We start from the raw sequence: 125,321 nt of genomic DNA on the forward strand, positions 1-125,321 counted from the left end.
CCAGTGAGAGTTCTTCAATGGTTCTCACAGACTCAGTTCGCTTGTTTCGGTTCGCCAAAATCAACCATCGTTATGTCTTTATTGTACCATTGACCGATCATCGCCAGTAAATTGTACAGTATATCTTTTTTTAGATCTGGGATATTGCTGCAACAGCCGATAGCACTTCTGGAAGGCATTTCTGCGCACTTTTCGAATGTGTATTGCACCATCCTGAAGGAAGTGAGAGGACGTGAGTTATTCGATCTTCCTGGGTAGACGTCACAACAGCCGCTGGACCCATTCTCCTCAAACTCGGTCGTGAAACAAAATGGCGGTGTTTTGGGGCTATTTTCGCGATTTCGTCGGGGCACAGAAAATCGAGGATTTAACCGAATCCAAAAATTTTTTCGCAGAAGTATTTCAAATAACATGTAGATTCGTTCTAGCGAAAAAAAAATTTGGGGGTTAGGTACACTTTAATGCTTGCAAGATATCAGAGGCGGTGGGAGAATTGCTGACAGACTATGAAAGTAAAAAGACTTTTTTTTCAGTGGTTATATTCCTGTTACCCGTTGCAGATGGATTGCATGACGCGACTTGAACGAAGGAAACTCACTGTGCTGTCACTGGTCACGTTGTTACCATTAAATGTGAAGTATGATTATGTCTCAGTTTTACTGTGTTTTAGTCAGCTGTTATGATACAGTCATTATTGGTGGCTAAACATTGTTACAGTATCATTGTCAAATCAATCATTATAATAGTACAGAAGCATATCACCTATCTAGGTGATATGCTTCTGAATAGTATTATTCGAAACGCTATAAGAATGAAAGACCCGACTACCTCGAGGAAATTGTTTGCTTATAAATCCGAATCCCCCACGTAGAAGTCACTGTGGTACTCCACAGTGTTTTAGATTAAGAGTCTAAACCCACAGCCCCTCCTCTGGCCTAAAATGCCACTGTATCTATTTTAACAATGTTGAAGATTTAAAGAGATTATTCACGAAGCGTTTGTTCCTATTCCGCATTTTTCTGTGACATGTTTCAAAGTGGCTTAACCAAACAAGGTTAAAAATTAGTTGCTCATAGCGTGCACACCCAACACCTTAACAAGGTAAAACCTGTTTAATTAAAATATGTTTGCAAGGTGGTTTGAAATTTGTCTTCTCAAAATGACCTCAAAGCGTAATCAACAAATACACATTTCACAATGCTCTCTTGAAAGTTTCAGTGCGTGTTTCCCTCTTTAAAGTCAGTACAACCCAAGAGTGATATTCTTTTTTCCTCCATCTTGCAGCACCAAGTGTGTCGTTGACAAGTTTGCAATCATTGTGGACGCTGCTGTTGATGTCCTACACGAGATCCACAGAGTTGAGGATGGCGACACACATACCGAGTAAGAGATGATGTAGAGCAGCAAAACATTTCCTATTACGCCCATCTGTTTCTTCTTCCTTAATGACGGTTTCATTTTCGCTCTTTAGTTGCTTAGTGCTGTTTGGCGGCGATAACGATGATGAGGAGGAACACACTGAGGGACACAAAAGAAAACGAAAGGTAGAGTTCTGGAAATGAACAGTCAAAAAAGAAAGTAGTGTGAGTTGTTTCGGAGATCAAATGAAACAGTTAGCAGTTAATTATCAATTTGATGCTGCTAAAGAAAAAGAAACTGTCTTGACTAATCGATGAATGTTGACTTCTCAGAGTTAGCCCTGTGCAAATGACTTCAAGTCATACCACTGTACGGACGACAGACGTTACCAATGGACGATTCGTACCCAGATGATTCCTGCCTAACTCGGACGATTCGTACCCAGTCAATGGGCCATGTACGAGATACCTGGTTCCTCTTTTCAAAAGAAGTCCTCGTGCAAAACCTTTCATATGAAAATTAGTTTGATGTACATGAAAATGAACCTATAGTCGGGACACATTTTCACATGAACGGTTAATAAATGTGTGAAGACTCGTTTAGACACAGAAGCAACAGGCAACTAGGAAATGGTTCATTCAAACGTTTCGTACCTGCTCTACGGACCACCAAAATGGACTACTCTGGAATTTATACCGAAAGCTCCTTTAACATGTGAGGCCAGCTACTGCAGTTTGTGTTGATTAATATGTTTCTTTTTTTTCAGTTATGTTTGTCAGACCCAGTTCATTGTTACCCTCTGTGGATGTTCGTGCGGGACAAACTTCACGAGTGTCACTCTGTTTACGGACAGGAAACTTTCCAGTACCTCATGGGGTGTCTGGACTCAGCGGTAGCTACCCAACTTGGCAACTTTATAAATCACTAACATGTCACCTAATGGTCCACTCATTAACACACTGAAAGAGAAACTGAGGCGGTAGTACGAAAATGGACAAACTCGCCGTAATCAACTGTGAGTGCGAGTATTCGGAGCTTGTTGCTAAGCGACATGGAACGCGATGATGGCAAAAACCTCACGTAACAAGGCTCGGAGTCCTGGGATTGGTCTCTGGAGACTTCCTTGTCCGTCGCCTATTGAATAAATTGTTAAGACAAATGAAAACCGTTCAATGAGGGAAAAAATATATTTGACTCATCAGCATATGCACTTCAGTACCGCATGGAGCTACATGAGTGACAACTCTGAATATGCAGAAAACTGAGAGGGCATGGCACGATTGGCTGTTGGAAGAAATTGTAAAGCCGATGAATTTAACACTTCGTGGGCTTAAAAACTCAAAATTTTACAGGGAATGTATGGGCTCACCCAGAAATTTTACAGTTTTTGAAAGCCAGTATCTCTTGTACTATAACACCTTAAGAACTAAAAACATTTCTTCAATTAGCGATTCTTAACTGTTTGGAGTCGTCTTATCTAACATGGCGCTTTCTCTACGCAAAGTGGTATGGTAATGAGGCAAAATATGTACTGTGACGTCAGCAAAGAACCTGTAAAAGTACGTTTTTAGCTGTTGATATTCCCTAATAACAGACAAAGTCAGATAATGTTCTGAGACAGTCAAAGTTCGTCTTGTGTTTATCAATCACTCCGTAACGGGCATGCATGGAGGTATGTTTTCTGTTCAAAAAGGTCTGCAATTGAGCAAGGAAACGTTCACGTGCCACCTTACTTCCTCCTTCACACTTGTACAAATAAATGTTTAAGATGCTGATATTATCACAAACAAAGTTAGGTAATGTTTTTCGATCAATTCGATGGCCGTTTGTCATTCACACTAGTTACTCTTTACCATGCTTGGATTTGTATTTTATGGGCAAAAGGGACATGTTCTCTTCCTCTTCCCCCTTCCTTCTTCTCCTTGTCCCCCCCCCCCCTTGCCCCCCTGTTGCTCCCTCTACTACCCCCACACCCCACCGTGCTTTGCATATCTGATTTCGTACTTACGGCGTGTTTTTCGATTTAAGAAATCTTTCTGGTGACGAGTCTTCTTTTCCTGAGATTCCTCGTCAGGAAAGACAAATATCGGAAAGTTCTCAGAAGAATGTAAGTATGAACAATTGATTAAATTACTTAGGCAGCAGTATGGTTATTTTCGGTGATAAGAATGTAATTCAAGGTCATCGATAAAATTAGGCGACCATATAATCAATCATTCGGTCAACGCGTGGAAGTGTATTAGTAACTAGTAGTAATCAAAGATTACGAGAAAGCCTTCGACGCCTTTCATAACTTCATTACCTGACTTTAAACTCCTGCCTATTGCTATAATCAACATTTTTTATATCAACAACGGAAGGTTTAGACATATAACATAGTGACAAAGTCCAAGTTGTGGTTAGCAAGTAGAAGTCTCCCCTACAAATTAAGATTTGTTGAAACGTTGCGTTACTGCGTCAGTTTCTGTAAACAGAACTAAAATATTTGCATTTGCCCTCAAATTTCATGCTTAACATTTTCACATTTACTGGTAATGTTTAAGCGTAAAGCTAGTTTGTTGCATTGTAAAGTATATTTTTTTACGCACAGTTTCTAGGCTGGAAGCACGAATATTTAACAATTATTCCATGAGCGCGCGTTGGATATGAGATGGTAAATAGCCAACTCGGCCCTACGGGCCTCGTTGGCTATAACCAATCTCATATCCAACAAGCGCGAATGGAATAATTGTTTTATTAAATTCGGTGCGTTTGTATTCTTGGAAATATAGCTTAATTTTATTAGGTTTTAATTTTACAAAACGACCGGAAGTCGATGTGACAAAAACAACAACAAGTGGGAAATCACATGACATGCGCGCCGTTTGTAAAATTAGTTGAATGAAAAATTTGAGAGCGAAGCAAACGAATTTGCTGAATGAAATTGCAATCAAGTAGAATTCAAGAAACGTCTATCAAATGAAGGAGATATAACCTTGGCCAGAAAGTTTGAAAAGCGTTCGAGTTCGAGTCATGGAGAAGAGCCAAATAATTGTGCACTTGCACATTGCCATCGTAATAATGCTGCGGAAAACTTTGATCGCCATGTGACACAGACGTTGTGCCAAAATTATTCTCGACAAGATCTCTCTCAGGATTCCCTTGCTTTGAAAGCCTTGGCATTTCGAGCTGTATGTGTGGAGCTCATTGTTGGTCAGTTTTAGAGTCAAGGACAGAAACTATCTTAGCGTCAGATTCATCTTCAGAATCTCCGAGGCCACCCTGGTGGTTTTTCGTGGCTGGTAAAGAACCGGGCTTACTTCGGTTCAGCTCAAAACACTCAACTCCTTGAGGTGTTTTTCGCAAGGACAGAATTGTTGGCGCTAGCTGTCGTTGATTCTCTCGTCGTCGTCGGCCAAAAAAGAGACTGAGATAAAACTAGGTCGTCCTCTGTAGCTGTGCGGGATTCTTGCTCTCGGCCGATCCGAGCTTGCTTAGTCGAACAGTTTCCTCATCTGCTCATTGGAAACTGGTTTCTTATGGACTACGCCGGCAATTATGCCTGTTTTCCTGCGGCCTTTTACAAATGCATATGCTCTAATAATTTATTTGCCTGGTCAGAGATAATGGAAAACGGTTTGTTGTGCGGCGGCGTGCGAAGGAAATAGGGAGCTTACGAATCGACGACTTTTGCACGACGCCGCCGTTAGATTGCGTGACATGCTCACTGCGCATGCGTTTCTGAGCACTTCCCAGCTTCGCGCCAAAGTCGACGACGTTGGTGAGAGCGATTTGCCGGCGTCTTGGAAACAGGAGGCCGTGAGGTTAGTTTACAAAGTTTTCCCTCGATACTTCGGGTATTTTTGCCAGGTAATTTAAGTATCACATTAGGGGCATGTCCTTGATGTTTGATTTTAATTTTATTTGCCTGTTTTCGTTCAAGAAACGACCTTCTACAGTGCCATGGCGAACGCTATGAGTTCAACCAACACTGAAAGCGGTCAAAGCACAACACGGTGTGAATGAAAAGCAAATTGCTGTATGAAAAATCTTTCATTTTAATCACGCTTCACTGAAATATAAGACATTTTTTGGTGTACAATGAATTTGAAAGGACTAAAAGGTTTTAGCATTCGTGTCGACAGTTAGAAACAAGGACTAGATAGCTCAACTAGAGAGCTAGGCGATTTTTTCCTCTGTTGTTTTGAGTGGTCTTATAGCCAGCCTAATCTTTTAGAACCCAAATTTTTCTCGACGTACAGCTGCGCTTTCTTTTCTGCCATGCTAGCACATTTTGTTGGTCTGTCTTGAGTATTTTTTTTCTCGAGCTCCTGAGACAATAAAAATTTGCCGGTCGCGCATAAACGTCGTCGTCTTTACTGCGAATCGTAAATTCAAATTTCTACAGGACGACGACGCGAGACTATAAGGTGACCCAACGGCGCCGTCGTCCGAAAGTCGTCGATTCGTAAGCTCCCTAATGATCAACTGGCGACTTTAATGGATTTAATCAATGAACTTTTGCAATACGTGTTATCTTTCTTCCTCGCAGACGAGTAAAAACACTTCAACTGAACATTCAGTTCTTCTTTTGACATTTCTTATATCGGTTTCGAAAATTTGGTGCCACCAGGACTAGCAAGCCATTCTGTTCAGGTAAAATTTGTTTTTGTTACATAATCTTCATGAATGCGTAAAATCTCGCCGGTCATATTTTAATTTTGCAACTTTAAGGGAAACTTAACGTATACGTACCGTTAAATAATCTTATCTCGAGCTTTGTGGCTTTTTTGTTGTTACTGGGTCGGCATTGTCCATAATTTCCTGTATTTGCTGTATAGATAGCTCACCGAATGTGCTTTTTTTCATCCATTTTTTTTGTCGACGAAACTTTGCTTCACGCGAAAAAGCTCATGCCGAGCGACATTTGCCGCTTTCATTTCCATATAAGGTCAAACGCAGGTATAATGGCTGGTAACCGAGATCCAGTGAACCAATCAGAAAGCTAGAATTGCATTATCCGAGGCTGAGAATTTAATAATAGCCAATATTTGCAATCGCGTGCACGTTAATCTTAATTCCGTGTGACTGATTCGAATATTTCCACTGATGAATGACGGTAGACAGCATTTACTTTGCCATTTCCAAAGATTCTTCAAAATTTTGGCCACTGGAGCTAATCAACAAATATAATCAAAATACAGCCAATGAAATATAGCTGTTCCCACGGTTAACATCCTTAAGCCAGGTCGATTCAAGGCCGTGTTCGTTTATGTGCGTTGTCCTAGTTATGTAACAAAAGTCTGTCATCTCGCATCCCGACGAAACACGTTTGTGTTGATATGCACAGTCCAGAATAATGACTATAAACGCGCGAACGATTTAGAAACAAAACAGTTTCGTATACACGCGATTAGACTTTCAGAAAAGTCTACTTCGTCGCTCGCTCGACCGTTTCGCGTCCTTCCCATCGGCGCGTCGCGGCCTAAAACCTTGTAACCTTGTGGCAAGTGTAACACGTGGTTTGCGATGCGGTCCCATAAGATTTCACTCCAGTCTGCTTCAGGACTGCATTCTCCATCTCATCGAACGCAAGAATTATTATGTCACCAATCATGACGCTACTTTCAGTACTTCTACTCTTCCGGGATGGAATGCTAGTACATGTACATCGTTCGGTTACCCCCAGACGAGCTGTTTGGGAACCTCGAATACCGAACAGCTGAAACAATTTTATTTGAACTCTTTAGATTTAAGAAAAATAAATGTTCAGTTCCTCTATAAGATGCGCCGCCTTCATAAAATCATGGTAGTTGTGTTCATCATCTTGGACTGGATATTTGTTTTGATGAATACAACCACCACGATTGGCTATAGGCTCGTCTCATAGAGGGAATTGGCCACTGATTCCAAATAGAGGTGAAAAATAATAATTACTAAATGCTTTTAGCGGCGGATAGTCACAGTTAGCCCGAATAGCACAGTCAGCCAAAACAACGCTTTGGTTTATAGCCTGAATAGCACTGACTCGGCAATGGTTTTCTATTATGAGCTGGAGATTTCTATCGCGCGATAGTTGACTCGGACTGCGCCCTCGTCAACTATCCCGCATAGAAATCGAGATCGAATAATCTAATTGTTTTAGTATAAATCTACTAGTCGTTCAAAACTTTATCTAAACACTCTTCACAGACACCTAGAAAACGCAAAGAAGCGGCCGTCATTCTGTTAACAAGCGCACACTGCTACGCTACTCACTATTTATCACAGAATAGATAGTGAGTAGTGTAGCCAATCAGAGAACAGCATTCGTGATAGAATGCCAGTAGGTTTATACTAAGAATAATTATGGGGTTATATACGCGTGTATCAAATAAAATAGCTACCTTTAAAGCAGAGCTTCCATAAAATACTAATCATCTACTGGACACAATAACGTTTAAAGATATTCACCAGTAGGCATTTCAACACAGTATGCAGATTACTACATCTGAGTATCAAATAGTAAATCCTGTTTCAACGAAAGATGTCAAAGATGGCCGAACAAAAAAAATGCTAAAGAAATTCGTTTAAGATTGATTACAATCAGGAGCCATAATCGGGGACGGAGACCGTAAGTCTTGGGATCCGCGCGCACCTATGAAATGGGACAATTTTTCTATTTTTAGAACAAATTGCGCCATCCTGACGTCATATATCCGCGCGGATCCACGCACATGTCGGGGGTTCTCGTGTGGATGTTGTCACGTTGCATGATCAAATGGTGAGAGTTGAGAGATTCTCTTGCGTATCTTTCACAGCGATGGCAGGGAATAAGACAGGGACTAAGAACCAGGGCGCTTATATGTAGTTTTATGCTCTGAGCCAACGGAAAAGGTGGGTTTTTCAGGGTCGAAAACAAGACTTCAATCTCGCGCTGGGAATGAATAATAAGATCTGCTCACGCTAGTTGTAAGCTTACGCGTATGTTTTTGTGTTTGTTCTGACTTAAGAATATAGCAAGAAAACTCTCTACTCTGGTATCGAGTTAATTTGTGAGTTTTTCGGACAATGGTTAATCATAACCAAAACCTGTTTTGATGGTTTCTTATTGTTTCTGCTTGTTTGGTGAGTTTGCAAAAGTTTTTGAAAGGAAAGTCTGACGCGTACAATTAGCTCATTTGCATAGTGCGGCTCGTGCACTTTCAAGTCCGAGTCGTTGTTTTCAATTGTCAACAAATCTTGACAAAGATTTCTTTCGTTATCTTTTCTGCTGAGATGCTGCAACAAATTTCACGAACGCAAAAAAGGCTACTAACATCATGTGTGTTTCTTCAACATAAGCATGGTGAAGTTTTACACTGCGAAAATGGAAATAGACAAGGAGTTTGATAACTCGATCAACAAAATCGAAATGGTTATTCGAAGTTGATTAAAGAAAGCATCATCGTAACTTTGCTCATTATTTCTGCTTTATTCGCATATTTTCAGCTTAGCTTTTAATATGTTCTCAAACATTTATCAAGCTTAAACATATTTAAAAACTATAGAGTTATTGTTTGAGTTCGATGTACGCTTTCACACGAAAGTGCGGCGGAAGTACAATTTGTCATGTTTACTGACTGTACAAAACACGCATCGGCGAGCGCTCTCATTCATCAACAACAGAGAATTTACTGGATTTTTACACGAATAAAACTGAGCGGTATCTACGGACGTAAAGTTATTGGGCCTTAATGAAACATCAAGCGTTGCTTACAATTCAGGCGAAACTCAAACTAGCAATTATTTTGTTTTACTTTTCGGTCGCGATAGACTGGCAAATTCCTCGGAAGCGTGTGGCAAGAGAAGCTAGGAAACTATGAGGTCCTGAAGCTCTGCTATATCTAAATATATCGAGCTAGTTTTTTGTTGTGTAATGGAAAAGCTGTTAATTTTTAACATATGTGAAATTTAAAGTGGAGTAATGTACAGCTCATGTAAAAGAAGCATCCGTCAGAACACAACTTGGTCAGCGATATATATCTAAGCTTAAAGCGGAACATACCCAAATTCGACACTGTCTTACTTCACTCAAACTGGAGCAGCTTACGACGAAAATACTTAAGCAAAATTCCAACTGACGTAAACGCGTTGAGTTGTGGGCCAAAAACATAAAAAATATCGGGAATTTCGGACGCCATTTCCCCCGCGCGACATCCGCAAAAATCCTCGCAGCAAGTACGCGCGTGTGCCGCAGGCGATGGCGCAATTTGTTCTAAAAATAGAATTATTGTCCCATATCATGGGGACAACCCCAATACTAGAAATGGCGCGCGCTTACGGTCTCCGTCCCCGATTATAGCTCCTGTTACAATGTAAGGTTAAGCCAAGACAGGCATTTAGAAGTCGGAAAACCTACGGACGGACGGACAATGAAGTGACAACCAAAGCGTTTGGCTCGCTGATTGGCAAATTCTCTTAACTATGGTGCTCAGCTAGGGCAACTTCGGGTGGTCGTGGAGAAATCAAACTAGCTTAAGTGTAGTCGTACCCACCCTCCCTCCCGTTTTTCCTCGGGGGGTGGGTACGGCTACACGTAGACTAAAATCAAACTGGGTCAGGAGGGAGAGGTGAACACGTCAGATTTGGCTGACCCTCTGATAATGGCCATTATGACGTCACGGCGAAAGATGCGCGCAAATGCAGAGAATTTTCGAAAATGGCGGCGTTACCTCTAGTTGATACAACTTTTTGAGGCGCATTTCTCCAATCATTCCAGCTTTAAATGGTGTTGTATTTGGATCTCAAGGAGTAATTATCATTTTTCTTTCTTGAGAAGTAAGTAGATTTTAATTATAAGTGAAAAATCTTGCATAAAGTGTATTAAAGTGTTACAGTCATCGCTCTCCGGTGGAAATATGTGGGGCAAAATTTTGACCATTCGCCCCGTAAAATTGCCTTTTTTACGTGATCGGTAACTTAAAGAAACGTGTAACGTGGTCACAGAAGAGCTTATATGTGTAGGAAAACACTGTAATTGAAGATGATTTTGAAGAATCGGTAGTAAAAATGATCAGTTCATTTGAGTATGAAATATCTGCGATCTCGTGTTCGGCACATGTTCTGCAACAGGCCTAGCAAACAGAAATATCCACAATGATGGAAATGAGAACTTTCACAGACAAGAGCTTAGGCTTCATTATTTAAATAAGACCTAAAGCCTGCCTACTGCACAACGGTGGTTAAAATACAGACAGAGGAGAAAATGAATATGCAGACTGCAGACTTTATAAGAAATATCCTATTTCCTTTTATATTAATTGATTTTAAAAGCTGGTGCGACCAAAATCGCTTGACTGTTCACACTGGCAAGACGGAAGCAATGTTAATCTGCAAACACGCATTTGTCGGCCCTATGAGACCACTGATATTTGGCAACTCATACATATATTTCACCTCCAAATCTACCTGCTTGGGTGTTGTAATCGACCACAACTTGAACTGGAAACCTCAAATTAAAATGCTCCACTCTAAATTTGGAGGAAAACTAAAATTCCTAAAGTCTATGAAAGGACTGCCTACCTGTGTTCTTGAAGAAATCTATTACAAAGGCATTGTTCCAAGCATAACCTACTGCATTGCTGTATGGGGATCCTGTTCATTGTCTTCATTTAATGACCTAGAGCATTTACACATAAAAGCTGCAAAACTAATCCATAAACTCCCTAGTGGAACTCCTGATTGTGACGCCCTTAAAAGGGCTAAATGGAAGCCATTGAGTTACATCTACAAGCGGAGGCTCGCATCGATAATGTATCAGGTGCATAATGATATTCTACCGGAGCAGCTTACGGCCCTACTTGGAACCCGCACAAATGAGACTAGTTACAAATTAAGGTGCTTGAATGACTTCTCGCTAGCATGTTATCATAGTGAACTCGGAAGAAATAGCATAAGGTATAGAGGCCCTAAAGCGTGGAATTCCATCCCAAAATTCATAAGAAACATTACTTCTCTTCAGCTTTTTAAAGAAAAACTTAAACTAGCCTCAAAAACATTAGACCAAATACAGTTCGAGAAAGAGGCGTGCCTTATTAAATCTAAGAATAGTGCATTTTTATATTTTTAAAACACTCTTTTTACACTTAATTTTAATAGAAATGTAAATCTTAAGTCATTTTAGATTATCTTTTAGTAGCTTTTGAATCCTAACGATGTATTTTTAATAATTTTAGATTTTAGTTCTTAGGTATATATTTTATGGCAGGTCCACACCAGCCCTCTGGGTTGCCAGACGCAGACCTGCCTCATCAAAAATATATGTATGTATGTATGTATGTATGTATAGAGAGCTAAGTGCTCCGGTTGGCCTGAAATATACAGCTCATGTTAGCCGGTGTAAGGTTAGCTCATTCTCTCTATAAATGAAAATGGGAATATGATATTCTTAAAAAGCCTGCAGTCTACATTTTATCCTTGGTTTGCAGTCTAGTCTTGTAAGACTTTTCTTTAAATATATGGACATACAAGGCCCTCTCTCCTCTGCATAGGCCTCTTTCATGCTGCTTAGACCGTACACTGGTATTTTCGAGTATATTCAATTTCCATGGGGAGCTTCTCCAGAGGAGAGTATAAGGCCCCATCTATATGGTCTTGGGTACTGGAGACAACCCTATCAGACCCAACTTTATCATAGTTACCAGGGTTACCCTGGTTATGTTGCCAAGGGTGACTTGTGTTTCACTTTCTCAACAGGTGAGGGTGCTGAAAAAATTTCTTTATGTGAATCTGAAGACCTCAATTCAATACATTGAAATGAGCTATTTTATGTTTTATAAATTATGATATTAGCTGCATGTACATTACCGCATTGTATCTGCTTGGATGGGACTTAAAGGTGGATGGGGTTCGATTGTTTAATTGTGAGAGTTACTTTTGTTAATTGTAAATACATATTTAGTTCCTGGTGTTAGATCTCATTAGGAAATTTATCTTTTAGTTTACATTTTCTGTTGAAAAGAGTTATAGGCGATGTAAAAACCAAAGAGGGAAGGGAGGTGATATAAACATTTACTCCAATTTTCAACTGGTGATTATTAACAGGAGTCGTATTTGATCTTTTTAAACCTTAGGTTACCATCCTCCACCACCTTTGCAAGACCATTTGAGCAGGCCCCATTTCTGGCAATACACGCAACCACCATGGAAAGCTATCTATTTGTTGTCATTGTACTATCAATTAAACATATTTTAAAACCCAATCTTGTGGGGTTTTTTTGTTATTTGCTGAAAATGTACGCTTATCATTCTCTTGAAGCCAATAATAAACTCATCAATGCAAAAAGCAACAGGGAACCTGGGATGGATGGCGCTGAGGAGAAATCAGACTTTGGGTTCATGTTTACAAGTACAACCTCTGTGACACTTTTCTCTAGAATATTTCTTTGTAGGTCAGTTTAAACTTAATGTAAAACAATAGTTAAAGCTATCTTTATTTACATAAGATTTATGATAAAATTTAAAAGCATAAAGTATAAAGAAAATAACTGATTATCATTTCAAACTTAGAGGCAGTAAAGCTATTACAGTTTCTCAAGACAGATGCTATTAGAAAACAAGGGGTTTGGTTATAATAAGAGATCACCAGATATTGATCTTTCCAGCTTTGTCTTAACCTTCTTTACTGAACTCTTTGTTTTGGCGATAAGTCATTTTGGCGTTACAAGTTTCTCCTGGATAAGGTAACTCTTATTGCCATTATTCTTTCCTCTTTAACTCACTTGATGCTGGGAACTAGATTCTGTATTTTTTAGTTCTTTCCATGTAACGTCCTATGAGTTTTATTTTACAGCCTATACAAGTTTAATTGAACTCACTGTGATATTAAAAAAAAATTAGAACCCAAAGCACCAGTTTAGGATACCTTTCTTGTGAGAGGTGCGAGACAAGAAATAGCTTTGCATTGCATGCGGACGCCCGAGGAAACAGATCCTGCTCCGATCTCATATTTGACAAACATTTTGACATGAAATAAAGCACCTTTCTACCAAGAGGTCTCATCCATGTTATTCTGAATATCATCCGTTTCATCTAGGTCTCCCGTACAGTGATATTATATCACTACCACCTAAAATATCCACACGTGTGCTCGGCTTGCGTCAGTTGGTTGGCGTCGCTGAAGAAAATGTTATCGTTGACAGTTCTTCGGATAATTTAGCGCAGGAAAATAATTCCTTGGTTCATTATTTACTTTAATTTCCAACCCAGTATATGACTTGATAGTTCAAATGTCTTTGTAAGGGAGCATTTTCCAACAAATACTTTCTCATATTTCGAGGGTTTCGAGTGTTGATCAGCAGGTCCTCCACGCTATCGTCTACAAAATAATGGGTTTAAACCCACTGATCATTTTTATGCATATGTTAAATGATTCGTTTTCATCACCATTCAAACGTTTTAAACCATATCAAGATCACATTTTTGTGTTCGTGCTGTTCATCGTTGGGTTCTCCAGATATCGCCCAGGGAACGGGCGCGAAGCTTCACTTTTCAATCGCGTTTTCAATTGAGCGATCTCCAAATTTTGCGTGTTTTTGAGCCTTCCGACATCTAATTTTTAAAAACCAAGGTATTTTTGGACACAATATTAATAGGTTATCTTATTCCTGTTGTCTGTTGATCGCTTTCTTTCAAATTCTTTGAGTAATCATCGGATGAAAAACTTTTGTGGTGTCATTTTTTCCCGGGGGGGGGGACTCCCATATGGAGTGGACGGGGATGCTCGTCGGAAATTTTGAATTTAACCCCTAAAAGAGACCAATCTGGGCGTGGCCGAAGCTTATGCAGACCCCTAAAAGAGACCAGTTTATAAAACAGACAAATAAAAAGTACAGTGACATTTAATGATGGCGAATTTGTTTATATGAATTGAGTAAATATAAAGAATCAAAATACTTTCTGTTTTGTTATTTCTTCGTGTGCAACCCTTAACGAGACCTTGACGGCTAAAAATAATGACATTTTGCCCAGAACACCCTAAGCGAGACCAAAATCCGAAATTTACACCCCTAAGCGAGACGACGAGCACACCCGTCCATTCCATATGGGAGTCCCCCCCCCCCCGGGCATTTTTTAGCGGCCATTGAAACTTCACGGGCTGGCTCACGAGTGACGTCATAATGGCCAAGATCATCGGGCGCGCAATCGCATGGCAACCCAAGCAAAGTTGACCTCTCCCTCCTGAACTGGGTACTAGCCTCGTCTTGTTGCGAGACACCGCGGGGCAAATAGTCATGAAGTATCAACTTGACAGTGAAGGTTAATGGCGGTGCGGTGTGTGTTGCCGCGAGTTTTCAGTAATTAAATGGCTGGTATAAGTGAAATTTACACTGCAAAAGCCATGTTAGACAGTCACATGGTTCATATGGGGAAGCAAGGTGAGAAATTAAAACCAATATAATCATGATGGGTCAGTTTATAAGGCGGAAAAGTCACTCTGATGACCAAAACAGAATCAAAGGCACAGAGTCTAAGCGTGTTTGACTTTGGCCGCTATCTGGAGTTCCGGCTCTAAACAGAGGCTGATGATCAAGCCTAATTCAAAGGTGACTTGGGCGACCTTTTTTTGGTATTCATGCACAGGTCATCTGTAGCTTGACATTTGATGTACAGTACTGTACATGAAGTACGTATTATTCAGTTTTACTGAAATTTTGCCTTTAATAAGCTTCACTGCATATACCTGTGGGATATACCTTCAGGGCCATGACTAAGAGTGGCACAGGGACATGGGGATGGGGACGGGGATGTGGCCATTGGATTCTGGGATGTCGGACTCGGGGACATGGATACAAGGACCTGGGAACTTGGGGAAGTGGGGACATGGGGACTCGGATGTGATAAACAAAAAACAAATGATGTTTTTGCTGAATGTGTAAAATCATACGACTGATCATAGTCTCTTGGTAAAATATAATTTTCAGTGGTGTCGAGAAAGGTATGGCATTATGTCTTGGAGAGCAGTAGAGCTTGTCAGCAGTAGCTGAAGATTTCCAGCATCCATGGTTTGGCCTGATATGTTGCTTGCCTATTTTACCGTGAGAACTTTGGGTGCTATTCCAAATGTGTCAAGTTTTCTTTTGTGTACATCTCTAGACATGAAATATTCATTGGGTAGAATGGTGACATTAATGGGGTGCTTTCAATTTACAGTAGACATGGGTAGTGTGGAGTTCAGCAATCAAGAAACAGAGTACAAATTAAGGAGAGGTATGTCAGCTTCTAATACTTTGTTGGTCATCCAAGGATCTTATGAACAAGTGATCCTGCAACAATATTCATTCATAATTTCCTAAGCTGACTTACCCATCATGGAGTTAAGAGAGAAGGGAGAGTAGAGAATACTGGTATTTATAATTATTACAGTGTATCTCCAGTTTCTACTGCATAGCTTAAAGCTATGGGGAGAATTGCTGTGTACAACGGGTACATAATCCTATGGAAGGGGGCCTACTCCATCATACATGTGTACAGGTATACATGTGTAACCCCTAGCAAGTTGCCGAGAAGCACTGTTAGAGTATACAACTTGCCAATAAACTCAACATGAATTCTCTAGACAAAGCAAGAAACTATGTTGGACCTCTGAAGCCAGAGTTCAGCATAAACCATTAGGCCACTGCATTTCTCACAATGCCCAGTATACACATCTACTGATGATTGATACAGGAGTTACCAAGGTACATGTATGGTATGGAAAACAGTATTGTGCTATTTGTCAAGCTTGGTAGCAAAATGTGAAAGATGATTGCTAGTCAGTGACACCTACTAAATTTAATGAAGTTGTATGCATTTGAATGAAGTCTTGCCATAGTGATAGAGCATCCAACTTGTGTATTGAAGGTCGCTGACTGATTGCCTTTAGTAAATGGCTTTGAATTATTTATGAATACATTAGAAAACCTTAGGCTTGTGCTTATGTTTCCTTACAACGGATTGAGTGGAAGGTTTTTAAACATACAAATGTATTGTTGATATCCAGTAACTGGTCTTTACATGTTGGTTGAACTGCTGTTAGGAGAACTTGGAGCTTGTATCAGGTTCAGGTTAACCTCTTTTGCTTAAATGTGTCTGTATCATTATACCTCAGTTACAGAAAAGTTTCTGGAGAACATTCACACAATGTTAAATGAACCATCAGTTGGGCTGTACAGAATGCAAGAACATGTCAGAAGATCACTCCCTCAGCTTGTTGACAAGAAGGTAGGATGTTAATTTGTTTGCAGGTTGCCTCAAAGAGAGTTAAAGCTCCTTTTTCCAGACCTTCCAAACCCTTTTCATTTTCACTACCTCATCCTGTTTGCAAATGATGTTTTGACAACTTTATATTACACTCAATAAAACTTAGATTTGTAATAGGTACTACTACTTACATGTAAAACCAAATGCCATCTAAGATTAATTGAAGGGGCGCACAGAATAAGGCCCTAAGGGACTGTTGATGTAACATCAAACTCTCCTTGTTTCACAACAGAATACAAGGCAATCTGTTAGGAGAATCTAGAAATTTATCTGAAGTCACTTGGGGCTTTTTTCCAGGCTCCCCTTCAATTGCAGTGCTTTTGACCAACCAAAATCAAATCTTCAGCTGAGTGTTCTAATATAAACGTACATGTACACGGTGTAATAATTATTTATAGCATTATTCCCAATCAGTGGTTTTCCTTGTAACAAAAGTGTAGACACTAGTACATGGCAATAAAATGGATTACTGGTAATACCTCCTTGCTAACAAAGATACAGTGTATGAAATGAATGATGTGTGTATGTACAGAGTACATGCAGATAATGCTCTAAATTTTAATAGCACAATACCTCATGTATACAATGCAACCAGGTGAAGATGTCACTCATTTTAAAATATTATTTAAGAATTTTGACTCTTATGTACATGAATTAAACCATTTTGTTTGGGATATACATGTACCATGTAAGCCATTAAATGTATTTTTTGTTGTTGATGCCACATAGATTGAGATGCAAAGTCTTCACAAGAAAGTTCAAGGAATATCATACGATGTTGAGTACTCACTGAAGTATGCAGCCATTACCTTACTGTTATGCACATAACTGTATGTGACTTAAGCAAAGAGTCTCACTGCGTTATAACATGACTGTATATTTAAGGAGGAAATGAGGACTTATAGACAAGGGTTTGCATGTTGGACTCTGAGTTAGTGCCTGCTTTAGGGACTTGGTGGCCAGCATCACTTTGTTGCTTGACACTGCCCCACAATGTTATGATTTAACTACTGGCATGTATCAATGCACATGCAATTCAAGCCAAGAGTTGTTATGTCAGATGAAAAACTCGGTCAACTCTGTAATACCTTATTACATCTACATGTACCCTTACAAAGTAGGGCTGTCATAGAGGTTTAAGTCACCTGTCACCTTGATTCTCACATCTGCAACAAACTTATTTCTCTCTGGGTGTATTGTATTAACAGCAGTCAAGTTCATCAGTAAGATGGAGGGCCCATCAAGTATGCACTACTATAACAGGTGTTACTGGTTACAGCCCTGTATTGCAGACCTGACATGTACATACCATAACACTCTCACAACCTTAGACCTTCAACTGCAATGTAGGTTAAGCTACAACAAGAATTCTGTTATTTTCAAGTCATTTGGGAAAAGGGCTAGTCCATGTGATGTAATGTAGTCAACATGACTGTACTTACAATACCTTGCAAGCAAATTTCCTACTTAAAAGCAAATTCAATGATTGAATGGTGTGTTTTTGTGCTTATTCTTCTAGGACTGTTCAGTCAATGCAAAATATTTCACATTTCACCATTATACAGGTATTTACACTTACAGTTCTCACCAATAACTGTTATTCTGACCTTACAAGCTCACTTTTTGATATTATATTTCTTGTCCACCTCAGTGTAAACTTTTTTACACTCCCACTGTATGTACATATCCATCTAGATGTAGAAAATATCTGTTTTATTTTCAAAATATCTGTAGGTATGATATGCTAGATAATGAAAGCTATGATACTTAAAGGGGCTGCTAGATGCTGACCACACAATTTTAAGCAATTTCAACTCTTAATAACTGGTGATAGAATTAACAGAAATAATACAATTTAACAGATTGAAATTGTAGACAAACTCTAAATAAACACAAGAAAGCCACAAAGGGCATGGATTGGCGAAATCAGAAGGAGATTGAAATTGAGTGCACAAGGATAAACTTGAAAAGCATTGGCCCAACTTTTTTTCAAGTTTATGCCAACTTTTATGAAAGTGTTCCTTGTAATGCTTGGAAATTATCCTTCCTTGATATGTGGCCAAGAGTACTGTAAAAGATGTGTGCTCAACCCCCCATTATTGACAAGAATCACAGGATTAAAGTGACCTACATGGAGGCCTTTGAGTCCAATAAACTTTGTCTTTAGAGAATTTCAGTTTCGGCCTCAATTTGTGGTATTTCAAATTTGACCCTAGCCTTTTCATACACCTACCTTGCTTTTGTTAAATGAATCTTGGGGACACTGTTCTTCTTTTAGTTAGTTGTTAGTTAAATAGTTAAATTCAAACACTATAACATGGGATTAAACATTCACTGTTACATGATCTGTGATATCAGTGCAACCAGATAGACCGCAGAGAGTTGGCTAATCTATTTGCGGTATATTTCCAGGAGTGTCTCAAAAGTGCAATTGCCTCTAAGAAAAACCTGGACAGAAGAAAGTTAGAAAGGTAAACTTGTGTAGAGCACAACCTTCATTTGATGCTTCCTGTGCTGGGAAAGACTTGCACAACACCCTTTTGAAAACAAAGGTGTATAAATACCGTATTTATTCGCCTATAAGCCGATCAATTTTTGCACCAAATTAAACTGGGAACTAGTGAAATCTCTACAAGATGGGGGGTCGGCCTGTAGCAGAATATTTTTGCAAAAAAAAAATTTCTAATGCTGCAAGAGTTTCAATTGAATGTTTATAATCGGCTATAAGCTGAGCGATTATCAACAAACACAAATTACCGGTGGTTTGAGTACGAGAATCATTGCTGTTGGTCATAAACTTATATTCAAGTGGTATGTACTAACAAATCAAATGCAGAGAGTAATCCCAGTGTAGACTAGCTAGCATCTAGAGGGGAGTAGAAATACCCGTAGTTGCTTTATGTTATAGAAACTGGCCAGGGCTTTACCCACCTTACCTGCTCTAATCTGATTTAGAGTGTTTTTGGTCTTGAATGATTAACTCAGTACCAAGATACAACATTTATCTTTGGGATAGGTTTGTGTGGAACTTGAATGCTTTGTATACTACTATATAAATTGAGGAAAATGTTGATTAATGCTATGGAAAGTTGCAATTGCACTCAAAGAATCCATCAACAAGGCAGAGGACAGATGTTTGTCCTTTCCAAAAATGTTTTACCATCACTATATAACGGCATATATATACGTCATCATGTAATATGGTGCAGTCTTGCAGGGAGTCATTAAAGGTGAACTTGATACACTGTTTATTCTATTCACATGTTTGATAATGCTCGTAACAGGAAAGACCAAAAAATGTTGGATGCTGCAGGGGATTTTGACGATGAACCAGAGGTTCTGGAATCTGTGGAGGTATGTTTGATAGTATTACTCCTTTATGAGACCAGTAAGTTAACTATTCATGGGCTAATCACTAATATGTCATGTGTACAAAGAATACTAATCAGTAATGATACTAGGACTGAGTGGAGGTCTGTAATTGAAGGGGTGAGTGCTAAACCATGCTAAGTGACGATTTGGGTGAAAAAAAAAATTTCGCGAAAGGGCTTGAATTTTTGCATGTGGTCTTCAATGTAATAGAAAAACGTGGTCCTGTATTTTTCTCGCTGGTTTTTGCTTCGTTTATGAAGACGACGCTAGGAAAACCGAGTGGTTTTTTTGCATACACAATATCTCGAAAACGAAAGGAAGCTTAGCGGAAAAACTGCGGGACATTGCTAAACATACCTAAACAAAACTGCATGCGAAATTTGGAGCGTTTTCGACAAAGTTCACTTCTGATTAAAATACCTAACGCCCTTTTCCCGCCGAGGCCTTCAAATAAACGAAGCCGGGCCTTTGTTATGATAAACAGAGCCGATCCTTTGTTATAATAGCCAAGCCAAGCCTTTGTTATAAGTCGAAGTCTCGCCTCGGTTTATCATAACAAAGGATCGGCCCGCCGCGACCGCAAGGACTTTGATTTCACTTAGAAAGCAGCAAAATGTCAATTTCACGCAACGTATAAGCTCAAAAGTGTTGATTTTAGGCCAAAAGAGGTTTAAATGTTGATTTCACGTTAACGCGTGACGGCAAGGATGTTGATTTCTCTTAGAAACCAGCAAAATGTCAATTTCACGCAACGTATAAGCTCAATGATGTTGATTTTAGGTCTAAATAGGTTTATATGTTGATTTCACGTTAACGCTTGACGGCAAGGATGTTAATTTCACTTAGAAAACAGCAAAATGGTAATTTCACGCAACGTATAAGCTCAATGATGTTGATTTCAGGTCCAAATAGGTTAAAATGTTGATTTCACGTTAACACGTGACGGCAAGGATGTTGGTTTCACTTAGAAACCAGCAAAATGTCAATTTCACGCAACGTATAAGCTGAAAAATGTTGATTTCAGGTCAAAAAGGTGTAAATAAAAATAAAATAAAACAAATAAACATTTCAATAAGCACTTTTCCAAATACGGCAACGTCTTAAATGGCTAAAAAATCACGAGATAAATACATAGTTTTCGACAAACACGATCGTAGCTTTATGTCACGCATCGCCATAACTTCCAAGTTCAAAATGCGTTGGTACCTCTTATGCCTGATGAGGATAACAACTTTGGTGGCTGTTTAGTTTTGGATTTAAGAATTTGATGACTTCACGTGAAAACGCTCTATAAATAGGGCTGACAGATTAACAGATTAACCGTTCTGCGCAACGTACGGGTCTCCATACATCTGCATGTCCGCTGATCCCAGAAGCTCAAAACACTGCAAATCATGCCGATTTGAAATAAAATCAACGCAACCTGGATCACAGATCTATGTTACAATCGATCGCTACTTGTTGGTCATTATTATGTGTAAACAGTCTAGTTACCAGTTCGAGAAACGTCCGCAGAACGTGATCGCAATGCATGCCGGGAAGGGTCTTTACACCTCGTGCGCGGGAAAACATGGCGGTCGATACAAGACAAATTTTATCACTCTAAAACCAGTTCTCGCTTTCCAAACTTTGACGCTAGCAACGCGTGGCAATTGGGCCACGACTCACCAGAGGGTATTTTTCTTGGGCAAGAACTGCTCTTGGACTTTGCTGCCTGGCTCGATCTGACTTCGAACGCCGATAACACGATTACGGTATATCAGCTGCCTTCGAAGTTTCCGAACACATTTTGATTCTTTAAAACGTGCTGATGACTTACGGGTTTATCGAGACTTTATGATGCCTCTCAATCACCAGGCAGGCACACAAGGTACTTTAAAACAATGCTTAAGATATTAGTTGACAGAGCTCTAATGCGGCACATCTCTTTTTTGTTCGATGTATTTCGTTTGACGCTCGATCGATTCACTTGTTGTGCTCACGTCACAATAACCGATGTAAACAATCTGTTCCCAGATTTCCGCTCTATATATGCTGTGAGATTTGATTTTGACTTCATACACTATAAACTGTCTGCCTGTTTGCTGTTCAACAAATAAACTCCTAAAGACATGGCTTGGAAAAGCCAAGTATTTTTGCATACGTTATAACTCGAAAACAAAGCAAAAACCAGCGACAAAAATACAGGGCCGCGTTTTTCTATTACATTGAAGACCACATGCAAAACTTCAAGCCCTTTCGCAAATTTTTTTTTTTCACCCAAATCGTCACTTAGCATGGTTTTGCACTCACCCCTTCAATTATAGGTGTGATTAATAAAATCAGACCTCATAGCGTGAGTTCCATTTCAGGGCTGTGCTTTAGAAGTGCCTGGGTGCCCCAGGAGACTAACTTTTGACTTTGGGCGACTGGAAAAACTTACTTCTCTCGTATAAGCTTAAGTGCTGGTCACCCAGGATTTCAATGTTAGGAACCTTTGGGCTCCTTGAAGGTTTTCTTAGACCACAGCCTTGCATTTTTTGGATTTTGAGTATGACTGTAAAAGACAGAATTGGACAACACCAAGTCCTAGTACCAATCAGTCATAACTTTAAAAATAAACGGCATGCAATGCATGCAGAAGCGATGACATATAACTGCCATTCCTAAAATTCTGTCTAAAGTTGGAAAATAAACAAACAAATGGATGCTTAAACGTAACTAGAAGACAATAGACAAAATACAACAATGACTCCAGTCCTGATACCTGTGTTTTTAAAACAACTGGAAATCTAACCAGCACTTTGTCGATGCTACAAGCCGCCGAAAAACGATTTCACTTGATCCCGAAAATCAAGATGGCGGTTTGCAAGGAATATCGTATGCCAGCATTAAGCGATGACGCCATAAGTCATCGCTTAAAAATCTAGGAAAGCATTTACACAAGGCAAAGACCGCTAACAATTTATAATCTTGGTGACAAAATTTATTGAAACAAAGCCATTTCTGCAAGGTTTTGGGAACATAAAGAAGGAGTATTCAGTCACAAGAGGGAATGGTCCAAATAATGTGTGTTTGGCACATGCATTTTGTTAATGAGCACCTTGTTATTGAACAACTTAGATGCCTGTGCTACAATTATTTTGGTGAAAATAGTGTGTGTTGAGAACCAGTTAGGCCCAGTTCAGACGTCCTACTTCTGTCATGCCAAACTTAATTTTAATAAGGCTTGACTTTAGCACCGAAGAAACACAACTCTGATTAAGACGTCGTGCCAGAGTCATACCAAATTCAAGATTTACTGAAGCCACGTAACTATTCTCCTCGTTGCTCCCCGCGAAAATACAATCCCACTAAAATACGTTAGTGTGAAGCCTTGGTGCCATCTGGGTCATAGCTGCCGGAGCTTATCCCGGTTTTTGTGGCATGAAGCAACTAGGAGTATTTCTACTCCCCCTGGACAGGATACTAGTCCATCGCAGATCACTCCCTCGCAATTTGTTAGGTTTCCCCAACAATTCGCCGGTATCCATTCATACTCCTGGGTGGAGAGAGGCACTGTGAGAGTGTCTTGCCCAAGAACACAACACAATGTCCCCAGCCAGGGCTCTAACCCGGACCATTCGATCCGGGGACGAGCGCACTAACCATGAGGGCATCGTGCCTCCACAATACATTAAATAAAATATATTTTATGAATTTTGCTTGGCGCAGCAGAATCGCTGCCGTGACAAAGTCATGTAGCTCGGCAGAGCTTGTCAAACTTAACTGCTTGCGGAACTTAATTCAAAAATTTGATATAGATGCCGGCGTTCTTCTGTCATGTTTGTTGAACTTAATTTCTGAATTTAGCTCAGCACGGCAGAGGCACGACGTCTGAACTACGCCTTTAGATTTGAAAATTTCTTAATAGTTATAATTGAGGGGGACGTCTTTTGCGTGCATGAAATTATTCAGGAAATGAACGTGTATGCCAGTGTAAATATCAATGGACATAGAATCAGAATTGTTTTTAACCAGCATGATTGCTAATTTCTTGTTAATGTAAACGTAATGAAGCCTAAAAACTGATTGCTAGGGTGTGTATGTATAAATGCATGTTTGATCTTTAGATTTGTACGTTATGCTAATTATCAACTACTTAGCAAGAATTTATTCAGTTTAAAATTAACTGAGAAGTGCAAATCAGACATAAACACTGTCAGAAGAGGTCACGTAAAATAAACCTAGGAATGACAAATAACGGTACATTATACATTGAACTTCTGAATTATTATTTCGTGAAAATTTACAGGTAACTTTTTTTGTCCCAAATTTCCTCTCCTAAATATTTATGAACAAACAGTTCCAGTGACAGATGTCATCTATCTTCCATAAAGAATAACAGTTTAAAGACATGGTCGCTCAATGGCTCAATCCCTCTTTCAAAAGACATGCGAGAGACATGTCTAGTTACATTACCTTTACTTATATAAATCTTAAAAGCATATATTAGTGATAATATAAATTAATAATATAAATCTTAAGAGCTTATTTTAGCGTCATTTTTGTACATCTAACCATTGACCACTCACAGAATGTATACTAAGCAGTACTGGCATCTAACGCTAATCAGTGTAAGGTGCTTGTCCTCTCAGGGGTTCATCTGCCCAAACTGTATGCAGACATGGAGTAACCAAGAAGAGTTATTACAGCATTGGCATTCTGCTCATGATCACCTGCCACAGGTGTGCTTACTATCCTCTAACTCTTGACAATTTGTAATATATCTTGTATACGACTCTGGTTTGAGGCAAGTGTACTCTTGACTAAATCTTAGAAAGAATGTTGAAGGAATCTTCTTGATGCTGCTCAGATACTTTGTAATTTTCTGCTACCATGGCTGCATTTACTGCCTTAACAGTTGGATTTTGAAAGCTGTTGGAATATGTCAACAGTTCATAGATTAACCAATTAAAGATACTCCTTATGTCTAGCCTTTTCCTACCTCGCCTTTTCCAACCTCTTTCCAAGGTAATAACATCGCTGTGTTCAGACTTCCTAAAGTTACCTTTTATCAGTAGAACTTTATCCGTTTTATTTGATTCCGTCATTGGTAAATGCGTTGACGGTTCCCTCGTCTTTTCAAGAATGCTTTTTTTCTAAAATCAACTTCAGATAAAAATTAGGTCTTAAAGTAAGAGGTACAATAACAACCAGGCATCGTAAAAGATCTATAAAAATGTTTTGAAAAACTAAATAAAATTGTAGTTACCTCATAACATAAATGTATTGACGAAGACAAGATAAACATAGAGATGAATTATAAGCACTAATTAACTCTAGATCTTGAAGTAAGGAAATGTCCATTCCGGCAAGTTTCTCACGTGACCTTAATATTCTATAGGGGGGCACCAAGGAATGATTCATCATGTTCATAAGACGAGGCGACTGTTAAAAGCCTTGGAGAGTGATCAAAAGAAAAAGGGAGTAACCAAAGCTTTATCAGACTGCCGTAAAGAAAGACCGTTTGGATGGCACTAATCAATAATCGTCATAAAAATGGAGCATTCTGAGGGAGCGAGAAACTTCATAAATGAACTACCATGCACACAGATGCTACACTCAATGTTGAGCCATTTTGCTGCCTTGTGTTTCACGACGGATATCTCGGATTCAGTATAACCAATGTGAGCACGCCAGAAACACTTTTGATTGACATGGTGTACTTGACTGAGTCGACTGTACCTGAAAGAAGGTCCAAGTACCAGTCAGCAAAGTTGCTGGTAGCAGACCTGTTTACATCATTGCACCTTGAGTATTCGAGTTTTTTAAAACTGCATAACCTGGTTGAATTCTGAAGTGTTGACCACGTTACTGCTAAGTAAGCTCCTTGTTTGACCAACATATCCTGATTGTATTGTTCTCACGACCAATGTGCGAGATTTTTACGGTTGATGTTCGTGATTTTTTTCAAATGTTTGTTTTTAGGCTTAGCCTGGTCTTCCTGTTTACTAAGAGAGGATGAAGGGCGAGATTATTCGACTTGATCCCAAGGTTATCCTTCTCTTCAGAAGCTCTTTTCAGACTCTCCGGTCTTCCCTTCTACCTGGAACGACTAGAGAATAAAATTTACCGGAGGCAAATCTGTTTCCATCCTTTGTCTAATGAGCGCTTTCGCGCCGTAACCCTGACTCTAAAACAACTGCACTCTAGAACCGAACTTATTCGGTATTGACAATTTAAACCCGATCCTTTTGTTATTATTGTTGTTACCTGTTAAATTAAAGGTGATATTTTGTAGAAGTATGTTCTTTGTAGAGTTTTTGAATAAGGTCCCCCCCCCCCCCCCCCTCCGAGTAAACGTCAACCGTGACACCATTAAGGGTTGAAAATTTTCTAGAAAAACCATCTTTTCGAGTCTGAAATGCCCATTACTGTTTTGGCGCAAAAAATGCCAAAAAAACTGGCACATAAGTGCAGGACAGGACGGTTCCTTTCTTTTATAGAGGGTTACATAGGCCTACCTTGCCCGGATTGCCGATCGCAACGCGGAATTTATCTCTCTTTCCCACCTCCGCTCTTTAGGAGGGAGCCTGGGCAATATGTACTAGAGCCGACAGGCCAACCATGTGGTCGTTGTTTTGTCTTCCATCGTTGACATAAGACGGGTAATTTTAAATGATAAATGATTGCCGCCATTTTTCCTTTTATGCCCCAGGCAAGCACTTTTAATGCTCCACAAGAACGGAAAACGATGACATCACAAAACAGTCGCGTTGATCGAGGCTAGGGCTTCCAGGAGGAAAATGTGTACATTACTTAGACTGAATATTGCGAGTTTTAAAAACCCAAATCAGGATTGATTAGGGAGGGTTTTTTCCCCTACATCAATAGAAGTATAGCGCCACTTAAAGTTTCACCGAAGCTTTAAATGCTTTAAATAATCTTCCGGCCTCTTGGTCTGCAGGTGTACACCATCTCTGCTGGGCTTAACAGAATGTATTAATCAAGATTGAAACACTCCAAGGCGATACCCTTTTTCGTTGGTTGCTGTAGATTAGACTTGAAGCAAGCTGGATTGCTCAAGTTGAACTGAACGATATCTGACATGCCATTAAAATGAATTTTCTATTTTAATTTCTACCAAGAAACATCTGTTTCGCCTTGCTGACTGTTTACTTAATTGAATACGTAGTAAATTAAAATGCACTGAGATAGACATATTTATTTCCACTGCCTTAACAACGCGAAACACAAGGTACGGTAATTGACTTTGGGAGCCGTTTGACCGAGTGGTAACAGAGAAGCTCAACTTTCCAAGGTATTTCCTCGCATTTCCTGCATGTGTATAACATAATTAGAGCTATTTTGTTGACTGAATCTTTTGAAACCTTCTCATTTTGCTTTTTAAAAAAATTGAAGCTGTTTAACATTGGGAAACAAAAATGAAATGGAATTTTACCAACAACAGGCAGATACCTACTTTAGTGGACTGCGCGAGACTAAAGAATGAACGACACTTGCATGAGGGTGTGAATGGGAGCACCGGAATCTTAGTTAAACTGTTGGCGATTTCTCAGCTATCGGATAACATTTTAACTCATTTTGCAGATATTAGATCAGACCTATCAGTTATAAACACGCCATTTATCGATCGGCTGCTAACAGCTAAAATTTTGACCAATTTGCAGCTATCAGTTATACCCCATCCAGACCCACATGTATTAATTCGCTCTACAAAACACCCACCTTTGCTATATGCAGGCACATCTACAATGCATGTACAATCAGTTACGAATTAACCATGGGTCATTCTTCGGAGGGAGAACACTAATGCACGAAGCTAACAGCTGCATGAAAAGCCTGTTCAGAACCTGCCCGATCTTGCTTTCAGACCGTAACTGGCACTTGAGCTGATCATTGCAAGCATGGCCGATGAAGACAGGGGTAACTAGTCAGAAACATTGATCAGCTCTCAAACGAAGAAACTAGCTGGCTTGCGGTGGCTAAGTGAACTAAATTTTTGCGGGAAGTTAAAATGCAGTCATTATGAATTTTCGAGTGTAAATTTAGCATCATGCGATAAAAATGTAACGTTGCTAGCTTAACAACAATAAACGAAAAGGGAAGCATTTAGGTATAGGATTAGAACCAGTATAGTCTATTAGAGAATTCAGTTTTTGCTAATTCTACATAGAAAAATACAATCTTTTTAACAACTCTGAGACAGGTGCAAACGGATTTCCGTTATATGCGCAGTTTAAAGTGTTTTTCTGAAAGATAATGATGAAAAACGTCCACAGTATCTCTAATATCCGTATATCATGTACGGCATCTACGGCGCTAAGCGGTAATCAAGTTTCGTTATCTAAACAGGGTTCCACCCAAAGCTCATGATGGAAATATTCTTCAACATTCTGTCCGGGATAATGATTATGGTGAGTTTGTTGTCACTTTTAATAATCATAATGGCAAGTCGCAACATGAGCGATGGAACTAGCAAATCAACGAGATTAAATTTTCTCCGCTCAGTTAACAATTATTCCGTGAGCCATCGTTGGATACGTGAGGTGTGTAGAAGAGGCGCGCAGCACCGAGTGTGTTATAATCATCTTGTATCATGGCCAGCAAGGGTGAATGGATTAATATAATTGCGTTATCAAATTCTTCAATCGATTGGATGATGTGGACAATTCAGTGAGATCAAAATAACAAATGACAGGAAAAGGCGGCAAGCATTGTTGCCCAGCGTTCACTCTTTCAGATGAATTACTGAAGAATGTCAGGAAAGCGAGCGAGAGAGTGTCTTATCCTGAAATATTCATTGCACGTCGTCTGTATTGTATGCTGGAAAATTGTACAAACGACTCGAGAAGGGGTTGCGGGATGATCGGAAGTAAAAACGTTGCTGAAATTTAAACAATTTAAGACGAAATCCGATAGAAAATCGAGTAAGTTCAGTTTTTTGGACAAAAACCTTGTATCAGGATAATTTTAGGTATTTTACAGTCCTTTTTACATTTTCTTAAAGCTAAAGATATAAATAGTTGCCTGAAAGAATACCGAAAACAATCTCTTATGGGAACTCGAGAATATTTCATTTCACCAGTACTTTCAGGTATTTCATATGAACTTAAACATTTGTTTTCGACATTAAGTGATGTTAGAAATGGTTTATTTTAAGAAGATGTTTAAAACAGTTGCACAGAAGTTTGCGAAACGATGTAAATAATCACGGTACAAAGTTTTTGTCCACTTGTCCCTCGTCTTTCTGAATCATTTTCGTATTCAGATGATATTCTTTACATACATACTTTATTGGCTCGTCCCCAGGGGGCTTTTCAGAGTCAATGTTACATTACAAAATTTAAAAAACGCAGAAGGCCAAACTCATGACCATGATAACGTAAAAAGAAAACAAATGTTGAATAAAAATGAAATAAAACTGTCATTAAGAAGCTTTCGCCTGAGTAGGCGCTTAAAATCCATTACGGATGGACTAAGTTTGAGTGCAGGCTGCAACTCATTCCACAGAGAGGTCGCTCTATATTAAAAAGTCCTTTGACCGCTAGCAGTGAGGAAGAGTATACCGTCTTGGCCATTTCCGTAGATTTCTACATATTTTCTGCGTCAACACCGGCCAAAACTACCTACATTTTCCGTATTTCGTAGTCGGAAATGCGATCGAACGGAAAAACCTTTGTAGCTAATGTGACCGCGTTCATCCTTACGGGATGAACACTTTTAGGTTTCTGTTGACTTTCACCAAGGGATTATCAAGGTAAGAGAGTGAATCCGCCATGTAGGTCTTATACCCATGGTACCCAGTTCATTCGCGGATGTTATTCACGCGTTGCGTGGATGTTTTCGTGAAGGATCTCTTTATGTTTCAATTCGTTTCGTTTGAAAGCGAAGAAAACCCTCCAACTCTGGGGGAATGTCTTCTTTGATATTTTAATTACAAGCAAAGGAGCTTCGGCTCTCGCTATGTTTTAATACATTTCGAAACTTTTTAAAATAGGAGTTTAAATAAGAGACAGATGTCCCCTGCACAAACAATAACAACTGAATGAACGTCAGAGAAATGAATAAAAACACTAGTGCAAAGCAAACAAACGTCAAACACGCTAGGCAACCGAACAAACAGATGGCCGAAAATGCAGACAGACGCTCGCCGCCCAAGGAGCAAGATGCAGTTTAAGCAACAACGGCATCAACGGCAACAACGCCAAAGACACAACGTCGATTAAATAACGACTTCATATTCAACCGACGAATCTCGCGAGAATTTAGATTCATTATATTCAATTTGTCCATCACTGTCACAAATATCCCAAACAGCGAGAATATGGATGACAGCGTCAGAATTCGAAAAAAAATTTAAAAAATTGGCCGTCGTAGTTCACGTTCTCTCGAATATGCAGAATGTGACTATATCACGCTGCAAACGAAAGCCCGGCCGAACAAGAAGACGGCTGACAGTGCAGAAAAGATCTCTGCTGCGAAGCGTCTTTTGAAAATCAAAACACAGTAAAATGACTTTTCAACACATTCCCGCCATTTCGTCTCAGGTAGTTTCGAGAAAGTCGCTTCGGCTGTCCCCACATCGTGCGAGTAACATACTCGGAAGAATTGAGTACTGTGTCTAAAAATAACTTGAGAGGGATTACTTTGGGTATTAAGGCCTTTATGGGGGATTCACTCTCTTACCTTGATACTCTCTTGCTTTCACCGATGTTCATTTTTATAATCTTTATCATATTCATTAGAGTTACAACTATGCTCAAGTGTCTGGAGAATCACCTACAGGTAAGTAAATAATATATACAGACTGAAAGTCAATATTGCATCAATCTACAGCGTTGAACCGAAAGCGATAGCTTGGCTATCAAGTTCTAATGCACAGAGAAAATTTTAAAAAAGTCAAATCGCGTATTAGTTATGATTCTAACGGGAAATCTTTAGAAACAATCACTAATGCTGAATATTCACAATTCCAGAAACACTATCTCAGTTGTAATTTAATTAAGAGGCTTCCCCTTACCAAGAAGTGGATTATCATTTATTTTCAGGGGGCAAATACAGAGGACACTGGAAATTAGATGGTTCTGATCCAGATATAAGGTGAGTTTATCATGCTTATTTATAATTCTAGGACATTTGGTGACATGATGCAATGTAGTACATTACGTCTTTAGAGAGGATGCATCATTGGTCTTGGTGATTAGGAGCTCGAGGGCACTGGTCGCTTTTTTTGGCGGCTTATTTAGCTACTTTATTTATTCAGAACAATTATTTGAACAGACGTAGACAAACGCGCAGACATAAAATGGCGTGATCACAAGGAGCGGGTTTATGTACTTTGTGCTAGAATGTAAGTATCATGTTCAAGAACGGCTTAAAAATGACAAACGGTTTGAAAATGACAGACAATTGTAGCAGAAAAAGTCAAAAAGTGAAGCAAGTGGCTAACTGCGTTTATAGATTTTCAAAATTTTCGCGGGGGAGGGTGGCCCGGACCCCTTACGAGGATGAGCATCTGGCTCGTCCCCCCGCCCGCCGCCCCCCTCACTTACAAATTCCTTCGGGCCTGATAAAATAATTTGCTGCGACGTTGACTCTTCGGGCTCAATAATTATACGTGCCTCGAAACCGTTGGTGTGTTGCCGGGACCTCCATCTTGAGTGTTGTAGCTTAGAGCTCTCAAGGTGATTTTGTTAATCTGCCAATGGCATTGAATTGAGCAAATACATTGTACTGTTCACTGATATAGGACCATTTAGATTAAGTCCAAACTAAACCAGCCTACGGGAAGTCATAGTTGGCTAACAAATTTTTACAAAGAGCGATCGCTCAAACTCTTCTTTCCCTCCGCGGTACTTTTCTTTTACAATGCCTTTTTTCCTCCGCCTGTCAGTATGGACTGCCTGGGCACTAGGTTAAGGAGATCTGAGCACCAGATATCTTATAGACAACCTGAGGGAGATTTGGGGATTAGACTGAGTGATTGGTAACCTTCATGCTCGTTTTATCTTCCGTCAATCTGGGAAAGGAAGGCTTGATTACAGGTTTAATTCAAGAAAGCACTGATTATTGCTTATGTATTTAATGTTTTTACAGACACGATGCTTCTGTAAACTTTACAGAGGGCCGGTGTCCTGGCAGCAAAGCGATGGATTTCGGCAATGTGAGGACAAGTGTTACGATACCCAACGTAAACATCGGGGACTGTGATTACACAATTGCGTTTTGGATAAGATTGTCAGGACCTAATAATAATGCTCGTATATGGGGCGAGTCAAGAAGTGGGAAGGCTCTTTATTTACATATTTCTAGATTATTTGCAATCTTCTGTCACCAAGTATCTACAACATCCGGACTGACAGGTGTGGGGAATTATTCATATGGTTTTAAAAGTTGGACTCATATCGCAGTAACTTGTGAGCAAGATAATCGACTCAAAATGTTCTTCAATGGTGATCTAGTGAAGGTTTCCAGTCGCGGTGCGCCAAATATACCTCCTGACGAGACGTTCGTTATTAAGTACTCTTCATTGATACTGGATCTTCACATCCTTGGATTCGCTTTACCTCGAGACGAGATTTATGATTTATACAGAGGTTAGCAATTTGTTTATTTTATGAAGAGATTGAATACCTTATTCCATTACTCACATTATGTCAACAATCAAGAGAGAGTGAGTTTATTACCACTGAAACCTTTACAAAATCATATTTGTAACTATTCTGAGGCAACGTCTCAACAATTCAGTCAGCACTTCCTTTGTACAATCCTCAAACTGTCCATTTACTGTCCTTGCAATGCTGTTCCACTAGCTGCTTAAACCATTCAAGTTCATGACCTCCTTGTGGACATTGTGAGAAGTGCTTTGTTGTTGCTTCTGTATATAATTCCGCCGTATAGACTTTATAGTCGTGACAGTTTCGCCCTGACATATAGTCCCGCCGTTGCGTTTTTGTTAATTTTAGTTTGGCGTTATTGCATCCTTGATAAAGTCGTTTCACTAACTTCAAGGACATGTCAAAGTAACATGCCAAAAAAATAAATTGTGTGTTACTCAAAAACGCGAAGACAAAGTGATTTAAAATACAAAGTTTTCACAAAAGCACGGAATTTAAGTACGGTGTCACGAAATGAGCGCACCTCAAACTGTAATGGTTTCTTAAGCCAGAATTGAAATCTCGTTCTCTCGGGTTGTTTGCACGCGCAGTCGAAACTCCTTAAAACACCAAGCCAGTATAGGAGAACAATCTTTTAATGTTTTTAATCCTAGTCTTGTGGCCTCAGGGCGTTTTCATACGAATCGAAGCAAAGCGGTCAACTGAAGTTATTACATCAAGAAATCACTCAATATCTTTGCGTTTCTAATTTAGAAAGTAATCACAATGATTATGCCATGTGCTCATGCTAATAGAGAGCTTTGAGAGCGGTCGAAATCTAACTAAAGCTCTCACTAGAATCACAAAATTACGTAACAATGTAAATATCAACATCAGTAGATTGTAGCTTACTAACGTTCGCGGGTCTTGATTTTCCTATGAGAATTTCGCTCTAACTTGTCTTACGATCTTAAACAGAAAGGGTCTTAGTTTGAACTGAACGTCAACTATGTTTGTCAATCATTTAATGCATCAATCACGGTAACGTCAATCAAATGGGAAAATATTTCTCAACTTTACCGGAAGCGGTTACACAAACTGATCGCGAAATAAACGTGTCGCGAAAATTTCGTGTGAGAAGGTAGTTGCATAAGCGCTATAAAGGTGTGGGAATAAGTGATTGAAAAAGAAAAAAAAGGCAAGAAGAGGAGGAAGAAAAGAAGGATAGAACAAACCAACGAGAAAGAAAGAGCAAGATAAAAAAAAAAGAGGGCGAAGTAAGCCGACGAGCACGAAAAATATATGGCGAGAGAAGCGAGCTGAGCGTCGTTTTTAACTCGGATAATGACCTAGTCATTATCTGAGATGTAGGCATGGATGGAACATGGTACTCGTTCCTTCCTTCCTCCACATTTCCCAAAATTTTTACAGGGTTTATTTTACTGCCTTCGAGAACATCAAAGTGCTCTAGATTTTGAAGCTTGGTTCTATTTTACCTAAACGTTTAATAGATGCTCTTTTAGCTTTAAAGCTGAACTTGTTGGTTTATTTTTCACAAATTTTAAGTTTTTTCGGCTGTTCCGATATTTGTAAAGGAACGTTCCTCTGGGATCGAGTGTTCCTCATTTTTGTGTTCCTATTAACCTTAAGAGGACCAGCTTTTTACAGAGTAGGAACATAGCGTTCACTGTAAGGTAAGACAAGAACATTTTGTTCCGAGTTGTCAACTGCAAGTGGAACAAATTGTTCCCAAATGAGTGATTTAGGACTGTTTTGTTCCGAGTTCCTTTTTGTACATGGAACACATTGTTCCTAACTTGATAAATTGGGTCTGTTTTGTTCCGAGTTCCTATTTGTGCATGGAACACATTGTTCCTAACTTGATAAATTAGGACTGTTTTGTTCCGAGTTCCTATTTGTGCATGGAACACATTGTTCCTAACTTGATAAATTAGGACTGTTTTGTTCCGAGTTCCTATTTGTGTATGAAACACATTGTTCCTAACTTGATAAATTGGGTCTGTTTTGTTCCGAGTTCCTATTTGTGCATGAAACACATTGTTCCTAACTTGATAAATTGGGTCTGTATTGTTCCGAGTTCCTATTTGTGCGTGGAACACATTGTTCCTAACTTGATAAATTAGGACTGTTTTGTTCCGAGTTCCTATTTGTGCGTGGAACACATTGTTCCGAAATTAATAAAGAAAGACTGTGTTATTCCGATTTTGCTATCTGTGAATGGAATATATTGTTCCTGGTCATTAGGAACAAGTTTTGGACTTTATTGTTCCGATTTATCGATCCGTTAACTATGTATTGTGTCACTGAATAGGCGTGTACAGACCTGCCTGGGCAAGTTTGGGTTGTATCTCACTGTCATGAATTTTACACAATAGTAATGAGTGTGGGCAAGCAAGGGCATGTTTTGGCAAGTTGAAACGTCCTTTTGTTTCGGCTAAGATTTAAAGGCGATTGTGCTAGCCACATGTTGTTTAAAGGGAAAAAATGAGCAAGAAGTGCAAAGTCAATTGGTCAGATGTCCAAGGAGCATCACCCAAACCAAAGCGGCTTCACTTGGATGAAGGATGAAGCAGACAGCTTTTACCATTGCCCGATACAAGAGTGTGAACATGATGGATTTCAAAGTCAGAGAGGCTGTAGAAAACACGTTAGCACTAAACACAGTTGGTTCTTTTATTTTGACGAAAGGCCCAATTCTAAACAAGTAACAAAGTCGCTGACGATTGGAAGAAATGAAGATGAGACAAGCGAGACCACAAAGCACAACGTGAAGTTACTTTCTTCATTTCCATTATCATGTAACATTGGCGAAGTATTCACGAAATGGTTGACAGGAAGTGCTGGCGGTTGTAAGAAAGATCGTGCCGCTCAACAGATAGTGACAAGGTGCTTCAAGTTTCTTAGATTTTGCTGTGAAGATGAAGAGGAGTTAACGTTTGAAGTGGTCGACTTTAGTTTGTGTTCTCCAAATCTGTTGTTTAAATTTATCGACTACTTACAAGATGAATGTAAGCTCGGTCATGGTGGGCGTTTGGGCTACATAGATGCTATTTCTGAATTGATCGACTTCAGAAAACTTCATGGCGCATCAGAAGCAGTTCTAAGAAAGTTCTCTACGACAGAGTTGTACCTCAAGAGAGCCCGAAAAACAGTTGCAAAGATGATGAGATTGCAGTGGACACAAGATTTAGACATCGAGACTCTGGAAGCAAGAGGGCACTGGGCAACAATGGAGGAGTTATTGGAGGTGGTGAAATTTCATCTGCCGCGTTACGAAAATACCGTGAAAATGTGCAAAACCAGTCCAGCCCAAGTGAACCCCTCAGACCTAACATTTGCCACAAAATTTGTAGCCATGTATCTGTTCATCAAGGTGAAGGGATCGCGGCCCATGACGTACCAATATTTGACGGTGGACATGATTGCCACAGCTAAGGAAAACGGTGGATTTATCGATCAGAAAACGTTCAAGACGGCTAGAAAATATGGCTTCGATTCTTTGATTCTGACCGACGCAAACATGCACGTTCTTAACGGCTACATCTCGAACGTTAGACCGTTGCTTAAGCCCCAGTGTGATTTCGTTCTCGTCACCAGAAATGGAGGTCAGCATGGCAAACTGGGCGAAACTATGAGCAAACTGGTTTTTGATGCAATTGGAAAATACATTCATCCCACACGTTATCGCCAAATCGTCGAAACGCAAAGCCTCAATCAGCTCACTAGCGAAGAGCAAAGGTTTTTGTCTGAGGACCAGAAACACAGTTCTGCGGTTGCTAAAGTTCACTATCAAAAGCAACGATCGCGAGAAGTTGCCCTGAAGGGTCACGAGTGTCTTCAAAAACTTCAAGGTACCAAGGGTTCCGAGGTAGACGATGACGTACACGCAAGACTTGGCGGTTTAACGTCCAGCTCCGGGCCTTCAGTTGAGACAGCTCAGAATAAAAACAGCTCGACCCCCATAAAGGATACCCTGCCTAAGAGAAACTTGCACCTTCAGAGGAAAACTCGTCATGTTTTAAAATTCACGAAAGAAGAGGATGATTTTCTGAAGAAAGGGATAACTAAGCACGGGTTTGGACAGTGGACAGCTATTTTGAGAGATTCCGATTTCGCATTTCAAGACGGAAGAACGGCGGACTCTCTAAAGAAAAGGGCCGGAATGAAAATGTCGCTAGTTTGATAAAGAGACTGGAAAAGTGTGGACACTGACTTTCAATGCAAAGCTGATGGGTGTAAGCAGAGTTTGTTGTACACAAAACAGACAAAAATCAATTGCTTTATTGTAAATGCATCTTCCTGTCTCCAGATGACAGCAAACTCAACAAACATGTTATATTCTTTTGGAACTGGCCTATCGCCACTGTCAATATCACTGTAGCATAACGACTGTCTAGTTCACAGTGCTTTCAAGAACTATAATCTCTTAATGTAACTAATAGCCATAATATTTTTCCTTTAATTCACATCGTGTGCAAAATAGTCAAACGTAGCATAAGCGCAACGTGGTATTCCTTAACAATGCACACACTAATACATGTGCAAATATGAACATAGAAAGAATAAGTCGCACGCAAGCTGTCTTATTACAAGCCCATGAAACTACCAATCTACGGTTGCGTACTAGTCTGCATAAAACGAGTCAGGGTCATTTGCTTCTTGGATGGATGCGCCTGGCTTTGAAAGTGCGGCCTCTTCACTGACGTAGCTGCTACAGGGTTGTGAGCTCGAGCAATGCCTGGGGACGGTGGACAGATAGCTTCCACGTCGTCATTCGGAATGTACATTGGTGTCTTTGGTGCCGCCGACCAACATTCTTCGTCGTCTTCGTCTGAGCTCCTGCTTCTGGCAGGCAGATTTGCTGGACGCTGGCTGGGTGGGAAGACTCTCACTGGCAGCGGAGAGAACAGGTCTCGTATGAAATTCACGCAAGAACGGTCTACCAGCTCGTTGCTAAGGCAGAGCCTCTTGCGTTCTGCCAGGGCAGCCGGTAGTTTCAGCGTTCCATGACGCTCGTGATAACAGCGCAGTTTTTCGCAATTGATTTCCAGGAGACTTTGCATCACTCTTCGTTCTTCTTCGTCTCTTGGATCTTCCATTCTTTCGCTTTGCTCAGCCATTTCCTTCTCCATAGCTAAAAGCCACGGCTTCCCAAATGCTGTTCTGATCCTTTCCTGTTCCTGATCTTCTTGAAAGGCAGCGAGGTCCCTTCGAATCGGTGTGGGCAGCGGCTCGTTATGGTCGTGCGGGAGCAACGACACGTGCTCCACCGACACTCCCCTCGTTTGTAAGAAGTGTTGCCTCTTCTTATAGCACCTTTCTTCAACCCTTTTCAGCCTTTCCTTTTCAGCGAGATGACTTTCTAACATGTGGCTCAGTTGGCGGTGACGTAGAGAGCCAGGTGAGCATTGTGCCAGCCTAGCTTTCAAGGTCGTCAGGGTCTCGTCTTCATCGGAATCGCCGACATCTTCAATGGCGTCCTCTTCAGAGCTTTCTTCTCGGGATTGCGGTTCTGTCAGAAGGCCGCAACTCTGTTCTCGTCTACAATCGCCCTAAGCGGTTTCGTCGACTTCTTCGTCTATTAAAGAAACGCTCAAAATGTTGCGCAACTCCTCCTCAGGCATACCACTTTCGTGCACAGTGGGCATTGTACTGGCCTGACTGCTCGGGCTGTCTCCTACGATATTGTGCGCCCACACAATGCAATCCATAGCATGTTTCCTCAGCCACTTGTTTGCTTCAGGTTCGACACGAGGAAGACTCTTGAAGTGGTACTTGCGCAGGCGTTTGTCCATAGCTTGATTGTGAGCTGCACCAAAATCCATTTCCACCTGGCAAGTTATGTACATGGTCGCAGTGCAATGGAAACCTTGAGCCTTTTTCCACTTCGCGTCGTGCGACGTGAAGCCCCCTTGACATATGATTTTCCAGTCATCTATGTCGAGCAGGGTGGCATATGCCTCGTCTAGGAAGATAACCTCTGTCAGGTTGTCGATCATAGCCTTGTTGAAACTCTTTTGCTTCGTGACGCGAGCAATTCGGCTTAGGGGAATGATCTGAAAAACAGGTGAGAAGAGGCTGGTCTTTCCACTGTCAGCTGAGCCAATAGCACACAGCACAGGCTGTTTGTGTTCTTTGGGACGGAACAATGCCAGGAAATCTGCACAAAACTGCCGAATTTCATCTTCTGTTAGGCTGTTCCTTAGGATTGCCTCAAAATATCTTGGCTCCGGGTCCTTGAGTCGGTCGTAGTCCACAAACGCGCGTGGAGTTGTGAGACCCTTCTGTTGAAAAGAGCCAAAACAAAAGCACATCAGACAGTGCTACAGATCGTAAAGATTGGGTTTGAAAATTTGATTGTATCTTCTTATTTAAATGTTAAAACAGTCCAGTGTATTCTTCTCACCTGAGATTCTGAGATAATCCCTTGGACGAACGACCCAGAGGAAAAGCTCCAAAACCACCCGTCTTGTACTTCGATCAGGTCTCTGTCAATCTTAATTTGGCGTATGAAAGAGCTTTCTGGCTCGCTTAGTATGGGCAGAACACGTTGAATATGCTGGACCAGACGGTCTTTGAACGCTTCGTTTCCCATTAGGCTGTGGAGGAACGTTTTCATGGTACACAGATACTGGAACGTGAACTGCGATTTGGCCGCCAGTTTGTACACCTCGCCGCGATACACAGCATACTGCAGCTTTTTCATCACAATTTGTATATCGTTGCACAGGACTGTTACTGGACAGGATAGGGGTTTGTGCGGCGGATCTGGTAGTGCTGTCTGCGATGTACTTTGCAGGTTGTTATCAAATCCAAAGGTGTCTAACACGAGACCAGCTCGGCGTAATTCCGAAACGGATGCTGCCATCATCGTTTGAAAACTCTCAAGAACGACACGAAGGCGAACGACATTTTCCGTCGGCGCTGACTCTTGGGATTCTTCGTGGAAGTCACCATGAAGCTCCTCTTGCAGAGCCCTGCCAATCAAAACAAAAGGTTTTGCTTACGTAAGGCAATGCAATATCTCCCTGGTATTACTTTGTGAAAGTGAACTGCTGAAATCAAACTCGCGATGTTTTGAAAATGAGAAGATAAAAATTGATCAATTATCGATAATCGAATAACAGTCTCTTTTCACCGGGCAATGAAGCATGATTACTTTGATTTTTCAATGATGAATAGCATTTTTTACCTTTCTGACTATTTATGTTTGTTTATTATATATTTACTTTCATTAGCGTGCAATTTAACAGAAATTCAAAGAATATAAATTGGTCAAATTAATCTACTCACCCGAGGCAATGCTGGTACGATGACTCCACTAGTTGCATTAAGCAGAGGTTTTTGTGGTCCTTAAACACTTGACATAGCTGATTCAGGTTATGACAGCAGTTTTTCTTTCGTGACGCCCTTGATGCATAATATTCCAAACCGCAACTTGCGACAGCTCTTTGGATTCTAAGTGCATTAATGACCGAGCCATTGTTTGTTTGGCAAGCCACCCAGTAAGATATGGCTGGGAATGTTTGCTTTCCCGGCGATGAAAGCTGGGACGCATTGACGGGCGATTCGTCATTCGATTCGTCACTCTCTCTGGTCTCCTGCAATTGTGGCCTTTTTCGCTTCCTGCTGTCCAATGTTGACGTACTTATCGCCGAAAAAAAGAAGCAAATTTCCGCCAATTTTGACAAGGTTAAATCGCATTCGTCGCGTTTCTCGCATATCCAGTTCCATGCTCTTTCTATTTCGGCGTCGCTAACCCGCCAAACGCACTTAAAAGCAACAACCGAACACAGCTTTTCAACCATCGCAACTATCTCGCACTCCGCCTTATCTCTTATTGCCTTGCTATTTAACTGAGAGCAAGGTTTGCTCATCTTGCCACATGAACATGAGCATGAACTGAGCCGTTTGAAGTTCTGACTACCCTTAAATACTGTTTCGTCACAAACATGAACAAATTTTCATTCTCAAACCCGCCGGAGAGAATAGCAGAGCAAATCACAGGTGAAAGATTGAGAACTCCATTTGATCACCACCAATAGCTTTGCAATATTCTTTTTCTCTAAATTCTTTCGTTGAGCTCAAAAACAAATAATGGCTTTCACCTAAACACTCCACAATACAAATCTCCAAAACAAGTTAATGCTTTAATACATTTGATGAAGAAAAGATTACATAAGCGTTATGTAACCTATCAATAACTTTGATATTTCTGACAAATTTCTTGTGGTTAGTTCCTTTTGAAAATAATAACGGAAAAAAGCTGATAAAGTTAAACAAATGTATTCATGCGTATGTGATGTGATGAACAATAATAAGTTGATGAGGTGAATCTTACTCTGTTGTTGGCGTGTATACTGGGTATGGCGTATACTACGGATATGGCCAGAGTTGATTAACAAATTTACTCAAACCCGCTATATACGCTTAAACCGGTATATACGCCAACAACAGAGAAAGATCATTGCAACAACTCATTAGCATGCAGTAGGCACATTTCACTCTGTACATGGCGTGTTTACCGGGTTTAGCGTATAAAGCGTATATGAGATGAATTAATTAACATCAACTACTACTACTACTACTACTACTACTACTACTACTACTACTAATAATAATAATAATAATTAATTTTATTTATTAGTAGTAGTAGTAGTAGTAGTAGTAGTAGTAGTAGTTGATGTTAATTAATTCATCTCATATACGCTTTATACGCTAAACCCGGTAAACACGCCATGTACAGAGTGAAATGTGCCTACTGCATGCTAATGAGTTGTTGCAATGATCTTTCTCTGTTGTTGGCGTATATACCGGTTTAAGCGTATATAGCGGGTTTGAGTAAATTTGTTAATCAACTCTGGCCATATCCGTAGTATACGCCATACCCAGTATACACGCCAACAACAGAGTAAGATTCATTTCATCAACTTACCTTTCATTTTTACTGTAAGTATTTTGATACTTACAGATCAAAACGTGATAGGGAACAGAAATTTTGGGAAACGATCCTTCCTTCCTTCCTTCCTTCCTTCCTTCCTTCCCTCCTTCCTTCCCTCCCTCCCTCCCTCCTTCCCTCCCTCCCTCCCTCCTTCCTTCCTTCCTTCCTTCCCTCCTTCCTTCCCTCCCTTCCTCCCTCCTTCCTTCCTTCCTTCCTTCCTTCCTTCCTTCCCTCCTTCCTTCCCTCCCTCCCTCCCTCCTTCCCTCCCTCCCTCCCTCCCTCCTTCCTTCCTTCCTTCCTTCCGTTCTTTCCACCTTCCTTCGATTCCTGTTAACTTTTTCTACATCCGCTGACCAGTATATAAAGCGCTGGCAGTCCCTAGCGCCCAAGTCGGAAAAGGTTTATTCACCAAGTGATTTGATTCTGTAGCAATGTTTGTTATTCGTAAATCGTTTCTGCACGGTCGACAGCATATGTTTTTTAGTTTTAAGTTCTCACTGTTAAACTATTTCAATGCTGTTCAATGAAAGTAACGCCCTGTATGATTGACCTGAACGCAACACCAGGACAGAAGTCGTATTTAAGCCTATATACGATTGTAAGAGAACGACGTCAAGGTTCATCCTCCTCGATTCAATTGTAAGGGAAAGTCTTCATCGTTTTTCCCTCGCAATCCCATCTGACACTAATGATAACTTGGGGCTCAAATAAGGCTAGCATATTTTGAGTTCAAAATCGATCGATGTACTGGACGACTCGAATGATTAAAAGCTCCAGATGATTTTCCATCGGAAAGCAAGCGCTGTGTTTTGGTAAGTATTTTTTTATAATACTTTTTTTTAGCATCGGAAAGGCAAACACTTTGTTTCGGTGAATGTTTTCTTTGTATAAAAAAAGTAAAAAAAAAAAAAAAATGTTGTGCCTTGTAGGATTTAGACTCATAGCCTCTCGCGTTTTGGGCGACCATCTACTCTACTGCGCCACATCCGCATCGTAGGAAAATTGGTGAAACATATTCCCCATATTGGTTTCTACAGAAACGCTGGGTTGTCAGAACAGCAGGCTCAAGTAAAAAGAGTCGCGCGAAAATCGTTCGAGTCATCAATGGCTGGATCTAGCTTATCCTTCAAATAAGTCGTTGCCGAGCTCGTTCAAGTGGAGGTGAATGTTTGCTTTTTTTCGGAAACGTTTCTCATTCCTGCGTTCGAAGATCTGTTTAGATGTTTGACAATGGCGTCATTCGTGACGAACTCAGTGGAACTGGAATAGCAGGAGACTGTACAACTCGCTGTAATATCGAACGACTACGTTTGGACATAAGCTATGGATGGACTCGTGTTATTTAATTATTACAAAACTCCATTCTCAGCCTTTCATAAATCATTATCCGAGCTCAGAGACTCACAGCCACTTTTATTTTCTCGTCTTATAACCCAATCGAGAGCCTACATCTCACAAGCTAAATAAAGAAGATATACCAACCGACTGACCGACTGACCGACTGACCGACTGACCGACTTGAACTTGCACCAACATCAGATGCCTGTGAATTGTTACAAATTAGAAATAGCGCTCTACGTTTTCCATTTAGTTCACCAGAAAGGTAAAAAGTCATATATACTCCATAACCGCTTTGTAATTGTAGTTAATTACTGAAGTCATGGTTTTAATAAACACCTTTCCATTATTGTAGATTTCCTGTTATTCACAAACCAAACAAAGGAAGTTAAGGGACGCACAGTTACCCTCAGGTGGGAACAAGGCTCGTGTTCTGCCGTCACGCACACTGTTTATTACAGAGAAGTGAAGCCAGGAAATAATGCAAGCATATGGAAGGTAGTTAATGTGTCGCGATTTGCAGACCACTATAACCTTGAATTGGAATGCCTTAAGGAATATGAAGTAGCAGTTACTGGATGGGGAGCCAGAACACTTAAACCATGGAGAGTCAAAACTGGACAAGGTAAGAAGGGATAATATTGACAATGAAGTATTCAAACAGTTCAGGCAAGAGTGGAAAGAGAAACTTACCTGAGCTTTTTGACGCTTTGGTTTTCCGGCTTGTCGAAATACTTGTTGTAAAAAAACTGAATCCAAGTCCAATATAATATAACAGGCGACGAACCGGAAAAGAGAAGTTATGTGGACCATAGCTAAAAAAATTTCAAGAAACAAATTATGTCTGCTGTTTTCTTTAAAACTGCCCGTAATTATAGAAAAAAAACCTATCTATTAAGGTGGCTGACAAAAGTTTCCAGCACTTTCCAGCAGTCATAAGTACTTTGATGCCGGGTCAGTACTAAAACTCTTTATCAACTGGTGTTACAATATCAGTATCAGACAAATGCCCAATCATTGGTCAACAGTTGTGGCCATCTTCATGTCATAATAGGTTGCCATGGCAACGATACAACTGGTTAAAAACACCCTTAATTTTAACTTTTAGTGCATGTAATTCAAAAACGGCTGCGTGAAACCATTTATAATAATCGATTTGTGATAAGATACAAATACACGAGGTAGTTCAAACTTTAAGGTGGCTCTGAACCCTACCTACAGAATGTTTTTAAACTTTGCAAAAAGTTGTATCTCAACGTGCCTATCACAATTCCTTATGTACGTAGTATGCCCTTCTCGTTTTACGTTGAGGAAAAATGTTTTTTTTTTTTCACTTTTCATTTAGATTTTCCACAGATCGTAAACTTGACAGTAGCGGGACGCAGTGTAAACATCACGTGGCTGCCTGCATTCAAAGGAGAGTGTTATGACTTTTGGTACCTCATCTACTACAGAAACGTGATTTCTGAAGGATATACAGGCTTATGGGATGTACGTAACGTGTCTCAATATAATGCAACCAACTACAATCTTCAACTCCAATGCTACAAGGAATATGAAATAACAGTTACTGCACAGAGTGCAAACGGAGAAACACCTCTAAACCAAAGCAAACCGTGGAAAGTCAAAATCGAGGGAGGTAAATACAGCAAGAACCAGTAGCATGGAGTACAACTGATGTTATTAGTCTGTTGTGTGAAGGACAACTAGGTGACAGCGTAATGAAGTTCTCATAAGAACTAGTTTTGTATACTCCTGTCACCTGGGCATCCTGTATTCGTAAGTCAATGATATTGACGCCTTGCATTTCATCTAAGCCAATGAGAACAATTCATTTTTTCTGAATTATAGGTGACCGTTAACCACTGATAATCTATTTGTATCGATTATTTTAGGTAACCTGTCTCCTCCCGTGGGTGACAACAAGACAATGGAAATAGACAGTTGCGTTCTGAATTACATGTGGAGTCCTCCAATGCACACTGGATGTCGCCTTACGAAGTATGTAATATACTACAGGGAAATTCAATCAGACGGCAACGAAGCTGATTGGCTGCAAATTCCTATCACTCAGCTTAAAAAAACGTCCTATGTCATACCACTGAAATGCGATATGGAGTATGAGATTGCAACGTCTGTTAAAGATGAACAAACGGAGAGTGTCATGTCAAACTTCTGGCGCGTAAAAACCAAGTCCCCTGCGACAGATATACTTTCCAACAATTTTTTCTCGGGTGAGTTTTTGTATGTTCCTTCTCCATTGCTCAAATAGAGGTCTTAAAAGCCCTTTGATTTACTACTTAACTAACCATAACTAACAGTGCTCAAGCAAAAAGGCACAATATCCTGTTTTCATAAGTTACTGGTTATTTGAAGCATCTCTGGCAGAAAACAAATCTTCCACCCGCGAAATAATTATAAGAGTGGGAGTGGAAGAGGGGGGCGGGAGCCCGGGAGAATAGAGGGCATGAAGCGGGAGAGGAAAGGACGAGAAAGGGCGGGAAGAGGGGATTCTAAGAAGGCGGGAATCAATTATTAAGCGTTGAAATACTTTCAACTGAAAACAAGAACCCAAAATGTTTTTTGACTTACATTTAGCTTATTTTGAGACTTCTGGACCGACGGAAAAACGAAAATTCGTCCTTCGGCTGAAAAACTGAGGCCTTTTTCCGGTAAAATTGGAAAGCCTTTTACGGTGGTTACCTCATGAAAGGTAAACAGGTCATGAAATGCTGTCACTTAAGCTGTCAAAAGATGTGAGTAAGAGGGGCAGGGCTGAAAACAAAGGAAAACGCCATAGGATTGCCCAGCTAAATAACTAGGATGTGTTTTGAGTCTCCTTATTTACAGGGACGAGAGCAAGACGGACGAGGGCGGAAGAAGGTAGATAAAGGTACAGGAAGCGGAAGAGTAGGGTACGGGAAATGGGAGGTTCTGACCGCCGTGTTTCGCCCCTCCCATATAAGATGCATACAATGTATTTGTTAAGGTTACTCCATACAATGTTTTCTTTTTTCTATTTTTCAAATTGTTAACATACTACTGATTGATTCTTTCCACACATCATGTCAAAGTGCTTTTCAAGCAGCTTTGTAGGCATGTTGTGCAATGAATTAAGAAATCTGTCTTAAGCCAGGACACAAAGCGTGTGTGGCTATATGAAGAATTTCTTCACTCAGGCGGACAAACTATTGCTGTGATTGTTGGAGGTCTTGCTCTTGTTGTCATGTTACTTGTGGGGATTGGTTGTCACAGGAAGAGAACAAGAAAGAGAAAACTAAATGTCCTCCTTGCAAAACGGTATGGGAGTACATTTCATTTCTTTCATTTGACTTAAAAGTATTGTCGAGAACTGGGAGAGGCTTTTTTTGTTTAATAAGAAAATTCTTCAAGAAAACAGCTTTTTTGTTCAATCGCCAGTGGGTTACGTGGACTAAGCTTTTACTAGATATATCAACCGATTTAATTCGTATGGTAGTAAATCAAAGTGGACCAGGCGTTGACTCGTTGATATTGAAGGATCCTTCTAGCCAAACACTGAAATTTGACACCTGATTTTTGATGTTTTGAAGATCGTCTTGTGTGGCCGGCTAGTGACACGTTCGTTTTAGACAAAAATCAAACACGAATTTATCCCTAGCGAAACAGAACTGAGTACCAGAAAAGAACTGAGTGCATACTGTAAATTTTCTTTACCGACAGGCAATAATTTATTGTAACATCAGCTCAGATGACAGGGTAAAAATTTCTTCGGCGCAGAGTACACCTGCTCGGCGTTCTGCGTTATGTCTGGAGCAGCGGGGTTATCTATGTTAAATTTTGTTACTCAGGTTAAAGTCCGACATGATTCCCTTACTGCAACGGGAAATTCCACCGGAACGGATAACGTTCATGGAGGAACTGGGTCGAGGGGCTTTTGGTAAAGTACACAGAGGAGCCCTGAAGGAGTTACCAACAGTAGAAATATTTGACAAGCCCAGGGATCAAAGAGTGGAAATCAAAGAAGCAAAACTGGTTGCTATCAAAACTTTACTTGGTGAGCAAAAAGATATATGTGATACTGAACTAGCGTGAGTTCTGTATTGGCCCGTATTGCTACATAATAAAGAGTAGCCCTGTACGTTAAACACTCCTCAGTGGTCAAACAAGAGGGAACCATGTGTTGTATGTTTTATTTTCCTGGACAAACTCTGGTCAGACCGATACGTTTTTTGTTTTGTTATAGCAGATTTTTAGTCAACAGTTTAGTTAAATTTGGTGTAACCATGAAGATTATCTACTGGGCTACACTTATTTCTCGGTTATCACAAGCAATTAGTTCATTTATTTTCTTTTTGTTTCCATGTTATTTTAGCAACAGCCACCGAGGGAGGTAAGGAACTTTTCCTGCAGGAAATTGAGTTCATGAAGCAAATTGGCTCTCACCGGAATGTCCTTAGCATGCTCGGCTACTGGGTAAAGTCAGAACCCATCATGTTGATTCTGGAATATGTTCCACATGGCGATCTTCTTCAGTGGCTAAGAGGCAAAAGGCAACAGGTTTGAAAAAGTTGGCTCTTTTAGAGAGAGATTAAAAACGTTGCTTTTTTTAGCAAATTAAAGAAAACGAGTGGCGTGCATGATTACTGCAAACAAATGCTATGTATTAAAGTTTAATTTACAATAAATTTACTCTAAAATATTGCAAGGATGGCTGTCATTCTCCCAGTAGTGGTCGAAGTCAAGACATTCATAAGGGAATTTCAATAGGAGAATACAAAATGCGGATCATAACAGGCTGATTTTCTTTTTGACTGGTAAGACTGACTTACAAACATAACTTATTTACGAACAGTGTCGGAATCTAATTTATTTGTTTTGTTATTCACTACCATTAGAAATAAAACCTGTTTGGTTTTAAAGAGTAGTAACACTCCAAGCTATCATAGTTATCAATGCAGTTGCGGCAAAAAAGGTACGAGTGAGCAGTAGAAACTTAAAATGATCTCATCATGCGTGCCATCTCTCAATTGTAGGTGAAGTTTAAGAACAGTATCGATGGGGAAATTTTTGAATATCTGACGCAAGCTACAAATAAGAGCGAGATGGGCAGCGCCAAAACCTCAGGAGTGTCCACTGAAAATAATATGCCAAATAGCTTTGTCACGGTGAAAGAGGTAGCGTTGATGAGTAAGAAGTTAGTTTTCAAAGCGTCAGGTAAAGAAAAAGATGATGAAAAGAAAGAAGAGGAATTTGAGCAGTGTTGCCATGAAGTTATGGAGGTAATCCTGTCTACAAGAGGAGAACCTGGGACTGCAAGACAAGAACCTGCACTGGTCTGTTCTTATGATGAGAGAACTGACGGCAACTTGGGGCACAGCCATGAAGCTGAAACAAAAACAGGAGAGGAAAAGTGTGACGACGACAGAAAGGAAGGAAAAAAGGTGAAAGAGGAGAATGAATGCAAATATCCTGATCACAGTGAGTCTCAGTGCTCCCCCCTGCCAGTGACTGGGCCATCTGGGATTGATGAAGACCCACATCACACCTGTGATGTATCTGGGTCTGACAGCATGATGACGCCAGTTAGAAAGGAACATAGGGAGATCAACATAAACACACCTAAGGACGATGACCATCCTAAAGACGTCGAGCAGGCTGACAACTTTTCTTCCCGCGATCTTCTTTGCTTTGCCTGGCAAATTGCAAACGGAATGGTAAATAGAGTCAGCGTAGAGACTCGATTGATAAACTCTTTGTAATGCATCAGTCAATTCCAGCAGTGCCCATCCCCCCCTTCCCAGGCTAACCCCCGGGCATTAGCATTTTTTTAAAAAAATGGGCAAATTCCCCGGGGTGGGGACGAAGAAAGAGGGCAAATGCCCCGCCCCCGGGATCGTCGCCTTCCCACACCTCCGCAGTTTTTTAATTAATCAGTGAATGAAAGGGTCAACTGTTCTTTTTTTTTTTTTTTTAATTTAAGGTAACACGTCTTAACAAATTACACGGATCACAAATTACAAATTACAATAACAAGGTACTCTGGTATGGCTACTCCGATACTACAATGTACATTACTTATTTACATCAGGTGTTACTAACTTACATTAGGGAAACGAATAGCATAAAGTAATTAATGAATTCTGACAGCACACATTAGCTATAATTAAATTAAACACGATAAAATTCAAGAAATAAAAAAAAAAGAGAAAGAAAAAAAACAATAAAAGAAAAGGAAAACTTAAAATTACAAAATAAACAGAAAAGCAAACAAACAACTAATAGCGCGGAGAAGGGGAAGAGGAACGATTTCTAATCTTGATTTAATACAATTAAAAGTAACTTAGTCTATAAAGTTTGTGAGGAGCACTGTTACGTTACGAGTACTTTTTCGGAGAATCAAAAACGGTCAACTGTTCAGTATTTTAATGCAACGGTAAGACTTAAAGGACAACAGTACGTGTTCTTTATATTTCTTTTAACAGTTTGCTAGAGGATAGCTGGGATTGCGGCGGACGTGCCCCCACCCGCGAGCGATGATAGGCGCCTGTATTTCCAGGCTACTTTTTCTGTGAAGTTTCAAGACATTTTAAATCATGATGTATTGCTTTTTAAGAGCAGCTTCGTCTAAATATCTACTAGACTTGGAAATAGCGAAAAAATCGAATTTCTTCAAACTCGCCCAGAATGAAGCCCTACGGGTACTAGTTAAAAAAATATTGTTTTAAGTTCGATAAATCAAAAATTATTTTTTTCCGCAATTTTTTCGTTTCGATGCCCCAAATCGGCCAAAATCCATCGAAAATGAGCGGCATATTCAGAGGTTCGTAAACTCAAAAGTAAAAATCTTCATTAAAAACTGATTGCACGTCGTATTTGTACTTCCTTTCTTGTCTATTTAGAGCTAAATAGATCGTGATTTGATTAGCACAAAAATATTTGATGAATTTTCTAAATTAACGACCCAAGACAGCTTTACAAGAGGTCTACATTTAGCCTATTTTCAAATGCTAAAAAGGCGTTCTGTTACGCGCCTTTTCCCAAAACGCCTAGTTTGGTCCGAAAGAGCATTGTTTCTTCTTCAAATTAGTGAAATAAAAATTTTGGGTAAATAAAATCGCGAGCGCTGAGATAGCGAACTAACTGCAGCACTTCTTCCTGAAAACGTGACCTTTGACCCAAGTGTAACGAAACCGATTACTGCAAGAAAACCCGGAAGAAAAGCAAACGCTTCGTTATTTTGAAACAATTTCTAGGGATATCTCTCCGAAACCATGATTGCAAGAACTATTTCCAGATATGAAATCTTACAGGGTCAGAGAAGGAGCTAAAGGGCGCATTTTGACACAATAACTTTGTTTGCTGAGAATTGAATTGAAGACAATTCCAGTGAAATTTGCAAACTTGAAGTATGTTAGCCGATACTTACCTGAATATTTATATTTATAGAAGAGTGGTCTTCAAAAGAAGCTGGACCCAGATTTGGAAACCTCTAAAAGAAGAAATGTTTAATATTCCGTGACCTGCCCGCTGCTATAAATACCATGCACATGCCAACCGCATGTCACGGTCGTAAAACCAACTGAACTCCACTGACAGTTTCCATGGGCAACTCCAAAATAAACAATCGATCCCAAAAATGTAAAGTGAAATTGGCTGTCTTCATGAACAGTTAGAAGCTAGAGTCAAGTTCCATTACCTTTTAAAAGTGTTTGATTTTACTTTGTTCACTCAGTAATTACTGTCATGTTCAAATACTGCGTAGTATCGGTCACGCCAAAACACGACAGACCGCGCAGACTGAGTAAGTTTCCCATTCAAAGTCTCGTAGGCGTTTGTCTATTGAATCATAAGTCAAATACTGCGCTTGTGCAGCCTGTGGATAAATGACAAACTTTCAGATATATTTAACACTATTTTGTTACTAGACCCAAAAAAAGGAGTCACAATGAAAAGCCCAAACAAGTGTCTGCAGTCTGAACGGTCTGCACTGTTTTGGCGTGACCGATTCGCGGTATTCGAACGTGAGAGTAGTGAACAAAGTCGACGCAAACAAATAAAATCAAGCACTTTTTAAAGGTAATGGAACTTGACTCTAGCTTCTAACTGTTCATGAAGACAGCCAATATCACTTTACATTTTTGGGGATTGTTTATTTTGGGGTTGCCCATGGAAACTGTCAGTGGAGTTCAGTTGGTTTTACGACCGTGACATGCGGTTGGCATGTGCATGGCATTTATAGCAGCGGGCAGGTCACGGAATATTAAACATTTCTTCTTTTAGAGGTTTCCAAATCTGGGTCCAGCTTCTTTTGAAGACCACTCTTCTATAAATATAAATATTCAGGTAAGTATCGGCTAACATACTTCAAGTTTGCAAATTTCACTGGAATTGTCTTCAATTCAATTCTCAGCAAACAAAGTTATTGTGTCAAAATGCGCCCTTTAGCTCCTTCTCTGACCCTGTAAGATTTCATATCTGGAAATAGTTCTTGCAATCATGGTTTCGGAGAGATATCCCTAGAAATTGTTTCAAAATAACGAAGCGTTTGCTTTTCTTCCGGGTTTTCTTGCAGTAATCGGTTTCGTTACACTTGGGTCAAAGGTCACGTTTTCAGGAAGAAGTGCTGCAGTTAGTTCGCTATCTCAGCGCTCGCGATTTTATTTACCCAAAATTTTTATTTCACTAATTTGAAGAAGAAACAATGCTCTTTCGGACCAAACTAGGCGTTTTGGGAAAAGGCGCGTAACAGAACGCCTTTTTAGCATTTGAAAATAGGCTAAATGTAGACCTCTTGTAAAGCTGTCTTGGGTCGTTAATTTAGAAAATTCATCAAATATTTTTGTGCTAATCAAATCACGATCTATTTAGCTCTAAATAGACAAGAAAGAAAGTACAAATACGACGTGCAATCAGTTTTTAATGAAGATTTTTACTTTTGAGTTTACGAACCTCTGAATATGCCGCTCATTTTCGATGGATTTTGGCCGATTTGGGGCATCGAAACGAAAAAATTGCGGAAAAAAATAATTTTTGATTTATCGAACTTAAAACAATATTTTTTTAACTAGTACCCGTAGGGCTTCATTCTGGGCGAGTTTGAAGAAATTCGATTTTTTCGCTATTTCCAAGTCTAGTTGATATTTAGACGAAGCTGCTCTTAAGCTCGCAAGATCTGTCTGGAAGATCGCATCATTTGAATTCGCAAACCTTAAGTATTTTAACTCCACTTTCATGAATTTAAAAAATGCTAGGCTAGTTTTGAATGCGAAATAGTCGTGTTCACGTCAGTGATTGTTTTGTGATAAACAAAATATAGTTCACCTTGTCGCTTATAGTTTGTATGCGTACAAGTAATGAAGAAATATCTAAAATTGAGAAAACATACCTTTAAATACATCTGCAAGTTTCTTTAGTCCCTGACGGACAAGCCATTGTTCAACAAATGCCTCGTCTTTCCCGATGAACTCTTCCATAGCACTGTCACACGCGTGTCGAATGCCCGGGGGTCGCCCCGGGGTACGCAAATGCCCAGCCCCCGGGCCGCGATAAAATTGCGGATGCCCCACCCCCGGGACTGACAACGTAAGCAAATCCCCCGCGGTTGCCCGGGGGGGATGGGCACTGCTGGAATTGACTGATGCATAACCGTCGTGTACATTTTGGACTTATTTATTTGCTGATTACAAGAATTAGTTGAGATGTCACAAATTACGTCTTTGAAAATATAGGCTTTGATGTATGTAATATATCAAACACGATAGACGGTGTTTCATCGGGATATCCAAACACCGAGAAGAGAGTTAAAAATACGACGCGCAGCGGAGTATTTGTGGCGAAATTCGAGGTGTTGAATAGCCGATAAAACACTGTCTCGAATGTTTGATATATCTTTTCAATCAAAACCAGAACTAAGGAGTAAACGGACAAGTAAAATCGTCAAAATCTATGTTAATTAAGACCGGGTATCTAGAATGCGAGCAGTCTCTCTTTTGCCCGAAAATCCTTGGGGAAGAACGCAAAGAAGAACGCAACACAAGTGAGCGGTGGGTCGGAGTGTCCGAGCGTGATATGGGAAGCCGCGAGCCGCTACTCTCTGATCACGGTTCGCCGCTCGACCCGCGCATGTCACGCTCGCACGCTCACTTGTTTTGCGTTCTTCCCCTCGGATTTCCGAGCAAAAGAGAGACTGCTCGCAGTCTACCGGGTATCCAGACCTTCTTCACAGTTGAGATTTGTTTTGTTTTAACTTGATGAATTACTAATGAGTTTGAAAACTGTTGTTCTTAGCAACCTATCTTAAAAGTAGTAGTTTGCCACCCTTGTATCACATATTATATTGAAGGCGTTTAGCAACTAAGATGAAGTGTGCCTTTCAAGTTTAACTCCAAATTGTTGAAAAGAAGTAACAGACTGCTACAGTTTGTTACAGGACAAACGTTTTTGTGTTTTAACCGCTTTTTTCCGGTATTTGTGTTGTTATGTTTTATTTTAACAGGATTACTTGGCTGGCAAAGGATTTGTTCACCGTGATCTGGCAGCGCGAAACATTCTTCTCGGTGAGGACAGAGTGGTGAAGATTGCCGACTTTGGTCTGCTACGCGACACTCAGGGCAATGTATATGAAATGAAACACACAAAAAAACTGCCAATCAAATGGACAGCTCCTGAGGCACTACATAACAGCATATACACTACTAAGAGTGATGTGTAAGTTATTTTGCGTCCCGACTTGTTTACTAAGATTGTATCTTAGTAGGACTGATCGACTGAGGCATTTGCTTCAGTTGTTGGCCTATTGAGTACAGCCACCCACAATGACATGAAAAACGTGAGAAAAATTGCAAGCATTGCCATAGTATACATAATTTTTTCCCCTAAAAACGTACCTCCCCCCAACCTAAGTTCAATTTTTAGATAAATGCATAGTTGAGGGGAAAGTATCTCATTGTTTTTAGAGCCGAGATGACACAATTGCAATGTTGAATGAAGGTTTGTGCGACTCTTTATGCTAACCCTAATATAGAACTTAGACCCGAGTAAATGAAAGCGAATGAACAAAATTCTCTGATGTTTTGTTTCATTATTTTAATTCAGATGGTCCTTTGGAGTTCTTCTCTGGGAGTTGACCACAATGGGTGAGAATTGATAATTTCTTAGAAATAGCCATCTCCTTTTACATGTAAATAGGAAAACTTTCACTTTTATTGGCCACAGTAATGTGCTTTGTATTAAGGGGTACATCAGTGTTATATGACTATTATTTTATGTTGGATTGTGTGACAAGTATTCCAATCTCACTAGAGAGGAACCACTAAAACTCATCGTAATTATAATACTCATTGAAATCGCTTTACCTCCACAACAACATCGTCGTCGTCGTCGGCGTTGGCCTGTGTTGGCGTTGGAATAGCAGCTAGGTACAGGGAGAAGAGTCCAGGGGCGAGGACGCAGCCCTGCTTCAGTCCCGATGTAATGGGGAACTCTTCAGTCAGCCTTTTCTCATGGAAGACACTTCCAGACATACCTTCATGCAGAGCGCGGACCAGGCCTACGACACTGAACTTTATTTCTGTTTCCTATTGAATACGTTCATAACAGTTGCGTGCAAACTCTCTTATAGTTACGTTGTCTGCAATATCGTATAACGGCGCTCAGTTCATACTGCATTCAGCTGAGGAAAGTCACCTTTCTAACAAATACAATCCAAACACTTGGTTTCTCCCTTATTTCTTGTCAGGAGGCATTCCATATCCAGGAATAAGCCACAAAGAGTTGTACAGGCTTCTTAAGACTGGGTATCGTATGGCCAAACCAAAAAGCTGTTCCGATGAGCTGTAAGTAAATCACTGCTCCTTCTTTGACTACAAGTCATTTTGCAGTTGCTCAGGAATTTATAAATATTACCTTGTAGAACAAACATATTTTAAATGCGTGATATTAAGGTGTCTGCCTGAGTTCGAATAATCCAATTTAGAACGTACACTGTAAAGGGATGATTACATTTAGTTTCAGAACATGTTAGACCGGTTTTTCTGTTTAATAAGATCTGTTCAAAGGAAAATCTCATGAGTCAAATAGGGACGATATTTTTTCCCATTCAATTTTAAATGCACTGATTTCGGCCTGGTCATCTAAACCCAAGAGGGTTTTACAACTGCGGGTTTTATTTTCGTAATCTTTTTTATTCAGGGGAGCAGGCATCGCCTAGTGGTTAGGCCGCCCGCCTCCCACCAATGTATAGCCCGGGTTCGAATCCCGGATCCGGCGTCGTAAGTGGGTTGAGTTTGTTGCTGCTTCTCATACTTGCTCCGAGGGCTTCGGGTTTTCCGGTTTTCCTCCCTCCACAAAAACCAACACTTCTAAATTCCAATTCGATCTGGTAACAGTGGACGGAGAGCCTCTCCGTGGGATGTGCCCCGCAAATTCCTATTTATTTATTTATTTATTTTATTTACGTTAATTGCCATCAGATACGGCCTGATATTAGACTGCTGGAAGGAGGTGCCCGATGAACGACCAACATTTGAACAACTGATTGTACAACTGGAACAAATGATGACAACGGACACTCCTTATTTTGATTTCGAGAAACTCGATGAGTCCGAGGCTTACTACGATGAGGCATTTTCTGACAGTAACGAAACAAGCGGCAGTCTTGACACAAAGTTGTAAATACAAATTGGCTAATGTAAAAAAATGCCATTAATATATAAATTCTTAAACGTTAAGTTGCAAGTGTAGAAGTCAGTCCGCAAAGCCTTCACAGCGCGGCGCATGAGCAAGGTATAACGTTAGCCTATTTGATTCCATTGGTTTATTATGAAACAATGACGATGACTCTTGCGGGAAATTGTTGCGGTCAGTCAGGAAACCTTGACGATAAAGGACCATAGATGTGATATTTCTCGTCAGAATTTGTTCTATTCCGACCCCTATGGTCCACTCTATTTCATTGTTTATGGTCCAGTCGAATGCGACGGAATAACTCGTGCATTTTTCCAGATTAAATCTTTCGGCCCGAGTAATAAATTCAGTGTTAACAACCAACTCGACATTTCCAGTGTAAATCCGTTAATATCTTCCCTGAAATCTGAACCTCGTCATTCTGCTCTCACCGACTGGAGTCTGAGATTGCTGAACTACATGTGGTTCAGTAAGAAAGCGAGAAAGGTACTTATGCTCCCGTCATAGTTTGTTCATGCGCCGAACCGTGCAACAATTCCCTTAAAGATTTACTACTCTAAACGAAGTAGTTGTAAGCTGAAGACAGGTAACAGGGTAAGAATAACTCTCCCTCGCATCATGGTAGTTATTTGATAGTTTCGCATGTCAAGTCTATTTCGTTTGAGAAATAGCACTTTTTGCTCATTTAATTAATCCCATAAATTTTATAAACGGTATTTGATTTGATTGATTAAGCCATCTGCGTGTCAGATTAAACATGTAACGAAGAATACTACAAATACTTTGTAGAGGTCGTAAGACATTGTCTGGAAAAGTTTTAGGAACGCTGTTGATAATAAGGTTGTTTTAACTGGGTAAAGTTTTTACAGGTGGCTACCATCTGAAAGAGGGTTATCGTTATGCGTTGTACCACATGATATGTTACATATGAACGAAACTGAAAAGGAATATCTTCACCTTTGCATTATTGAGAAAAACAACGGAAAAAGCTTGGTTAATGTAAAAATCGCCATTAATATGTAAATTGTTAAACGTTAAGATGCAAGTGCAGAAGTCAGTCCACAAAGCCTTCATTAAAAAGATGCTTTCGCGGCTCGGCGCATGAGCAAGGTATGACCTTAGCCTATTTGATTCCATTGTTTTTATTATGAAAAAATGACGATGACTCTTGAGAGAAATTGTTGCGGTCAGTCAGGAAAGCTTGACGATAGAGGATCATACAGGATCATAGAGATGATATTTCTCGTCAGAATTCGTTTTGTATATTCCGACTTCTATGCTCCACTCAATTACATAATTTATGGTCCAGTCGGATGTGACGAAATAACTCGTGCATTTGTCCAGATAAATCTTTCGGCCTGAGTAATAAATTCAATGTTAATAACTAATAATTATTCGACCTTTCCTGTGTAAATCCGTTAATATCTTTCGGAAAATCTAGACCTCGTCACTCTGCTCTCACAGACTGGAGTCTGAGATTGCTGAACTACGTGTGGTTCAGTAAGAAAGCGAGAAAGGTACTTTATGCTCCCGTCATAGTTTGCTCATGCGCCGAACCGTGCAACAATTCCTTTAAAGATTTGCTACTCTAAACGAAGTAGTTGTAAGCTGAAGACAGGTAAAAGGGTAAGAAATAACTCTCAGTTGCATCAGTGCAGGTATTTGATAGTCTCGCATGTCAAGTCTCTTTCGTTTGAGAAATAGCACTTTTTGCTCATTCAGTTAATCGTAATTTTGATAAATGGTATTCGATTAGATTGATTAAGCCATCAGCGTGTCAGATTAAACATGTAACGAGGAATATTACAAATATTTTTGTAGAAGACGTAAGACATTGTCTAGAAAAGGTTCAGGAACATTCTTGATAAAAAGGTTGTTTTAACTGTGTAAAGTTGTTACAGGTGAAGAGGGGTATCCTTGTTCATTTTCCCACCCCGCATGTTACGTTAGACATGAACGAATCTGAAAAGGAATATCTTCATTTTTGTATTATTGAGAAAAACGACGGAAATAGCTTTCAGGATTACTAAGACAATTACTGATTTCAACTCCGTCATCTTTACAATTGTCTTATCGTCTGTTTATAAGTTTTAATAATCTCCATTTTAGAATGAATGCCGGATACCCTATCTTACTATTTAATGCTAGTAGTGAGCTATACCATTAAAGGACACAGTTTTGCTTCGAGAATTTAGCTTCATCAGCTTTCCATTCTGTTTATAAACTCCCTTGTTTTCTTTCGATTGCAGACAGTTTAACAAACTCACTCTTGCAAACGGCCGCTATCGTCGTTTCCGCTTTTAGTTCATTTGCACTCGAGACACAAGAACTATTCAATGCTAATTTATGCGAGATAGCAGACGGCCAGTGCTAATAATTTAGGTTGCAATGGCAAAGTTTGCAAAGGGCCTGAGTCAGATAGTGCGCATGTATGATTTTGATTGACACGGGAAGGTTTACCAAAAGGTTTATAGAAATCGCACGACTCTGTACCAAGCGCCGCACAGGATATATAATTACTGACTTTTTCTTGCCGCTTTGTAGTAATGATAATAATCACATTTTTTCTGTCTCATTAGGAAACCTCATTTTCCTACCTTTGACTCTTTGTATGGAACGATCCCGGGGGGTGGGTGCTCCCTCATATGGGCTTCATAGGTATGTGCGGTCCCAAAGGGAATGTTTTTTAATTAGCCGTCGTCGTTCGCGTTCTCCAAAACAGAGCTTGGTCATTTCACGATGTTTTTGTGCAGAGGACGGCAAAGAAATGCGCAAAGATTTATAATTCCCATGTGCATCCATTGCTCTGCTCATTAAGCCTTTTGTTTAGTGACGTTCTCGTTGCCGTTGCCGTTGCCGTTGCCGTTGCCGTTGCCGTTGTCGGCGCGGTTTGCTTAAGCTCTCTATCTTTAAGTCTAGCCGGTAGCCGTTTTCTTTTTCCATTTAAACTGTCCGTGAATTGATCTCCGTTATTTTCGTCTGTTTTTCGTCAACTTGTACTGGTGTTAATATCTTGTTGACTTTACCCTTCCTGACTAAGATTCAGTTGGATTATGAACGGCGAATACAGAGGTGCAATGAACACAACCTGCTTGCGTTGTCTCTATAACCATATCGACGGAAACAACCAATACAGTGGGTACGACGAGCTTAAACACGAGATGGTCGAGATGGGTCCCGTATCTCCGTTCAAAATTTATCTGCCATTTCATAGAAGAAAGAGACAACACTGAGGAAGTACATAAAGGAGGAAAAACGGCGATGTTACATGTTAAGAAAGAAATCAAGTGAACTCAACGCGCAACAACACGAAAGGTAAAGTAAACAAAGTGCCAAAAAGTAAAGTGCCAAAAAATGCAATGATTTTCCGATTTTCCGTAGTTTGGAGCCGCAATTCATGAGAACCTGTACACCGAGAAATGATAAGGTCAATACAGCAGAAGGGGGGCAAGGGGGGAGGGGGTTTCTTGTCACGAAGTTAAGATAGTAAATTTTCGATTTCACGAATCACGAAACAAAAAATTCACTTTTCACGATTCTCGAACATGTGCACGAAACTGTAATCAAAATTTGTACAAAAAAGCGCATTCTTTAACTTTACCAATAATTTACAGCTGTTGGAAAGGTAATATTTGAAATCTTAATTTGTTGGTTTTACTTTAAGAGACCTCTTAAGAGAAATATCGGACTTGGACGGCTATTCCACTGCGAGTTGTTGCGGCTCTTAAGAAGGTCAGAGTATCGTCGTCGTTGTCACTTTCCACGGCATCGTCAGGCCCACTGTTTGTGTCATACTGCACATCATCCTCTGGGACTTCTGGGGCTTCAGACACTTCAGGATAAGCGAAGGTGACCTCTTGCTCTTGCTCTTCTTGTTCGTCGACGGTTGGTGGAACAGCTGGCTGATTCTGTGCAGGAGGTTCAAGGTGGATCTTGTCCTATGGGTAAGCAGAATCTGCTGGACGATACATACTCAAAGGCAAAGTGCCAGCCTTGAACTTCGTTGTTTCTTGCCTCACAGTTCTCTGTCGAACGCACTTGCCATGCTGAACTGCCCATTCTCTCATGATCTGTTCTTGGGTAGAATTTAAGTGCCTTGTTTTGCCAAGATGCCAAAGTTTGCAAATGTCTTTCAGTGGAATTGAACTGTCTGGAATTGGATAGTAGGATATTGGGTGAGTGAAATAATAGGCTGCCCAGCTTGTGATCCTTTTGATGCTTTCGTAGACAGTGTTTCCCAGATTACGGGAGAGAGATGTGGGACATTGATCCTTGAAATGACCAACAGCGTGCAGATTTTTCACTTGGGTTGTCAGACAAGCATGAAGATCAACGTGGATGTCTTTGTTGGTAGACTTCAATTTATCATCCAGCCGATTAAGGTGATTGTAGATCATTTGTACGGACTTAAGCGACAGGTTCGAGATAGTACCGTCAGGGCCGTTTGTGGATTTCTGGGAGTCAATCATCGTTTGTACAGTACTCACAGTTCCATCTAGAAATCGTTTGAGATCACCGACTTCTTGCAGAACTTCAGCTATTGATAGGCGTGGAACCGTCTGATGTTTCAGATGAACTGAAAATGCGCGGAACAATTTGCCAAGGTGTTTCAGATAGGTGACTGTACCGGTAATTGTAGTCAGAATTTTGACACATCCTGTCTGAGGGTCAGTGACAAAAGACATTGCAATTGTCAGTGCAAACTCCCATCGGCTGACCAAACGAAGAGTCTGCTCTGCCCTCTGCGTTACCCTCTTGGCCTTTTCCAGCAATCACATCAACACTGCCATCCTGATGAAGATACTTGACCTGGAAAGCTCCCGCATCACAGAACAAGACACCGTTCAAATAACTTGCCACTCCTGTACATTCAGAGCATAACGCAGTGTCATTGTGTAAGATAAAAGAAATTTGTCTTGATGTGAGATCGATTGATAGAAGTCCGCCTTGCTTCTCGGCTTCATTCTTGCCTTTGAATGACACAAACAGTGTTTCATTATTCACACACATGGATAGCACTTGGAGACATTCAGCTGGGTAAGAACACAACTCCTTTACTAGTCCATACATTACAACTCCATCAAGACGTGAACTCAATTGTGTAAAAATGTCGCTCGGTGTCGCTGGCACTTACGATGACAGTTTCTGTCATTGGCTAATACGGTGATAAGGAAATCAACGGGTTTGTTTAAACCTGTCAACATGTTTCGTTTGTCGCTACTCTCAGTCGGCTTGACTCAAGCGTTAAATTCACTAAGGTCACGGAAAAAAATCTCACAATGCAGTGAAATTCAGCTACGAACTCAACTTTAGACATTCACGATTTATTTCTTATGTATTCACGATTAACAGCCAAGGACTTTTGCATTTCACGCCTCACGGAATACACTTCAATCACGATTCACGGAATAGTTTTTTTTTTATCAAATCACGATTCCCAGAGCACAAAAAACCGGATCACGGCGTCACGAAAATACCCTTGCCCCCCCCTCACAGCAAGACTTCAGTATGAGATTTTCCCGTAATTACCTCAATCTTGGTTAATGAGTAGCCAGCAATAATGCAGACGGACCTCGGAGAACGGTATCCATCTTAATTAGTGTTCGGCTTGGGGTACAACACTCTCTTTGGTCTGCATAACTCTTAACTTTTCAATTGGTTATAAATATTAAAGGGGAAAGTGAAGAATGATCATCGCAGTTAATTTTCCAATTTAAGCAATTGGAAAGAAGAAGCCTGAAAAAATCAGGGCTTCAACGGGATTCGAACCCGTGACCTCCGCGATACCGGTGCGATGCTCTACCAACTGAGCTATGAAACCACACATTGGAAGCGAGGTCCCGTTGAAGCCCTGATTTTTTCAGGCTTCTTCTTTACAATTGCTTAAATTGGAAAATTAACTGCGATGATCATTCTTCACTTTCATCTACAACCGCAGTTCATATATGAATTATTTCATATAAACTTCACATCATTTCACTCCTCACGGGAAGATATGAACTCAATTAATTGACCTCGCTCCCAATGTGTGGTTTCATAGCTCAGTTGGTAGAGCATCGCATCGGTATCGCGGAGGTCACGGGTTCGAATCCCGCTGAAGCCCTGATTTTTTCAGGCTTCTTCTTTCCAATTGCTTAAATTGGAAAATTAACTGCGATGATCATTCTTCACTTTCATCTACAACCGCAGTTCATATATGAATTATTTCATATAAACTTCACATGGTTATAAATATTGGTAAACGAATGATTAAAAGACACACTTGACTTCAGCAAGCATTGCTTTTATTTCTCTTTTACATTTGACAAGGAAATGTCAAAATTCACCAATAGCTATCGTTCCTTCATGGATTATATCTAGGGGCCGCAGGTTGGCTGGTCACGGACAACCAAAGTCTTGGTGTTGACGGTGTAAACCGTTCCATCACTGTTACTGCATTTTCCTATCACCTGGCAGACGCTAACCTGTTTACCCGGTTGGACCGGTATCCGAGCTTCGTGTTTTACTTGCCGAGAGAACGAGCTGCTGGAGCTCTGAGCCCAGTTATACTCGGTCGTATGGGAAACACCAAGTTCAGCGGAGAAGCCTTTTTTCAGAGTTAAACCAATCTTGGCAGAAATTGTAGTACTAGAGGTACCTCCCGTCTGGCTGGTCTGAATAGAAGTGGTTCCCTCTGTCAGTGAAATCACCTGCGTTACTTCGCCTTGCTCAAGCTCGTTTTTAAGCGTTGAAATGCGCTCCAGCTAAAGCAAAAAAAAAGTCAACATGAATCGAAAGCTAATTCTGTGGTGAATCCTTGTAGTTTTGTATGATGTTAACCAGAGGTATAACTATGAGACTGCATGCCAGTCTTAAAATGTAATAAAAACTTAAGACCAAAATCTCTTCTCTGTCTGTTCTTTACCTTTTCCTACAAATTTCTGTGACTCTGCTGCAGGTGTTGGAACAAGTTGGTCACCTTTATATGTTACATACGACCGCTGACAAGACGCTGAATTATTCGATTACCATGGATACCTGACAGTAATGTAATAATTACGTTAATAATAATAGTTATAATTGTTTTTTACAATAATACCTTGTCCTCGGGTGTACAATCAATCCGGCATCTGAAAAGAATAAATTTAAAATTAGAAAAAGGTAATTTTTTTTTATTAACATCCTTTAATTTTTTTCTTTTGCTCGTCCATTGCACCAGTCACACGTCACTTAAATGTAGCTTTTGTAAGCTTTGATAACATACTTACATGTTTGCAAAAATGTGTGTCCTTTAACTGGTGTAGGGGAAGAAACCAAACTCGGTAGACAGCGCAAGAGCGCGTTTTCTTTCAAGAGAAAGTGAGAATGGACGTCGAATTGCTCAGAAATAAAATTCTACAGCTCTTACTGGAAGTCGATGGCTCAGAAGTTCTATATTCAGGCTAATTCTAGATTGTGATTAATACTATATTTTAACTAATTCTATTTTCTGACCAAATCAATATTCTGACCAATTCTATTTTCTGAGTTGATTGAATTTGAGTGCACGTACTTCATTTTCGGCCAAGCCATTGTTCCGCTTCTCATTACGGTTTAATAAAGATATAAACTAACTAACAGTGCACCAGACCAACCACAGTTAGTGTTAATCAACGAAACAATTACTTACATTGTTTTGTACGAGGAGAACAAGTTGGCACCCCGGTCCAGTCTTCCTTCAAGTCCTTCTACTTCACACCCGTTGCGAGTCTGGCCCGCTCCACAAAAGTTGTAGCAGTAACAGAACTTGATCACCATTTTAACCCTTTCCTCGTTCAGAATACTCCCACTGCAAGGCGTGAACTTAGTGTATAAGTCATTACTGGTGGTATAAAGCCTAACCCAGAATCGAAATTCTTGCCATCTGCACTGCAATCGTTTTGCAAGTCCCTGACTTTTCTTCCGTTTTGGACACTGCACGAATCTTGAAGAGGGTCGTTGGAGTGTCTACGTTTGAAATAACAGAAAGTGATAAATCAAATAAGCTTTGTTTAGTTAACGGTTTGAAGCATGAAATATCAACTGGTCGAGTGTGATTTCCTCTCCCAAACGATCAAACGAGATGAAGAAAGTCTTCAAGTTACAATAATTATTGCCGTGAAAGAGGATTAGATTGCCAACCAAAATGACACGTGGGGTTGAAATAGTGCTCGAAATAGTTACATGATTGTATATGAGTAGTTTGGAAGACAAGAGTAAAGATCTAATTAGGGCTAGCACCATTGACTCAGGATTAAGTGGTCTGCTTTCAAGCAATGCCGGCCGGGTTGGAGTTGAACTCATGCAAACATGCAAAAAAATATACCGTCCGTCGCAACTATGTATTAGTCGTGCATAAAATAATTTAATTCTACATTAGCATTAAACGATTTTCTGTCGATTTTATCTTAGCGTGCCATTAATCTTTTAGTGAAACCCTGGAACAGTAAGGCTTTGCTTCCTCAGCATATCTCTTTATTTACTTTGTGTAGTTGTGTGGCAGCAACTGAAAGGCGGGAATTGAGTCGGTTCTACTGAGGCTGATTGACCTGTCTCAGTCATAAGAGGGTCCCCAATAGGTTTGGCGGGATGTGGGATTTGGCCTTTTTTCGCCGTGATATTTGGGATTTGAGCTGAAAATAGGGGCGGGAAGCGGGAATTACAATTACGAGCGGGAGCGGGGTTTCGTGTTTTTATAGGATTGAAATGCGGGATTCGCAAGGGGAACAGAGCGGGATACGAGATTTCAATTTTTACGTGACTTCATAAATTGTTATTGACCAGCGCAAGAACCACAAGCTGGCAGAAACGAACCTTTTGTGCGTTGTAGCTGTGTCAGGTTTCAAGTAATGAATAGCAACGGATCTGTACCCTGTCAGGTTCTGTCAAACGTATCCATTATCGCTTGACTACGTTAGCATCATGAGACTGTATGAGGTCTTTGAGTCCTATTCCTACTGATTGCGATCATTTGTGTTGACCTCTGACATCAATGACATCTGTCCATTTCCAACATTTTCGACGCTTGCGTCTGTAATCTTGGCCCCCGATCACTTTTAGTTTTTCTAGTCTTTCGACCTTTTCCAGAGCGCTTGGTTTGTTTTGGCCAGGATAGCCACATCGGATGTCGGTGATAGTGATTTACCGTACGAAGTATGCGTCGCCATATATTACGAAAAGGATGCGCGAGCAGGATACCCTGGTCCCAGAGGTTTTTCTTGATTTTCCTCCGCATGAGAGAGCTGCGAGGAGCCGCGAAGCGGCGAACACGAGTCGCGACTCGCCGTTCGCGACTCGCCGTTAAGCGTTCGCCGCTTCGCGAAAAGAAGAAAAATCAAGGAAAACCTCTGGGACCAGGGTACGAGCAGGAATGCCTTCATTTAGAAAGAAAAGTTCTGAGCCCAGATTTCAAGGAAAATGAAGACGCTGAAAGCTTTGAAAGAAACTGTCAAGTGTGTATACAGGCCATTTCACTGACACGTGGCCAAAAGAAAACAAAACAGTAAACCGTGTATGGAAAGAAACGTTATAATCATTTGTGGTTACTTATCTGCTACCCTTTGAATTCTTTTGTGATCTTTCATATGATATCTATTTTTAAAAAGTTTCTATGTTAATAATTAAACTAATTATTAATTTAACAAATTAATAATGAACGTAGAAACGTCTTTGAAAAGCAGGCGGGATCGATTGGGATTCCCAGTCCAACAAGGGTGGGATGGCGGGATTAACAGGAAAAAGCGGGGGGGAAAGCGGGATCTGAGAACCCCATTGTGGACCCTCTACAATCAATCATTCGGTCAACGTGTGGAAGTGTATTAGTAACTAGTAGTAATCAAAGATTACGGGAATGCCTTCGACGCCTTTCATAACTTCATTACCTGACTTTAAACTCCTGCCTATTGTTATAATCAACATTTTTTATATCAACAACGGAAGTTTTAGACATATAACATAGTGACAAAGTCCAAGTTGTGGTTAGCAAGTAGAAGTCTCCCCTACAAACTAAGATTCGTTGATACGTTGCGTTACTGCGTCAGTTTCTGTAAATAGAACTAAAATATTTGCATTTGCCCTCAAATTTCATGCTTAACATTTTCACATTTACTGGTAATGTTTAAGCGTAAAGCTAGTTTGTTGCATTGTAAAGTATATTTTTTTACGTACAGTTTCTAGGCTGGAAGCACGAATATGAGCCAGTATTTGCAATCGCGTGTACGTTAATCTTAAATCCGTGTGACTGATTCGAATATTTCCACTGATGAATGACGGTAGACAGCATTTACTTTGCCATTTCCATCGATTCATCAAAATGTTCGCCACTGGAGCTAATCAACAAATATAATCAAAATACAGCCAATGAAATATAACTGTTCCCACGGTTAACATCCTTAAGCCAGGTCGATTCAAGGCCGTGTTCGTTTATGTTCGTTGTCCTAGTTATGTAACAAAAGTCTGTTATCTCGCATCCCGACGAAACACACGTTTGTGTTGATTTGCACAGTCCAGAATGATGACTATAAACGCGCGAACGATCTAGAAACCAAAACAGTTTCGTATACACGTGGTTAGACTTTCAGAAAAGTCTACTTCGTCGCTCGCTCGACCGTTTCGAGTCCTTCCCAACGGTGCTTCGCGGCCTGAAACCTCGCAGCTCACTTCGCTCGCTTAGCTCTTCCACCCTGAAACTCATGAGGTCGACTTGTGGCAAGTCTAACACGTGGTTTGCGATGTGGTCCCATAAAATTTCACTCCGGTCTGCTTCAGGACTGCATTTTCCATCTCATCGAACGCAAGAATTATTATGTCGCCAATCATGAGGCCACTTGCCGTAATTCTGCTCCCCCGGGATGGAATGTTAGTACTTGTACATCGTTCGGTTACCCCCAGACGGGCTGTTTGGGAACCTCGAATACCGAACAGCTGAAACAATTTTAATTTGAAGTCTTTAGATTTAAGAAAAATAAATGTCCAGTTCCTCTATGCGCCACCTTCATAAAATCATGGTAGTTGAGTTCATTACCTTGGACTGGATATTTGTTTTGATGAATACAACTACCATGATTTCCTGGAGGCGCGTCTCATAGAGGGAAAGGGCCATTGATATCAAATAGTGGTGAAAAATAATAATTGCTAAATGCTTTTAACGGCGGATAATCACAGTTAGCCCGAATAGCACAGTCAGCCTAAACAACGCTGTGGTTTATAGCCTGAATAGCACTGACTCGGCAATGGTTTTCTATGAAGCAATTAGATTATGAGCTCGAGATTTCTATCCCGCGATAGTTGACGAGGGCGCAGCCCGAGTCAACTATCACGCATAGAAATCGAGATCGAATAATCTAATTGTTTTAGTATAAATCTACTAGTCGTTCAAAACTTTATCTAAATACTCTTCACAGACACCTTGAAAACGCAAAGAAGCGGCCGTCATTCTGTTAACAAGCGCACACTGCTACGCTACTCACTATTCATCACAGAATAGATAGTGAGTAGCGTAGCCAATCAGAGAACGGCATTCGTAATAGAACGCTAGTAGATTTATACTAAGGTCCAGTTCAGACGTCGTGCTTCTGTCGTGCCGAACTAAATTGCAATTTGGTTCGACTGTAGCACGGCAGGAAATCGACTCTGATTCAGACGTCGTGCCAGAGTCGAATCAATTCAGGGTTTACTGAAGCCTCGTAACAATTCTCCTCCTAACTCCCGTCAGGGAACGCAATCTCGCCAAAACACATTAACATAATTTATGAATTTAGTTTGGCGTGACAGAAGCACGACGTTTGAATCACTGTCGTGCCATAGTCGTGTAGCGCGGCAGAGCTTGTCGAACTTAATTGCTTGCCGAGCTTAATTCAAAAGTTTGATTCAGACGCCGTGTTTCTGCCGTGCTTTCGTCGAACTTAATTCCTGAATTTAGTTCGGCACGGCAGAAACACGACGTCTGAACTGGGCCTAAGAATAATTATGGGGTTATATACGCGTGTATCAAATAAAATAGCTAGCTTTAAAGCGGAGCTTCCATAAAATACTAATCATCTACTGGACACAAAAACGTTTAAAGATATTCACCAGTAGGCATTTCAACACAGTATGCAGATTACTACATCTGAGTATCAAATAGTAAATCCTGTCTCAACGAAAGATGTCAAAGATGGCCGAATAAAAAAAAAATGCTAAAGAAATTCGTTTAAGATTGATTGCTATGTAAGGTTAAGCCAAGACAGGCATTTAGAAGCCGGAAAACCTACGGACGGACGGACAATGAAGTGACAACCAAAGCGTTTGGCTCGATGATTGGCAAATTCTCTTACCTATGGTGCTCCACTAGGGCAACTTCGGGTGGTCGTGAAGAAATCAAACTGGGTACTAGCCTCGTCTTGTTGCGGGACACCTCGGGGCAAATAGTCATGAAGAATCAACTTGACAGTGAAGGTTAATGGCGGTGCGGTGTATATGTTACCGCGAGTTTTCAGTAATTAAATGGCTGGTATAAGTGAAATTTACACTGCAAAAGCCATGTTAGACAGTCAGATGGTTCATATGGGGAAGCAAGGTGAGAAATTAAAACCAATATAATCATGATGGGGTCAGTTTATAAGGCGGAAAAGTCACCCTAATGACCAAAACAGAATCAAAGGCACAGAGGCTAAGCGTACTTGACTTTGACCGCTATCTGGAGTTCTGGCTCTAAACAGAGGCTGATGATCAAGCCTAATTCAAAGGTGACTTGGGCGACCTTCTTTTGGTATTCATGCACAGGTCATCTGTAGCTTGACATTTGATGTACAGTATTGTACATGAAGTACGTATTATTCAGTTTTACTGAAATTTTGTCTTTAAGCAGGACGTAACATGTCGATAATTTCGATAGTCGATAAAAATCGATCATCGTCGATCGTTGTCGATACTAATCAATCGACAAATATCGGAAATCGATAAAAGTCGATCACACAATTTATTGTGATTATCGACTTTGTTCGATTATGATTGATTTTGATAGATTTTGATAAATTTGATCGATTTCAATCAACAAGTATCGAAAAAACAAAAAACCATGTATGGTGGGAGGAAAGAGTACAGTTGCCGAGGACAGATTAATAAGGCAGCATTAGGGAGCTTACGAATCGACGACTTTTGCACGACGCCGCCGTTAGATTGCGTGACACGCTCACTGCGCATGCGTTTCTGAGCACTTCCCAGCTTCGCGCCAAGGTCGACGACGTTGGTGAGAGCGATTTGCAGGCGTCTTGGAAACAGGAGGCCGTGAGGTTAGTTTTCAAAGTTTTCCCTCGATACTTCGGGTATTTTTGCCAGATAATTTAAGTAGCACATTAGGAGCATGTCCTTGATGTTTGATTTTAATTTTATTTGCCTGTTTTCGTTCAAGAAACGACCTTCTACAGTGCCATGGCGAACGCTATGAGTTCAACCAACACTGAAAGCGGTCAAAGCACGACACGGTGTGAATGAAAAGCAAATTGCTGTATGAAAAATCCTTCATTTTAATCACGCTTCACTGAAATATAAGACATTTTTTGGTGTACAATGAATTTGAAAGGACTAAAAGGTTTTAGCATTCGTGTCGACAGTTAGAAACAAGGACTAGATAGCTCAACTAGAGAGCTAGGCGATTTTTTCCTCTGTTGTTTTGAGTGGTCTTATAGCCAGCCTAATCTTTTAGAACCCAAATTTTTCTCGACGTACAGCTGCGCTTTCTTTTCTGCCATGCTAGCACATTTTGTTGGTCTGTCTTGAGTATTTTTTTTCTCGAGCTCCTGAGACAAAACAAAATTGCCGGTCGCGCATAAACGTCGTCGTCTTTACTGCGAATCGTAAATTCAAATTTCTACAGGACGACGACGCGAGACTATAAGGTGACCCAACGGCGCCGTCGTCTGAAAGTCGTCGATTCGTAAGCTCCTTAATGGCTATGCCAAGACTTCATTTTACCGCTTTTGTACTGTAATTGAAAGCTCGTATAAACCTCAATAACCGCAGAGAAACTACCCTTTTCTTCCAGCAAAAGTACTTTATTAAGTAAATCATTTCAGATGGAATCTCTGAAATACTTTCTGATGTATGTGTTTTATAGCAGCTGATATCACTGTAAGCAATGATTTATGCATATGTGATGTTAAACCTAATTAAACTCCTACGCTTATCAATCTAACAAAGCAAAACTTCAATTAGTTAAAATTTAATTTCCCAGTATGCTGTTTGGCTCCTATTGTCACCCTAACGATTAAAAGCTGTTATAACTGAACGTGATGTAATGTACACAACTGCGTTTACAAATTCAACTACGTCTGGAATTCGTTTTCCTCTGAAAACATGTGAGGAATTTTCTCACCAAGAACTGACATAAAGTTGACCTGGGCGATCAGCCACAGAGATACCAGTGCTATCCAAACGTGAAGTAACTGAACTAAAATAGCCATGATGCATACTTGATTTAACGCAGCGTTAAAATTTCTGATAAAATAAACAATTTGTTGTAGAAAGATGACTTTCAGGTATGCTCCGAATGCATCTAAGAGAAAAAGTATATGGAAGAAGAGATATAGAAGGCGTTCCTTTCGGTCATCGAAATAATAAAGACACAATGCGTTTTTCCCGAAAGGAGACCAGTCTTCAAACGGAGTTCCAGTATTCCAGAACTTAAAAGAGAAAAAGGCGTGACCTCTCATGTTGTGGTCATGTGATACATCATGTAAAGTTGCTTGAGCACAATGAACTTTTTCTATCAGATCAGCTTTTTTTTCGTTTGACCTATAGGTTATGTTCAAGTCATCAAGGACTTCTTTCAATAAACGAACAGTCATAGCTTCCAGCTTAAGTGTCTCTTCCTTTTGAAGTCTTTCCTCCTCTGCTTTTTCTAGCTGCAGCAACAACGCCTCAAGAGCTTCTGCATTTACTTCTAAAGGGCAATCCCTTCTTTCCAAAGGACCATTAAATGTCACTAAGTGTGTATTGCACTCGCTCCACATTATTTCAGTAGTTTCCGTCAATAGCCACTTTCCGTTGCCCTTTTTGGTGTGTGAGAGAACTTTGAAACACGCCGAAACTTTGTCTCTTACATTGTTTTCTTTCTTCCATTCGAATACTGGCACTGCAGACTTCGCAGATGTCTTACGCAGCAAGCATAAGACCTGTCCGCACTTTATACCGATCCCTGGTACCCAGAAAGCTGAAATGTCACTTAAATAAAGTCCATTTGTAGTCTTTTTCGGACTTACAATTGCTTCAACTTTCTCATAAAAATCACTTCTTGCCACGGCCATCCACCTGGCCATTCTTGAAGTGGAGGGGTTGTACACTTTACCTTGTTGCAATGATAGGAAATTTGTGATGTGGTAGAATTTCCCCTCATACTCCACGTAGTTCAGGGGGGATAGGCTGCTCTGTTGATGATGTTCCGGCGTTGTATGTGGATCTTCTAGCTGTTTTTATAGTCGCTGACCCCTCTATTAATTCTTCATCTTCGACCTGCATACATATGTCGGATACTGATGCGGTTATGCGATCGGTAAACATGTCTAGGCAACTGATGTTATCGTGCGATTTGCACACAAAGGCATATCTTTGCCTTTCAATATCAGATGAGAATTTTAGTCCAAGACATGACTCGTGGAACCACCTCCCACATTCAGGAAAGTCACAACCAATCCAGTGTGTTGTTGATGGTGGTTTAAAAGTAGGTTTAATGGCAGCCATCGATTGTAGATTATCTGGGATTATAGATTATTAAATCAGCTTATGTTTAAGTGCTGATGTGTGCAGCCGATTTTGATTAACCCGAATTTAACCACATTTAATAAACAGTCCTGCTGAGTACCTGTGACTGACGTCGTTTTGTGTCTGAACAAGGCTAGATCTGGCGAGATTAACTGTTTATGGTTTATACACGGGTTCATATTTTCTGATACTGAGCAATCGTAATTCGCTGTATTTTTACTGTCATACGTAGGTTGCGGATTGGTACAACAATCACAGGCACAAGGAGAAGCAAGGGGCATACAAACCCGGTGAATTTAGCCAACCTAGCGGATAGGGAGGAGAGTTGTAGCAGCTTGTATTTGTCAAGTGTTGAACTGAGTAAAAACACTGATGAAAATAAAATGTCAATTTACTTTACTTTACTTTTTAATTACCTTGCTGGCCTCGATTTTTTCCCGCATCTAGTCTAAACTTTGGCCCGTTCTGTCCCCACAAAGAAACACGACTTCGAGTTCCCAGGATCTCTCATCTCTCCCGCCTAGAGAGACCCTGGGAACTAGGTTGGTTCAAGTTATGTTGCAGATAGTGATTTAGTTCAGCTGAAACTGTTAATCGATCATTTCTCGAGGTAATTTAAACATTCTATTCTGTAATGAATAACAGACCACTTGGTTGTTCAGGGTTTTATTTAAGTTTATTGCCATACAGATTTACTTTACAGCTGTTTACACTTCCATAAAAAAGTCATTGGAGCTATTATTCGTTTGGTTACTTGAATTTCGTAGCTGAGTGAAACATTTGTTTGCATTTTTGTCGATAAAATCGATAATCAGTTGAAAATCTTGTGATTATCGACTTTGATCGACAAATTTAATTTGTCGATTGACAATTATCGACAACTATCGAGTACTATCGACTTATCGACTACGTTTTCGATGATCGACTTTGATCGACATGTTACGTCCTACTTTAAGGTTACAGTATACCTTTGGGTCGGCAATTTTCTTCAAATTTGGATTTTGGGGTCAAAATAGTGGTCGAAGAATAATCTCTAATTTCTGAAAAAAAATTTTGAAAAAGGCTAAATGTTGGCGGAGAAATGGCGGTTTTACGTTTTCACCGGAAGTAAAAGTTTACCTCTTGATTGACAGCCCTATGGCGCGTATGCAATTGACCGAGACGATTTTCGCGGGAATTACCTATATGGATGTCACGAATTGACTACTCAGTTGATCAGCATTGTTGTTCTGACTACCCAGCATTTTTGGTATTAGGCGTGTCTCTATTAAGTTATAAGTAAACATAAACCACGTTTAAACCATGGACCAGTTCGAAAAAGCGAAAACAGCGAGTCTGATATCGACGAATCGTCGGACTCATTGAGACCATTTGAAATATTATCCATGCACAGTTGCCCACACACAGTTGCTCTCTGCGCTTTCTTTTGTTTGTTTCCTTCGCTCAGCCACTCTAGCGTTCGTATCCTTTTTAGACTTCCCCATTTTGCCAGACCAGCTTCAAGAAAAACCGAGCTACAGAAAAATTATCTCTCTGCCTTCGGTTCCTTGAGCGCATTGCTAAACACAAGAGTTTTTTAGCGATTTGCGCGTAAATTTCACCAGGAGGTTAACGGTAGTAAACTTTCCCTGCACTGGTTGGCTTAATTATCTGAGAACCCAGTTGAAGGCGTTTGTGGGCGGAGTTTGTTTGCGAAGCATAAAATTTTTCTTAGCGCTGTTTTCTCGAATAAATTTTTTCACTTGAAGTAGACACTTTAAAGAGTTATAACTCAAAGGGATTTTGTTCAATTGGTCTTAAATTTGGACAGTGGCTAGTTTAACATATAAACTACAAAAGTGTGTCTGGGAATTGTTAATTTCGAGATACTTTTTCTTCGAGAGCGATTTTTGTACGATCACTCCACATTTTTTTAATCCTATTTCGAAAATGTTCTGTAACTTTTTACTGCAATTGAATATGCCAAAACGTAGACACGCTTTTTAAGCGCTTTGGGCCCTGAAACCGAGGAAAAAATTAAATTGGCGAAAAACGAAATTCGCTTTGACTTGTAGCTTTCGAAAGGTGATTCGGGTGCTCGCATTTAGTGGTCGTGAAAAATTCGACAATTCATTTTCTTTCAAAGTTCTTGGTATAGTTTGATAGCCAGCTCCATAAGCTTTAATTTGATATAGGGGTTTAGGTATCTACAGCTTAAACTACACGTGCTACATCGCTTGCGCGTGAGACACCCCTGAAGGTATACTGTAACCTTAATAAGCTTCACTGCATGTACCTCTGGGATATACCTTTGGGGCCGTGACTAAGAGTGGGACAGGGACATGGGGACGGGGACGTGGCTATTGGATTCTGGGACGTCAGACTTAGGGACGTGGACTCCGCGGGTACGTGGAACTTGGGGACATGGACACAAGGACGTGGGATCTTGAGGAAGTGGGGACATGGAAACTCAGATGTGATAAACTAAAAACACCTTCTTTTTGTGCTGAATATGTAAAATCATAAGACTGATCATAGTCTCTTGGTAAAATATAGTTTTTGGTGGTGTTGAGAAAGGTACGGTATTATGTCCTGGAGAACAGGAGAACTTGTCAGCAGTAGCTGAAGGTTTCCAGCATCCATGGTTTGGCCTCAGACGTTGCTTGCCTATTTCCTGTGAGAGCTTTGGGTGCTATTCCAAATGTGTCAAGTTTTCTTTTGTATACATCTCTAGACATGAAATATTCATTGGGTAGAATGGTGATGTTAATGGGGTGTTTCAATTTACAGTAGACATGGGTAGTTTGGAGTTCAGCAATCAAGAAACAGAGTACAAATTAAGGAGAGGTACGTCAGCTTTTAATACTTTGTTGGTCATCCAAGGATCTTTTGAACAAGTTATCCTGCAACAATATTCATTCATAATTTCCCAAGCTAACTTACCCATCATGGAGTTAAGGTTACTTCCCACCTTCAGAGGCCAAAAAAATCGTTTTTTCTTTTATTGGACAAAATTTAAGTTCGTCATTTTATCCAGTGTTTCCAAAAGAAAAACATTAAAAATCTCAAAAAGCGGCCGAGTTATTTAGAAAAAACGTATTTTCAAATAAAGTTAATAAACTAGGAAGGTGTCACAATCTTGTCAACGGGCGAGAACCCAGGGGAAATTTTCGCGGCAAACGCTCACTGCTCGAATTTCATGTCATTTGCATATTTTTATTTACATCACGCACTTGACAAAAATTCCCACGTGGAAACTCTACGCTAACTCCTATGGAAAAATCAAAAGCAGAAAAAAGTCCTTGGGTAAAGAACACGAAAAAAACCGGCCCAAAGAAGAAAGGAAAAGCTCCACATTGTCAAGGAAAGAAAAGAAAACCTTGCCGAAAGCGACAAAGGCTGTTGGTTTGGCCAAACGCCTTCGACAATCTCGACATCTGCTGAAGATCCGGAACGTTCGAATATCCTTGGAGCAAGTAGCTTAAAAATCAAAGTCAACGTCAGTGCAGGCTGCAAACAAGATTCTTCGTCGGAATCTGGCGGAAGTGATGAAGAAAATGAAACCCACCCAAGGAAACTCATTTCAGCAATAAGGGTATTTTTTAAGCTGTCCGTCGATTCCTTAACGTCTTGTTTTTCAGCGGCACATTTTCCGCCTTAAACCTTTTTGGCGCGGGTTTTGCCTTTGCCTTTGCCTTTAGCGTCTTTGCCTATTATATTACGTCACCATCCTGAATTGAACTCCACTGAGCAAGATAAAAGAGCATGTTGCAATGCGATGCTTTTCCCGGGAAATCTTGATCTGTTGTCATAGACCCTAGGAGGTCCTGTTGTTCCATTGGTTTGCGGTTTCATTAGGCGTGATAATCTCCGGGCGTGGCACGAGTTGTTTACAAACCTTTACAACCTAAAATCTCGCATTTGATTTTTGGAGGAGTACATCCACTTTGAGCGAATTTATAGGGTATGCAGATTTGACGGATTTTCGTGAAATTTCGCCAGAACATTCCAGAAATAATGACAAACCAAAGTGTGTCGGGAAATTTTGATATTTAACACATTTTTCCCGTGGCGTCCATTTGCGCAACACGTCTCGCATGTTTTTAGCTACTCCAACTTTAGAAGTGGATATCTAGACAACCAATCAGAATATCGAAAAAGCCCGACACACTTTTGTTGATTGATGGCTTGTGGATAAGACTGTGCGGCCATTTTGCTCGTACTGCGGAATCCGATACCCGATAAATTCAATAGAAGAAGCCTCGGTCGTTTCACGCCTTACCGCCTCCTGACACTTCCTAAAAGAAAACATTGCTAAAATTGTATTTTTTTTCGTAAAGTACATTTATTAAGCTTTCTTATGATATATAGTTTGTTGGAGTTTTATTGAAACTGGCGCGCGTACAATTTTTTTCCCGAAGGACACCCGCGAAGGTGGGAAGTAACCTTAAGAGAGAAGGGAGAGTAGAGAATACTGGTACTTATAATTATTACAGCGCATCCCCAGTTTCTACTGCATAGCTTAAAGCTACCAGGAGAATTACTGTGCACAACGGGTACATAATCCTATGGAAGGGGGGCTACTCCATCATACATGTGTACATGTATACATGTGTAACCCCTAGCAAGTTGCCGAGAAGCACTGTTAGAGTATATAACTTGCCAATAAACTCAACATAAATTCTCTAGACAAGGCAAGAAACTATGTTGGACCTCTGAAGCCAGAGTCCAGCATAAACCATTAGGCTGCTGAATCTCTCACAATGCCCAGTATACACATCTACTGATGATTGATACACGAATACCAAGGTACATGTATGGTATGGAAAACAATATTGTGCTATTTGTCAAGCTTGGTAGCAAAATGTGAAAGATGATTGCTAGTGGGTGACACCTACTAAATTTAATGAAGTTGGACGCATTTGAATGAAGTCTTGCCACAGTGATAGAGCATCCAACTTGTGTATTGAAGGTTGCTGACTGATCGCCTTTAGTAAATGGCTTTGAATTATTTACGAATACATTAGAAAACCTTAGGCTTGTGCTTATGTTTCCTTACAACGGATTGAGTGGAAGGTTTTTAAACATACAAATGTATTGTTGATATCCAGTAACTGGTCTTTACATGTTGGTTGAACTGCTGTTAGGAGAACTTGGAGCTTGTATCAGGTTCAGGTTAACCTCTTTTGCTTAAATGTGTCTGTATCATTATACCTCAGTTACAGAAAAGTTTCTGGAGAACATTCACACAATGTTACAGGAGTACCCAACGACACTTTAACTGGAAATTTAATATGTGACTTCTCAAGCACTGATTCTGTGCTCCCACGTCAATTACCATTAATAAGCAACTTTCCTGGGAAAAAAATATCCGCTCTTCACTGCTAGCAAGATCGACTTTATTTCATAAAACTCCCAGCCAGACATAATGAAAATTTTGAATACCGAGCTAGAAAAATGGCAATTAGCCAAGTAGCCAGCCAGCAGTAAAGGGTAACATTGCAAATGCCAGCAAGGCAATTATAGGCGAAAAAATGTTCTGGCCAGCGTTTTGACTTAGATTAAAAACAAACGCATTGTTTAGGACCTTTATTCAACAGCCTATTGTCTGTTGACTATTATTAGAGATAAATTAGCAATATGTGGTTATTTTTGCCGCTATAAGCAAAATCTACACTTTGATATGTTATCACTTAAAAACAATACAACTTACCATTTATGTCTTAAGCGGATCGGACAAGGTGTCTCCCAGCACGTTGTTTTCCGATACTTCAGATGTCTTCCAGGTTCAGCATACGTGTGACAGTTTGGCACTTTGCGTTCTGACATCTAAAACGATTCACACTTATGTTTAAAATAAGATCCCTCTAATCCTTTTAGACATTCAGATCAAACTTGCTTTCACCAAAGAAATGCCTGGTGCAAAATTACTTCTATATAACGCTGTAAGGGAAATGAACAAAAAATAATATTGAAGTCCTTTACTACTACATATCGGTTTACTTCTACATTGCTAGCCCAATAATGATTGTAATTTCAACAACAGCAACACACTTTATATGTTTACCCCGATTTAGTAGTTTACAATTATTTCTAATGATTTTTTTGAAAAATAAAAGGTTATGCCAGCTCCTTAAAACAACCAAAGGGAGCTGGTTTAGTGCTGATTAGTAACACCATGTTTACCTCAAAAGTATTGAAAAACGTGTTTTTCTTTTTCTTTGGACAACTGTCTTCTCTGAGCTTCCCACTCTGGAATTGCGAGATAAAAGTGTATAAACCACATTAGAATCTTTATCATAAAATGAGTAAAAAAAATCTTGATAATTCATACCTTGAATGTTGGTGATCCATCTCAGTCCATGTCACTGATCCATGCCTTACCCAAGACTGCAAAGCACTGTCAAAACAACTTTCACAAAATTAATTTAACTTGAAAGCTAAACAACCAAAGACACACATTCTTAGAGGTAGTTTACCGTAAAAATTTCATAAATACCCATTGACGGGATGTTTAAAGCCGTTCACCGTAAAAGTTTGACACAGTTAAGTGCAAAGTTTCACAGCAAAGACCCCAGCATTGTTAGGATGTTATAGGCCGTTCACCGTAAAAGTTTCACACAGTTAAGTGCAAAGTTTCGCAGCAAAGACCCCGGCATTGTTGGGATGTTATAGGCCGTTCACCGTAAAAGTTTCACACAGTTAAGTGCAAAGTTTCGCAGCAAAGACCCCGGCATTGTTGGGATGTTACAGGCCGTTCACCGTAAAAGCTTCACACAGTTAAGTGCAAAGTTTCGCAGCAAAGACCCCGGCATTGTTGGGATGTTATAGGCCGTTCACCGTAAAAGTTTCACACAGTTAAGTGCAAAGTTTCGCAGCAAAGACCCCGGCATTGTTGGGATGTTACAGGCCGTTCACCGTAAAAGCTTCACACAGTTAAGTGCAAAGTTTCGCAGCAAAGACCCCGGCATTGTTGGGATGTTATAGGCCGTTCACCGTAAAAGTTTCACACAGTTAAGTGCAAAGTTTCGCAGCAAAGACCCCGGCATTGTTGGGATGTTACAGGCCGTTCACCGTAAAAGTTTCACACAGTTAAGTGCAAAGTTTCGCAGCAAAGACCCCGGCATTGTTGGGATGTTACAGGCCGTTCACCGTAAAAGTTTCACACAGTTAAGTGCAAAGTTTCGCAGCAAAGACCCCGGCATTGTTGGGATGTTACAGGCCGTTCACCGTAAAAGCTTCACACAGTTAAGTGCAAAGTTTCGCAGCAAAGACCCCGGCATTGTTGGGATGTTATAGGCCGTTCACCGTAAAAGTTTCACACAGTTAAGTGCAAAGTTTCGCAGCAAAGACCCCGGCATTGTTGGGATGTTACAGGCCGTTCACCGTAAAAGCTTCACACAGTTAAGTGCAAAGTTTCGCAGCAAAGACCCCGGCATTGTTGGGATGTTACAGGCCGCTCACCGTAAAAGTTTCACACAGTTCAGTGCAAACATTCGCAGCAAAGACCCCGGCATTGTTGGGATGTTACAGGCCGTTCACCGTAAAAGCTTCACACAGTTAAGTGCAAACATTCGCAGCAAAGACCCCGGCATTGTTGGGATGTTATAGGCCGTTCACCGTAAAAGTTTCACACAGTTCAGTGCAAACATTCGCAGCAAAGACCCCGGCATTGTTGGGATGTTACAGGCCGTTCACCGTAAAAGCTTCACACAGTTAAGTGCAAACATTCGCAGCAAAGACCCCGGCATTGTTGGGATGTTATAGGCCGTTCACCGTAAAAGTTTCACACAGTTAAGTGCAAAGTTTCGCAGCAAAGACCCCGGCATTGTTGGGATGTTACAGGCCGTTCACCGTAAAAGTTTCACACAGTTAAGTGCAAACATTCGCAGCAAAGACCCCGGCATTGTTGGGATGTTACAGGCCGTTCACCGTAAAAGTTTCACACAGTTAAGTGCAAAGTTTCGCAGCAAAGACCCCGGCATTGTTGGGATGTTACAGGCCGTTCACCGTAAAAGCTTCACACAGTTAAGTGCAAACATTCGCAGCAAAGACCCCGGCATTGTTGGGATGTTACAGGCCGTTCACCGTAAAAGTTTCACACAGTTAAGTGCAAACATTCGCAGCAAAGACCCCGGCATTGTTGGGATGTTACAGGCCGTTCACCGTAAAAGCTTCACACAGTTAAGTGCAAAGTTTCGCAGCAAAGACCCCGGCATTGTTGGGATGTTACAGGCCGTTCACCGCAAAAGTTTCACACAGTTAAGTGCAAAGTTTCGCAGCAAAGACCCCGGCATTGTTGGGATGTTACAGGCCGTTCACCGTAAAAGCTTCACACAGTTAAGTGCAAAGTTTCGCAGCAAAGACCCCGGCATTGTTGGGATGTTACAGGCCGTTCACCGTAAAAGTTTCACACAGTTAAGTGCAAAGTTTCGCAGCAAAGACCCCGGCATTGTTGGGATGTTACAGGCCGTTCACCGTAAACGTTTCTCACAGTTAAGTGCAAACATTCGCAGCAAAGACCCCGGCATTGTTGGGATGTTATAGGTCGTTCACCGTAAAAGTTTCACACAGTTAAGTGCAAACATTCGCAGCAAAGACCCCGGCATTGTTGGGATGTTATAGGTCGTTCACCGTAAAAGTTTCAAACAGTTAAGTGCAAAGTATCGCAGCAAAGACCCCGGCATTGTTGGAATGCTAAAGGCCGTTCACTGTAAAAGTATTGCTATTAACAGCATCATTACTCGTTAACTCGTTAACAAAATGTATCAATCAGATCAGTGTAATGTCATAAATATACACTGGACGATCAGCATAAAAGATTCACAAACTTAATCTCGTGATTTCATCAACAAATTTGCTCATCTTTTCTTGGGTACCAGTCCATGACATCGGGTAACGTTTGCAGCATCTTTAGCTGTGCTTCTTATAGTTCACGCAGTTTACACCTGAAAAATGATATGTTTTAGAAAATGTAACATACTGCACAATCCCTCTTATACCGGCGTCCTCCCCCCGTCCACACACACACACACATGCATCCAAATACCCACACAGCCACGGACACATATTAATATACAAAACTGGTGATACTATCGGGCCCCTCAATGTAAGATCTAGATCAAGAACTATGTTCACAAAAATAGCTCATTCATGAGAGAATTCAATGAAATGTCTTAGATTTTAACTGATGTTACATTGTTGAAAATTACATTCCCTGGGGCAAGTCAAAGAAGCAAGGATTTAACTGTTTAAGAAAAATAATTGTGGAATAATTTTTTACCGCTCATTTCGTCATCAAACTATAACCCAGAAGCGTGAATTCAGTGAATGGTGTGAACTGGTGCCACGCCTCTCCCCTATTTTTTCGTGTGCCATGTTTCGCGCTTTGCCTTAGCTACATGAACTGAACCGCGCGATAATTGTTCCACCACAAAATCACTGTCTGTGCCATCATTAAATTAAATTACACATTAAATTACACATTATTGTCCTGGCGCTATCGACACCGAAAGAACGAAATCTGGAATGACATGATTGCCTTCTGGTCTTTTCTGACCTTTGACATGGCAAGCCTTTGTATTCCCTTTTAAATCCCAAAGTACAGTACAATTAGCATTGAACTAGATCAATCAGGTGTGTTGGTCAACAGCTCTTTCAGGGCAAATTTTCGGCGATACTAAAAGGCAACAATAGGTAATCAGCCTTCAGTTATATAAAGAACACGATCGGACTTCAGTAAAGAAACCGATGGAAACAATACTTTCTTACACCGGGAAAAAATAATCATTTCAATATCTCGTCAGTTTGTCCAAGACGCGGCAAATGTGTTTTTAACGTTCGACGAGTTAAAAAGCGGTCATGATCGACTGCAGCACCGGGATCGGATGTTACTGGTCATTAAAATTACAGAATTGAAATTACACTTGGAAGTAGGATCACTGTGGATGAATGCACTGACAGTTTCGAAAACCCTTCCAAGTTCTGAGACATATTAGGCCTTTTCTTGCTTTCACTGTCTTCACTGAAGCGGCACTTTCCGTTGGGTTTGAAATACAATACAGTGGCGAATACAGTTTGAAAACCTGCGCCGGCTTTTCCCGCACACATTGCTTAAACATTATCACTGAATATTAAATATATAGCGTGATTCAGCTAGTTCAACTCCAAAGTAGTTCTTACCTGAACCTTTGAATTTATCAGTGGAGTCCTCAGAGTTCTCTGGCTGCCAAACCCTCAAACAACTGGTCGGCAAAATCTGATCGCGCTTGAAACCGACCGTTGGACACAAAATTATACGGGAACAATGTTTTAGTTACAAAATATTACGAGGTTACCCGAGTCTCACCGGGCCTCAGGCAAAAATGTGAAAAGACTGCACGAACCAACAAACGTCATCACCAGATACCAGTTGTCTCAAGGTAGAACATGAAAGCAGAACAGACGATGATTTTCCGCGACCGGATCAACGGTGGTGAGACATGCAACTGAACGTGGGAAAAAGGAGCGTCAAGGGAAAAGAAACCGATCTAATTTCACACTATAAATGACAGCAGAACAGACTTCTATTGTTTGCTGGTAAATAAAACTTTAATAAACAACTAACATTATATTGTAAGCATGTTTTCAAACAAAAGGTCAAGCAGTCAGAGAGTGTCAAGTGACACACTTCAGTCAGTGATCGCATCCGGAATGTAATTTCCAGCCAGAACTGATTAGTAAAACCACAATGTAAGCTATTTGAACACCAAAAAAAGTTTTCCAGCTAGCTAGCTCTCGATAAGCTAAATTCTCAGCAAGATTCTGTTTAATGCTAAAATTCCCAGCCAGCTCAACTTTAGTCTGCAGAGCGGATATTTTGCGGAGCGGATCCGACGGGTACTCCTGATGTTAAATGAACCATCAGTTGGGCTGTACAGAATGCAAGAACATGTCAGAAGATCACTCCCTCAGCTTGTTGACAAGAAGGCAGGATGTTAATTTGTTGAAAGAAATTTAAAGGTCCTTTTTCCAGACCTTCCAAACCCTTTTCATTTTCACTACCTCATCCTCTTTGCAAATGATGTTTTGACAACTTTATATTACACTCAGTAAAACTTAGATTTGTAATAGGTACTACTACATTGTACTTACATGTAAAACTCTCCTTGTTTCACAACAGAATACAAGGCAATCTGTTACGAGAATCTAGAAATGTATCTGAAGTCACTTGGGGCTTTTTTCCAGGCTCCCCTTCAATTGCAGTGCTTTTGACCAACCAAAATCAAGTCTTCAGCTGCGTGTTCTAATATAAACGTACATGTACACGGTGTAATAATTATTTATAGCATTATTCCCAATCAGTGGTTTTCCTTGTAACAAAAGTGTAGACACTAGTACATGGCAATAAAATGGATTACTGGTGATACCTCCTTGCTAACAAAGATACAGTGTATGAAATGAATGACGTGTGTATGTACAGAGTACATGCAGATAATGCTCTAAATTTTAATAGCACAATACCTCATGTGTACAATGCAACCAGGTGAAGATGTCACTCATTTTAAAATATTATTTTAAGAATTTTGACTCTTATGTACATGAATTAAACCATTTTGTTTGGGATATACATGTACCATGTAAGCCATTAAATGTATTTTTTGTTGTTGATGTCACATAGGTTGAGATGCAAAGCCTTCACAAGAAAGTTCAAGGAGTATCATAAGATGTTGAGTACTCACTGAAGTATGCAGCCATTACCTTACTGTTATGCACATAACTGTATGTGACTTAAGCAAAGAGTCTCACTGCGTTATAACATAACTGTATATTTAAGCAGGAAATGAGGACTTATAGACAAGGGTTTGCATGTTGGACTCTGAGTTAGTGCCTGCTTTAGGGACTTGGTGGCCAGCATCACTTTGTTACTTGACACTGCCCCACAATGTTATGATTTAACTACTGGCATGTATCAATGCACATGCAATTCAAGCCAAGAGTTGTTATGTCAGATGAAAAACTCGGTCAACTCTGTAATACCTTATTACATCTACATGTACCTTTACAAAGTAGGGCTGTCATAGAGGTTTAAGTCACCTTGATTCTCACATCTGCAACAAACTTATTTCTCTCTGGGTGTATTGTATTAACAGCAGGCAAGTTCATCAGTAAGATGGAGGGCCCATCAAGTATGCACTACTATAACAGGTGTTACTGGTTACAGCCCTGTATTACAGACCTGACATGTACATACCATAACACTCTCAAAACCTTAGACCTTCAACTGCAATGTAGGTTAAGCTACAACAAGAATTCTGTTATTTTCAAGTCATTTGGGAAAAGGGCTAGTCCATGTAATGTAATGTAGTCAACATGACTATACTTACAATACCTTGCAAGCAAATTTCCTACTTAAAAGCAAATTCAATGATTGAATGGTGTGTTTTTGTGCTTATTCTTCTAGGACTGTTCAGTCAATGCAAAATATTTCACATTTCACCATTATACAGGTATTTACACTTACAGTTCTTACCAATAACTGTTATTCTGACCTTACAAGCTCACTTTTTGATGTTATATTTCTTGTCCACCTCAGTGTAAACTTTTTTACACTCCCACTGTATGTACATATCCATCTAGATGTAGAAAATATCTGTTTTATTTTCAAAATATCTGTAGATATGATATGCTAGATAATGAAAGCTATGATACTTAAAGGGGCTGCTAGATGCTGACCACACGATTTTAAGCAATTTCAACTCTTAATAACTGGTGATAGAATTAACGGAAATAACACAATTTAACAGATTGAAATTGTAAACAAACTCTAAATAAACACAAGAAAGCCACAAAGGGCATGGATTGGCAAAGTCAGAAGGAGATTGAAATTGAATGCACAAGGATAAACTTGAAAAGCATTGGCCCAACTTTTTTTCAAGTTTATGCCAACATTTATGAAAGTGTTCCTTGTAATGCCTGGAAATTATCCTTCCTTGATATGTGGCCAAGAGTACTGTAAAAGATGTGTGCTCAACCCCCCATTATTGACAAGAATCACAGGATTAATGTGACCTACATGGAGGCCTTTGAGTCCAATAAACTTTGTCTTTAGAGAATTTCAGTTTCGGCCTCAATTTGTGGTATTTCAAATTTGACCCTAGCCTTTTCATACACCTACCTTGCTTTTGTTAAATGAATCTTGGGGACACTGTTCTTCTTTTAGTTAGTTGTTAGTTAAATAGTTAAATTCAAACACTATAAAATGGGATTAAACATTTACTGTTACATGATCTGTGATATCAGTGCAACCACATAGACCGCAGAGAGTTGGCTAATCTATTTGTGGTATATTTCCAGGAGTGTCTCAAAAGTGCAATTGCCTCTAAGAAAAACCTGGACAGAAGAAAGTTAGATAGGTAAACTTGTGTAGAGCACAACCTTCATTTGATGCTTCCTGTGCTGGGAAAGACTTGCACAGCACCCTTTTGAAAACAAAGGTGTATAAATACCGTATTTCTTCGCCTATAAGCCGATCAATTTTTGCACCAAATTAAACTGGGAACTAGTGAAATCTCTACAAGATGGGGGGTCGGCTTGTAGCAGAATATTTTTGCAAAAAAAAAATTTCTAATGCTGCAAGAGTTTCAATTGAATGTTTATACTTGGCTATAAACTGAGCGATTATCAACAAACACAAATTACCGGTATTTTGAGTACGAGAATCATTGCTGTTGGTCATAAACTTTTATTCAAGTGGTATGTACTAACAAATCAAATGCAGAGAGTAATCCCAGTGTAGACTAGCTAGCATCTAGAGGGGAGTAGAAATACCCGAAGTTGCTTTATGTTATGGAAACTGGGCAGGGCTTTACCCACCTTACCTGCTCTAATCTGATTTAGAGTGTTTTTGGTCTTGAATGTATTAACTCAGTACCAAGATACAACATTTATCTTTGGGATAGGTTTGTGTGGAACTTGAATGCTTTGTATACTATGATATAAATTGAAGAAAATGTTGATTAACGCTGTGGAAAGTTGCAATTGAACTCAAAGAATCCATGAACAAGGCAGAGGACAGACATTTGTCCTTTCCAAAAATGTTTTACCTTCACTATACAATGGCATATATATATGTCATCATAAAATATGGTGCAGTCTTGCAGGGAGTCATTAAAGGTGAACTTGATACACTGTTTATTCCATTCACATGTTTGATAATGCTCATAACAGGAAAGACCAAAAAATGTTGCATGCTGCAGGGGATTTTGACGATGAACCAGAGGTTCTGAAATCTGTGGAGGTATGTTTGATAGTATTACTCCTTTATGAGACCAGTAAGTTAAGTATTCATGGGCCCAATCACTAATATGTCGCGTGCACAAAGAATACTAATCAGTAATGATACTAGGACTGAGTGGAGGTCTGTAATTTATTATAGGTCGAGTGATTAATAAAATCAGACTTCATAGCGTGAGTTCCATTTCAGGGCTGTGCTTGTGTTAGTTAGTCACCTGGGTGTCCCAGGTGACTAACTTTTGACTTCGGGCGACTGGAAAAACTTACTTTTCTCGTATAAACTTAAGTGCTGTTCACCCAGGATTTCAATGTTAGGAACCTTTCAGGCTCCTTGAAAGTTTTCTTAGACCACAGTCTTGCATTTGTTGGATTTTGAGTGTGATTGTAAAAGACAGAATTGGACAACACCAAGTCCTAGTACCAGTAAGTCATAACTTTAAAAATAAACGGCACACAATGTATGCAGAAGCAATGACATTTAACTGCCATTCCTAAAATTCTGTCTAAAATTGGCAAATAAACAAACAAAAGGATGCTTAAACATAACTAGAAGACAATGGATAAAATACAACAATCACTCCAGTCCTGATACCTGTGTTTAACAACTGGAAATCTAACCAACACTTTGTCGATGCTACAAGCTGCTGAAAAATGATTTCGCTTGATCCCGAAAATCAAGATGGCCGTTTGCAAGGAAACGGGTTTAGTTCCCTGTTCTCCTCACTTCGATTCAGGCTAATTCGTCCACGACATAAGCGCAACATCATTTATCCAAAGGAATGTCGTATGCCAGCATTAAGCAATGACGCCATAAGTCATTGCGTAAAAATCTAGGAAAGCATTTACACAAGGCAAAGTCCGTCAACAATTTATAATCTTAGTGACAAAATTTATCAAAACAAAGCCATTTCTGAAAGGTTTTGGGAACATAAAGAAGGAGTATTCAGTCACAAGAGGGAATGGTCCAAATAATGTGTGTTTGGCACATGCATTTTGTTACTGAGCACCTTGTTATTGAACAACTTAGATGCCTGTGCTACAATTATTTTGGTGAAAATAGGGTGTGTTGAGAACCAGTTAGGCCCAGTTCAGACGTCCCGCTTCTGTCATGCCAAACTTAATAATTTAATAAGGCTCGACTTTAGCACGGCAGAAACACAACTCTGATTCCGACGTCGTGCCAGAGTGATACCAAGTTCAAAATTTACTGAAGCTACGTAACTATTCTCCTCTTAACTCCCCGCGAAAACACAATCCCACTGAAATACATTAGTGTGAAGCCTTGGCGCCAACTGGCTCATGGCTGCCGGAGCTTATCCCGGTTTCTGTAGCATGAAGCGACTAGGAGTATTTTTACTCCCTCTGGACAGGATGCTAGTCCATCGCAGATCACTCCCCCGCAATTTGTTAGGTTTCCCCAACAACTCGCCAGTACCAATTTATACTCCTGGGTGGAGAGAGGCACTGTGAAAGTTAAGTGTCTTGCCCAAGAACACAACACAGTGTCCCTGGCCAGGGCTCGAACCCAGACCACTCGATCCAAGGACGAGTGCACTAACCATGAGGCCACCATGCCCCCACAATACATTAAATAAAATATAATTTATGAATTTTGCTTGGCACAGCAGAATCGCTGCCGTGACAGAGTCGTGTAGCTCGGCAGAGCCTGTCAAACTTAACTGCTAGCGGAACTTAATTCAAAAATTTGATATAGGTGCCAGCGTTGTTCTGTCGTGGTTTTGTTGAACTTAATTCCTGAATTTAGTTCAGCAAGGCAGAAGCACAACGTCTGAACTGGGCCTTTAGATTTGAAAATTTCTCAAATGTAGTTATAATTGAGGGGGACGTCTTTTGTCTACATAACATTATTTAGGAAATAAACATGTATGTCAGTGTAAATATCAATAGACATAGAATCAGAATTCCTGTTAACCTGCATGATTGCTAATTTCTTGTTAATGTAAACGTGATGAAGCCTAAAAACTGATTGCTAAGGTGTGTATGTATAAATGCATGGTTGATCTTTAGATTTGTACGTTATGCTAATTACCAACTACTTAGCAAGAATTTATTCAGTTTAAAATTAACTGATAAGTACAAATCAGACATAAACACCGTCAGAAGTGGTCATGTAAAATAAACCTAGGAATGATAAATAACGTTACATTATACATTGAACTTCTGAATTATTATTTTGTGAAAATTTACAGGTAACTTTTTTTGTCCCAAACTTCCTCTGCTAAATATTTATGAACAAACAGTTCCAGTAACAGATGTGATCTATCTTCCATAAAGAATAACAGTTTAAAAACATTGTCGCTCAATGGCTCAATCCTTCCTTCAAAAGACATGCTAGAGACATGTCTTGTTACATCACCTTTACTTACATAAATCTTAAAATCATATATTAGTGATAATATAAATTATTAATATAAATCTTAAGAGCTTATATTAGCGTCATTTTTGTACATCTAACCATTGACCACTCATAGAATGTATACTAAGCAGTACTGACATCTAACGCTAATCAGTGTAAGGTGCTTGTCCTGTCAGGGGTTCATATGTCCAAACTGTATGCAGACATGGAGTAACCGAGAAGAGTTATTACAGCATTGGCATTCTGCACATGATCACCTGCCACAGGTGTGCTTACTATCCTCTAACTCTGAACAATTTGTAATATATCTTGTATACGACTCTGGTTTGAGGCAAGTGTACTCTTGACTAAATCTTAGAAAGAATGTTGAAGGAATCTTCTTGATGCTGCTGAGATACTTTGTAATTTTCTGCTACCATGGCTGCATTTACCGCCTGAACGGATGGATTTTGAAAGCTGATGGTATATGTCAACAGTTCATAAATTAACCAATTAAAAATACTCCTTATGTCTAGCCTTTTCCAACCTTTTTCCAAGTTAATAACATCGCTGTATTCAGACTTCTAAAAGTTACCTCTTATCAGTAGAACTTAGTCCGTTTTATTTGATTCCATCATCGGCAAATGCGTTGACGCTTCCCTCGTCTTTTCAAGAACGTTTTTTTCTAAAATCAACTTGAGATAAAAATTAGGTCTTAAAGTAAGAGGTACAATAACAACCAGGCGTCGTAAAAGATCTATAAAAATGTTTTGAAAAACTAAATAAAATTGTACTTACCTCATAACATAAATGTATGGAGGAAGACAAGATAACATAAAGATGAATTATAAGCGCCAAATAACACTAGATCTTGAAGTAAGAAAATGTCCATTCAAGTTTCTCACATGACCTTAATATTCTATAGGGGGGCACCAAGGAATGATTCATCATGTTCATAAGACGAGGCGACTGTTAAAATCCTTGGAGAGTGATGAAAAGAAAAAGGGAGTAACCAAAGCTTTATCAGGCTGCCGTAAAGAAAGACCGTTTGGATGGCACTAATCAATAATCGTCATAAAAATGGAGCATTCTGAGGGAGCGAGAAACTTCATAAATGAACTACCATGCACACAGATGCTACACTCAATGTTGAGCCATTTTGCTGCCTTGTGTTTCACGACGGATATCTCGGATTCAGTATAACCAATGTGAGCACGCCAGAAACACTTTTGATTGACATGGTGTACTTGACTGAGTCGACTGTACCTGAAAGAAGGTCCAAGTACCAGTCAGCAAAGTTGCTGGTAGCAGACCTGTTTACATCATTGCACCTTGAGTATTCGAGTTTTTTAAAACTTCATAACCTGGTTGAATTCTGAAGTGTTGACCACGTTACTGCTAAGTTAGCTCCTTGTTTGACCAACATATCCTGATTGTATTGTTCTCACGACCAATGTGCGAGATTTTTACGGTTGATGTCCGTGATTTTTTTCAAATGTTTGTTTTTAGGCTTAGCCTGGTCTTCCTGTTTACTAAGAGAGGATGAAGGGCGAGATTATTCGACTTGATCCCAAGGTTATCCCTCTCTTTTTAGGTCGTTCCCGGTTTCCGAAATCCCAAGAAGGTCTGAAAATAGCCAATCCTATGTGGTCCGGTGCCATATTGTGGGTTGAGTTTTTGTTGGTTCTCGCCTTGCTCCGAGGGTTTTTCTCCGGGTTTTCTGGTTTTCCTCCCTCCACAAAAACCAACACTCCAAATTCCAATTCGACCAGGATAGACGACCCGCACGAACTTGAGATGTGGCCTCCTCTCTGAATATCGTAATCCTGGGGCGGACTTTGTTCGCGTGGACAGTTCAAGCGACTTTACTCGCATTATCATCCTCTATTTACGAATCGCGCGTGATAACATTATCCGTTGAAGAACTGGGTACCATATCCAAAAACAGCTTGAGAGGGATCAACCTTGTGAATAAGGTTTATATGGGAAATGAACTCTCTTACCCCTCATCCTCTCTTGTTCTTACTTAAGTCACTTAAACATTACTAAAGCAACTCGATTCGGTTTTGAAATACTTCAGAAGCTCTTCTCAGACTCTACGGTCTTCCCTTCTACCTGGAACGACTAGAGAATAAAATTTACCGGAGGCAAATCTGTTTCCATCCTTTGTCTAATGAGCGCTTTCGCGCCGTAACCCTGACTCTACAACAACTGCACTCTAGAACTGAACTTATTCGGCATTGACAATTTAAACCCGATCCTTTTGTTATTATTGTTGTTACCTGTTAAATTAAAGGTGATATTTTGTAGAAGTATGTTCTTTGTAGAGTTTTTGAATAAGGTTCCCCCCCCCCCCTCCGAGTAAACGTCAACCGTGACACCAAAAATAAGGGTTGAAAATTTTCTAGAAAAACCATCTTTTCGAGTCTGAAATGCCCATTACTGTTTTGGCGCAAAAAATGCCAAAAAAACTGGCACATAAGTGCAGGACAGGAAGGTTCCTTTCTTTTATAGAGGGTTACATAGGCCTACCTTGCCCGGATTGCCGATCACAACGCGGAATTTATCTCTCTTTCCCACCTCCGCTCTTTAGGAGGGAGCCTGGGCAATATGTACTAGAGCCGACAGGCCAACCATGTGGTCGTTGTTTTGTCTTCCATCGTTGACATAAGACTGGTAATTTTAAATGATAAATGATTGCCGCCATTTTTCCTTTTATGCCCCAGGCAAGAACTTTTAATGCTCCACAAGAACGGAAAACGATGACATCACAAAACAATCGGGTTGATCGAGGCTAGGGCTTCCAGGAGGAAAATGTGTGCATTACTTAGACTGAATATTGCGAGTTTTAAAAACCCAAATCAGGATTGATTAGGGAGGGTTTTTTTCCCCTATATCAATAGAAGTATAGCGCCACTTAAAGTTTCACCGAAGCTGTAAATGCTTTAAATAATCTTCCGGCCTCTTGGTCTGCAGGTGTACACCATCTCTGCTGGGCTTAACAGAATGTATTAATCAAGATTGAAACACTCCAAGGCGATACCCTTTTTCGTTGGTTGCTGTAGATTAGACTTGAAGCAAGCTAGATTGCTCAAGTTGAACTGAACGATATCTGACATGCCATTAAAATGAATTTTCTATTTTAATTTCTACCAAGAAACATCTGTTGCGCCTTGCTGACTGTTTACTTAATTGAATACGTAGTAAATTAAAATGCACTGAGATAGACATATTTATTTCCACTGCCTTAAACAACGCGAAACACAAGGTACGGTAATTGACTTTGGGAGCTGTTTGACCGAGTGGTAACAGAGAAGCTCAACTTTCCAAGGTATTTTCTCGCATTTCCTGCATGTGTATAACATAATTAGAGCTATTTTGTTGATTGAATCTTTTGAAACCTTCTCATTTTGCTTTTTAAAAAAATTGAAGCTGTTTAACATTGGGAAACAAAAATGAAATAGAATTTTACCAACAACAGGCAGATACCTACTTTAGTGGACTGCGCGAGACTAAAGAATGAACGACACTTGCATGAGGGTGTGAATGGGAGCACCGGAATCTTAGTTAAACTGTTGGCGATTTCTCAGCTATCGGATAACATTTTAACTCATTTTGCAGATATTAGATCAGACCTATCAGTTATAAACACGTTATTTATCGATCGGCTGCTAACAGCTAAAATTTTGACATATTTGCAGCTATCTGTTATACCCCATCCAGACTCGCATGTATTAATTCGCTCTACAAAACACCCACCTTTGCTATATGCAGGCACATCTACAATGCATGTACAATCAGTTACGAATTAACCATGGGTCATTCTTCGGAGGGAGAACACTAATGCACGAAGCTAACAGCTGCATGAAAAGCCTGTTCAGAACCTGCCCGATCTTGCTTTCAGACCGTAACTGGCACTTGAGCTGATCATTGCAAGCATGGCCGATGAAGACAGGGGTAACTAGTCAGAAACATTGATCAGCTCTCAAACGAAGAAACTAGCTGGCTTGCGATGGCTAAGTGAACTAAATTTTTACGGGAAGTTAAAATCCAGTCATTATGAATTTTCGAGTGTAAATTTAACATCATGCGATAAAAATGTAACGTTGCTAGCTTAACAACAATAAACGAAAAGGGAAGCATTTAGGTATAGGATTAGAACCAGTATAGTCTATCAGAGAATTCAGTTTTTGCTAATTCTACATAGAAAAATACAATCTTTTTAACAACTCTGAGACAGGTGCAAACGGATTTCCGTTATATGTGCAGTTGAAAGTGTTTTTCTGAAAGATAATGATGAAAAACGTCTACAGTATATCTAATATCTGCATATCATGTACGGCATTTACGGCGCTAAGCGGTAATCAAGTTTCGTTATCTAAACAGGGTTCCACCCAAAGCTCATGATGGAAATATTCTTCAACATTCTGTCTGGGATAATGATTATGGTGAGTTTGTTGTCACTTTTAATAATCATAATGTTAAGTCGCAACATGAGCGATGGAACTAGCAAATCAACGAGATAAAATTTTCTCTCAGTTAACAATTATTCCGTGAGCCATCGTTGGATACGTGAGGTGTGTAGAAGAGGCGCGTAGCACCGAGTGTGTTATAATTATCTTGTATCATGGCCAGCAAGGGTGAATGGAATAATATAATTGCGTTATCAAATTCTTTAATCGATTGGATGATGTGGACAATTTAGTGAGATGAAAACAACAAATGACAGGAAAAGGCGGCAAACATTGTTGCCCAGCGTTCATTCTTTCAGATGAATGACTGAAGAATGTCAGGAAAGCGGGCGAGAGAGTGTCTTATCCTGAAATATTCATTGCACGTCGTCTGTATTGTATGCTGGAAAATTGTACAAACGACTCGAGAAAGGGTTGCGGGATGATCGGAAGTAAAAACGTTGCTGAAATTTAAACAATTTAAGACGAAATCCGATAGAAAATCGAGTAAGTTCAGTTTTTTGGACAAAAACTTTGTATCAGGATAATTTTAGGTATTTTACAGTCCTTTTTACATTTTCTTAAAGCTAAAGATATAAATAGTTGCCTGAAAGAACACCGAAAACAATCTCTTATGGGAACTCGACAATATTTCATTTCACCAGTACTTTCAGGTATATCATATGAACTTAAACATTTGTTTTCGACATTAAGTGATGTTAGAAATGGTTTATTTTAGGAAGATATTTAAAACAGTTGCACAGAAGTTTGCGAAACGATGTAAATAATCACGGTACAAAGTTTTTGTCCGCTTGTCCCTAGTCTTTCTGAATCATTTTCGTATTCAGATGATATTCTTTACATACATACTTTATTGGCTCGTCCCCACGGGGCTTTTCAGAGTCAATGTTACATTACAAAATTTAAAAAACGCAGAAGGCCAAACACATGACCATGATAACGTAAAAAGAAAACAAATGTTGAATGAAATTAAATAAGTCATTAAGAAGCTTTCGCCTGAGTAGGCGCTTGAAATCCATTACGGATGGACAGAGTTTGAGTGCAGGCTGCAACTCATTCCACAGAGAGGTCGCTCTATATTAAAAAGTCCTTTGACCGCTAGCAGTGAGGAAGAGTATACCGTCTTGGCCATTTCCGTAGATTTCTACGTATTTTCTGCGTCAACACCGGCCAAAACTACCTACATTTTCCGTATTTCGTGGTCGGAAATGCGATCGAACGGAAAAACCTTTGTAGCTAATGTGACCGCGTTCATCCTTACGGGATGAACACTTTTAGGTTTCTGTTGACTTTCACCAAGGGATTATCAAGGTAAGAGAGTGAATCCGCCATGTAGGTCTTATACCCATGGTACCCAGTTCATTCGCCGATGTTATTCACGCGTTGCGTGGATGTTTTCGTGAAGGATCTCTTTATGTTTCAATTCGTTTCGTTTGAAAACGAAGAAAACCCTCCAACTCTGGGGGAATGTCTTCTTTGATATTTTAATTACAAGAAAAGGAGCTTCGGCTCTCGCTATGTTTTAATACCTTTCGAAACTTTTTAAAATAGGAGTTTAAATAAGAGACAGATGTCCCCTGCACAAACAATAACAAATGAATGAACGTCAGAGAAATGAATAAACACTAGTGCAAAGCAAACAAACGTCAAACACGCTAGGCAACCGAACAAACAGATGGTCGAAAATGCAGACAGACGCTCGCCGCCCAAGGAGCAAGATGCAGTTTAAGCAACAACGGCAACAACGCCAAAGACACAACGTCGATTAAATAACGACTTTATATTCAACCTACGAATCTCGCGAGAATTTAGATTCATTATATTCAATTTGTCCATCACTGTCAGAAACATCCCAAACAGCTAGAATATGCAAGACAGCGTCAGAATTCGAAAAGAAATTTAAAAAATTGGCCGTCGTAGTTCACGTTCTCTCGAATATTCAGAATGTGACTATTTCACGCTGCAAACGAAAGCCCGGCCGAACAAGAAGACGGCTGAGAGTCCAGAAAAGATCTCTGCTGCGAAACGTCTTTTGAAAATCAAAACACAATAAAATGACTTTTCAACACATTTCCCGCCATTTCGTCCCAGGTAGTTTCGAGAAAGTCGCTTGGGCTGTCCACGCATCGTGCGAGTAACATACTCGGAAGAACTGGGTACCATGTCTAATAATAACTTAAGAGGGATTACCTTGGGTATAAGGCCTTTATGGGGGATTCATTCTCTTACGTTGATGATCTCTTGCTTTCACTGATGTTCATTTTTATAATCTTTATCATATTTATTAGAGTTACAACTATGCTCAAGTGTCAGGAGGATCACTTATAGGTAAGTAAATGATATATACAGACTGAAAGTCAATATTGCAGCAGTCTACAGAGTTGAGCCGAAAGCGATAGCTTGGCTATCAAGCTCTAATGCACAGAAAAAATTTTAAAAAAGGCAAGTCGCATATTAGTACTGATTCTAACGTGACATCTTTAAAACCAATCACCAATGCCGAATATTCACAATTCCAGAAACACTATCTCAGTTGTGATTTGATTAAGGGCTATCCCCTTACCAAGAAGTGGATTATGATTTATTTTCAGGGGGCAAATACAGAGGACACTGGAAATTAGATGGTTCTGATCCAGATATAAGGTGAGTTTATCATGCTTATTTATAATTCTAGGACATTTGGTGACATGATGCAATGTAGTACATTACGTCTTTAGAGAGGATGCATCATTGGTCTTGGTGATTAGGAGCTCGACGGCACTGGTCGCTTTTTTTGGCGGCTTATTTAGCTACTTTATTTATTCAGAACAGTTATTTGAACAGACGTAGACAAACGCGTAGACATAAAATGGCGTGATCACAAGGAGCGAGTTTATGTACTTTGTGCTAGAATGTAATTATCATGTTCAAAAACGGCTTAAAAATGACAAACGGTTTGAAAATGACAGACAATTGTAGCACAAAAAGTCAAAAAGTGAAGCAAGTGGTTAACTGCGTTTATAGATTTTCAAAATTTTCGCGGGGGAGGGTGGCCCGGACCCCTTACGAGGATGAGCATCTGGCTCGTCCCTCCGCCCCCCGCCCCCCGCCCCCCTCACTTACAAATTCCTTCGGGCCTGATAAAATAATTTGCTGCGATGTTGACTCTTCGGGCTCAATAATTATACGTGCCTCGAAACCGTTGGTGTGTTGCCGGGACCTCCATCTTGAGTGTTGTAGCTTAGAACTCTCAAGGTGATTTTGTTAACCTGCCGATGCCATTCAGTTGAGCAAATACATTACACTATTCACTGATATAGGACCATTTAGATCAAATCCAAATTAAACCAGCCTACGGGAAGTCATAGTTGGCTAACAAATTTTTACAAAGAGCGATCGCTCAAACTCTTCTTTCCCTCCGCGGTCCTTTTCTTTTACAATGCTTTGTTTTCCTCCGCCTGTCAGTATGGACTGCCTGGGCACTAGGTTAAGGAGATCTGGGCACCAGATATCTTATAGACAACCTGAGGGAGATTTGGGGATTAGACTGAGTGATTGGTAGCCTTCATGCTCGTTTTATCTTCCGTCAACCTCGGAAAGGAAGGCTTGATTACAGGTTTAATTCAAGAAAGCACTGATTATTGCTTATGTATTTAATGTTTTTACAGACACGATACTTCTGTAAACTTTATAGCGGGCCGGTGTCCTGGCAGCAAAGCGATGGATTTCGGCAATGTGAGGACAAGTGTTACGATACCCAACGTAAACATCGGGGACTGTGATTACACAATTGCGTTTTGGATAAGATTGTCAGGAACTAATAATTATGCTCGTATATGGGGCGAGTCAAGAAGTGGGAAGGGTCTTTATTTACATATTTCTAGATTATTTGCAATCTTCTGTCACCAAGTATCTACAACATCCGGACTGACAGGTGTGGGGAATTATTCATATGGTTTTAAAAGTTGGACTCATATCGCAGTAACTTGTGAGCAAGATAATCGACTCAAAATGTTCTTCAATGGTGATCTAGTGAAGGTTTCCAGTAGCGGTGCGCCAAATATACCTCCTGACGAGACGTTCGTTATTAAGTACTCTTCATTGATACTGGATCTTCACATCCTTGGATTCGCTTTACCTCGAGACGAGATTTATGATTTATACAGAGGTTAGCAATTTGTTTATTTTATGAAGAGATTGAATACCTTATTCCATTACTCACATTATGTCAACAATCAAGAGAGAGTGAGTTTATTACCACTGAAACCCTTACAAAATCATATTTGTAACTATTCTGAGGCAACGTCTCAACAATTCAGTCAGCACTTCCTTTGTACAATCCTCAAACTGTCCATTTACTGTCCTTGCAATGCTGTTCCACTAGCTGCTTAAACCATTCAAGTTCATGACCTCCTTGTGGACATTGTGAGAAGTGCTTTGTTGTTGCTTCTGTATATAATTCCGCCGTATAGACTTTATAGTCGTGACAGTTTCGCCCTGACATATAGTCCCGCCGTTGCGTTTTTGTTAATTTTAGTTTGGCGTTATTGCATCCTTGATAAAGTCGTTTCACTAACTTCAAGGACATGTCAAAGTAACATGCCAAAAAAATAAATTGTGTGTTACTCAAAAACGCGAAGACAAAGTGATTTAAAATACAAAGTTTTCACAAAAGCACGGAATTTAAGTACGGTGTCACGAAATGAGCGCACCTCAAACTGTAATGGTTTCTTAAGCCAGAATTGAAATCTCGTTCTCTCGGGTTGTTTGCACGCGCAGTCGAAACTCCTTAAAACACCAAGCCAGTATAGGAGAACAATCTTTTAATGTTTTTAATCCTAGTCTTGTGGCCTCAGGGCGTTTTCATACGAATCGAAGCAAAGCGGTCAACTGAAGTTATTACATCAAGAAATCACTCAATATCTTTGCGTTTCTAATTTAGAAAGTAATCACAATGATTATGCCATGTGCTCATGCTAATAGAGAGCTTTGAGAGCGGTCGAAATCTAACTAAAGCTCTCACTAGAATCACAAAATTACGTAACAATGTAAATATCAACATCAGTAGATTGTAGCTTACTAACGTTCGCGGGTCTTGATTTTCCTATGAGAATTTCGCTCTAACTTGTCTTACGATCTTAAACAGAAGGGGTCTTAGTTTGAACTGAACGTCAACTATGTTTGTCAATCATTTAATGCATCAATCACGGTAACGTCAATCAAATGGGAAAATATTTCTCAACTTTACCGGAAGCGGTTACACAAACTGATCGCGAAATAAACGTGTCGCGAAAATTTCGTGTGAGAAGGTAGTTGCATAAGCGCTATAAAGGTGTGGGAATAAGTGATTGAAAAAGAAAAAAAAGGCAAGAAGAGGAGGAAGAAAAGAAGGATAGAACAAACCAACGAGAAAGAAAGAGCAAGATAAAAAAAAAAGATCGTCTTTGGGCAGGCTTCCGGCGACGGCGAAAAAAAATCGGAGGGCGAAGTAAGCCGACGAGCACGAAAAATATATGGCGAGAGAAGCGAGCTGAGCGTCGTTTTTAACTCGGATAATGACCTAGTCATTATCTGAGATGTAGGCATGGATGGAACATGGTACTCGTTCCTTCCTTCCTCCACATTTCCCAAAATTTTTACAGGGTTTATTTTACTGCCTTCGAGAACATCAAAGTGCTCTAGATTTTGAAGCTTGGTTCTATTTTACCTAAACGTTTAATAGATGCTCTTTTAGCTTTAAAGCTGAACTTGTTGGTTTATTTTTCACAAATTTTAAGTTTTTTCGGCTGTTCCGATATTTGTAAAGGAACGTTCCTCTGGGATCGAGTGTTCCTCATTTTTGTGTTCCTATTAACCTTAAGAGGACCAGCTTTTTACAGAGTAGGAACATAGCGTTCACTGTAAGGTAAGACAAGAACATTTTGTTCCGAGTTGTCAACTGCAAGTGGAACAAATTGTTCCCAAATGAGTGATTTAGGACTGTTTTGTTCCGAGTTCCTTTTTGTGCATGGAACACATTGTTCCTAACTTGATAAATTAGGACTGTTTTGTTCCGAGTTCCTATTTGTGCATGGAACACATTGTTCCTAACTTGATAAATTAGGACTGTTTTGTTCCGAGTTCCTATTTGTGCATGAAACACATTGTTCCTAACTTGATAAATTGGGTCTGTTTTGTTCCGAGTTCCTATTTGTGCATGAAACACATTGTTCCTAACTTGATAAATTGGGTCTGTATTGTTCCGAGTTCCTATTTGTGCATGGAACACATTGTTCCTAACTTGATAAATTAGGACTGTTTTGTTCCGAGTTCCTATTTGTGCATGGAACACATTGTTCCGAAATTAATAAAGAAAGACTGTGTTATTCCGATTTTGCTATCTGTGAATGGAATATATTGTTCCTGGTCATTAGGAACAAGTTTTGGACTTTATTGTTCCGATTTATCGATCCGTTAACTGTGTATTGTGTCACTGAATAGGCGTGTACAGACCTGCCTGGGCAAGTTTGGGTTGTATCTCACTGTCATGAATTTTACACAATAGTAATGAGTGTGGGCAAGCAAGGGCATGTTTTGGCAAGTTGAAACGTCCTTTTGTTTCGGCTAAGATTTAAAGGCGATTGTGCTAGCCACATGTTGTTTAAAGGGAAAAAATGAGCAAGAAGTGCAAAGTCAATTGGTCAGATGTCCAAGGAGCATCACCCAAACCAAAGCGGCTTCACTTGGATGAAGGATGAAGCAGACAGCTTTTACCATTGCCCGATACAAGAGTGTGAACATGATGGATTTCAAAGTCAGAGAGGCTGTAGAAAACACGTTAGCACTAAACACAGTTGGTTCTTTTATTTTGACGAAAGGCCCGATTCTAAACAAGTAACAAAGTCGCTGACGATTGGAAGAAATGAAGATGAGACAAGCGAGACCACAAAGCACAACGTGAAGTTACTTTCTTCATTTCCATTATCATGTAACATTGGCGAAGTATTCACGAAATGGTTGACAGGAAGTGCTGGCGGTTGTAAGAAAGATCGTGCCGCTCAACAGATAGTGACAAGGTGCTTCAAGTTTCTTAGATTTTGCTGTGAAGATGAAGAGGAGTTAACGTTTGAAGTGGTCGACTTTAGTTTGTGTTCTCCAAATCTGTTGTTTAAATTTATCGACTACTTACAAGATGAATGTAAGCTCGGTCATGGTGGGCGTTTGGGCTACATAGATGCTATTTCTGAATTGATCGACTTCAGAAAACTTCATGGCGCATCAGAAGCAGTTCTAAGAAAGTTCTCTACGACAGAGTTGTACCTCAAGAGAGCCCGAAAAACAGTTGCAAAGATGATGAGATTGCAGTGGACACAAGATTTAGACATCGAGACTCTGGAAGCAAGAGGGCACTGGGCAACAATGGAGGAGTTATTGGAGGTGGTGAAATTTCATCTGCCGCGTTACGAAAATACCGTGAAAATGTGCAAAACCAGTCCAGCCCAAGTGAACCCCTCAGACCTAACATTTGCCACAAAATTTGTAGCCACGTATCTGTTCATCAAGGTGAAGGGATCGCGGCCCATTACGTACCAATATTTGACGGTGGACATGATTGCCACAGCTAAGGAAAACGGTGGATTTATCGATCAGAAAACGTTCAAGACGGCTAGAAAATATGGCTTCGATTCTTTGATTCTGACCGACGCAAACATGCACGTTCTTAACGGCTACATCTCGAACGTTAGACCGTTGCTTAAGCCCCAGTGTGATTTCGTTCTCGTCACCAGAAATGGAGGTCAGCATGGCAAACTGGGCGAAACTATGAGCAAACTGGTTTTTGATGCAATTGGAAAATACATTCATCCCACACGTTATCGCCAAATCGTCGAAACGCAAAGCCTCAATCAGCTCACTAGCGAAGAGCAAAGGTTTTTGTCTGAGGACCAGAAACACAGTTCTGCGGTTGCTAAAGTTCACTATCAAAAGCAACGATCGCGAGAAGTTGCCCTGAAGGGTCACGAGTGTCTTCAAAAACTTCAAGGTACCAAGGGTTCCGAGGTAGACGATGACGTACACGCAAGACTTGGCGGTTTAACGTCCAGCTCCGGGCCTTCAGTTGAGACAGCTCAGAATAAAAACAGCTCGACCTCCATAAAGGATACCCTGCCTAAGAGAAACTTGCACCTTCAGAGGAAAACTCGTCATGTTTTAAAATTCACGAAAGAAGAGGATGATTTTCTGAAGGAAGGGATAACTAAGCACGGGTTTGGACAGTGGACAGCTATTTTGAGAGATTCCGATTTCGCATTTCAAGACGGAAGAACGGCGGACTCTCTAAAGAAAAGGGCCGGAATGAAAATGTCGCTAGTTTGATAAAGAGACTGGAAAAGTGTGGACACTGACTTTCAATGCAAAGCTGATGGGTGTAAGCAGAGTTTGTTGTACACAAAACAGACAAAAATCAATTGCTTTATTGTAAATGCATCTTCCTGTCTCCAGATGACAGCAAACTCAACAAACATGTTATATTCTTTTGGAACTGGCCTATCGCCACTGTCAATATCACTGTAGCATAACGACTGTCTAGTTCACAGTGCTTTCAAGAACTATAATCTCTTAATGTAACTAATAGCCATAATATTTTTCCTTTAATTCACATCGTGTGCAAAATAGTCAAACGTAGCATAAGCGCAACGTGGTATTCCTTAACAATGCACACACTAATACATGTGCAAATATGAACATAGAAAGAATAAGTCGCACGCAAGCTGTCTTATTACAAGCCCATGAAACTACCAATCTACGGTTGCGTACTAGTCTGCATAAAACGAGTCAGGGTCATTTGCTTCTTGGATGGATGCGCCTGGCTTTGAAAGTGCGGCCTCTTCACTGACGTAGCTGCTACAGGGTTGTGAGCTCGAGCAATGCCTGGGGACGGTGGACAGATAGCTTCCACGTCGTCATTCGGAATGTACATTGGTGTCTTTGGTGCCGCCGACCAACATTCTTCGTCGTCTTCGTCTGAGCTCCTGCTTCTGGCAGGCAGATTTGCTGGACGCTGGCTGGGTGGGAAGACTCTCACTGGCAGCGGAGAGAACAGGTCTCGTATGAAATTCACGCAAGAACGGTCTACCAGCTCGTTGCTAAGGCAGAGCCTCTTGCGTTCTGCCAGGGCAGCCGGTAGTTTCAGCGTTCCATGACGCTCGTGATAACAGCGCAGTTTTTCGCAATTGATTTCCAGGAGACTTTGCATCACTCTTCGTTCTTCTTCGTCTCTTGGATCTTCCATTCTTTCGCTTTGCTCAGCCATTTCCTTCTCCATAGCTAAAAGCCACGGCTTCCCAAATGCTGTTCTGATCCTTTCCTGTTCCTGATCTTCTTGAAAGGCAGCGAGGTCCCTTCGAATCGGTGTGGGCAGCGGCTCGTTATGGTCGTGCGGGAGCAACGACACGTGCTCCACCGACACTCCCCTCGTTTGTAAGAAGTGTTGCCTCTTCTTATAGCACCTTTCTTCAACCCTTTTCAGCCTTTCCTTTTCAGCGAGATGACTTTCTAACATGTGGCTCAGTTGGCGGTGACGTAGAGAGCCAGGTGAGCATTGTGCCAGCCTAGCTTTCAAGGTCGTCAGGGTCTCGTCTTCATCGGAATCGCCGACATCTTCAATGGCGTCCTCTTCAGAGCTTTCTTCTCGGGATTGCGGTTCTGTCAGAAGGCCGCAACTCTGTTCTCGTCTACAATCGCCCTAAGCGGTTTCGTCGACTTCTTCGTCTATTAAAGAAACGCTCAAAATGTTGCGCAACTCCTCCTCAGGCATACCACTTTCGTGCACAGTGGGCATTGTACTGGCCTGACTGCTCGGGCTGTCTCCTACGATATTGTGCGCCCACACAATGCAATCCATAGCATGTTTCCTCAGCCACTTGTTTGCTTCAGGTTCGACACGAGGAAGACTCTTGAAGTGGTACTTGCGCAGGCGTTTGTCCATAGCTTGATTGTGAGCTGCACCAAAATCCATTTCCACCTGGCAAGTTATGTACATGGTCGCAGTGCAATGGAAACCTTGAGCCTTTTTCCACTTCGCGTCGTGCGACGTGAAGCCCCCTTGACATATGATTTTCCAGTCATCTATGTCGAGCAGGGTGGCATATGCCTCGTCTAGGAAGATAACCTCTGTCAGGTTGTCGATCATAGCCTTGTTGAAACTCTTTTGCTTCGTGACGCGAGCAATTCGGCTTAGGGGAATGATCTGAAAAACAGGTGAGAAGAGGCTGGTCTTTCCACTGTCAGCTGAGCCAATAGCACACAGCACAGGCTGTTTGTGTTCTTTGGGACGGAACAACGCCAGGAAATCTGCACAAAACTGCCGAATTTCATCTTCTGTTAGGCTGTTCCTTAGGATTGCCTCAAAATATCTTGGCTCCGGGTCCTTGAGTCGGTCGTAGTCCACAAACGCGCGTGGAGTTGTGAGACCCTTCTGTTGAAAAGAGCCAAAACAAAAGCACATCAGACAGTGCTACAGATCGTAAAGATTGGGTTTGAAAATTTGATTGTATCTTCTTATTTAAATGTTAAAACAGTCCAGTGTATTCTTCTCACCTGAGATTCTGAGATAATCCCTTGGACGAACGACCCAGAGGAAAAGCTCCAAAACCACCCGTCTTGTACTTCGATCAGGTCTCTGTCAATCTTAATTTGGCGTATGAAAGAGCTTTCTGGCTCGCTTAGTATGGGCAGAACACGTTGAATATGCTGGACCAGACGGTCTTTGAACGCTTCGTTTCCCATTAGGCTGTGGAGGAACGTTTTCATGGTACACAGATACTGGAACGTGAACTGCGATTTGGCCGCCAGTTTGTACACCTCGCCGCGATACACAGCATACTGCAGCTTTTTCATCACAATTTGTATATCGTTGCACAGGACTGTTACTGGACAGGATAGGGGTTTGTGCGGCGGATCTGGTAGTGCTGTCTGCGATGTACTTTGCAGGTTGTTATCAAATCCAAAGGTGTCTAACACGAGACCAGCTCGGCGTAATTCCGAAACGGATGCTGCCATCATCGTTTGAAAACTCTCAAGAACGACACGAAGGCGAACGACATTTTCCGTCGGCGCTGACTGTTGGGATTCTTCGTGGAAGTCACCATGAAGCTCCTCTTGCAGAGCCCTGCCAATCAAAACAAAAGGTTTTGCTTACGTAAGGCAATGCAATATCTCCCTGGTATTACTTTGTGAAAGTGAACTGCTGAAATCAAACTCGCGATGTTTTGAAAATGAGAAGATAAAAATTGATCAATTATCGATAATCGAATAACAGTCTCTTTTCACCGGGCAATGAAGCATGATTACTTTGATTTTTCAATGATGAATAGCATTTTTTACCTTTCTGACTATTTATGTTTGTTTATTATATATTTACTTTCATTAGCGTGCAATTTAACAGAAATTCAAAGAATATAAATTGGTCAAATTAATCTACTCACCCGAGGCAATGCTGGTACGATGACTCCACTAGTTGCATTAAGCAGAGGTTTTTGTGGTCCTTAAACACTTGACACAGCTGATTCAGGTTATGACAGCAGTTTTTCTTTCGTGACGCCCTTGATGCATAATATTCCAAACCGCAACTTGCGACAGCTCTTTGGATTCTAAGTGCATTAATGACCGAGCCATTGTTTGTTTGGCAAGCCACCCAGTAAGATATGGCTGGGAATGTTTGCTTTCCCGGCGATGAAAGCTGGGACGCATTGACGGGCGATTCGTCATTCGATTCGTCACTCTCTCTGGTCTCCTGCAATTGTGGCCTTTTTCGCTTCCTGCTGTCCAATGTTGACGTACTTATCGCCGAAAAAAAGAAGCAAATTTCCGCCAATTTTGACAAGGTTAAATCGCATTCGTCGCGTTTCTCGCATATCCAGTTCCATGCTCTTTCTATTTCGGCGTCGCTAACCCGCCAAACGCACTTAAAAGCAACAACCGAACACAGCTTTTCAACCATCGCAACTATCTCGCACTCCGCCTTATCTCTTATTGCCTTGCTATTTAACTGAGAGCAAGGTTTGCTCATCTTGCCACATGAACATGAGCATGAACTGAGCCGTTTGAAGTTCTGACTACCCTTAAATACTGTTTCGTCACAAACATGAACAAATTTTCATTCTCAAACCCGCCGGAGAGAATAGCAGAGCAAATCACAGGTGAAAGATTGAGAACTCCATTTGATCACCACCAATAGCTTTGCAATATTCTTTTTCTCTAAATTCTTTCGTTGAGCTCAAAAACAAATAATGGCTTTCACCTAAACACTCCACAATACAAATCTCCAAAACAAGTTAATGCTTTAATACATTTGATGAAGAAAAGATTACATAAGCGTTATGTAACCTATCAATAACTTTGATATTTCTGACAAATTTCTTGTGGTTAGTTCCTTTTGAAAATAATAACGGAAAAAAGCTGATAAAGTTAAACAAATGTATTCATGCGTATGTGATGTGATGAACAATAATAAGTTGATGAGGTGAATCTTACTCTGTTGTTGGCGTGTATACTGGGTATGGCGTATACTACGGATATGGCCAGAGTTGATTAACAAATTTACTCAAACCCGCTATATACGCTTAAACCGGTATATACGCCAACAACAGAGAAAGATCATTGCAACAACTCATTAGCATGCAGTAGGCACATTTCACTCTGTACATGGCGTGTTTACCGGGTTTAGCGTATAAAGCGTATATGAGATGAATTAATTAACATCAACTACTACTACTACTACTACTACTACTACTACTACTAATAATAATAATTAATTTTATTTATTAGTAGTAGTAGTAGTAGTAGTAGTAGTAGTAGTTGATGTTAATTAATTCATCTCATATACGCTTTATACGCTAAACCCGGTAAACACGCCATGTACAGAGTGAAATGTGCCTACTGCATGCTAATGAGTTGTTGCAATGATCTTTCTCTGTTGTTGGCGTATATACCGGTTTAAGCGTATATAGCGGGTTTGAGTAAATTTGTTAATCAACTCTGGCCATATCCGTAGTATACGCCATACCCAGTATACACGCCAACAACAGAGTAAGATTCATTTCATCAACTTACCTTTCATTTTTACTGTAAGTATTTTGATACTTACAGATCAAAACGTGATAGGGAACAGAAATTTTGGGAAACGATCCTTCCTTCCTTCCTTCCTTCCTTCCTTCCTTCCCTCCTTCCTTCCCTCCCTCCCTCCCTCCTTCCCTCCCTCCCTCCCTCCTTCCTTCCTTCCTTCCTTCCCTCCTTCCTTCCCTCCCTTCCTCCCTCCTTCCTTCCTTCCTTCCTTCCTTCCTTCCCTCCTTCCTTCCCTCCCTCCCTCCCTCCTTCCCTCCCTCCCTCCCTCCCTCCTTCCTTCCTTCCTTCCTTCCTTCCGTTCTTTCCACCTTCCTTCGATTCCTGTTAACTTTTTCTACATCCGCTGACCAGTATATAAAGCGCTGGCAGTCCCTAGCGCCCAAGTCGGAAAAGGTTTATTCACCAAGTGATTTGATTCTGTAGCAATGTTTGTTATTCGTAAATCGTTTCTGCACGGTCGACAGCATATGTTTTTTAGTTTTAAGTTCTCACTGTTAAACTATTTCAATGCTGTTCAATGAAAGTAACGCCCTGTATGATTGACCTGAACGCAACACCAGGACAGAAGTCGTATTTAAGCCTATATACGATTGTAAGAGAACGACGTCAAGGTTCATCCTCCTCGATTCAATTGTAAGGGAAAGTCTTCATCGTTTTTCCCTCGCAATCCCATCTGACACTAATGATAACTTGGGGCTCAAATAAGGCTAGCATATTTTGAGTTCAAAATCGATCGATGTACTGGACGACTCGAATGATTAAAAGCTCCAGATGATTTTCCATCGGAAAGCAAGCGCTGTGTTTTGGTAAGTATTTTTTTATAATACTTTTTTTTAGCATCGGAAAGGCAAACACTTTGTTTCGGTGAATGTTTTCTTTGTATAAAAAAAGTAAAAAAAAAAAAAAAATGTCGTGCCTTGTAGGATTTAGACTCATAGCCTCTCGCGTTTTGGGCGACCATCTACTCTACTGCGCCACATCCGCATCGTAGGAAAATTGGTGAAACATATTCCCCATATTGGTTTCTACAGAAACGCTGGGTTGTCAGAACAGCAGGCTCAAGTAAAAAGAGTCGCGCGAAAATCGTTCGAGTCATCAATGGCTGGATCTAGCTTATCCTTCAAATAAGTCGTTGCCGAGCTCGTTCAAGTGGAGGTGAATGTTTGCTTTTTTTCGGAAACGTTTCTCATTCCTGCGTTCGAAGATCTGTTTAGATGTTTGACAATGGCGTCATTCGTGACGAACTCAGTGGAACTGGAATAGCAGGAGACTGTACAACTCGCTGTAATATCGAACGACTACGTTTGGACATAAGCTATGGATGGACTCGTGTTATTTAATTATTACAAAACTCCATTCTCAGCCTTTCATAAATCATTATCCGAGCTCAGAGACTCACAGCCACTTTTATTTTCTCGTCTTATAACCCAATCGAGAGCCTACATCTCACAAGCTAAATAAAGAAGATATACCAACCGACTGACCGACTGACCGACTGACCGACTGACCGACTTGAACTTGCACCAACATCAGATGCCTGTGAATTGTTACAAATTAGAAATAGCGCTCTACGTTTTCCATTTAGTTCACCAGAAAGGTAAAAAGTCATATATACTCCATAACCGCTTTGTAATTGTAGTTAATTACTGAAGTCACGGTTTTAATAAACACCTTTCCATTATTGTAGATTTCCTGTTATTCACAAACCAAACAAAGGAAGTTAAGGGACGCACAGTTACCCTCAGGTGGGAACAAGGCTCGTGTTCTGCCGTCATGTACACTGTTTATTACAGAGAAGTGAAGCCAGGAAATAATGCAAGCATATGGAAGGTAGTTAATGTGTCGCGATTTGCAGACCACTATAACCTTGAATTGGAATGCTTTAAGGAATATGAAGTAGCAGTTACTGGATGGGGAGCCAGAACACTTAAACCATGGAGAGTCAAAACTGGACAAGGTAAGAAGGGATAATATTGACAATGAAGTATTCAAACAGTTCAGGCAAGAGTGGAAAGAGAAACTTACCTGAGCTTTTTGACGCTTTGGTTTTCCGGCTTGTCGAAATACTTGTTGTAAAAAAATTGAATCCAAGTCCAATATAATATAACAGGCGACGAACCGGAAAAGAGAAGTTATGTGGACCATAGCTAAAAAAATTTCAAGAAACAAATTATGTCTGCTGTTTTCTTTAAAACTGCTCGTAATTATAGAAAAAAACCTATCTATTAAGGCTAGCATATTTTGAGTTCAAAATCGATCGATGTACTGGACGACTCGAATGATTAAAAGCTCCAGATGATTTTCCATCAGAAAGCAAGCGCTGTGTTTTGGTAAGTATTTTTTTATAATACTTTTTTTTTAGCATCGGAAAGGCAAACACTTTGTTTCGGTGAATGTTTTCTTTGTATAAAAAAAGTAAAAAAGGATAATAAATGTTGTGCCTTGTAGGATTTAAACTCATAGCCTCTCGCGTTTTGGGAGACCATCTACTCTACTGCGCCACATCCGCATCGTAGGAAAGTTGATGAAACATATTCCCCATATTGGTTTCTACAGAAACGCTGGGTTGTCAGAACAGCAGGCTCAAGTAAAAAGAGTCGCGCGAAAATCGTTCGAGTCATCAATGGCTGGATCTAGCTTATCCTTCAAATAAGTTGTTGCCGAGCTCGTTCAAGTGGAGGTGAATGTTTGCTTTTTTTCGGAAACGTTTCTCATTCCTGCGTTCGAAGATCTGTTTAGATGTTTGACAATGGCGTCATTCGTGACGAACTCAGTGGAACTGGAATAGCAGGAGACTGTACAACTCGCTGTAATATCGAACGACTACGTTTGGACATAAGCTATGGATGGACTCGTGTTATTTAATTATTACAAAACTCCATTCTCAGCCTTTCATAAATCATTATCCGAGCTCAGAGACTCACAGCCACTTTTATTTTCTCGTCTTATAACCCAATCGAGAGCCTACATCTCACAAGCTAAATAAAGAAGATATACCAACCGACTGACCGACTGACCGACTGACCGACTGACCGACTTGAACTTGCACCAACATCAGATGCCTGTGAATTGTTACAAATTAGAAATAGCGCTCTACGTTTTCCATTCAGTTCACCAGAAAGGTAAAAAGTCATATATACTCCATAACCGCTTTGTAATTGTAGTTAATTACTGAAGTCATGGTTTTAATAAACACCTTTCCATTATTGTAGATTTCCTGTTATTCACAAACCAAACAAAGGAAGTTAAGGGACGCACAGTTACCCTCAGGTGGGAACAAGGCTCGTGTTCTGCCGTCACGCACACTGTTTATTACAGAGAAGTGAAGCCAGGAAATAATGCAAGCATATGGAAGGTAGTTAATGTGTCGCGATTTGCAGACCACTATAACCTTGAATTGGAATGCCTTAAGGAATATGAAGTAGCAGTTACTGGATGGGGAGCCAGAACACTTAAACCATGGAGAGTCAAAACTGGACAAGGTAAGAAGGGATAATATTGACAATGAAGTATTCAAACAGTTCAGGCAAGAGTGGAAAGAGAAACTTACCTGAGCTTTTTGACGCTTTGGTTTTCCGGCTTGTCGAAATACTTGTTGTAAAAAAACTGAATCCAAGTCCAATATAATATAACAGGCGACGAACCGGAAAAGAGAAGTTATGTGGACCATAGCTAAAAAAATTTCAAGAAACAAATTATGTCTGCTGTTTTCTTTAAAACTGCCCGTAATTATAGAAAAAAAACCTATCTATTAAGGTGGCTGACAAAAGTTTCCAGCACTTTCCAGCAGTCATAAGTACTTTGATGCCGGGTCAGTACTAAAACTCTTTATCAACTGGTGTTACAATATCAGTATCAGACAAATGCCCAATCATTGGTCAACAGTTGTGGCCATCTTCATGTCATAATAGGTTGCCATGGCAACGATACAACTGGTTAAAAACACCCTTAATTTTAACTTTTAGTGCATGTAATTCAAAAACGGCTGCGTGAAACCATTTATAATAATCGATTTGTGATAAGATACAAATACACGAGGTAGTTCAAACTTTAAGGTGGCTCTGAACCCTACCTACAGAATGTTTTTAAACTTTGCAAAAAGTTGTATCTCAACGTGCCTATCACAATTCCTTATGTACGTAGTATGCCCTTCTCGTTTTACGTTGAGGAAAAATGTTTTTTTTTTTTTCACTTTTCATTTAGATTTTCCACAGATCGTAAACTTGACAGTAGCGGGACGCAGTGTAAACATCACGTGGCTGCCTGCATTCAAAGGAGAGTGTTATGACTTTTGGTACCTCATCTACTACAGAAACGTGATTTCTGAAGGATATACAGGCTTATGGGATGTACGTAACGTGTCTCAATATAATGCAACCAACTACAATCTTCAACTCCAATGCTACAAGGAATATGAAATAACAGTTACTGCACAGAGTGCAAACGGAGAAACACCTCTAAACCAAAGCAAACCGTGGAAAGTCAAAATCGAGGGAGGTAAATACAGCAAGAACCAGTAGCATGGAGTACAACTGATGTTATTAGTCTGTTGTGTGAAGGACAACTAGGTGACAGCGTAATGAAGTTCTCATAAGAACTAGTTTTGTATACTCCTGTCACCTGGGCATCCTGTATTCGTAAGTCAATGATATTGACGCCTTGCATTTCATCTAAGCCAATGAGAACAATTCATTTTTTCTGAATTATAGGTGACCGTTAACCACTGATAATCTATTTGTATCGATTATTTTAGGTAACCTGTCTCCTCCCGTGGGTGACAACAAGACAATGGAAATAGACAGTTGCGTTCTGAATTACATGTGGAGTCCTCCAATGCACACTGGATGTCGCCTTACGAAGTATGTAATATACTACAGGGAAATTCAATCAGACGGCAACGAAGCTGATTGGCTGCAAATTCCTATCACTCAGCTTAAAAAAACGTCCTATGTCATACCACTGAAATGCGATATGGAGTATGAGATTGCAACGTCTGTTAAAGATGAACAAACGGAGAGTGTCATGTCAAACTTCTGGCGCGTAAAAACCAAGTCCCCTGCGACAGATATACTTTCCAACAATTTTTTCTCGGGTGAGTTTTTGTATGTTCCTTCTCCATTGCTCAAATAGAGGTCTTAAAAGCCCTTTGATTTACTACTTAACTAACCATAACTAACAGTGCTCAAGCAAAAAGGCACAATATCCTGTTTTCATAAGTTACTGGTTATTTGAAGCATCTCTGGCAGAAAACAAATCTTCCACCCGCGAAATAATTATAAGAGTGGGAGTGGAAGAGGGGGGCGGGAGCCCGGGAGAATAGAGGGCATGAAGCGGGAGAGGAAAGGACGAGAAAGGGCGGGAAGAGGGGATTCTAAGAAGGCGGGAATCAATTATTAAGCGTTGAAATACTTTCAACTGAAAACAAGAACCCAAAATGTTTTTTGACTTACATTTAGCTTATTTTGAGACTTCTGGACCGACGGAAAAACGAAAATTCGTCCTTCGGCTGAAAAACTGAGGCCTTTTTCCGGTAAAATTGGAAAGCCTTTTACGGTGGTTACCTCATGAAAGGTAAACAGGTCATGAAATGCTGTCACTTAAGCTGTCAAAAGATGTGAGTAAGAGGGGCAGGGCTGAAAACAAAGGAAAACGCCATAGGATTGCCCAGCTAAATAACTAGGATGTGTTTTGAGTCTCCTTATTTACAGGGACGAGAGCAAGACGGACGAGGGCGGAAGAAGGTAGATAAAGGTACAGGAAGCGGAAGAGTAGGGTACGGGAAATGGGAGGTTCTGACCGCCGTGTTTCGCCCCTCCCATATAAGATGCATACAATGTATTTGTTAAGGTTACTCCATACAATGTTTTCTTTTTTCTATTTTTCAAATTGTTAACATACTACTGATTGATTCTTTCCACACATCATGTCAAAGTGCTTTTCAAGCAGCTTTGTAGGCATGTTGTGCAATGAATTAAGAAATCTGTCTTAAGCCAGGACACAAAGCGTGTGTGGCTATATGAAGAATTTCTTCACTCAGGCGGACAAACTATTGCTGTGATTGTTGGAGGTCTTGCTCTTGTTGTCATGTTACTTGTGGGGATTGGTTGTCACAGGAAGAGAACAAGAAAGAGAAAACTAAATGTCCTCCTTGCAAAACGGTATGGGAGTACATTTCATTTCTTTCATTTGACTTAAAAGTATTGTCGAGAACTGGGAGAGGCTTTTTTTGTTTAATAAGAAAATTCTTCAAGAAAACAGCTTTTTTGTTCAATCGCCAGTGGGTTACGTGGACTAAGCTTTTACTAGATATATCAACCGATTTAATTCGTATGGTAGTAAATCAAAGTGGACCAGGCGTTGACTCGTTGATATTGAAGGATCCTTCTAGCCAAACACTGAAATTTGACACCTGATTTTTGATGTTTTGAAGATCGTCTTGTGTGGCCGGCTAGTGACACGTTCGTTTTAGACAAAAATCAAACACGAATTTATCCCTAGCGAAACAGAACTGAGTACCAGAAAAGAACTGAGTGCATACTGTAAATTTTCTTTACCGACAGGCAATAATTTATTGTAACATCAGCTCAGATGACAGGGTAAAAATTTCTTCGGCGCAGAGTACACCTGCTCGGCGTTCTGCGTTATGTCTGGAGCAGCGGGGTTATCTATGTTAAATTTTGTTACTCAGGTTAAAGTCCGACATGATTCCCTTACTGCAACGGGAAATTCCACCGGAACGGATAACGTTCATGGAGGAACTGGGTCGAGGGGCTTTTGGTAAAGTACACAGAGGAGCCCTGAAGGAGTTACCAACAGTAGAAATATTTGACAAGCCCAGGGATCAAAGAGTGGAAATCAAAGAAGCAAAACTGGTTGCTATCAAAACTTTACTTGGTGAGCAAAAAGATATATGTGATACTGAACTAGCGTGAGTTCTGTATTGGCCCGTATTGCTACATAATAAAGAGTAGCCCTGTACGTTAAACACTCCTCAGTGGTCAAACAAGAGGGAACCATGTGTTGTATGTTTTATTTTCCTGGACAAACTCTGGTCAGACCGATACGTTTTTTGTTTTGTTATAGCAGATTTTTAGTCAACAGTTTAGTTAAATTTGGTGTAACCATGAAGATTATCTACTGGGCTACACTTATTTCTCGGTTATCACAAGCAATTAGTTCATTTATTTTCTTTTTGTTTCCATGTTATTTTAGCAACAGCCACCGAGGGAGGTAAGGAACTTTTCCTGCAGGAAATTGAGTTCATGAAGCAAATTGGCTCTCACCGGAATGTCCTTAGCATGCTCGGCTACTGGGTAAAGTCAGAACCCATCATGTTGATTCTGGAATATGTTCCACATGGCGATCTTCTTCAGTGGCTAAGAGGCAAAAGGCAACAGGTTTGAAAAAGTTGGCTCTTTTAGAGAGAGATTAAAAACGTTGCTTTTTTTAGCAAATTAAAGAAAACGAGTGGCGTGCATGATTACTGCAAACAAACGCTATGTATTAAAGTTTAATTTACAATAAATTTACTCTAAAATATTGCAAGGATGGCTGTCATTCTCCCAGTAGTGGTCGAAGTCAAGACATTCGTAAGGGAATTTCAATAGGAGAATACAAAATGCGGATCATAACAGGCTGATTTTCTTTTTGACTGGTAAGACTGACTTACAAACATAACTTATTTACGAACAGTGTCGGAATCTAATTTATTTGTTTTGTTATTCACTACCATTAGAAATAAAACCTGTTTGGTTTTAAAGAGTAGTAACACTCCAAGCTATCATAGTTATCAATGCAGTTGCGGCAAAAAAGGTACGAGTGAGCAGTAGAAACTTAAAATGATCTCATCATGCGTGCCATCTCTCAATTGTAGGTGAAGTTTAAGAACAGTATCGATGGGGAAATTTTTGAATATCTGACGCAAGCTACAAATAAGAGCGAGATGGGCAGCGCCAAAACCTCAGGAGTGTCCACTGAAAATAACATGCCAAATAGCTTTGTCACGGTGAAAGAGGTAGCGTTGATGAGTAAGAAGTTAGTTTTCAAAGCGTCAGGTAAAGAAAAAGATGATGAAAAGAAAGAAGAGGAATTTGAGCAGTGTTGCCATGAAGTTATGGAGGTAATCCTGTCTACAAGAGGAGAACCTGGGACTGCAAGACAAGAACCTGCACTGGTCTGTTCTTATGATGAGAGAACTGACGGCAACTTGGGGCACAGCCATGAAGCTGAAACAAAAACAGGAGAGGAAAAGTGTGACGACGACAGAAAGGAAGGAAAAAAGGTGAAAGAGGAGAATGAATGCAAATATCCTGATCACAGTGAGTCTCAGTGCTCCCCCCTGCCAGTGACTGGGCCATCTGGGATTGATGAAGACCCACATCACACCTGTGATGTATCTGGGTCTGACAGCATGATGACGCCAGTTAGAAAGGAACATAGGGAGATCAACATAAACACACCTAAGGACGATGACCATCCTAAAGACGTCGAGCAGGCTGACAACTTTTCTTCCCGCGATCTTCTTTGCTTTGCCTGGCAAATTGCAAACGGAATGGTAAATAGAGTCAGCGTAGAGACTCGATTGATAAACTCTTTGTAATGCATCAGTCAATTCCAGCAGTGCCCATCCCCCCCTTCCCAGGCTAACCCCCGGGCATTAGCATTTTTTTAAAAAAATGGGCAAATTCCCCGGGGTGGGGACGAAGAAAGAGGGCAAATGCCCCGCCCCCGGGATCGTCGCCTTCCCACACCTCCGCAGTTTTTTAATTAATCAGTGAATGAAAGGGTCAACTGTTCTTTTTTTTTTTTTTTTAATTTAAGGTAACACGTCTTAACAAATTACACGGATCACAAATTACAAATTACAATAACAAGGTACTCTGGTATGGCTACTCCGATACTACAATGTACATTACTTATTTACATCAGGTGTTACTAACTTACATTAGGGAAACGAATAGCATAAAGTAATTAATGAATTCTGACAGCACACATTAGCTATAATTAAATTAAACACGATAAAATTCAAGAAATAAAAAAAAAAGAGAAAGAAAAAAAACAATAAAAGAAAAGGAAAACTTAAAATTACAAAATAAACAGAAAAGCAAACAAACAACTAATAGCGCGGAGAAGGGGAAGAGGAACGATTTCTAATCTTGATTTAATACAATTAAAAGTAACTTAGTCTATAAAGTTTGTGAGGAGCACTGTTACGTTACGAGTACTTTTTCGGAGAATCAAAAACGGTCAACTGTTCAGTATTTTAATGCAACGGTAAGACTTAAAGGACAACAGTACGTGTTCTTTATATTTCTTTTAACAGTTTGCTAGAGGATAGCTGGGATTGCGGCGGACGTGCCCCCACCCGCGAGCGATGATAGGCGCCTGTATTTCCAGGCTACTTTTTCTGTGAAGTTTCAAGACATTTTAAATCATGATGTATTGCTTTTTAAGAGCAGCTTCGTCTAAATATCTACTAGACTTGGAAATAGCGAAAAAATCGAATTTCTTCAAACTCGCCCAGAATGAAGCCCTACGGGTACTAGTTAAAAAAATATTGTTTTAAGTTCGATAAATCAAAAATTATTTTTTTCCGCAATTTTTTCGTTTCGATGCCCCAAATCGGCCAAAATCCATCGAAAATGAGCGGCATATTCAGAGGTTCGTAAACTCAAAAGTAAAAATCTTCATTAAAAACTGATTGTACGTCGTATTTGTACTTCCTTTCTTGTCTATTTAGAGCTAAATAGATCGTGATTTGATTAGCACAAAAATATTTGATGAATTTTCTAAATTAACGACCCAAGACAGCTTTACAAGAGGTCTACATTTAGCCTATTTTCAAATGCTAAAAAGGCGTTCTGTTACGCGCCTTTTCCCAAAACGCCTAGTTTGGTCCGAAAGAGCATTGTTTCTTCTTCAAATTAGTGAAATAAAAATTTTGGGTAAATAAAATCGCGAGCGCTGAGATAGCGAACTAACTGCAGCACTTCTTCCTGAAAACGTGACCTTTGACCCAAGTGTAACGAAACCGATTACTGCAAGAAAACCCGGAAGAAAAGCAAACGCTTCGTTATTTTGAAACAATTTCTAGGGATATCTCTCCGAAACCATGATTGCAAGAACTATTTCCAGATATGAAATCTTACAGGGTCAGAGAAGGAGCTAAAGGGCGCATTTTGACACAATAACTTTGTTTGCTGAGAATTGAATTGAAGACAATTCCAGTGAAATTTGCAAACTTGAAGTATGTTAGCCGATACTTACCTGAATATTTATATTTATAGAAGAGTGGTCTTCAAAAGAAGCTGGACCCAGATTTGGAAACCTCTAAAAGAAGAAATGTTTAATATTCCGTGACCTGCCCGCTGCTATAAATACCATGCACATGCCAACCGCATGTTTGTCGTAAAACCAACTGAACTCCACTGACAGTTTCCATGGGCAACTCCAAAATAAACAATCGATCCCAAAAATGTAAAGTGAAATTGGCTGTCTTCATGAACAGTTAGAAGCTAGAGTCAAGTTCCATTACCTTTTAAAAGTGTTTGATTTTACTTTGTTCACTCAGTAATTACTGTCATGTTCAAATACTGCGTAGTATCGGTCACGCCAAAACACGACAGACCGCGCAGACTGAGTAAGTTTCCCATTCAAAGTCTCGTAGGCGTTTGTCTATTGAATCATAAGTCAAATACTGCGCTTGTGCAGCCTGTGGATAAATGACAAACTTTCAGATATATTTAACACTATTTTGTTACTAGACCCAAAAAAAGGAGTCACAATGAAAAGCCCAAACAAGTGTCTGCAGTCTGAACGGTCTGCACTGTTTTGGCGTGACCGATTCGCGGTATTCGAACGTGAGAGTAGTGAACAAAGTCGACGCAAACAAATAAAATCAAGCACTTTTTAAAGGTAATGGAACTTGACTCTAGCTTCTAACTGTTCATGAAGACAGCCAATTTCACTTTACATTTTTGGGGATTGTTTATTTTGGGGTTGCCCATGGAAACTGTCAGTGGAGTTCAGTTGGTTTTACGACCGTGACATGCGGTTGGCATGTGCATGGTATTTATAGCAGCGGGCAGGTCACGGAATATTAAACATTTCTTCTTTTAGAGGTTTCCAAATCTGGGTCCAGCTTCTTTTGAAGACCACTCTTCTATAAATATAAATATTCAGGTAAGTATCGGCTAACATACTTCAAGTTTGCAAATTTCACTGGAATTGTCTTCAATTCAATTCTCAGCAAACAAAGTTATTGTGTCAAAATGCGCCCTTTAGCTCCTTCTCTGACCCTGTAAGATTTCATATCTGGAAATAGTTCTTGCAATCATGGTTTCGGAGAGATATCCCTAGAAATTGTTTCAAAATAACGAAGCGTTTGCTTTTCTTCCGGGTTTTCTTGCAGTAATCGGTTTCGTTACACTTGGGTCAAAGGTCACGTTTTCAGGAAGAAGTGCTGCAGTTAGTTCGCTATCTCAGCGCTCGCGATTTTATTTACCCAAAATTTTTATTTCACTAATTTGAAGAAGAAACAATGCTCTTTCGGACCAAACTAGGCGTTTTGGGAAAAGGCGCGTAACAGAACGCCTTTTTAGCATTTGAAAATAGGCTAAATGTAGACCTCTTGTAAAGCTGTCTTGGGTCGTTAATTTAGAAAATTCATCAAATATTTTTGTGCTAATCAAATCACGATCTATTTAGCTCTAAATAGACAAGAAAGAAAGTACAAATACGACGTACAATCAGTTTTTAATGAAGATTTTTACTTTTGAGTTTACGAACCTCTGAATATGCCGCTCATTTTCGATGGATTTTGGCCGATTTGGGGTATCGAAACGAAAAAATTGCGGAAAAAAATAATTTTTGATTTATCGAACTTAAAACAATATTTTTTTAACTAGTACCCGTAGGGCTTCATTCTGGGCGAGTTTGAAGAAATTCGATTTTTTCGCTATTTCCAAGTCTAGTTGATATTTAGACGAAGCTGCTCTTAAGCTCGCAAGATCTGTCTGGAAGATCGCATCATTTGAATTCGCAAACCTTAAGTATTTTAACTCCACTTTCATGAATTTAAAAAATGCTAGGCTAGTTTTGAATGCGAAATAGTCGTGTTCACGTCAGTGATTGTTTTGTGATAAACAAAATATAGTTCACCTTGTCGCTTATAGTTTGTATGCGTACAAGTAATGAAGAAATATCTAAAATTGAGAAAACATACCTTTAAAAACATCTGCAAGTTTCTTTAGTCCCTGACGGACAAGCCATTGTTCAACAAATGCCTCGTCTTTCCCGATGAACTCTTCCATAGCACTGTCACACGCGTGTCGAATGCCCGGGGGTCGCCCCGGGGTACGCAAATGCCCAGCCCCCGGGCCGCGATAAAATTGCGGATGCCCCACCCCCGGGACTGACAACGTAAGCAAATCCCCCGCGGTTGCCCGGGGGGGATGGGCACTGCTGGAATTGACTGATGCATAACCGTCGTGTACATTTTGGACTTATTTATTTGCTGATTACAAGAATTAGTTGAGATGTCACAAATTACGTCTTTGAAAATATAGGCTTTGATGTATGTAATATATCAAACACGATAGACGGTGTTTCATCGGGATATCCAAACACCGAGAAGAGAGTTAAAAATACGACGCGCAGCGGAGTATTTGTGGCGAAATTCGAGGTGTTGAATAGCCGATAAAACACTGTCTCGAATGTTTGATATATCTTTTCAATCAAAACCAGAACTAAGGAGTAAACGGACAAGTAAAATCGTCAAAATCTATGTTAATTAAGACCGGGTATCTAGAATGCGAGCAGTCTCTCTTTTGCCCGAAAATCCTTGGGGAAGAACGCAAAGAAGAACGCAACACAAGTGAGCGGTGGGTCGGAGTGTCCGAGCGTGATATGGGAAGCCGCGAGCCGCTACTCTCTGATCACGGTTCGCCGCTCGACCCGCGCATGTCACGCTCGCACGCTCACTTGTTTTGCGTTCTTCCCCTCGGATTTCCGAGCAAAAGAGAGACTGCTCGCAGTCTACCGGGTATCCAGACCTTCTTCACAGTTGAGATTTGTTTTGTTTTAACTTGATGAATTACTAATGAGTTTGAAAACTGTTGTTCTTAGCAACCTATCTGAAAAGTAGTAGTTTGCCACCCTTGTATCACATATTATATTGAAGGCGTTTAGCAACTAAGATGAAGTGTGCCTTTCAAGTTTAACTCCAAATTGTTGAAAAGAAGTAACAGACTGCTACAGTTTGTTACAGGACAAACGTTTTTGTGTTTTAATCGCTTTTTTCCGGTATTTGTGTTGTTATGTTTTATTTTAACAGGATTACTTGGCTGGCAAAGGATTTGTTCACCGTGATCTGGCAGCGCGAAACATTCTTCTCGGTGAGGACAGAGTGGTGAAGATTGCCGACTTTGGTCTGCTACGCGACACTCAGGGCAATGTATATGAAATGAAACACACAAAAAAACTGCCAATCAAATGGACAGCACCTGAGGCACTACATAACAGCATATACACTACTAAGAGTGATGTGTAAGTTATTTTGCGTCCCGACTTGTTTACTAAGATTGTATCTTAGTAGGACTGATCGACTGAGGCATTTGCTTCAGTTGTTGGCCTATTGAGTACAGCCACCCACAATGACATGAAAAACGTGAGAAAAATTGCAAGCATTGCCATAGTATACATAATTTTTTCCCCTAAAAACGTACCTCCCCCCAACCTAAGTTCAATTTTTAGATAAATGCATAGTTGAGGAGAAAGTATCTCATTGTTTTTAGAGCCGAGATGACACAATTGCAATGTTGAATGAAGGTTTGTGCGACTCTTTATGCTAACCCTAATATAGAACTTAGACCCGAGTAAATGAAAGCGAGTGAACAAAATTTCTCTGATGTTTTGTTTCATTATTTTAATTCAGATGGTCCTTTGGAGTTCTTCTCTGGGAGTTGACCACAATGGGTGAGAATTGATAATTTCTTAGAAATAGCCATCTCCTTTTACATGTAAATAGGAAAACTTTCACTTTTATTGGCCACAGTAATGTGCTTTGTATTAAGGGGTACATCAGTGTTATATGACTATTATTTTATGTTGGATTGTGTGACAAGTATTCCAATCTCACTAGAGAGGAACCACTAAAACTCATCGTAATTATAATACTCATTGAAATCGCTTTACCTCCACAACAACATCGTCGTCGTCGTCGGCGTTGGCCTGTGTTGGCGTTGGAATAGCAGCTAGGTACAGGGAGAAGAGTCCAGGGGCGAGGACGCAGCCCTGCTTCAGTCCCGATGTAATGGGGAACTCTTCAGTCAGCCTTTTCTCATGGAAGACACTTCCAGACATACCTTCATGCAGAGCGCGGACCAGGCCTACGACACTGAACTTTATTTCTGTTTCCTATTGAATACGTTCATAACAGTTGCGTGCAAACTCTCTTATAGTTACGTTGTCTGCAATATCGTATAACGGCGCTCAGTTCATACTGCATTCAGCTGAGGAAAGTCACCTTTCTAACAAATACAATCCAAACACTTGGTTTCTCCCTTATTTCTTGTCAGGAGGCATTCCATATCCAGGAATAAGCCACAAAGAGTTGTACAGGCTTCTTAAGACTGGGTATCGTATGGCCAAACCAAAAAGCTGTTCCGATGAGCTGTAAGTAAATCACTGCTCCTTCTTTGACTACAAGTCATTTTGCAGTTGCTCAGGAATTTATAAATATTACCTTGTAGAACAAACATATTTTAAATGCGTGATATTAAGGTGTCTGCCTGAGTTCGAATAATCCAATTTAGAACGTACACTGTAAAGGGATGATTACATTTAGTTTCAGAACATGTTAGACCGGTTTTTCTGTTTAATAAGATCTGTTCAAAGGAAAATCTCATGAGTCAAATAGGGACGATATTTTTTCCCATTCAATTTTAAATGCACTGATTTCGGCCTGGTCATCTAAACCCAAGAGGGTTTTACAACTGCGGGTTTTATTTTCGTAATCTTTTTTATTCAGGGGAGCAGGCATCGCCTAGTGGTTAGGCCGCCCGCCTCCCACCAATGTATAGCCCGGGTTCGAATCCCGGATCCGGCGTCGTAAGTGGGTTGAGTTTGTTGCTGCTTCTCATACTTGCTCCGAGGGCTTCGGGTTTTCCGGTTTTCCTCCCTCCACAAAAACCAACACTTCTAAATTCCAATTCGATCTGGTAACAGTGGACGGAGAGCCTCTCCGTGGGATTTGCCCCGCAAATTCCTATTAACTTATTTTATGTACGTTAATTGCCATCAGATACGGCCTGATATTAGACTGCTGGAAGGAGGTGCCCGATGAACGACCAACATTTGAACAACTGATTGTACAACTGGAACAAATGATGACAACGGACACTCCTTATTTTGATTTCGAGAAACTCGATGAGTCCGAGGCTTACTACGATGAGGCATTTTCTGACAGTAACGAAACAAGCGGCAGTCTTGACACAAAGTTGTAAATACAAATTGGCTAATGTAAAAAAATGCCATTAATATGTAAATTGTTAAACGTTAAGTTGCAAGTGTAGAAGTCAGTCCGCAAAGCCTTCACAGCGCGGTGCATGAGCAAGGTATAACATTAGCTTATTTGATTCCATTGGTTTATTATGAAACAATGACGATGACTCTTGCGGGAAATTATTGCGGTCAGTCAGGGAAGCTTGACGATAGAGGATCATAGATGTGACCCATGATTTCTCGTCAGAATTCGTTTTGTCTATTCCGACCCCTATGCTCCACTCAATTTCATTGTTTACGGTCCAGTCGAATGCGACGGAATAACTCGTGCATTTTTCCAGAATAAATCTTTCGGCCCGAGTAATAAATTCAGTGTTAACAACTAACTCGACATTTCCAGTGTAAATCTGTTAATATCTTCCCTGAAATCTGAACCTCGTCATTCTGCTCTCACAGACTGGAGTCTGAGATTGCTGAACTACGTGTGGTTCAGTAAGAAAGCGAGAAAGGTACTTTATGCTCCCGTCATAGTTTGCTCATGCGCCGAACCGTGCAACAATTCCTTTAAAGATTTACTACTCTAGGGACCGTTCATTTTTTATAAGGTAGGGGGGGCTGGTGGGATTTGGGGGGGGGGGCCATGCGAAAAAAAATGGCTTTCGAGGGGGGGCCATCCCAAAAAAATAAGGGAAAAAGGGGGGGTCACGTGAAATATTTTAGTAAAACTTTAAAATGGCATAATGTTTGAATATCAAAAAAATTGCTATAGAATAAACATAGAAGGCAGGAAACCAATTTATTACAAACTTTCCTTCTGCTTTAAAAAAACGTTTGGCGACAAAAAGCATTTGTAGCTACTGAAAAGAAGTATTTAACACTGTTATTTTCGAATGCAACTTTCACTGGCACTCATCTTCATCTCCGCTGTCGTCGAGTTCTTCGTCGCCGCTTGTGTTGCTATGGGAGTCTCTTTCACCAATGCTGCAAGAAGCAGCAATGCTTTCCGTCAGAGTGTACTCTTCAGGGTACATGAAGGTGTAAACATAATCTCTGACTTCCCGCTCAAGGTTGGTGGTGATTCTGCTTCTTGCAGCGTTGGTGAAATAATTCCCTTCCAAGAGCTGTGCGATGTATGGCCCATCTCTTCTAAATATCGACGTGGCAACATCCTCAACTTTAAGACACTCTTCCGGGACGGCCGTTCTAGGAGGGTACACAAGGCATTGTGGAAGATCATTTCCTAGCGGGTTTCCAACACAGATTCCATAAACTCGTTGGACGTTGTTTTCAGTCCACTTCCTCTTTCTTTCATTTGACTTTCCGCAGTTTTCTTTTTTCCTTCTCCTTTTGTTGATGTGCTGTTTGAGTATGCCTTTGAATATGCTGTTATAATTGCTCCTCTTATTTTCTAGTGCTTCCATGTCCTGCGTGACCTTCGTCAACTTAGCTTCTGTACATTTGATCTGTTTTACATTAAAACTGTGGGCAAATTCTTCGCCCTGCTTTAAAGCAAGCCCATTGGACTGAAAGAGTGTGGAATCGTGTTCCTTTACATCTTTCAATATGACATTCAACTTTTCCAACATTGCTCTGTGCTCTTTGATGGAGAAGTTCAGTTTTCTTCCATAACTGGGCTTCAACTGGTACCCTTGCATGGAAAACTCACTCGCCCTTTCTGAACAGCCATCCGCACCTAGAAAAATTGCTTCTTTTGCTTGTAAGATGTCAAACTGCCTGGATCGTTCAGCTGTAAACCTTTTCTTAAACGACTCGTCGCTTTCGCCATTATTGCGCATTTTGGAATGAGCCTCTTTCATGATGCTCATGTAGTAATGCGCTCTTTCCCCGATTGGATTAACAATATAAAGAAGAAAGAGCATGGAAGTGGCAGGCTGGTTTTATCTGACCCAGAGAGCGTTGCTCTATTTGCAGATAAGTTTATTGTCAAATCGAAGTTTGTGGTGGATTATCTTCAGCATCTTGAAGTGCTGGAATTTAAAAGGAAAAAGAGAGCAGAAGAAAAGGCAAAGTTAAGTAGGGAGGAGGATTATCCTTGGACTGAGTTGTGCGAAGATCTAACCAAGCTTAAAAAGCTACGTGTTCCAGAACTAAACAAGTACTCAAACCACCACGGGCTGAAGCAGCATTTGAAAAGCAGCAAGAGTGAGAAAGTAAAGGCAATTGTAAGACATTCATGCTTGCAGCAGAAGAGTCCTCTCAGAGCTGGCCAACCAACACTGAGAAATGCCAAGACATTGACACAAAATGACAACAGGGCAAGTGCTGACAGCAGTGAAACGGATGAAAGTGACAATGATGAGTATGACAGTGATGCCATTGACTCTGGGGGAGAAGATGACTCAAGTGACGTCATTCTTGCATTCATCAATTCAGATGAGGAAGATGCCAATGAGAGGCCAAATGCCACACGCTCAGGGCGAGCCATAACTAGGAGATCCGAAATTGACTTCTCTTTCTTTTGATTTGTTTTTTAAACAACAGCTCTCTGTCGTATAGAGATTGTAAATATTGTCTTCATAGTGAGCACAATAACGTGAAGTAGGGGGATAATAGAGAAATATTAAAAAAGTTGAAATCTAAATATTGTTTGTTCAATTTTTTTTTGGGGGGGGGTCATCCCAAAAAATGACCGCTATAAGGGGGGGCCATGTGAAAAAATTGGTCAGCTGAGGGGGGGTCATGCGATTTTTAAATGGTGCTTCCCAAATCCCACCAGCCCCCCCTCCCTCATAAAAAATGAACGGTCCCCTAAACGAAATAGTTGTAAGCTGAAGACAGGCAACAGGTAAGAAACAATTCTCCCTCGCATCATGGTAGTTATTTGATAGTTTCGCATGTCAAGTCTATTTCGTTTGAGAAATAGCACTTTTTGCTCATTTAATTAATCCCATAAATTTTATAAACGGTATTTGATTTGATTGATTAAGCCATCTGCGTGTCAGATTAAACATGCAACGAAGAATATTACAAATACTTTGTAGAAGACGTAAGACATTGTCTGGAAAAGGTTTAGGAACGCTGTTGATAAAAAGGTTGTTTTAACTGGGTAAAGTTTTTACAGGTGGCTACCATCTGAAAGAGGGTTATCGTTATGCATTGTACCACATGATATGTTACATGTGAACGAAACTGAAAAGGAATATCTTAGCTTCACCTTTGCATTATTGAGAAAAACAACGGAAAAAGCTTGGTTAATGTAAAAATCGCCATTAATATGTAAATTGTTAAACGTTAAGATGCAAGTGCAGAAGTCAGTCCACAAAGCCTTCATTAACAAGATGCTTTCGCAGCTCGGCGCATGAGCAAGGTATGACGTTAGCCTATTTGATTCCATTGTTTTTATTATGAAAAATGACGACGACTCTTGAGGGAAATTGTCGCGGTCAGTCAGGAAAGATTGACGATTGAGGATCATAGAAATTATATTTCTCGTCATAATTCGTTTTGTGTATTTCGACATCTACGCTCCACTCAGTTACATAATTTATGGTCCAGTCGGATGTGATGGAATTACTCGTGCATTTGTCCAGATAAATCTTTCGGCCTGAGTAATAAATTCAATGTTAATAACTAATAATTATCCGACCTTTCCTGTGTAAATCCGTTACTATCTTTCGGAAAATCTGGACCTCGTCACTCTGCTCTCACAGAATGGAGTCTGAGATTGCTTAACTACGTGTGGTTCAGTAAGAAAGCGAGAAAGGTACGTTATGCTCCCGTCATAGTTTGCTCATGCGCCGAACCGTGCAACAATTCCTTTAAAGATTTGCTACTCTAAACGAAGAAGTTGTAAGCTGAAGACAGGTAACAGGGTAAGAAATATCTCTCAGTTGCATCAGTGCAGGTATTTGATAGTCTCGCATGTCAAGTCTCTTTCGTTTGAGAAATAGCACTTTTTGCTCATTCAGTTAATCGTAATTTTGATAAATGGTATTCGATTAGATTGATTAAGCCATCAGCGTGTCAGATTAAACATGTAACGAGGAATATTACAAATATTTTTGTAGAAGACGTAAGACATTGTCTAGAAAAGGTTCAGGAACATTCTTGATAAAAAGGTTGTTTTAACTGTGTAAAGTTGTTACAGGTGAAGAGGGGTATCCTTGTTCATTTTCCCACCCCGCATGTTACGTTAGACATGAACGAATCTGAAAAGGAATATCTTCATTTTTGTATTATTGAGAAAAACGACGGAAATAGCTTTCAGGATTACTAAGACAATTACTGATTTCAACTCCGTCATCTTTACAATTGTCTTATCGTCTGTTTATAAGTTTTAATAATCTCCATTTTAGAATGAATGCCGGATACCCTATCTTACTATTTAATGCTAGTAGTGAGCTATACCATTAAAGGTCACAGTTTTGCTTCGAGAATTTAGATTC

General features: G+C 40.2%; 7 protein-coding genes and 2 pseudogenes across 11 annotated transcripts in view; 6 read left to right on the forward strand and 3 right to left on the reverse strand.

Moving 5' to 3' along the window:
* Window positions 1-8,773, forward strand: part of LOC145502497 (importin-11-like) — a 41,814-nt gene extending 33,041 nt beyond the window's left edge. Inside the window, exons 34-37 of the mRNA XM_081481809.1 lie at window positions 561-637; window positions 1,285-1,383; window positions 1,472-1,544; window positions 2,126-8,773. Coding sequence (XP_081337935.1) covers window positions 561-637; window positions 1,285-1,383; window positions 1,472-1,544; window positions 2,126-2,287 — 411 coding nt within the window. The 3' untranslated portion in view covers window positions 2,288-8,773. The remainder of the gene's footprint in view (window positions 1-560; window positions 638-1,284; window positions 1,384-1,471; window positions 1,545-2,125) is intronic.
* A 5,264-nt stretch (window positions 8,774-14,037) lies between these two features.
* LOC145502522 (BLOC-1-related complex subunit 8 homolog) lies at window positions 14,038-26,269 on the forward strand. Of its 3 annotated transcripts, XM_081481847.1 has the most exons (9): window positions 14,038-14,735; window positions 15,511-15,567; window positions 16,448-16,560; window positions 17,329-17,393; window positions 18,119-18,164; window positions 19,012-19,070; window positions 19,884-19,953; window positions 24,588-24,677; window positions 25,337-26,269. In XM_081481847.1, exons 1-9 carry the CDS (start codon window positions 14,663-14,665, stop codon window positions 25,352-25,354), a joined length of 591 nt encoding a protein of 196 aa, XP_081337973.1. In that variant the 5' UTR covers window positions 14,038-14,662; the 3' UTR covers window positions 25,355-26,269. The 3 variants fall into 3 exon arrangements, with proteins under 3 accessions (XP_081337973.1, XP_081337979.1, XP_081337966.1); XM_081481853.1 differs by lacking the exon at window positions 24,588-24,677; XM_081481840.1 differs by lacking the exons at window positions 24,588-24,677; window positions 25,337-26,269 and having other exon boundaries at window positions 19,884-20,912.
* An 11,856-nt stretch (window positions 26,270-38,125) lies between these two features.
* On the reverse strand, window positions 38,126-41,186 carry LOC145492555 (uncharacterized). The gene is made up of 4 exons (XM_081472023.1): window positions 39,867-41,186; window positions 39,712-39,731; window positions 38,980-39,575; window positions 38,126-38,857 (listed from the first exon to the last, which is right to left on the reverse strand). The coding sequence occupies exons 1-4, from the start codon at window positions 40,448-40,450 to the stop codon at window positions 38,126-38,128; spliced, it is 1,932 nt and encodes a 643-aa protein (XP_081328149.1). The 5' UTR covers window positions 40,451-41,186.
* Window positions 41,187-44,278: 3,092 nt separating this feature from the next.
* On the forward strand, window positions 44,279-55,581 carry LOC145502549 (uncharacterized). Its single transcript, XM_081481879.1, has 10 exons — window positions 44,279-44,491; window positions 44,748-45,086; window positions 46,032-46,152; window positions 46,683-46,888; window positions 47,207-47,391; window positions 47,868-48,548; window positions 53,330-53,541; window positions 53,929-53,969; window positions 54,572-54,668; window positions 55,305-55,581. Exons 2-10 carry the CDS (start codon window positions 44,783-44,785, stop codon window positions 55,504-55,506), a joined length of 2,049 nt encoding a protein of 682 aa, XP_081338005.1. The 5' UTR covers window positions 44,279-44,491; window positions 44,748-44,782; the 3' UTR covers window positions 55,507-55,581.
* Window positions 55,582-61,874: 6,293 nt separating this feature from the next.
* On the reverse strand, window positions 61,875-64,682 carry LOC145492659 (uncharacterized; annotated as a pseudogene). The gene is made up of 4 exons (XR_014050044.1): window positions 64,594-64,682; window positions 63,167-63,483; window positions 62,597-62,627; window positions 61,875-62,261 (listed from the first exon to the last, which is right to left on the reverse strand). The product of XR_014050044.1 is annotated as an uncharacterized LOC145492659 (transcript).
* A 2,986-nt stretch (window positions 64,683-67,668) lies between these two features.
* On the forward strand, window positions 67,669-90,208 carry LOC145502571 (BLOC-1-related complex subunit 8 homolog; annotated as a pseudogene). Its single transcript, XR_014051364.1, has 10 exons — window positions 67,669-68,071; window positions 74,023-74,079; window positions 76,452-76,481; window positions 82,118-82,200; window positions 82,892-82,956; window positions 83,675-83,720; window positions 84,568-84,626; window positions 85,441-85,510; window positions 88,060-88,149; window positions 88,788-90,208. The product of XR_014051364.1 is annotated as a BLOC-1-related complex subunit 8 homolog (transcript).
* A 5,889-nt stretch (window positions 90,209-96,097) lies between these two features.
* On the forward strand, window positions 96,098-107,385 carry LOC145492755 (uncharacterized). Its single transcript, XM_081472173.1, has 2 exons — window positions 96,098-96,481; window positions 107,102-107,385. Exons 1-2 carry the CDS (start codon window positions 96,325-96,327, stop codon window positions 107,383-107,385), a joined length of 441 nt encoding a protein of 146 aa, XP_081328299.1. The 5' UTR covers window positions 96,098-96,324.
* LOC145463011 (uncharacterized) lies at window positions 102,035-105,669 on the reverse strand. Its single transcript, XM_081446708.1, has 3 exons — window positions 103,776-105,669; window positions 102,889-103,459; window positions 102,035-102,766 (listed from the first exon to the last, which is right to left on the reverse strand). Exons 1-3 carry the CDS (start codon window positions 104,357-104,359, stop codon window positions 102,035-102,037), a joined length of 1,887 nt encoding a protein of 628 aa, XP_081302834.1. The 5' UTR covers window positions 104,360-105,669.
* Window positions 107,386-109,835: 2,450 nt separating the features above from the next.
* On the forward strand, window positions 109,836-121,539 carry LOC145502582 (uncharacterized). The gene is made up of 10 exons (XM_081481909.1): window positions 109,836-109,911; window positions 110,168-110,506; window positions 111,452-111,572; window positions 112,103-112,308; window positions 112,627-112,811; window positions 113,288-113,968; window positions 118,748-118,959; window positions 119,348-119,388; window positions 119,991-120,087; window positions 120,716-121,539. The coding sequence occupies exons 2-10, from the start codon at window positions 110,203-110,205 to the stop codon at window positions 120,915-120,917; spliced, it is 2,049 nt and encodes a 682-aa protein (XP_081338035.1). The 5' UTR covers window positions 109,836-109,911; window positions 110,168-110,202; the 3' UTR covers window positions 120,918-121,539.
* The last annotated feature ends 3,782 nt before the right edge of the window (window positions 121,540-125,321 follow it).

Source organism: Orbicella franksi, chromosome 1, assembly GCF_964199315.1.
Source record: "Orbicella franksi chromosome 1, jaOrbFran1.1, whole genome shotgun sequence".
Lineage (NCBI taxonomy): Eukaryota > Metazoa > Cnidaria > Anthozoa > Scleractinia > Merulinidae > Orbicella > Orbicella franksi.

Bases quoted from the DNA above. Each gene is read 5' to 3' on its own strand.
- LOC145502522 (XM_081481840.1), top strand. From the start codon at position 14,663: ATGGCTGGTATAAGTGAAATTTACACTGCAAAAGCCATGTTAGACAGT. The intron at 15,568-16,447 runs GTATGTCAGCTT...ATTATACCTCAG, and splicing joins AGAGTACAAATTAAGGAGAG to TTACAGAAAAGTTTCTGGAG. The intron at 16,561-17,328 runs GTAGGATGTTAA...GATGCCACATAG, and splicing joins CTCAGCTTGTTGACAAGAAG to ATTGAGATGCAAAGTCTTCA.
- LOC145492555 (XM_081472023.1), bottom strand. From the start codon at position 40,450: ATGAGCAAACCTTGCTCTCAGTTAAATAGCAAGGCAATAAGAGATAAG. The intron at 39,576-39,711 runs GTGAAAAGAGAC...GCCTTACGTAAG, and splicing joins TAATCATGCTTCATTGCCCG to CAAAACCTTTTGTTTTGATT. The intron at 38,858-38,979 runs GTGAGAAGAATA...TCTTTTCAACAG, and splicing joins GGATTATCTCAGAATCTCAG to AAGGGTCTCACAACTCCACG.
- LOC145502549 (XM_081481879.1), top strand. From the start codon at position 44,783: ATGGAAATAGACAGTTGCGTTCTGAATTACATGTGGAGTCCTCCAATG. The intron at 46,889-47,206 runs GTGAGCAAAAAG...ATGTTATTTTAG, and splicing joins TGCTATCAAAACTTTACTTG to CAACAGCCACCGAGGGAGGT. The intron at 53,542-53,928 runs GTAAGTTATTTT...ATTTTAATTCAG, and splicing joins TACACTACTAAGAGTGATGT to ATGGTCCTTTGGAGTTCTTC.
- LOC145463011 (XM_081446708.1), bottom strand. From the start codon at position 104,359: ATGAGCAAACCTTGCTCTCAGTTAAATAGCAAGGCAATAAGAGATAAG. The intron at 103,460-103,775 runs GTGAGTAGATTA...TTTGATTGGCAG, and splicing joins TCGTACCAGCATTGCCTCGG to GGCTCTGCAAGAGGAGCTTC. The intron at 102,767-102,888 runs GTGAGAAGAATA...TCTTTTCAACAG, and splicing joins GGATTATCTCAGAATCTCAG to AAGGGTCTCACAACTCCACG.
- LOC145502582 (XM_081481909.1), top strand. From the start codon at position 110,203: ATGGAAATAGACAGTTGCGTTCTGAATTACATGTGGAGTCCTCCAATG. The intron at 111,573-112,102 runs GTATGGGAGTAC...TTTGTTACTCAG, and splicing joins AATGTCCTCCTTGCAAAACG to GTTAAAGTCCGACATGATTC. The intron at 112,812-113,287 runs GTTTGAAAAAGT...TCTCAATTGTAG, and splicing joins TAAGAGGCAAAAGGCAACAG to GTGAAGTTTAAGAACAGTAT.
- LOC145492755 (XM_081472173.1), top strand. From the start codon at position 96,325: ATGTTCTTCAATGGTGATCTAGTGAAGGTTTCCAGTAGCGGTGCGCCA. The intron at 96,482-107,101 runs GTTAGCAATTTG...CCATTATTGTAG, and splicing joins GATTTATGATTTATACAGAG to ATTTCCTGTTATTCACAAAC.